Source organism: Ahaetulla prasina, chromosome 7 (assembly GCF_028640845.1).
Source record: "Ahaetulla prasina isolate Xishuangbanna chromosome 7, ASM2864084v1, whole genome shotgun sequence".
Classification (NCBI taxonomy): Eukaryota; Metazoa; Chordata; class Lepidosauria; order Squamata; family Colubridae; genus Ahaetulla; species Ahaetulla prasina.
Genome location: NC_080545.1, coordinates 60,334,429 through 60,455,436, shown reverse-complemented (window position 1 = coordinate 60,455,436; position 121,008 = coordinate 60,334,429). Strand labels below are relative to the sequence as shown.

Here is a 121,008-nt window from a genome sequence, read left to right as displayed (position 1 = left end):
TTGGCCAAGTGTGATTGGACACACAAGGAATTTATCTTGGTGCATACGCTCTCAGTATACATAAAAGAAAAGATACCTTCATCAAGAATTCTAAGGTACAACACTTAATGATAGTCATAAGGTACAAATAAGCAAAATTTGATAAATAGACGCAAACCAAGTCACGATCGGCTTAGTGCCACTATGAACTGTGATTTAGGGGCGATAATGAACTGAATTTGCACAGTGGGATTTGGAATTGTTTGGTGGGGGCGAAGGAAGGAAGCCATGAGAAATGGTTGAAACAAGAAATAAATGCCCCAACCATATAAACCAGCCACAGAGAAGCCAACCCACTCAGGCACAGAGGTAAAATAACTTTTCTAGATACATAAAGTGCCTTCTCAACCAAGGAGGAAACCTGTGAATCCCCATCTATTAAGAGGTTTTGAAATGGCAAATGGTGTCTCTTTGGTACCATCTGGGACAACTTTTGAAAAAGAAGTTTAATAAAGAAATTATTACACATACACACTTTTCCCACGTCAGAATGAATAGTAAAGGTAAAGATTCCCTTCGCACATATGTGCTAGTCGTTCCTGACTCTAGGGGGTAGTGCTCATCTCCATTTCAAAGCTGAAATGCCAGTGCTGTCCGAAGATGTCTTGGTAGTCATGTGGCCAGGCGCATGGAACGCTGTTACCTTCCTACCAAAGGTGGTCCCTATTTTTTCTACTTGCAGTTTTTACATGCTTTCGAACTGCTAGGTTGATAGAAGCTGGGACAAGTAACGGGAGCACACCCCATTACCGACACTAGGGATTCAAACCGCTGAACTGCCGATCTTTCGATCCACAAGCTTAGCATTTTAGCCACTGAGCCATCACATCCCCTTTTCAGAATGAACAGAAAGAGAATATAGGGGGCTGTAGTAAATCTGAGGGGTTAGCCTGGATGGCAAGCCACAGCTGGTTAGGACCTCTGTCTGTGGCATCTGCTGGAGCACCAAAATCACAATTTCTCTCGTGATGAATTTTACTTGTGGGATTTTATTTTGCTTATAATTCCAAAATACCAGAGGATAAACTCTTAGCACAGAGCTTTAACACAGAGCTTGTTTTAGCATTAACTACAGTAATTTAGAAAAGTGTGTCATAAACTTCAGACCAAAAGGCTTGTGCTATAATCAGTATGGTAGAATTGCCAGTCTTTATTGTTTTCTCAAAGCAATAACCATTATTCCCAAATGGATATTGGGAATACCCATTATTCCCAAATTGATTTTCCTTCAATTGTCAATCTCTCCCTTGTTCTCTAGAAGGCACATTCAAAACTATGCACTTGAGCATTATTAGCTCAATCTTATGCATCAATAGAAGCAACTGCCATAGAGTTCAATAGAACTAAGGTACTTCCTGTTCCCTCTTTAGGTTCCGATGAACTGAGTTTCCTTCTGGGGTGGCGTGCATTCCATGAGAACAAATACTTGATGAAGGGTAGCAGTTTTAAACCCGAAGCCTGAATTTTGTGGAATCTTAACAACAGTCATATTTACTCTTCCTGTTCTGAGCACAAAACCGTCAGAGCAGCAGAAAGAAAAGGATCTAGTTGCATCTATAATGCACTATAGCCCTTGGCTAAGTTTACCTATCATATAGAATACAATTGAATAGAATAGACTTTTTTATTGGCCAAGTGTGATTGGACGCACAAGGAATTTGTCTTGGTGCATATGCTCTCAGTGTACATAAAAGAAAATATACCTTCATCAAGGTACAACATTTACAACACTTGATGATAGTCATAGGGTACAAATTTAACACTTAATGATACAACACTTAATGATAGTCATAGGCTACAATTAAGCAATAAGGAAACAATCAATATCAGTATAAATCGTAAGGATACAAGCAACTAAGTTACAGTCATAAGTGGGAGGAAATGGGTGATGGGAACGATGAAAAGATTAATAGTGCAGATTTAGTAAATAGTTTGACAGTGTTGAGGGAATTATTTGTTTAGCAGAGTGATGGTATTTGGGGGGGAAAAACTGTTCTTGTGTCTAGTTGTTCTGGTGTGCAGTGCTCTATAGCGTTGTTTTGAGGGTAGGAATTGAAACAGTTTATGTCCAGGATGTGAGTGATCTGTAAATATTTTCACAGCCTTCTTTTATATTTTAAGTGCCCCACAAGAAGGAAACTCTACGAGTAATCATAAAGGCATATACAAATATCAGTTACAGGGGAGGAGGGGAAATCTCTTCTTAGCAACGTCCTTGCACTTAAGAAATAAAAAAACTTTTTATTTATTTTATTTTATTTATTTTTGTCATACAATATATATAAGCATGAAATAACTATACAATATGTAAGCATATATATGAGCATAAGTATGTAATAACTATATTAATTGGATATAATGAAAGGAAACAATAGGACAGGAATGGTAGGCACGCTCGTGCTCTTATGCACGCCCCTTACAGACCTCTTCGGAATGGAGTGAGGTCAACAGTAGAAATCTTTGGTTAAAGCTTTGGGGATTTTGGGAAGAGACCACAGAGTCAGGTAGTGTATTCCAAGCATTAACAACTCTGTTACTGAAGTCATATTTTCTGCAATCAAGATTGGAGTGGTTAACATTAAGCTTAAATCTATTGTGTGCTTGTGTATTGTTGCAATTGAAGCTGAAGTAGTCTTTGACAGGAAGGACATTGCAATAGATGATTCTATGAGTTAAACTCAGGTCATGTCGAAGGCCACGTAGTTGAACTTGTTGAACACGAGCCACGAGCTCCTTCCCAGTTCAGACGCGGTAAGAATTGGGGACGAAGCCGCAAGGAGAGGGCCGTTGAACTGACTCATGGCTAAAGTCAAGATCGGGCGGAAACTGCCGAGATTTATGGATCAGCTCCAGACCGCTAGGGCAGGGGTCACCAACCTTGGCAACTTTAAGGCTGGCGGACTTCAACTCCCCAGCTGGCTGGGGAATTCTGGGAGTTGAAGTCCGCCAGCCTTAAAGTTGCCAAGGTTGGTGACCCCTGCGCTAGAGAACCGATTAAAACGCACACAGTCCACAAGAGACAAGCAGAATGCGGGGATGGGAGCGGGGAGAGAAAGTCGAAGAGAGGGGGAGATCCTACTCCCTCCCATTCTATGGGCGAAGCAAGGCGAAAGTCCCCCGGGCAAAGAATCCCGACCTCCCAGTGCGCCGAAGGGCCCCTCTGCAGGGGAAGGACCGCCAGCTGCCTCTGCCCTGCAGGTCCGCGGCTGGCGGCTGCCTGAGAACGGCCGCCACCCAAGCCAGAGTTCCGTGGGAATGCTCGCCTCGTGGCCAGCAGCCGGGCTCAACCGTCTCCTCGCGGGAAGCCCAGTCTGATCGGGACGAGCGCAAGTGCCTCGGCTACGCCCGAGCCCGTAGCTCGCCTGGGGCTGCTGGTTGCCATCTCCGCTGGTGAAGGTGAGCGGGGTGGGTGGGTGTCTCTTCGGACTCTTTTGAGCTCTGCAAAGTTCCGGAAGATGGAGCGGCTGCAGCCGTCGCACCTCTCCGCTGTGCCCACCTGCCTTTTCGGGGTTAGGACGGCAAGCAGGTGGGCAGACGTTAACTTGTCTGCCCGACGTAGCGGCTTCCTCCTATGGCAATATCAAAACTTCATTCAGAAGTGCTGGAATCGGCCAGGTCAACTCAGCCTTAGAGAAAGACATTCTGTGTAAGGAGGATTTGCGGATGAAGCAATTTTTAGTCATTTTATTAAATCCTAGAAATTCTGCGACTCGTACACGTTCCACTTTGCTTAGTCGTTAAACGGGATTGAATAAATTTAAACTAACAGATAATCGTTAATAAACGGAGGTAAGTAATTAAGACTGGGAACTCTGTTGCTTAGCGAAACTGTCATAAAGCACAATTTGTCATGACCGCACTGATTTATGACAGTTGTTCCAGTTCTGATGGATTAGGCAAATCCCTTGTGGTCAGTAGGTGTGATGCCATGTAATCACAATTTGAAACTTCCTACTGTTTCCCCTTCTTACTGTTTCCCCTTGGCAATCACGTGGCACAGGATACCGCAACCATTGTAAATACAAACTAGTTGTCCAGTGTCCAAATCACAGTTGTGTGACCATGAAGATGTTGCAATGGCTGCAGCTTTGAGCAAGTTTCTTTCTTTAATACCATCCTAATTTTGGTTGGTCATTGAATGAATGACAAGAATACCTCTAAAACTAGACTCAGAGTAAAGATGGTTTTCCCCCCTTCCATTAAATTGTATTCAACTCTCAGAGACTGTCTAAATTAGTCTCTGCAGTTTTCTGGCAAGATTTTTCAAAAGTAGTATGTCATTGCCTACCTCCTAGGGATAAGAGAAAGTGGCCTGAGATGACCCACTTGGCTTCAGGCCTAAAATGAGACTAGAATTACTACGATTAGGGAGAAAAAATGTCTAAATATTGGTTACCGACACAAAACTGTTGAAAAGAAAAAAGTGTTAAAATTTCTTTTTGTTTTAAAAAATGTTTAATAAAAATATTTTTAAAAAAGGAGACTAGAATTAGCACTCTCCTAGTTTCTAGCCTGATACCTTAATCCAGGGGTGTCAAACTCAGGGCCTGGTGGCCAGATACAATCTGGTTCATGGGGCCACCCTGGAAACAGCGAAGAATCGGCCCTCAGTGCTTCTGTGAGGAAAAATGGGCTCCCGAGCTCCGTTTTTGGCTGCCATAGCCTCCTGTACCCCTCTGCCAGTGAAAATGGAGCTCAGTGGGGCTGCCAAACTCCATTTGCAGAAGGTTGCAGGAGGCCGTAGCATCTGAAAATGGAACTTGGGAGCCTGTTTTCGCTGGCAGAGCACTTGGGCCACTCCAGGCACCCCTGACAGGAGTGACATTGAGCTGGCCAATCAGAAAAAGGGAAAACAAAAATTTTCGTGCAACGTTTCTTGTTGTAAATATACTTGTGTGACACACATACGCACACATGTAGGACCATTTAATTTTCAGGATGCCAAATGTATCATTACAGATTATTAGAATAGAATAGAATTTTTTTTATTTTTATTGGCCAAGTGTGATTGGACACACAAGGAATTTGTCTTGGTGCATATGCTCTCAGTGTACATAAAAGAAAAGATACGTTCATCAAGGTACAACATTTACAACACAATTGATGGTCAATATATCAATATAAATCATAAGGATTGCCAGCAACAAGTTATAGTCATACAGTCATAAGTGGAAAGAGATTGGTGATGGGAGCTATGAAACGATTCAATTATTGAATTATTCAATTCAATAATTATTCAATTATTTACCTGCAGATTGAATAAAATGTGATTTCAATCTTTCTCGCTATTGTGTTTCCCTGATTTACTAGATCTAAGAAGACTTTTCTGTGAAAATGGCATCAACAAGTGTTACACGTAGTCCTTTTGTGGAACTAGATGGTAATAATAACATTTTAAATTTATGTAATCTTAGTAATTATAAAATTCTAATTAGGGAAGCTATTTAATTCTAGAAATTGCATATCAAGAGATTTAGTAAGGAAGGAATCTGGGAAAAGTGACGCATTGTTGGTAGGTTCTTCATATATTATTTATAGAGGCTAAAATAAACCCTAGTGAAATAATTAACTATATGGGAGGAATGAATTGAATTGGTAGGTTAAGAAGCTGTATACTGTATGGATCTCTTATAGCATCTATGCATCTATGGCAAAGAAGACTCTGGTTCTTTAAACCTGGTGCTTCAGTGTGGTCTTGGAGACCTAGTATGCTTTATGACCTCAAGGATCCATGTCCACCTGAAAAATAAAGCACTAAATTTCTTCTCAAAATTAGGTTTATTGCTTTTAAGTAAAATAGTTTCTATTTATTTCTAACACAGTTTGTCTTTCACTTACAACTGGTCATTTAGCAACAGTCTGAAGTTACAACAGACCTCCTCAGGGTTAATTATGATCTGGATTCAAAATTCCAATGTCCAGGGACAACCCCCCATCATGTGATTGCATTTTGGGTGCTTGACAACTGGCTTGACAAATGACCACAATTCATTACATTTTTTTTTTGCCAGAAATTGACATTTACTTCCAGTTTCCGGCAAAAAGAATGCCTTTTTGCAAATAGTAGATTCACTTAATGACTGTGGCTTTATGTTCCCCACATTCACTTAACAACTGCCTCCAAAAAGTCAAAAATTTAATTGTAGTTACCTGGTGACCCCCTTAATGATCAGCATGATCGTAATTCAAGGATTATCTGTATATATAGTGGCCTCAGCTTTTTGAAGGATAGATAGATAGATAGATAGATAGATAGATAGATAGATAGATAGATAGATAGATAGATAGATAGGCAGGCAGGCAGGCAGGCAGGCAGGCAGGCAGACAGACATATACACATATACATATACATATACATATACAGTATACATATAGATATTTTTATTGCTTAATTGTCCCGCTTGTTCTCTGATTCCATAAATATTCCATTTCATCACTTTGATATACTCTTAGATGGAATCAATGCTAGAGAAGAAAAAGAGGGAAAATATAACTTTTTTTAACTTCTTGGATTTCCACCCCTTTTGTCAAACTGTCTTCACTGATACCTGATCTGGCCTTTCCAAATGGAGTTGTCTTTGCCACCCGCAATCCACTCTTCAGTTCTCCCTTCCAGGTCCTTCTGTCCCTCAACTGCAGATCCCTCCTCTATCAGTTCCTTCACTGGCCCAGAATATCCACCTCCAGCAATGTCTAGCATCCACCAACAACATACTCCACAGCCTAAGAAATCTATTTCTTTCTATATTTTCATTAAAAGACAGACATGACTGATCTCAGCTTTCCCAATTTCTATTTGTTTGTATGACCCTACGCACTCTGCTGGCAAACAAGAACGAAACACCCTTTAACACTGAGACCATTTTATAACTCCGCTCATCTCACTCTGCCACAGGAGCTCTGCTGGAGATGCTGCTATACTTTCTTAGCAGTATGGTCAATGATGAGAGATGCCTAGAATGATTGTTCAACAGTATCTGGGGGAGGGGGACAACGACTAATGATTCCGGATTCCCTTTCTTAAGGAACTTATAGTTCTTTAAGTAACATAACTATTTCACAGGATTCCAAAATATCTATGCTCTAGAATAAGAGGAACTGTCTTGGGGACGGTTGCTGAAGAATTCCCTGAAGTGGAGAATTATAGAGCATGGTGGGAAGAGACCAGGGGTGAAATCCGGTAGGTTCTGACAGGTTCTGGAGAATCGGTAGCGGAAATTTTGAGTAGTTTAGAGAACTGGGAAATGCCACCTCTGGCTGGCCTCAGATTGGGGTGGGAATGGAGATTTTGCAATATCCTTCCCCCAGGAGTGGTAAGGGAATGGGGATTTTACAGTAACCTTCCCCTGCCATGCCCACCAAGCCACACCCACCAAGCCACACCATGCCCACTAAGCAGAACTGGTAGTAAAAAAAATTGGATTTCACCACTGAAACAGACAGAGGTGATCCCCAGCTCTTACAGCTCTGAACTAAAACTCTACTTCATCCTTTATACCCTAAAAGCCAAGTAACATAACATAACCTTCAAATGACCTGTAACACAGTTAACAGTTATGTAATTTCTACTCTACAGTATGAAGTTCATACTTCTGCTAGCAAAGAGAACATGGGGGTATCTGAGAAAGTGCACTGTTATATTATGACATAACTTTTTATGTATTATAAAAATTATAATATAATTTATATTATAATTATGTTGATATCAACAGATAAGTATTATCTGTTAGTGTTTAAGAAGTTGAAAAACAGCCCCTCTGCTGTTTTTGCTGCAACAGACTAACATGAATGGCTATCTGGGAATAACTTGGTTGATGTGTCCTTGAAAAGCCCATGCTTACCTGTTACACATTCTAACGTAGTAATACAGAACTGCTGTTGCCTGTTGATAATGCTGACATTTTGAAGTGTACTAAAACATTTTTCTTGAATATTGTCCACCAGAAGAATACAGGCAAAAAACTCCTTTTGAAAGGTTGAACACTGAAATCTACCTTTACAGAGATATTGAATGCACAGAGAAAGAAATTGTAAGTATTCTACTGGTCAGCTACTGCTTACTACAATGCCTTCTTGGCCTCTTTGTTTGGATCAGTTTCAAATATCCCATTGAACCATAGCTTGCTTTACCCCTCCCTCCCCCAAAAAAGGTAAGGGCAGTCTCCTAGACAAACCAAAGTTATCGTGGCTTCTTACTAATAAGGAATAATACTAATGACTAATTGCAGTTTTAATTTATACAGTGGAAACTCAACAATTTAAAATTAGACAGTAATAACAATAATACAAATAATTATAAATAGAAACCAGAACTTTCTGTATATGTTAAATATTCATTTTGGACAACCAAAAGAGAAAGGACTGCTTCTTTCTTTGGAGCCAAATAAATAAAGTACCATATATTGTGTCTAACAGAGCTCCCTAAATCAAGTTTCTTGCATCCTCCTCCTCCATTTCTTATTATCTTGCTCCTTCTCGGCTCCTTCTTCTTCAGTGAATTATTGGAAATAATTATTATTGGAAACAACAATATGGAGATTCAACTGTAGTTTGAGAACATGAAGAAAAAACATTAAATGAATCTCAGAGCTACCATTTAGTTTCTCATTTAATTGGAATTCCAATAATTTACTTTCAAATTTCAGACAACTATAATATATATTCAAAATATAGAGGACAACCTGCAGAACCAATAAAACTTGCCTAAATGGATTTTCTTTAAAAGCTCCTTTTCCTGATATACCATTCTCCATCACCATGCATGTAGAGTTGGGGATAACAAAATATGTGGACTTTTTAAAAAAGACTGTTAGAGCTATAAGAATATTTGGATGTGCTTTTATTACAGTATGTTTATACATCGTGCTTAATTTTAAGCCACCTTGGAAATTAAATAAAATATTTACTATGATCATAGACCAGCCTTGAGAAGATTATGCATTTGGAAGGCAGTTAGGAAAGGCAGTATACATTGTCTAAAACTAGACAATAAACATGGATTTCAATTTTAGATTAGAAAAACTAAGCAGACTCTGAAGGCATATGAAAGGAGCACCATTTCATCAAGAGCCCGGTGTCGAAAAGCTTTGCGAAAACTAGAAGAAGTCACCGAACAAGAAACAACAGAAACAATGGGGAAAGATCTTCCTGCTCTGAATTGGGCTCTTGCTTTTGCAAAGTGTGAGTAAATATTTTAAAGAAAAAAATAGACTGCAGGAACACTGAGGAATGTTGTGATTTTACGGTCTTGGTTGAATTGATGTTTTGATAGATGTTGAGTACTTGAAGTAAGTATCCCATTATTGCCTCTTTTCTCTAAAATGTCTGATTGGTTCAGGATATTCTGATCAATTTAGTGGTTTCTAATACACAATAACACATTGTTGTTTTTCCTTTCTGGTATTTTTGCCCAAATGCTCTTAACTGTATTCCTGCGCTTCAGTCCCTGGATCTCAGAAATGTGTGAACATCTTTCACATTTAATGTCACTCCTGCTCACCTTTGTCTGGCCTACTCTTTGGAATAAATGGTACCCTTCAGTCCTTGCATTCCACACATGAGTTTTATGTTATCCCACCACATAATAGTACAGGTAGTCCTTACCTTGTTGTCTCACGACCACAACTTCCTTCCCTAAGCTAGGCAGTCATTAAGTGAGTCATGTCCTATTTTGCAACCTTTTTTTGCCAAGGTCATTCAGGGAATCCAACTTCCCACTTTGGCTTTGCTTGTCAGGATCCTTGGGAAAATCACACGACACCTGGGCACTGCAAACATCAAAAATACATGCTGGTTGCCAATTTTGATCATATGACTGCAGAATCACTGTGATGAACAACAGTCATTAAACTAATAGCAATTGCACTTAGCAATAGCACTTAGACTTATATACAGCCAGCTGCAACCGCGGCTGACTGTTGGGGGCGAATCATTGGCCCCAATGGAGAGGGTGCGCAATCTGGGTGTTCTCCTGGATGGACGGTTGTCTTTTGAAGATCATTTGGCGACTGTCTCCAGGAGAGGTTTTTACCAGGTTCGCCTGGTCCGCCAGTTGCGCCCCTTTTTAGACCGGGATGCCTTATGCACAGTCACTCATGCCCTCGTCACTTCTCGCCTGGACTACTGCAATGCTCTCTACATGGGGCTCCCCTTGAGGAGCACCCGGAGGCTTTAGTTGGTCCAGAATGCAGCTGCGCGGGTGATAGAGGGAGCCACTTGTGGCTCCCATATAACACCAATCCTGCACAGGCTGCACTGGCTACCTGTGGTCTTCCGGGTGCACTTCAAGGTGCTGGTTACCACCTTTAAAGCGCTCCATGGCAAAGGACCGGGATATCTTTGGGACCGCCTTCTGTTACCACATGCCTCCCACCGACTGGTACGCTCCCATAGAGAGTGTCTCCTCAGGATGCCTTCAGCCAAACAGTGTCGGCTGGCAACCCCCAGGGGGAGAGCCTTCTCGGTGAGGGCACCTACCCTCTGGAATGAGCTTCCCCCAGGACTCTGACAACTTCCTGACCTCCGGACCTTTCACCGCGAGCTGAAGACGTATCTATTCTTCCAAGCAGGACTGGCTTAACAGGGGTTTTTTAATTGGATTTTAAATGGGGTTTATTTTATATTATGTATTTTATATTTTAGGCCATATTGAATAAGTTTTTTAATTGTGATTTTTATTGTGATATATTGTATTGTTTTATCTGGCTGTTCACCGCCCTGAGTCCTTCGGGAGAAGGGCGGTATAAAAATTAAAATATTATTATTATTATTATACCGCTTTACAGTGCTCCGCAGCTCTCTCTAAGCGGTTTAGAGAGTCAGCATATTGTCCCCAATATAATGGTCATAAATTGAGGATTATCTCTAATGCCTACTATCATAAAGTTTTTCTTGTTTGTTCTTCATAGCTCTAATTATATAAAGACTTCGGAAACCTTGAATCATATAACGAGGAGTTCCTTTCTAGGTTGGTGCCTTCAGATCCTGCATGTTACTCTCAGTAGTGAAGTCACACTATTTTCTTGAGTTTTTTTCTCACACTTCACTCATTCCATATGGGTGAGAAGAAGTCATTTTAATATAATTCATATAAGGAATGTAAGTTATCTTCCAAAACACATTTTACCAGCCCCATCCAGCTGTGTTAAAACATCAATCTATTCTGAAGATAAAAAGAAAAAAACAGGTCTTGTATGGTAGATTTGTTTTCTTCTTGTCTTCAGAGAACCATGAAATATGATGGCACATCTCTGGCATGTTTCTCAAAAGAGAAAAAGAAATCTTGCTTTTGTGGAATATTCTACATAGTCATCTGCAAAATGTGTATTTTACAGTAGTTTGCTTGAACTACTATGTAAAACTCTTTTTGGATCACTAACTAAACTTACTGAATTCTTAATTTTGGCTTTACTTCTTGCATAGTTTCCTTATCATTTGGTTTGACATTATACAACTTTAGTTGAATATGTGGACAGACAGTTAATATTTCAATTTTTAAAATGTTGATTTAATTGTGTTAAGTCATAGATAACATGTAGCTTGTTTTAAAAATATAGGCTGCAGAATGTCAGGAAAAAAAATCACAAAATTTTATTTATTTTTTTAAAGGTTGTCAAAGTGACAAACAGTCTATAGCAGATTACATCAGTGAAGAGAAGGAGCTATTTCTATTGGAGGTAACAGTTTTTATAAACCTTATAAAATTACTAGTATATGTGTATATGTTTCTGCAGGCATTCTAGAAAACCTTCAAGATTTAGCTATTCTCCTAGGTCTCAGGTTAGGTTGGTTGGAACTCCTGTTAAATTATGTGTGGCTGTAGATAGTTGGATCTTTTATTTATTTTTTTATCATTCTTGCATTCTGTTTTAATGTTGTTGGCTTTATTGTACACTAGGTTCAAACTAGGTTGAAGTTGGGCAGTGTCTAAATTGAATAAATTAAATATCTACCTGTATAGCATTTCTCATACAGGTAGTCCTTTACTTAGGACCATAATTGAACCCGGAATTATGGTCATAAGTCATGGAGGCCCTTAAGTGATCAGGCCCGATTTTACCTTTTTTGGGAGTGGTCATTAAGCAGATGCCCTAGTTGTTAAGCAACAGAACAGTCGTTAAACAAATCTATTTTATCCAAAGAGAGGGGTTTTTTTTGCTAGAAGCCAAAAAACTGGTAAAAACCCCACCAAAAATCCCAGTCATGAAACCACAGGACACTGCAAACAGCCATAAATGCAATCCAGTTACCAAGCGCCCAAAATGCAATCACATGACCATGGCGGGATGTGGCTGTCAGAATTGCGGAACTGGGTCATAAGTTCCTTTTTGGAAATTCATTGTAACATTGACCGGTCATTAAATGATTATTTGTAAAGAAAGACTATCTGTATGAAAATTTTCAGATCTGTATTATTTTATTAGAATATTTTAAGCTCACTTGAACATATAGCAGCCCCCAACAGGGCATACGCTCATTGGCCTCAGGCCTTTGCAGAGCTTTCCCTTCCCATCTTCCCCTGCCACCTTTCAGTCACTGGCAATGTCCTTGGCTGTTTCCTATTGCCTCCCTGCCCACTAGAACTATCTTCCAATATCCAGAACAGAGCAGCCCAATTTATTTTCATACGCAGACCAAACAAACATAGCATGTTTCAGTTATAGCACAAATTACCTGAAAGCAGCTTTTAACATGTACAGACTTATATGTGCAATTTTACACATTCTTGTGCTATGGCATAATCATTAGTCTGAGGGAAAAGTGGGTCACAGCTGATGAGAAAAAGTGGACTTTGCTATAATACAAAAACAAAAAACAAAAAAACCCATGGTGTAAAGATCCATTTGGAGAGCTGAAACAGGAAAATATTAGACTGTTAAAGAAAAGCTATAGTAGTTTGAAGACAAGCTGAGCAGTTGCAGCTGATACAAAGAGAATAGAAGAAATAATCTCAACACGTGTAGGGATATTTCGTTAAATGGGATGTGAATGAACTAATGATTCCCCTTTATTAGTAACAGAATCAAGAAAAGGATATGATGGACTGCTAGTAAATAATGTATGCTAGCTCACATTTCTGAATCTATCATGTACCGGTAAATGGAATTCATAATTTTCAAAATGAAGAAAGGTGACACACGTGTGAGAAATGATTGCAGGGAAGTAATTTGGGGAAAAGTGATCAACGGCTTGACAGGAATATATAGGCTTGTCTCTCCCACACAGATACACAGGAAATCCAAGTCACTATTTTAAAAGCATGTAGGATTTAGGTAATCAATATCTGAGTCTTAAAAAAAACACAGCAATATTTAATCAAGTTCTTTTCAAAGGGCTCATTGCCAGAGAAGTGCATGGGAATGATTTGGGTATGACAAGTTACTGTACGTTAAGATGTTTTGTATATAACATTTTGCTGTTGTTTTCTTTCTCCAGTACTCTGTTAAAATAAAACAGCGCACCATGGAAAAGCTGGAGAAGATGGCAGCAAAGGAGGAGAGGAGGGCCAGAATTGCTGAAATAAAATTAGATGACGATACCCTTGCATTTGAGGATTTTCTCAGACAAAATGATAGGAGCTCTGTAGAAGCCCTTAAATTGTTAGTTACAATTCTGTTTTTAACTCTACAGCTGACTGTAGTGGCCACATTTGGAGTGTGACATCCAAGATTCATTGTCTGGTTCCCTCTTCTGTTCTCCCAAGTAAAAAAGCCATCAAAGAGTCATTGCAGGAAATGGACACTCTGTCTTCTACCTAAATGCTTTCCTTATCTCTCTGCTAGATGTGTTTCTTAGGTTTTAGAAGTTTTTTAGGTAATTGGTCATCCTTGGCTTTTGAATAGTGTCGTGGAGATCACTTCTAAAATATTAATGCCCAAGAAAAAGCAGTGTGTTAGACCAGCCACAAGTTTATAGCTTATATTATATTAAATAAAAATAAATATTATTAAATAATGTCTCTATGATTACCTTCCAGGACATTAATAATGTCACCATGTCACATTATAAACATCGTAATTCAGCAGTATTTGCAGGAGTTTAAGGTGCGAAACATAAGGCATTCAGGAATTGTACATTCCTGTTACAGAATATGAATAAAATTGCATTGGTATAACTATTTTAATATTTGGAAAAGGGGTACTTTCAAGTGTTGACTCCTGGCAACTGCCTGAGTCCCTGCAATTTTCTTGCAAGATTTTGGAAGTGGTTTGCTACTGCCTGCATCCCAAGGCAGAGAGAGAAAACTGGCCCAAGGTCACCCAGCTGGCTTCATACCTATGATGATACTAGAACTCACAGTCTCCTAATTTCTAGTCTGTTGCCTTAGCCACTACATCAGATTGATTCTCTATTTCAATATGAACATCTCCGTATTAAAATAACATCCAGCCTTTTTCTAGGGCAACTCAAGAGGCAAAATACAAAATGGAAGTAACAACAGAACTGAGGATAGCAATGAATGAACTGTTCTCCCTTAAAAGGTGAACTCTTTCTTGTTGCTTTATAGAGAGAATTATGGGAAGGATTCTTGATGATGAGATTCTTACTATATTTTTCCACAATGCAGCATATTCGTGCTCATGAAGTTGCATTTCAAGTACCAGATACCTACACAAGGGTCTTTATACATATACAGAAAGGCACCAAATACAGAAAGGCACCAAATGATCAAGCTCAAAATCTTTGTAATAATGTAATAATCATGATGTACACTATTTTTACCATGGGCAACTGAGAAGTGACAGCTGAGATTCAGAAAGCTGAATCTTTTGAACTATAAGATAAATGAAAAATTGAGATGTTTTTATTAAGCCCAATTTAATACTTTATATTCTTTTTATAAAGCATATTCAATTTTTCTTTTTAAAATTTCTGAACAAGTTCACAGATATTTGTGATAAACGACAGAAGGTTACTTGATAAAATAATCTTCCCCAAATTAAAGTAATTTTGGAAAACCTTATTGCCCAGACATAGCACAGTAGCTCCAATATTAATAAGATTGATTATCTTCATTCTGAGGACTCAGCTTGTTGGGGGCAATATACTGAATCTGTAAATTGCTTAGACAGGGCTGTAAAAGCACTGTGAAGCGGTATATAAGTCTTCAGTGCTATTGCTATTACTATTCTAAAACCATATACTGTAATTCAGGGAAAAATGCTTTACTCAGCTTTTTCAGGTATTTTTTTAAATGTCTGCTAAGCATTGTACATCTGTAACATCTTCTATCCCTTGTATCCCTTGTTCTCTTTTGACATGTGCAGTGAAATTGCAAACACTGAAGATCTTTTGAAGCTGTATTTATCCTATGAAGCCTTTTTGTTTAGTATTTCTCCCAAAGCATGGCAAGAGCAGCAGATGGCAAAGAGGAAGAAAGACCGGAAAAGAAGCCCATCAAAATCCCTTATTTCTTTTCCAGCAGCTGCTGATAAAGCCAAACTAATCTCACTCTCCATTGTATTACAAAATAAAGCGAGTAAGTACACAGTTTTCAGTGGTCCATTGACCATTTAAATTACAGTGTGGGGGAATACTGCTGTAATCATTCTAGCAAGCCCACCAACTAGGAATCTTGAGTAATGCAAGGCTAACACATCTGGAACAAACTAAATTGAAAATATATAAGGACAATATATATAGTGGAGGTAGGAAGTTTTAAAGTATGCAAAAAAAAAAAGGGGAAGCATTGAATTTCCATTAATATGAGATTGCATGGTGAGTAAAGTTTCTGACTAACTGGAGAAATTTAGCATACTTCCTCTATGCTCTTTTAATATATTCCCATCTCCTGCTTTATGTTTGCAGGGAAGTAGCAAATAGGAACAAACAATTATTAACAGGCATGTGTCATATTGACTGGTTCATTTGTAATAATTATGGTCCTTGAAACATAGTTTACTGGAGTGGGATAATTGCCCTATACTGGTTGTACCTAAAAGCACTGGGCTATCCAATTCCAAAGGCATCCTTTATGCTGATTCTTTCTGGCCAATTTGTTTAATGTATCAGGAGTGTTCATGTTAACAAAAGGAGATCAAGATGAATGGGGGCTCATCAGGATACTAAAATCCCAATTGGAAACAAACCATCAATTTACCAAACAGAAAAGCTAAAAAGATGTAAATAAGTGATGGAACCCAGACAGGTCACCAAAGAAAAATGCATATGGTTTTGCCCTCCCTGTATTTGTCAGTTGGTGAAGGTGTGGTCTTCTCCTTGATAATTACTTGGCTAGCCTGTGTTTATTGATTAATGGTTTGTCTAGTGTTAATCCTAGTGGTGGATCCCTGCTTATCTGGCTGTAAAAAAACAAAGGTTTAAAAAGCTAAAAAAAAGCAAACCTTTTTCCAGAACAGCTCCTCAGAAGCAATCAATTACCAATTAAGCAAGGATCAACAACAGAATTAACACCAGACAATCAAGCAATAAATAATACCCTAATCAAGAAACAAGCAACTCAGACAAACAAACGAGCATCAAACAAGGAATTACCAAGGAAAAAACTGAAAACCCCATCAACTGACAGGATAAGCTACTGTATATAAACAGGGCAACCCTTCCCCCTCTTGGCACTGTAGAGTAGTAAAACAACTGTGTGAAAACAACGATGCTCAGAGAGCACCCTGGGTCCACAATAAGTGAAGTATTAAAAAAACTGAAGAAAGAAAAGTATTGTCTTTTTCACAAAAGGAAAAAATCAAAGATTCAGGAAATCTTTGGCATCGCTATCTGAGCAGGTTCCAGAGGAGGAAATCATAAAATGGAAACATATGAATCAAAATTTGTCAAGACTTAGCAGACTAAATTTATTATAAAGGTTAGGTTAGATCGTATAACAATTAAATGTGTACAGTGTGACTCAAAAATTGTACTCAAAGAGCACTCTTGAAAAATCTTAATTCAACAAGAAATGCCATTGCCATATCTGGTAAAGTTGAACTCTTTTTTTTTTTATTCAAAAAGTTTTTATTAGTCAAAAAAAAGGTTTATACAAATACATATCAGGTATGGTAAATTTTCATTTTTCTTATCTAAAATAAGAATTTTACTCAAATTTTTTAACACATACAACAGCCATATGGCAAGCAGGTAACACGAAGTAGCTAAGTTTACAAATTTTAAATACGTAATAAAGAAGGGTCAAGAATAAACAGAATATCGTACTAAAGAGAATAAGGAAAAGTAAAGTTGAACTCTTATTGAATAGTGAAAAAGCACTCTTGGATTACTCCTGTACTATATTGGTTTCCTTGTGATTGCTTTTGGGGAATTTTTTTTAATAGTAATTTTACTAGGTATGCCAAGATGTTATACTATAAACTTGGAGGGAGAAAACAATGTCCTAAAAGAAAAAACTTAATTGGTATAAATACATTTTGTCATATTCCAAATTATTGAAGATGCAAAAAAAAAAGCACCCCACAACCCAGTTCATGCAGGAAGGAACATTATGAAGTATATACTCTTTTTTTTAGGTCCTAATGATGTTTATAAAGTGAAATGACTATAGTGAAATATTTATATAGTGAAATTGTCAGTCCTGTTTCTGGAATAATTGTTCTCTCTTTGGCTCTGACCCTTCTGTCCTTCCGGAAAGCATTTAAAACAGGCTGTGTTTTTTGAAACAGGCTGTGAGCCAGGATCATGTGTGATCCTGTTTAAATATTTAGAATATTTGTGTATTTCTCCAGGTTGCTGATTTTAGTCTATCTGCTTAAGTGTTTTAAAATGAAGTTTTAACCAACTGTATGCCCTTGGAGTAACGTTTGAATAGATAACTTTACAAATTTTAAATACGTAATAAAGAAGGGTCAAGAATAAACAGAATATCGTACTAAAGAGAATAAGGAAAAGTAAAGTTGAACTCTTATTGAATAGTGAAAAAGCACTCTTGGATTACTCCTGTACTATATTGGTTTCCTTGTGATTGCTTTTGGGGAATTTTTTTTAATAGTAATTTTACTAGGTATGCCAAGATATTATACTATAAACTTGGAGGGAGAAAACAATGTCCTAAAAGAAAAAACTTAATTGGTATAAATACATTTTGTCATATTCCAAATTATTGAAGATGCAAAAAAAAAAGCACCCCACAACCCAGTTCATGCAGGAAGGAACATTATGAAGTATATACTCTTTTTTTTAGGTCCTAATGATGTTTATAAAGTGAAATGACTATAGTGAAATATTTATATAGTGAAATTGTCAGTCCTGTTTCTGGAATAATTGTTCTCTCTTTGGCTCTGACCCTTCTGTCCTTCCGGAAAGCATTTAAAACAGGCTGTGTTTTTTGAAACAGGCTGTGAGCCAGGATCATGTGTGATCCTGTTTAAATATTTAGAATATTTGTGTATTTCTCCAGGTTGCTGATTTTAGTCTATCTGCTTAAGTGTTTTAAAATGAAGTTTTAACCAACTGTATGCCCTTGGAGTAACGTTTGAATAGATAACTTTACAATTTAAATAAATAATTTGTAGTGACATTTCATCAAGATTAAAGAAAAATCTAAGAGCACAATTGTTCTGTCGATGTATGACCAAAATAATGTATCAGCATTCTCTTTTGCTGCAACCTTAGTCGTAGTGTGACTGATTTCCCTAGGCTTCCTGAATGATAGTTCAGTCTCCAGTCCCATGGTTTGGCTATTTACTTTGACAACACTTTAATATCGGTTGCAGAGTGTTTTTACTTCCTGTCAATGTCAGCCTTGTTTGGATTTAGCGAGGATTAATAGAGCTGATGATTTGTTCTTTTTACAAATATGTGACTCTTGTGTTATTTGGCTACTATTTTTAGACAAAATGGCACATCCTAAAGGGCAGCCAGCCAAGAAAGGGATAGTAGAGAAATCAGTCTCAATCGCCTTAGGCAAGCCTGAGGAAAAGACACAAGTTTCAAGTAATGAAGGTAAGAAATAAGGAAGACCTTTGAAAGAAAGGAGTCTGGGCTTGGGGTGAGATTTACAATAGTGGCCAAAATTGTGGAAACCTTTTGGGAAAAGTGCACTTTTGAGGTTTGATGGCTAATAACACTTTTTTTTTTGAGTTTCAACGTAATCATATTCCATTGCTGGAATGGCCTGGGAATAGCCCAGACCTTAACCCAATTGAAAATCTATGGAGCTGACTAAAGAAACTTTTTAGTCAGAAACGACCCAGCAATAAAACCCAGTTAATAGAAGCAATCATTCAATCTTGGTTTCACAACAGCTGCAGAACTAAAAGATTTGGTTCACTCCATGGGAAGACATTTTAAGGCTGTAATTCATGCTAAAGTTTATCCAACTATTAACTGTAAAAAGGTAAAGGTAAAGATTCCCCTCGCACATACATGCTAGTCGTTGCTGACTCTAGCGGGTGGTGCTGGTGACAGAAAATTTCTCTGGAGGCAGCAGAAATCAGGGGATTGCCCACTAGTATTCTGGAAGAACTTCTTGCAAAAAAACCCAAAACAAAACAAAACAAATCATTCAGCAATTTAGTTTCTTGGGGTCAATTGTGAGTCCACTTGGGAAGTAAGGGATTTACAATTTGCCCTGAATTGCTATACAGCATTTTTATGGACATTTGAATGGCAAAAAGTTCACCTTCTTAATCACTTCACAATTCAAGTACCGTACTTTACAATCTAAGAAAAATAATCCAAACAGCAGGGAAGATTATAGACTTTCAGTGTCTTCTTTCTGAAATTAAAAAGAGGGGGAAAAAACTATCTTAAAGGATTTTAATTTAAAGGTAAAAAGCTGATCAAGATTGATGTTTTTTTTTGTTTTGTTTTTTTTGAAAAAAGTTTTTTTTATTTTTTTAAAAGAAAAAACCACATACAGATCTTTTGAACAAGATATCAGTCAGGTGCATAATTAAACACATTTCAAATTTCACCCCCTCATTGTATTGTTTGTCCAATATTTTCCCTTCCCCTCTATCAAAGCATCTGTTCCACCCCTTTATCCTGAATAGTATTGAATCAAGTCTAGTTCCAGATTTTTGCCCCCTTTCTTGCCCCTCTCTTCTTCATTAAACAAAATACAACCATGTTTATCCCTAATGTTATCAAAGTCAGATCAGTAACAAAAAAGATAAAAAGAAAGTAATCTCAATAAAAATCTCTCCCACGTTCAATCTCACCTTAATTTCAAAAAGGTCTCCCATCACTTATTATTTCATAATCCCATTCCAAATTAAAAAAAATTAAAGTAATAAACAAAATAAAAAGAACAAAATGAAAAGGAGTAAACATATCCCATTTCTCACACAATTCCATACATATATTCAAATATTCTATTGGAAGTTTTATCTCAAATTATTTCAATTTCACTGCCTATGCTTAAAAACTATATATTTTCTTAACTTACTAAATTCCTTATTACCCCATTCCTCCTCTTCTCATCATTTTTATAATCTTCTAATCTTTAACATAAACTTTAGTTTTACATTATTATATCATGCTTTTTATATTCTTTTCTAACATTGCTGCATGCAGCTCTTATCTTTAATATTCCAGTTCTGTAATCATTTCTTATATTTCTTGCTTAAAAGACAGTTGTATACTTCTCTTGTGGTCCATTATTTTCTACTTTATTTTTTGATATTATGAGTCTTAAAGGTCAGCCATCTGATTGCAAAACTCCTCCCTTTGAAATTGTCCTGAAATCACAAAGACATTTCCCTCCTGTGTTTCTTCCTTTGCCTTTAGGTATCAGTCTTTAGTCTACAGTTACAATCCACAATTAACAAAGTATCCATTTTCCAGCCGCACCTTTTTTCTCTTTGTTTCAATTTGTTGCCTTTTTTCAGTCCTGTTTAAATAGTTTCAATATAATCCTTTGAATCCAGATTTATAAGGAATAGAGGAACTGGGAAATGCTCAATTAAAATCCATTTTTAAAGTCTTAATTAATTCCTCTCCTTTTCCTTCTTACTTATAATCTTTAAATAATCGATAAACACCTCCAAAATTCTCCAAAGTCAATTTTAATTAGAAGTCATATTTTCCTCTATTTTCTCTATTCAGTTAGGGCTCCAGACTTAGGTTCCGAGCCAAATTTTATCAGGTTTTAGGTATCATTAATTATTTCCTTCTGTTTTCATTTCCTGTTTAAATTAGCCGCTATTTCTCAATTTTTCTTTAAATACTTGTTGGCAAAATTGCTCTTAGAGCCTCTTTGTGAGCTGGTATTAACTCACCTGGCTTCAATATCTTGTTCTGTACTTATGCTTTATCCTCCTGCCCATTCTTGTGGCCGTCCTGACTTCAGGCAGCTGGTGATGGCTGCGGTCCTCCTCACTGGGTCGAGGGGAAAAAGCCAGACCTACAGGGAATTTGCAAATTCCCTGTCCGCTCCAATGGCTCTCTCATTCTTCGCTGCCCCTGCAGGGCAGCTATGGTCCCCATATCGAGGGGATTTTCAGCACTCACACCGGAGCTCTTGGGGTTCATGTCCGTTCTGTCGAGATGCTGACCACGCCTCAAGATTGATGTTTCAAACACAAAAGGAGGATAGTGATTTTTTAAAAAATAGAATAAATAATATATTTTTTTCTTTGACGAGAGTATCTTTGAAAATAATAAAGTTAGTTAAACTAACAGACTGGACCACTGTGGGAAGATTGATTGTTTATATATATGGGCAGTAATAATTGGTGGAATTTACAAAACAAGAAGAGAAGGGTAATATGAGCTAGACTATTTGACTAACTAGGCAGAACCAACTGAGACATAAGAAAAAAGAAAAGAAAAGAACCGTTCTTACCTGTGCCTTTTATTCCCCTCATAGTAACTGACATACTTTCCTTTTTCACCATGGCAACCACAAGAAAAGCTGCCAAACTGGAAGAAAGGGGGGAATTAAAAGAGTTGAAATTTACATTGTGTTATGATCTCAAAGAGAATTTTTATAAAATGATGTATTATTGATACATAATGCCAGAGAAATTATTTAGAATGTAGAAAGGCACTTCAAATGTATGTTGGAAACATGATGAAGGAATGTTTTATCATGCCTGATGAACATGTAAAAAGCTAAAAATAAATAAATAATTGGACCTAATACTTACTTTGAAATTGTTGTTGTTTTTAGTTGCGAAGTCATGTCCGACCCATCGCGACCCCATGGACAACATTCCTCCAGGCCTTCCTGTCCTCTACCATTCTCTGGAGTCCATTTAAACTCATGCCTACTGCTTCAGTGACTCCATCCAGCCACCTCGTTCTCTGTCGTCCCATTCTTCTTTTGCCCTCAATCTTTCCCAGCATTAGGCTCTTCTCCAGTGAGTCCTTCTTTCTCATTAGGTGGCCAAAGTATTTCAGTTTCATCTTCAGGATCTGGCCTTCTAAAGAGCAGTCAGGGTTGATCTCCTCTAGAACTGACTTGTTTGTTCACCTTGCAGTCCAAGGGACTCGCAGGAGTCTTCTCCAGCACCAGAGTTCAAAGGTCTAAATTCTTTGATCAATACTTTGAAATGGATTATTTTAAAGATCAACATTCAACTGAAGTCAGAACTTTTTCTTTTAAGGTTAATGGATAAATCATTAGAAAGAAGCCATGAAAAATTATTTCAGTATATGATCATAGTAGTGAGATTACTGTATGCACAAAGATGAAAAGAGTTGATGCTGCTCATTATGGAGGGATGGTTGAAGTCAACATATTTTCCTGAAATAGATAAATTAACTTCTTTGATTAGAGTAAAAACATGTTCATATTTATTGCTGACAGCACACCTCTTATGGACTTTTTGCATAAAAATGAAAAAAATGAACTTGTGACTCATGGTTTGGATGATTAAAGAGGATAGATTATAGAAAGAAGCATAATATGATATAACTTTAGAAAGAAAATATATTTGAGCTTAAAACTGCCATGAAGAATATGAGAAGCTGAAAAAATATAAAAAATATTTTTTTTTTCACTTGCATGTTTACTTTTTCTTTGTTCATTATATGAAAATTCATAAGATTGTAGTTAGACAATAGTACTTATTACATTGGATGCTTCCATTTTTGTTTAAGGACCAAGAAATATCACCCAGTTTGCATTGAGACACCTGGAGATTTTAAGGGGTAAAAATAGATGTTTTAATCCTTGCAGGAGTTTAATGTACATGTTTTGCCCCTTGCAGAACATTCTGCGAGTATTCTAGAGCAGGGGTCTCCAACTTTAGTAACTTTAAGGTTTGTGGACTTCAACTCCCAGAATTCCTCAGCCAGCTTTTCAACTCTGGGAGCTGAAGTCTACAAGCCTTACTAAGGTTTACTAAGTTGCTTAGGTTGGAGACCCCTGTTCTAGAGGCCACCAAAAATTTAAAAAGTAGAACTGGGAATTATGTGCTCCCACAGGCCATAGGGCAATCCTTTCATGGTGGATTCATTTCTCTACTGAGTATGATATAATTCTAGTATATAACAAGATATAATTTATCCTGTTGCTAAATAAGAATATTATATGTTTCTTCTTCTTCTTCTTTTTTGCAGGAGACTACAGGTTCTTTAGAAAGACATCACAAGGAGCAATGGACCCAAAATTATTCATAGATGATACATATGTATCATCAGAAAGGTGATAGCAATCTGAATTCAAAAAAAACCCACAAATCAAGCTCATCTATGGATACCAACTTTCCTCCCCTCCCCCTTCCCTTCTCTTCTCTTCCCTCAGGTGGGATCTTTACTTTATCAAGCATAATCTTCCTGCTTGACATTAAACACTTACTTGGCAAGCTTCAAGATATACACACAAATTATAGCAAGTTAATTTTTCTTTTCATAACAGTGGCCTAAGTGAAAACAGCTTCTCTCTATCATCAGAAGACACTTTTAACTTGGATGATATCCAGAATTGTGACAAAGTAAGACATTTATCTTTAAAATATACATATCTCAGAGTTAAACTGTGGGGTTCTTGGTGCTGAATTTGGTTGTTCGTTTGCAGTCCTTTCAGTACCTAAGGATTGCCCTATTCCACCAACTGGGTGACCTTGGGCGAGTCACTGTCTCTCAGCTCAATTCATCTCACAGGCTTATTGTTGTGGGGAAAATAGGAGGAGGAAGGTGTGCTGGATATGTTTACCACCTTGAGTTATTTGTAAAAATAATATAAAACTGTTTTTGAAAAAGAAGTATGCCTCTAGATACTATTTAATACCCACAACCTTTCAGATATCACCTACATAATCTGAATTACTGTACATATTTTCAGTGCTATAGGAATCAAAGCAGCAGAAAACATTACCTAATAAATAAATAAAAGAATTGATTGATTTGATTGATTGATTCATTCATTCATTCATTCATTCTATAATTAACAAGGTATTTAGATTAGAAGGAAATAAATATTTTGTTTTATATATTTTATCTAGTAGTGGGTTCTTTTATCCTTTAGTGGATTCAATCCAGTAATGTAAGGAAGGAGTGGCAGAACCTGAGGGCAGAGTTAAAAGAGGGATCAGCCTAGAATCTCTAAACAGTCACAAGCAGCTTAAGTCCAACATCTCTTGAATTCCATTGACCCCAATCTAACAGTTAGCAGAAGAATTCTCAAATATTTGAGAGTCTTCCTGTGCATATGCATGAATAATAATAAATCAGCTTAATTGGACCTTCACTTGTAGACCTGATCTTTTGCGCCTGACAAGTAATCCTTGAATTTATTTGTGTTCTCTATAGCAAATGGTGGTGTCTATAAATATACCATAAACTTGTGTCAGTTTGGGACATTATGCAGCACTTCAATGCATATCAGCCACCTGTTAAGTCAGTCACATTTAAGCAAGTTTACAGAAAATTGGTGGTATAGCAAACCATACAGTCTGCATAATATATAAATTGACAAATGAAATTAATGGTTTTTTGCTGATTTATACATTTAATAATGAGGGAAACATAGTCCTTTGTTGCTAGTTGAGTATAATCCTCAAATGCCTTCCTTTTACTGTATTCCCATTTTTTCAAAAAATGTTTGCAAACAGATATGCCATTCCAGAAATTATGCATTACTGTCTCTCCTTCATTAGGAGACAGAGATATATTTTAAAGACACAGAAGAGTTACTTCAAATGTTCAGATATCTTGAAGAGCAAAATCTTTCATTATTCCAAAACATTCAAGATATTAGTGGCACATTGGAGGAAAGCCAGCAGAGAGAAAAAATAGTTAAGCAGCATATGTAAGTTATTACTTTAATAGGGTTGTTTTATATATTTTCAAAGGGTGAACATACATACACGCTGATAGCAATTTGTGCTTCAAACTATTGAGATTTCGTGATTTTAGCCAGTAAAAGAAGCTGAATTCAATATTGTGCTCTCTTTCAGGCACAGCTGATTAGCTTAATTTTAAGCAGGGTGTGGTGTGGAATGATTTCAGCTCTTAAACAGTTAACACAGGGACAGAGATTTAATATTAGAATCGAGAAGCTAATAGATATGACATACCTAAAAAATGTAATGAGTTTTGGCTTTAAAATGAACCATTAGATTGCTGATTAATCTTAATCATTCAAGACTTTAGTTAGAGAATTTCAGGGAGAGAATACACTGCCTCCCCCCCCCACCCAATCACCTTTTTAAAAATTTGTATTACATGGAAGTTATCCTCCACAAAAACTCTTTCCAATTCAAAAAAAATAACACAAGGAATAACACATTGCCCAATGAAGTTAAGATTATTGCATCTGGAAATAATGTAATTAGGAAATGTAGAGGATATAATTAAGAATTTATATTCTTACATGAATAAACCATATTTTCAAATGAGCCAGTTCTTGTGAAACTGGAAGTAAGTGGCATATGTTGCTTTAAATCTTGTGATTGTGGCACATCTATACAGAATTAGCTCAAAAGATATTGCTGCATAAGGCAAATCACAATTCCATGCACTGAAGTTGGTTGTACTCAGAGGTGAAATCCAGCAGGTTCTGACAGGTTCTGGAGAACTGGTAGCAGAAATTTTGAGTAGTTTGGAGAACTGATAGCAGAAATTTTGAGTAGTTCAGAGAACCCGCAAATGCCACCTCTGGCTGGCCCCAGAGTAGGTTGGGAATGAAGATTTTGTAATATCCTTCCCCTGGAGTGGGGTGGGAATGGAGATTTTGCAGTATCCTTCCCCTGCCATGTCCATCAAGCCACACCATGCCCACCAAGCCTTGCCCACAGAATCGGAAGTAAAAAAATTAGGATTTCACCACTAGTTGGACTAGCAATTGAATATTAATCCAGTGTTGGTAATCAGATAATACCTTCTACCCTTCCTAAGAATAGCAGACTATGCAGGGCAGGCTTCATGGCTGAAAAAAAAATAGGATGGGGTTCAGGGGGCGGAGCTACAGAGCTGCTACAGCTGCCCGTATAACAGCTGCCTCCTATAGAGACTGCCTTCCTCTTTCCAATGCAGGATAGCTCCCTACTCCCCTTCAATACAGTTGATGATCATTCCATTATATGCTATTCTACCCAATGTATTCTTTTATATTTTTCCACCATTTTTCCTAAATGAAGTTTTTAATTAAAGATGTCCTTTCTAATTAAGGGGTTTTAGCTCTTAGTAGCAAATCATTTGGATAATTATTTTATAGCATTAGGCAGTGACACTGCTACAAACTCAAGACCATGTCTGCTAGAAAACACTCTATGACAATTTGCAGGAATCCCTGAGTTAGAAAATTCCTATTAAAACAATTTGGCCTTAGCAAAAAAATGTGTTATTTCCTCTGTTGAAAAATGTTAGAATAGAAAAACTCAATGAGCACTTCAACTGTTTAAAACAGACAAACTAATTTAAAATTCTAGCTATAAAGTTTTATGCTCTCTTTTAATAGGGAACAAAAGGTAAAGTACCTTAGAGACAAAAAAGAAGCTCTAATAGCTGCTTGCCTCAAAGAAGATGGGAAAAGTGCTGAACTGGCATTAAAAGCTAAAATGTTTTCTTCAGGAGAATATAATCCAGCATCCATGGTAAGTTTGAATACATCAACCATATTCATCATAATACAGATTGTTCAATCCTAAAAAGATAATTCAGTTTGAACTGAGTTTGTATCTCTTACTTGTATGTAATACCCTGGGAGCCTCAGGTACAGCACCAGGTCACCTTTGCCTAAGCCCAGAAGCTAAGCAGGGTCAGGCCTGATTTCTTCTGAAATATTAAGGTTTTAAGTTGGACTAGAAAATTAAAAAAACATCCCAGAAGGCAGCAGTGGTAAAGAGCTTCCGTTCTGATGCCAGGAATGCTGCAGGGATGCATATGGAAAGTCACCACCAGAAGGTGAGCTTGAACCATAACTTTACAACCAACTTTTGAATACAATCTCCACTGTCACAAATGAGGGATGGGCTGACTCAGGCTCATCACTGATAGACAAAGGAAAGCAATCCTGTCAATATGCCAGTGGGCAACATTTATCTTAAGAAGTGCTAGAGTGGCAGATAAATACTGAATAACATTACAGAGCATCCAACATGATCATCAGCAATTTATTATTGATATAGAATACAAAGTAATGGTTTTGAATAGCACTATAAGATCTAATGGTGGTAATTAAATGCTTGGTTTATTGATTTATTATATCCCATCGAATCAGGATCAATTCTTAGTAACCACCCAGATTTTCTCCATGACAATCTATTCCTAATCTGGCCCTTCAATAGTTTCTTCATTGCCACTGTAAGTGAATCCATCTGCCTTGCTGTTCGTCATCCACTTCTTCCTTGCACCTTTTCTACCATTAGTGCCTTTTTCAACAACAAGGTAATTAGGTAAGGAAATTATAGAGCCAGAAGTTGTTTAGGCTACAATTGACTTAGATTATCTCCAAGGTCCCTTCCAACTCTTACATTCTATGATTCTGTACTGAATACATGCAGATCTGCCCAGCGTTCAAATCCAGCTTGAACATGTTCTATCTTGAACATAAGCAGCAAAGGGAAGACTATATTTTTTTGCCTAATTTGTTACTCTGCAAATTCCTCTTACAGTTATTTCCCCCCCTATATTCAACTGGCATTATCTTCCTGTTCCATACATCTATTCCATGTCCTACATTCTGGAGAGACAGAATAGGTCTTTAATCTTTTTCCAAGTGGCATCTTTCAGATTCATGAAAAGTAATATATCCCCCTACATTTGTGGACTGCTCAAAATGCAGTCTAACTGCTGCTGAATAAACTTATTTTTATTTTCATTTAAGACCTTGAAGTAATTTTTGGCCCTGATGACTGAATAAATAAATTTTTAAAAAATTCTTAAAAAAGCTTTCCACTAATATAGCAGAACCCCTAAGCATAATCTTTGAAAAAGCTTTCACGATCAGCTCCCTTCCCAAACTTTGGTCACAAGCCACGGTCATCCCTGTCTTCAAAAAAGGAGACCCCAGCCTCGTTGAAAATTACAGACCAATCTCTCTATGCTGCGTCACCTGCAAAGTAATGGAATCTATCATCAACCAATCCATTACCCTCCACTTAGAAACAAACAACCTACTCTCTAATAAACAATTTGGTTTCAGAAAAAAATTATCATGTAATTTACAACTTCTTCACTGCAAAAATATATGGACTACAAATCTTGATCTAGGCAAAGCAATAGATGCAACTTACATAGACTTCTATAAAGCTGTTTACTCAGTGGTACATGATAAACTTCTCCTAAAACTAAAATTCTTATGGCATCTCCGGACCCCTCCACAATTGGATAACAGCTTTCCTGTCAAACAGACAACAAGTGGTCAAAATTGGCAGTGCTCTATCAAATCCTGTTCCTGTCAATAGCAGCGTTCCCCAAGGCAGCGCTCTTGGACCAACACTCTTCATATTATACATTAGAATAGAATAGAATAGAATAGAATAGAATAGAATAGAATAGAATAGAATAGAATAGAATAGAATAGAATTTTTTATTGGCCAAGTGTGATTGGACACACAAGGAATTTGTCTTGGTGCATATGCTCTCAGTGTACATAAAAGAAAAGATACGTTCATCAAGGTACAACATTTACAACACAATTGATGGTCAATATATCAATATAAATCATAAGGATTGCCAGCAACAAAGTTACAGTCATACAGTCATAAGTGGAAAGAGATTGGTGATGGGAACTATGAGAAGATTAATAGTAGTGCAGATTTAGTAAATAGTTTGACAGTGTTGAGGGAATTATTTGTTTAGCAGAGTGATGGCCTTCGGGAAAAAACTGTTCTTGTGTCTAGTTGTTCTGTTGTGCAGTGCTCTATAGCGTCGTTTTGAGGGTAGGGGTTGAAACAGTTTATGTCCTGGATGTGAGGGATCTGTAAATATTTTCACGGCCCTCTTCTTGATTCGTGCAGTATTCAGGTCCTCAATGGAAGGCAGGTTGGTAGCAATTATTTTTTCTGCAGTTCTAATTATCCTCTGAAGTCTGTGTCTTTCTTGTTGGGTTGCAGAACCGAACCAGACAGTTATAGAGGTACAAATTACAGCCTCAATAATTCCTCTGAAGAACTGAATCAACAGCTCCTTGGGCAGTTTGAGTTTACTGAGTTGGCGCAGAAAGAACATTCTTTGTTGTGCTTTTTTGATGATGTTTTTGATGTTAGCTGTCCATTTTAGATTTTGCGATATGATAGAACCTAGAAATTTAAAGGTTTCTACTGTTGATACTGTGTTGTCTAGTATTGTGAGAGGTGGAAGTATGGAAGGGTTTCTCCTAAAGTCACCACCATTTCTACGGTTTTGAGTGTGTTCAGTTCCAGATTGTTTTGGTTGCACCACAAGGCTAGTCGTTCGACCACTCGTCTATATGCGGATTCGTCATTGTCTCGAAAGAGACCAATCACTGTTGTGTCATCTGCGAACTTCAGTAACTTAACAGATGGATCATTGGAGATGCAGTCATTGGTATACAGAGAGAAGAGAAGTGGGGAGAGCACACAGCCTTGGGGGGCCCTGTGCTAAAGCTAATTGTAATGATCTCTGTGACCATATTATAAGTAATTGTGTTCTCTTTGCTGACAATGTCAAACTATTTAACACCACCAAAATACAGCTACCCCTCAAAAAGACCTTGACTTTGTGTCAGAATGGTCAAAAACTTGGCAACTTCAAATCTCAACCAGCAAATGCTCTGTCTTACACATTGGAAAAAAGAATCTGAACACTAAATACAAGCTCAATGGACATTACCTTACAGATGACTCCCACCCTGTTAAAGACCTTGGAGTTTTCATATCAAATGATCTAAGTGCCAAAGCCCACGACAACTACATTGCAAAAAAGGCAGGGGTGAAATGCTCCCGGATCGGATCGCACGATCCGGTAGCGATGGCAGCTGCTGGTTCGGAGAGCCGGTAGCAAAAATCCCTGGCCCCGCCCCCCCGCCTCTGCTGAGCCCCACCATCAGCAGAGGTTTTTTTTTTACTTTTAAAAGAAGGTTTTGCTTCAGCTGAAACATGCCTTTAAAAGTTTTTAAAAAAGCCTTTGAGGATCCCGCTCCTCATCTGAGATCGGCAGAGCCTTTAAACTTAAAATTTTTTTTTAAAAGGCTACTCTGGGGATCTCACCTGTATTTCTCATCAGCAGAACCTTAAAAACTCCTTTTAAAAGAGTCTAAGACACTTACCTGATTAATGATTGACCTCATGGCTTTTTTCGCAGCCGGAAAGCCCCAGTTTCGCTTTCAGCACCAGACTGAACTAATCTAAACTTAACTAATCTATTTCACCACTGAGTGATTAATGCTGTCTGGCTGAGGAACTCTGGGAATTGAAGTCCACAATAAAATAAAATAAAATAAAATAATAAAATAAAATATTTGTGCAGCTTTCTGAGATTTGGTATGTTTCTGTAGTGTTTCACTCTAACTACAGAAACACACAAAATCTCAGAAAGCTGTATGTGGTATTGTGTGTGTGTGTGTGTGTGTGTGTGTGCATGTGTGAGTTGTGTTGTGTTGTGTGTGTGTAAAGTGTGAAAGTTGGTTTTTGAGCTTTTTGTGGCTGTGTGAAGTGTGAAGTGCAGCTGCTTTTACATTGTATGTGAGTCAATTGTGTTGTGTTGTGTTGTGTTGTGTTGTGTTGTGTTGTGTTGTGTGTGTGTAAAGTGTGAACGTTGGTTTTTGGTACCTCTTATTGTTTTTTTATACTTTGTTTATTATTATTATTTATTGTTATTGGCCACGCCCACCAAGCCATCTGACCACCAAGCCACGCCCACCAATTAAGCCATGCCCACAGAACCGGTAGGGAAAATTTTAGATTTCACCCCTGAAAAAGGGCTTTAAACCTAATCTTGCGTAGCTTCTTCTCCAGAAACACTACACTACTGCCAGAGCATATAAAACATTTGCTAGACTAATTCTTGAATACAGCTCGCCTGTCTGGAACCCATACCTCATTTCAGACATTAATACAATTGAGTGTGTCCAGAAATATTTTACAAGAAGAGTTCTTCACTCCTCTGATTACAACAAAATACCTTATCCCACCAGACTTGAAATCCTGGGTTTAGAAAACTTAGAACTCCACTGCTTCAACATGACCTGAGTTTAAGTCATAGAATCATCTATTACAATGTCCTTCCTGTTGAAGATTACTTCAGCTTCAATCGCAACAATACACGAGCACACAATAGATTTAAGCTTAATGTTAACCACTCCAATCTTGATTGCAGAAAATATGACTTCAGTAACAGAGTTGTTAATGCCTGGAATATACTACCTGACTCTGTGGTCTCTTCCCAAAATCCCCAAAGCTTTAACCAAAAACTGTCTACTATTGACCTCTCCCCATTCCTAAGAGGTCTGTAAGGGGCGTGCATAAGAGCACAAACGTCCTACCGTTCCTGTACTAATGTTCCCTTTCATTATATCCAATTAATATAGTTATTAAGTATATAAGTACTTATGCTTATATATATGCTTATATATAGTTATTAAGTATATAAGTACTTATGCTTATATATATGCTTATATATTATATAGTTATTTCATGCTTATGCTTATATATACTGTTGTGACAAAATAAATAAATAAAAATAAAAAATAAGTCCTTGCAGTTTTCTTTGCAATACTTTCAGAAGTGCAAGTTGCCCTTCATTCTTCCTAGGGCTGAGAGAGAATGACTGACCCAAAGTCTTCCAGAATGGCTTTCTGGAGGAGGTGTCTTACAGCCTCCTGATTTCTAGCCTTTAAACAGCTACAACCCAGCTAGCTCTCAACATGTGATTAAGAATCTGTATTTGTATTAATATAAAAGTGCATTAGACTATTTAGCAGCCACATTGTAATTTTGACCAATACTGTGGTTGTAATCAATTACTATTTCAAAAGCAATTGTTTTTAATTATTTCCAATATCCTTTTAATATAACCCCTTCAGTGTAGCTTGTATACCAATTTTCTTTTTTATTTTGACCATATATAATCAAGTCCTTTTTTATTCTTGCCAGAATCCTTTGCTCAATTCAGTGTGTTGAGCAGCAGCTATAAAATGAGCTGATAAATAAATAATAAATAAATATTCTTTATTGATTTTTTGACAGTTATCTCTTTGGTTCTTTGCTCTCTGTAGATACTCTTCCTTGGTGGTGTGTACGCCTTTCCATTTCTTATATGTGGAATTATTCTCTTCAAATCCTTACCAGACATCCTGTGTAGGAACAGAGGCTTCTTCTGCTGTCTTGCATGGGCTTTTTCCTTTTTGCTGGACCCTTCTTGAGCTGTTTTAGCAATCAGCACAGAATTCTATCTACTGCTTCCCTTAATAACTTTTTCCAGCTTTACCAGAAGAGCCAGACCTTAAAATGGATGATCTCAATCCCCACTTCACAGTTCCAAGTGGTCAGAACAGCCAATCCCAACATTGAAACTGTTTCCGTGAATTCATGATGGGCCACCAAAGACCAGGATGTTTTAACCTTGAACAGAATACCTCTTCTTCCTATGTGCATTGGGTTCTTACATTTGTGTTTGCATCCACATTGGTTTTATGCCTTTTTGACCACCAAACTGCATTTACCTTTTTAACATTTATCCATTTGAATTTGAACAGTGTATGTTGCCAACTTTGTATTGTTAGGTCTTGTTCACTGAACAAATATCATTTTGCTTATACATTATTTTCTTCCCTTTTAGCAATGTTCAAAATTATATAATTCTTACTCTAAATTTGGGAAATGTTTACCTCTAGTATTTAGCTTTAATATTTCACTGTAAGCTTTGATTCATGTTTTCTAATATAACCTCAGAATTTGTCTCATTTTGTTTATGTATTTATTTACTAAAATATAATCTGTATTCCATTCCTAAGGTTAAGGGTACTTAATGATATTAATTTTCTTCTTTAAATCATAAGAATAAAATACTGGATGCACTTAATAAAAAAGTAGCAGAAGTATACACCGTTTGCTGTGGGACACATGAAGTATCCAGCATGACCTCATTTCAAATGTTAAAAAAAATAGAAATGCGGGTTGCAGAACTCTGTGAGATGTTTGAAATACTTCCAAAAGAGTATCTTGAGATCATTGAAGTCACTGAAAAGCTTAGAGCAAAAGAAAGGCGACAAAGGTAAGAATTTGCCAAAATATAATCTAATCAATTAACATAATTTTAACTCTGAATTCCAACACCATTTTTAACCAATATCAAGACTGGTAATGTGTCCAGCTTTTGACTTAAAAAGTAGACAGCTTCAGAAAGAATCAATAATTTTTGTTTGCTGGATGCTTTCAGAATCCCTAAGGCCCCCTTTACAGTAAAACAAAAAGTGTATGAGCAAAGTTGGGGTGAACAGCTACAGAATAATGGATATGTCTGAAGAGATCAGTCAAACTACAGAGAATAGCAGTCAGCAATGCTGAAATTATACAAGTGATAGAGAATATGGACAGAAAGAAAGATTATTTCCAAGAACCACAACACGATTGGTGATATAATGAAAGATTATATTTGTTGCATTACAAATAAGTGATAATCTAAATATGGAGCCTCCATTAAAGGTCAGAGAATGTTTAGAGGATTTAGAAATAAAAAAACCAATGCAAACCAAAAATATCTCCTAAAGTAGCAAAAATAGTCTGTGATTAAAAAATCCAGAATGTTCATCCTATAGCATTGAAATTGGGGGGGTGGGGTTGTGGATTATGTGAACTAATAAGAGTTCTTTCCCACCAATATAATGCATAAGATTTCCCATCTAGTGGGACAATATTTGTGGGAGTTCCTGTTATAAAATATTATTCTTGTCCATTTGGACACTCAGCTTTGTCTTCTAAAATGAACAGAGGTAGCATTTTCTTAGGGGCAAAACAGATTTATAATTGATGTAATTATACAGTATAAGGATGAAGTCCTAAGTAGTTTTCATTAGAAGGAAACCTTGTGGCACCAATTGAAGCTGTATCCAGAAGGCATGAAGAAAAGGCATTGAGATTTCCTTTGACTGGAGCAAAGAAGAGCTCAAAGTGCAATCCCTCACATAGGCAGGGGACTGTCCGCTCAGGTTTCCAATAAGTTGCTATGACCCTCTCTCATTCTCTGATCTGACATGTTTTTCCCCCTCACTGAAATAATGCTGAGTTCTTCAGATTTAAACAAAATAAAATAAAATCGGGGAATATTTTTTAAAAAAGGAAGCTTTCTTTAGAGAATAAACTTTTCATTTTCAAAGTCTTCCCTTTTTCCGTTCTTGAAGGATACGTGAAGACAAATTGAAAGAACTCAGAAGAATTCAGGAAGAACGGCTGAAGCTTGCTCTTGAGAGAGCAATTGCAGAACCAAAGAAAAGGGTTGGTAGTCATGCTTTAGAGATCTGTTCTTGGATTGTGCCGAATGATAGATGCTTGCCTAGCTACTTCGTCAAAGCCTAAACTAGCTATTTGTAGTAAAAAAAATTACTAGCATCTTATGCTATATCTAAGTAATTATGCCTATTCTTAGAAATTATGCCTATTCTTATGAATTACGTATGCCACCCATTTAAGGACAGATACATGTTCCTATGTACAGAGTCATCTCACAATATAATTTAGCAGTGGTCACCATTTTTTAATAAGATTTATAAGTATTTGGTGAAAGATTGCCTTAAACAGATGCACTGTAAAAACAGGGTTAGCCAATGTAGCAACATTGTCTACCCACATCAGTGGTGGGTTGCCCCTGGTTTGGATCAGTTCTATAGCACCGGTAGTAAAAGCTGTGGGAGGCTCCATCCACTGACCTGGACGTCATAAGTGATCTGCGCATGTGCATAAGCTTCTGTTGTGCGTGTTATGATGTACCCCTCCCAGTAAAGATGCACTATGCTTTGCCAAAGTCAGTACAGGCTGTCCTTATCATAGATGCTGCATAGCTAAGTAGCACCAATCCACACTTCAACCTGCAAATATATTCATTAAAGGGAAGTGAGCCCTATCTTTAAAAGGCACTCTAATCCTGACATTCAGCTTCCAGAACTGTGTCCTTAGAGCAAAACTTTAGAAATTTTGTAGGTTTTTTGTATGAAAAATGATTCAAAGAATTGGGCTATACATAATGTATGCAGCCCTATTGGTCTTATATTTTATATTCTCACTTTCAGTTCAGGTCTCTGTGTGATCCAGGACCTGATAAAGGAAGATCCTGGACTGTGTTGACAGTTGTAGTAGCCACTCGTGTTCAAGCACTACAATTCAATTTCAGAGCTTCCATCTGAACACGGACATTAGCCAGAGATTAGGGCAGGCCGTGTACTTACCATTTCTTGATTCACTTTAAACTCTCCATATATTCAGGCAAATACTTGAACACAAGCACCTAACTGAATTCAGCTTGTTCTTCCACTTTAAATTCATTAGCAATTTTGTCCAAACTCAGGAAATTGGGTTTTGTTAACTATGGTACATGTGTTGTGTTCACATAACAAAATTTTCCATGTATCTAAAATTTCTTGTGCCAAAGAAATTAAGCAGCAAAACCGCTTAATCCAAAAGTTAGTTTATTAATTCAGTGTGTGAGAACATTTTTCCAAAAGGAATACTCCCCTTCATACACATATACATGAGAGAAAAGTTTTACCTATTTTTCTCAATGTGACTCCCTTTAGCCATTTGGACTTCAAAACCCTGAATTGCCATCAAGAACTATGCTAGTTGGGGAAATTGGGGAATTGAAGCTCACACATCCAGATTAGGTTGAAATTGGACGAATCCAACAGTATAGTTTTGTCATTACATAGTATAGTACAATCTAGTAACATACCAACTGATGCAACAATGTGTTTATCTACACTAAAAAATGAGTATATAGAATAGAATAAAATAGAATTTTCATTGGCCAAGTGTGATTGGACACAAGGAATTTGTCTTAGTGCATATGCTCTCAGTGTACATAAAAGAAAAGATACGTTCATCAAGGTAAGATAAGTTCATCAAAAGTGAACTTGCAACTGTATTTGCACAAGTTAATTTTCATGCCTTTATAACTACTTCAGAAACTTAAAACTGGCACATAATTTAGCTGCCAGATTAATGTTTTGAAGAATTAAAAAATTCCATTATGTCTCTCTGGAAAACAGTGCACTGAGGATCCATCTGTTCCAGGAAAACTACAAGGGCTAATCATTATTTTAAACCTCTATAAACCTCTATAGAGGTTACTGGGGTCATGCCACTTGGGAAAATAACTTTTTTGCATTTCTTTCTCTGCTCACACAGGAGAAATTATCACAGCTGCTAATCTTTGGATGGCATTCTGAATTCAACAATTAAAATCATATTTAAATCAGAGCTTAAATTATTTTTATATTATTGGTTTTAATTCCGATTTCAATTCTGAAGGATTGGGGATATTATAAAATAAATAATAATATAGACCATGACTGTCTAAAAGAACTTTTTAATAGTTTCTTCATCATAAATTCCATAACAAAATGTGCAGACACCTAGTTTCTGGAGCAATCCTAGCCACAACATAATTTCAATCAAAATAGGATATTTAACAATATCTAGCCTTAAGATACATATCCATATTAATGGGGCCAAATTAATCATTAATGGGGCCAAATTAATCATTAATCAATTGTTTTCAGTAATGTCACAAAAATGAAAAAAATTATACAAACATTGCCAAAACTCTTTCCTGCAAAGCATTTAAATATACGTTCAGGTGTGCCAAATTCAAGGAGTGATGGAAGATGTCCAGTGATATGACTTTACTGGGTTCCCAGACAAAAAAGGCTTCACCTCCCCCCCCCTCACAAGAACCAAGCAACTTTGGAATGTGTGTGTGTTGTCTGCTAGTTTTGTTCTAAGTAGATCTGCCTATAGGCATCCATTTCAAGTGTTTCTACATTTGTATAAAATATAAGTGAAAGACTATGTAATGGGAACTTTAACAGGAAAACTAAGGCTGATTTTAAAAGTCCATGCTTATGAAGGTTTTATATTTTTTGGCTTTGTTTTAGATGGGAAGAAAACTAGTGTACCGCTCACAGCCTCCAACGACTAAGCACGAAGCAGAACAAGCTACAGATGCAACTACAAGAAGTGAAGATGATTACTATTTTACTTGAGGTTTTTTTTGGTAAAGTGTATTTTTGTACTAGTTATAGATCTTGCTCCTAGCTTAGTAAGTCATATAAAGTAAATGGTGATGGACTACATCTAATCCCATTTACTTTAAAATATTTGTAGTAAGGCTAAACAAACCCAGTTTTTATATTTGTGGTTCATCTTTCATATTGACTGTTTCTTTCAGACATATGTATTTTTCTGCCCCCCAAAATGAAATGTTACAAAACATGAATTTTTTTCAAAAGCTACAACTAAATATATATATTTTACACATTAAAAAAACACAAGATTTTCCAACATTATTCTCTCATTTCTCCATCTTCTTCTTCTTCTTCTACACCCCTTATATATAGGACATTGTTGCACCTGGCAATAAAAAGATAAAAGTTATTTTTGCTGTAGTTCACATGAATTTTTTAAAAAAAGACTGTTTTCTATAGCTGGTTTGCATTCAAGCAATTTTGATTCTGTATTTGGTGTTGTGTTTAATATTAAAACTGCTTTTTATTGAATTTGTATCATTATTTTAATATATTTTTCTATAACTGTCAAATACACTAAAGAAACAGTGCTATATAACGAATGAAATTGTGAAACAAGTAAACTTTGGCTTGTGCAAAAGAGCTTTCTACTATTCTGCTTTCCCAGACCTATGCCTTCCATTTTCATCTGTCATTAAAATCTTGGGGGATGGAGCACGTGGAGGTGCAAAGGAAATTCAGGAGAGAGGAAGGAAGTTTATTTTGATTGTTCAAGGAGAATCATGTAACTAAATTGCATTTGGCAACTTAACAGAAGATTTAAAATGAAAACTTTATTATAGCACTAAGATATTTGATTAATGCACTTTTTCCAATATAGGTACTTGTCAACTGATGTCCACAATGGAGCCCATTGTTAACCAAGACACTTTTTAAGTGAGTTTTGCCCCATTTTACAACCTTTACTACTACGGATAAATGAATCACTGCAGTTGTTAAGTTAGTAACACAATTCTTAAGTGAATTTGGTTTCCCCGTTGACTTTGCTCATCAGAAGGTTGCAAAATGCTGGGACACTGCAACCATCTGAATTTTGTGTAAGTGACAATGGGGATGCTGCAACAGTTCTAAGTGTGAAAAATTGTTATTTCACTTTTTTCAGTGCCATTGCAACTTCGAATGGTCCCTAAACAAATGGTTGTAAGTCAAGGGCTACTTGTTCCAAGTACTACACAGGTAGTCCTCAGATTATGATGGCAACAGGAACTGGAATTTCTGTCACTAAGCAATGTGGTTGTAAAGCATACCATCACATGATTGTTTACAAACAGCATTTCCAACACTCCTGGTTGCCACTGTCAATTTCAGGACCATGTGGATTATTAAGTGAGGACCTCACGATTGCAATGTGAGAAGAGATACAAGTCCCAGGCAAACAGGCCAATGGGTGAAAGTTGAAGGTGAAAGCTTTGGGCAGGCAGATGCCAAGGGTGCAGGCAGGTAGGTACGGGCAAGCATGTGGGCGGGTGGGGAAAGTGCTATGGAGCACAGATGAAAAAGCAGTAAGAGTAGGAGTGACTGACAACCTCCTGCCAGCTTTCTCATGGACTTTGCTTGTTGGAAGCCAGCAGGGAAGGTTGCAAATAATGATCACATGACCATTAGATGCTTCAACCATCATAACGGCAAGATGGTTGTCAAGTTTCCAAACTGTAATTACATGTTGTCAAGTTTCCAAACTGTGTGGATGCTATGATGCCTGTTTCACAGAGCAACCTTAAGTCCCTCTCATTCAGCTATGTCTGAACAATTGCTGAATCAGTGGTCATAACCTGACCTGTAGTTGATAAAGGTTATTTGTTAGATTTATAACTCAAAAAAGAATTCAAGGCATATCATATGGAGAGCTCCTCTCATTTTCACAATGATTTGGCAAGGTAGATGCAATGTACATCTGGCAAGGTAGCAATTGGCACAATATTTTCTAATAAATTTCCTCCTATGAATTTTAACTTGTCTCTCTCTGCCTTCATCCAGCACTTCAATCATTCTTACCACAGTATTTCATTTTAACCCACTCAGTTACATGCAGAATTTACCTTATCAGAACTTCACCAAGATGTCCCGACAATGCACCATCAATATATTCTTCGGTATTGGCAAGCTTTACGAACAGAAATGAGTATTACTGGATAGGAGAGTTACATGTATTCCTTTTAGAGAACATTTTCTACAATCCATACTTAAAATTTAATCGAAGTTCAAACATTTAACATTTTAAATTGGTGGTTCTCAAAGTATTACCGTATATACTCGAGTATAAGCCGAGTTTTTCAGCACGTTTTTTGTGCTGAAAAACGTCCCCTCGGCTTATACTCGAGTATATACGGCTTATACTCGAGTTTTTTTTTTCTCTTTTTTTCACATTATACCGGATGGAGCAAACTTGGCGGGCTTTTGCATTAGCGGGGGGAAGCCCTGCCGGTGCAGTGAGAGGGCGGGGCGGGGGAGCCGCCAGCCTTCTCGGCTGAGGGAGGGAGGCTTTCCCTGACCGGTAGCTGCCTCATTTCCCTCCCTCGGCTTATACTCGAGTCCCCAGTTTACCCCAGTTTTTTGGGGTAAAATTGGGGACCTCGGCTTATACTCGGATCGGCTTATATTTGAGTATATACGGTAACTGATTTCTGAAATCTTACAAGGAGTCTATCATATGCATTATATATATATATAATGCATATGATATATATATGTGTGTAGGTCTTTGGTTGTTCGGGTTTTCTCCCGTGTAAAATTGGAAGTGTCTTGGTGACGTTTTGACGAAGTCTCATTCGTCATCTTCAGGCTTCAGCTTCGTGCTTCTGGGAGCAATTTGTGCTTCAGCACGAAGCTGAAGCCTGAAGATGACGAATGAGACTTCGTCGAAACGTCGCCAAGACACTTCCAATTTTACACGGGAGAAAACCCGAACAACCAAAGACCTACATACAAACACCCGTGAAAACCTCAGAAAACATATATACATATATATATATATATATACATACATACACACACACATACATACACATACATACGTATGTATGTATATATGTATGTATGTATGTACCATTACACAGTTCCTTAACTGACACATATCGTGATCAAGAGATACTTCAGTGGTATCAGGTGGCAGGGAGAGAAAAAAAAAGGATGGTAAATGAATTCATTAGTAAATGAAGCGGAAGGAAGCACATCAGCTGATTGCAGAGAGCTCCTCCTGATCAGTGTTGACATTTCTCTCCTTCCCTATATACCAGGGCTGTCAAACTCCCAGGCCATGGGCGGGATATGTCACGCGCTGGCCATGCCCACGCCCGGTTTAGCGAAGGGGGGGAAATTCTTTATTGAACCCTGTTCAATAAAATATAGAAATTAACCTTATTGCTGAACTTAATAATTGGACTTTGCATTTTGTTTTTTATGGATTCATATAATTCAACGCTATATTTGCATTGCATTAAGCCTCAATTTATTTGCTCAAAACTAATCTCTTATTGTGCTTAGATACAGCACAGAAGTAGTATCTTCTCTCTATATTTTCACCAGTTGGATAACGTGGATATTTTTTTGACTTACCTGCATATTCATGTATCCATCAACCGATACAAGATAGCCCTTGTATTCCATTCCCCACTTCAATTTCACCATTACTGGCTTCCCAGTTAGCCCATTTAGAAATGGCTTTGGATTGAGAGGCAAACTCTGCACAGACAATAAAATAAAAATACCCCCAAACACACACACTGTTAGATCAAACTCTTATCCTGATTAGTTTGATTGCTAAAATTTATCAATTACAAGTTTAAGAAAAAGATTATAGCATTTTAAAAACTGTTGACAAAATATACCTTTAATTCTATAAATGCCATATAAGCAATTTTTATTCTTATGACACCATAAGATAATCTATTGTCTCATTATTTGGGACATTTTCCAGAGTTGTGCTAAAGATTATGGAAATTACAGTGCAATCATTCTGAAAGCAGCCAAATCTGTGATGGGTATTTTAAAAATATCTAATTCTCTTTTAAAGTTGTACAAAGTCATGAGCATAATTATATGCTGCTTTACCTTACTTAGTAAATCCTAGAGCCAACTTTACAAAGATGTGTTGTTTTCTCTACCTTACGTCTTTCACTAATCACTTCATACTGCGGTTCCAGCACCATAATACTATCCAGACCATGAATGAGTTGATTACATCATTAACTGACCTTATTTTATTGGCTTTTAAGCTTTAACGAGACAAGAACATACACAGTATTCAAGCCATATAGTTGTCAGAAGGCATCCTAACACTAGGAATCTTATTTTTAATCATCCAGGTGGGATATGCTATGGGTCCCATCTCCAAAGGAGTTCCATCTGATGGGAAACAGGCAACATGCCTTTTCTGTTGTGGCCTTGGGAACATCATTCCATTCCACAACTCCACCCCCATGAGGTTAGTCCAGGCACAGCTTCTTCATCAACCTCAAAGATTTCACGCAAGGTATAATTCCAGTGACTCTTGTTCTCCCGAAATCTTGGTTTTGCTTTTTTATTCTAATTATGCTCGGTTGTTTTGAGATTGTTATTGTTTGTGCACTGCCCAGAATCATGGCTATATAAATATGCTAAATAAATAAATAAAATGTATGTATGCATGTTCCCGCATAGTGTAAATAAAAGTTGCAATGTCCATAGAGCCCATTCTTCCCCCCCGCACCAGATGCACAGACACCCCACACCCCACATACAGAAAACTAGCAATCTGCAAAGACCCGGATAGTCCATATCTAGCTCGGTACTGTGCCGAATAGATTTTCCCAGCGTGGTGGGTCCATTCAGCTAGGAGTGATAAGAACTCTACCCCAACGCATCTGTTGGGATAAACGCCTATTAATCTGAGAAGTCGGTGGGCGGGGGAAGAGACATTAACCCACAGCACCCTGCCAATACTGCAGCCAAGAAGAGGCTCTTTCGAAACCGCGCTCCCAGATGCATCACCCGGAGCCCGGGACCTTCCGATCGCGCCGTCTCCCCTTCTTTACTCACCATAGCAACCCGGCCAGGCGAGGGGCGGCTGCGTCGGCAAAAATTATTCGGGGGCAACACGTGCGCCCGCCAAACTTGCAAAAGAAAAGGCCAGGAAGTACGTCACGCGCAGTCTCTTTCCTCGAGCAAAGCTTTCCTGTTGACCTTTCACCTGAACGGAATAATACTCCCCGTCCTGTTGATAGACTTACACATTTTCCTATCTCTATGATTCGGGCGAAGGCGGGAAGAAAAGGCGCTTTCCGATAGGCGGCTTTTCAGAGACAAGGCGGATGGGCGGGGCTAGAGAAGCTGAGTTTGATTGGGGTTGGAGTGATAGTAAAGAGCGCCGGGCTGGTTGTGCGCGCGCAGTGCCTCATAGAGCAGGGGTCTCCAACCTTGGTCCTTTAAGACTTGTGGACTTCAACTCCCAGAGTCCCTCAGCCAGCGAAGCTGGCCGAGGAACTCTGGGAGTTGAAGTTCACAAGTCTTAAAGGGACCAAGGTTGGAGATCCCTGTCATAGAGCACGCTTCATAATGGAAATCAATTATTTGGGTTCACAGCGGGCTGAATTCTCCTTGTGCCATATCCGTCACCGGACGATGGCGATCCTATTTTTATCACACTGAACTATTGGGCTTAGCCGCAGTGGGAATTGCCTTTAATGAGTGCCGTTGGCTATGATTTCTTACGGGATACAGCGGGTCGTCCAGTCTTTTGTCATCCGTTGCAAAAACGGGCAGTGCCCATTAGTGAAAGCAAAAAGTCTGTTCTGTTTTAGGCTGAAGCCAGGTGAAGTTGGCAACTACAATGGTGCATAATTTTCTCACTGAACGTTTTGGATTTTTTTTTTAAAACTACTCCGAGCTTTCCTGCAACCGAGCCTGTGGAACGGGATTAGGAACTCTAAAGCTAACAGTTGTGCGCCCGTTTATAAGGCCCGTCCCTTTCAGCAGTGAATGACTAATTATTAACCGTGTAGTGGTGGGCATGTTTGCTTGAGAATTTTTCATGCATCCTTGTCACCATGGCAGAAAGAGCTTTTTCACTGGGTTGTAGAAGACACGTCCTCCCAACGCCACCTCTTACTTCAGTGCCAGCCTTTTGAGGGAGCTGGAAGAAGTTTATTTATTTATTTATTTATTTATTAGATTTCTAGACCGCCCTTCTCCCGAAGGACTCAGGGCGGTGTACAGCCTTATTAAAACACATAGGAACACAATAAATTTAAAATACATTTAAAATTAAATATTTAACCGGCCAATTTAAAACTAAAATGGTCAAACGACCGATATAAAACCCTAAACTATAAAATTATAAATAAATTAATAGTTTAAAATTCAATTAAAACTAAGTTAAACTAAAATATCAAATTAAAATAATATTTAGGCTAGTCCCGCCTGATTGAATAGCAGAGTCTTCAGTTCCCGCTTGAAGGTATAGAGGTCGGGAAGTTGGCGTAACCCAGGAGGTAACTCATTCCATAGGGTCGGTGCTGCCACAGAGAAGGCTCTCCCCCTGGGGGTCACCAGCCCGCACTGTTTGGCTGATGGCACCCGGAGCAGGCCCGCTCTGTGGGAGCACACAGGTCGTTGGGAGGCTATCGGTGGCAGAAGGCGGTCTCGTAAATAGCCTGGTCCTAAGCCATGGAAGTTTAGATATTCCAGTGTAAAGGTGTTGTTTTTTTCCCTTCCCATCACAACCTAGCAGGTTGGTGGGACATTTTATCATCATAACCAAACACATTTTATCATGTTTGTTGGACATGAAATAAAGTCAAACATTTTTTGATACAAATATATTTACTAATTCAGAAGATTTTAAAGGCATGTACACTTGAAACCAGAGTTTTTTTTGGGGGGGACTAATGGATAAACAGTTTGAAAAATATCATAAATGTTGTTTTTATACAGTATGTAGGTTCAAAAGTGAAAAGGTTCAACATCATCCACAATAGAGGAGTAGTTGGTGAAGATGATGGAACTTGTAGAGATTGTTAGACTTCCTTCCTTGATTAGAGCAAAGACAATATCTTTATTGCTGACTGGAAACCCCTTGTAGACTTTTTCCATGAAACAGAAAAAAATGAATTGTGATTTGGATAATTAAGGAAAAATGAGATAATAAAAAAAAGTTTTACTTTTTGTTTTCATATAATAAGATATAATTTCCTAGTCGTATTTGTGTTTGCTGCAAAGAAATGTAAAAGATAGCACAGTTTATGAGAGAATTTCCTCTAGCTCCAAGAAAGAAAAGAAGCACAGCAAAATGGCTGTTGGAACAGCAATAAGATCCATGTTAGCAATAAGATCCATGTAACCAGTCGATCATTACTTTAAAGGACAATCTAGTGTGCACTGAGGACAATTTTTGGGGTGAAATGGGCAAGGTTGACATTCTGCTCAGCTCCAGTTCCCTCAGCAAGTGTTCTGTGGGACTGTCCTGAACCTCAGTGCTATCTCTGGGCATTATGCCCCAAATCCATTTGGCTATTCTTGCAAGAAAGAATAGACACTTGCACAGCTGATTCCTTCTTTGGGAGCGGTTGGATATGGTGATACTTTATCAATGTCATGGAAGATTCTACAGATCTTCTAGATAGGACAACGGTCCTCAAACTATGGCCCATAGGCCGCATACAGCCCACCAAAGCCATTAATCCGGCCCATGAGGCTGCCCTGCCCACATCTCCCTGCCCACATCTCCCTGCCCACATCTCCCTGCCCACTCACTGGCCCCCACCCTTTGGCCGAGCGCAGGACTTACCTTCACGAGCCCCACAGGCTAGAACTGGAAGGTAAGGCCAACAATTTTGGCCTGCAGAGATGTTCTGGAGGTGAGGGAGGTGAAAAACGGGGTGCGTAGACACCCTGGGAGGCCAAAAACCATGAAGTTAACTAGTGTTACAGCAAACGTGTTTTTGTTTCAATTCTATTTCATCCCTCAACAAAAATATAAAATTAAAAAACTCATAGCCTATCATTAAATCTTTGAAACTATGCATTGTGCTGTTTTTTATGGATAACAAAACTCTAAAGATTTTTTTATGAACCTTTTCAGAACAAATATCCAATATGAAAAAGTTTGGAGCCATCTGTGATATCATGATCTTTCTATTTCATTTCAACTCAGGGAAGTTTCAGAAGATGAAGCTTGATTATCAAAATTAGAGAAAAATATTCATCATCTTATTGTCTCAACATAAAACCAACTTCAGCAATGTGTATAATATATATATGGTATTATGGGCTTTCCAATTGTTAACTGTTTAACACACTATCAGACATGAATGAAAAAAAATTGATTTATTCATTGAAGACTGTGAAACTCTACAATTTTGCAAATAAAATCTAGTTCTGATTTGACCTCACTAGTGAAAATGTATAGCAGTCCCACATTAAAAAAAAGAAAAGTACAAAGTTGATGTATTGGAGTCTAACTATAGATAATATATTAGTATGTATGAAGTATAGTAGACTAAGTTAGTGGGATAATTTGAAAAGAGATGCTCACAGAAATCTCTGGGATATAAAATACACAAGGAATGAGGTATTTTGCTGTGTGGTAAATGTGAAGAGAGAATGCAGTTGGCATACTACATGTTCCAATGCAGTCTTGTTGCATGGCTGACAACTGTGTCATCCCAGGCAAGTTTGCACAATTTGTAATCCCACTAAGTCAAATGTGGAATACCAACAAAATTTTATTCGTATTCTTTTTGACCCAGGAGCTGGATCCTGGGTCAAAATTCAAAAAAGCAGCTCCTGGGTCAAAATTCATCCAGAAATGTAGTCAAAATTCATCCAGAAATGTAGTCAAAATGCATCCAGAAATGTAGACTGCAATCCAAAATGTAACTAAATATGTATCTGCAGTTATGTATGCAGCCTTGCAGGAAGAGGGGTGATCACATATTTTACAGGGTTGACTGCAAAGCAGTAGAATAATAACAGATCTACAGCTCCTTCTCTGCTTCATAAGACTGAAAAGAGGGAACATTGAACTTATCCAAACAAAAGTATAATATGACAGAAAGGATGAAGGCAGCTTACAAGAATCTGTAAAGTACAGTGTGGTTCCTCTAAAACCTTCTGTCTTTGTTTCTATGGAGGCAAGGGTAATAGAGGTGGAAAGGGCTCCTTTGATGGGCAGATTCCCAGGACCTCCCTTCTTAAATATCAGGTGGATTGCTCTCTTCTTTGAATCTATAATGCACATTCCAAGTGACCCATTTATAAATGTGTCAATCAGGATAACTTCGTAGGCTTAGCCAAATATAGCCACTTTCACATGGAAATAATGCTAACACCATAATGTGCAATTTGTGCTCAGATGGATTACACAAGCAAGGCCTTTGCCTGGCTTGATATAATTATATCAATGGGACATTCCTGTTCCTTCAAAGCTTAAAAGTCCATCAAAGAAACTTAATTCTAATGATACTGCAAGCAGTTTGTGTGAAGCTGTCAGTTTCCTTGTATAGGAACTGTGAACTTTAATTTGCTTGTTACACTAAAGCGCCCTCTGCCACTATGTCAAAAGATGAAAACAAAGCAAAGCAAAACAAAAAAAACAGGGTCTCATAAGCTTCAAACTTTTATTGTTTCAAATGCTAGGTTTCTTTTTCTTTTTTAAGGAAAAAATCTTTTTTTTTAAAAAAATGCTATATATTTACATTATGGCCCCGCTGAAATCAATACTGTATAAAGACCATTGTGGGCTTCTGAGTATTTGAATAATCTTTCCAATGAGCTTCTGGAAAGAAAAAAGCGTTCTGAGGGTCATTTAAAACTGAGTTGATAGTTTCAAACAGAAAATGCATGTATTTTCTACATTTCTCTCGTATATGTGATTTAGGTTCATACTGGCATGCAAATACACACACATACACAGATATATATAGTAAAATTACACATACGCACAGAAAAAAGAATTGAACAGGTGCTGACAAAAGGATACATTACACATCTGTCTCAAAAGAAACAATTGAAGTTCTAGTACTATATGCCACTTCTCACTTTAACCTTTTCAGGTATTCGGAGTATAAGCAAACAATTCCTTTGCCAATCTTCAACTTTCAGTAGTGATTCTAATGGAAGATTTTTTTTCATATAATTGTCACCAGCTCATTTTCTGGTTCAGTATGTTATTTTTGCTGCTAACTTCTTTAAAGGCTTAGTAAAAAGTGGAACTCAAAGTGGAATGTTACAGTGTTCAATCCTTGTTAAAAGCAATAAATAAATAAATCACAAATTGATGATAATCCAAAGATCTGGATATCTTTCATTAATTTTCTCATTATTAAAAAAAATAATATTTATTGAATTTTCCAACATTTAAAGCACAAGACACAAATTTACACTTATAACAGCTTTTCCATGTCGGTATCTATAGCTTTTGTAACAGTCATATTTACATAAATCCTATTTCTATATACCACTATCCTAAATTATATCCTTATTTAAGTTATAGTTACAGTACATCTCACAAATCGATATCAAAACTTTCTCATTTTTAAAGCTCTATATGAGCAATGCTTTAACAAGAACATTTATAGAATTTTTATACATATTTTAAACATTTTCATATAATTCCAATAAGCAAGAAAAAGTAGATCACTAGCCTTCTTTGGCTCTTCTTTTATTATAATATTTTCTTCAGACACCATGTACTTATATTGTCTGTCTAGATAGATGCGATCATACATATAATAGATACAGATACAATGGTTATCACCATATCTATATAGAGATAATAATGCTTATTATAGCTATAGAATTGATGGTTGGATTATTGCAGTGCACTCTATATTGACCTGCCCTCAATAAATATTTGGAAACTATGGGTAGCTCAGAATAAATGATTCTAAGTAGTAATGGTTATATAATACCTTGCTTTGAGAATTGCATTGGTTACTAGTTGTCTTTAAGGTGCTGCTGTTAGCTTTACAACTGTTCATGATTTAGGGCCTGAGTGTCTGGGGGGGTACTTTCTCTTAGTTCAATAAGAACGCTTAGGGAAGAGATGTTCTGTGTGTTTCCTCTTAGGGACTGATATATGTCTTTTCAGTCACAAGTGCCATTATGGAATACTTTGCCCCAGGACATCTGCAAGGCCCTTTCCCACCTGGTTTTAGAAATTGCCTAAAATATGGTTGTTTTACATTGGTGCTGGAATGTTGTAATTGCTACCTCTAGAAAAGAATAGTGTTTTTAACATTGGACTGCTAATTGTATGTTCCTATTTTTTAACATATTGTTTGTTCAGTGAAGTTGCTGAATTACTGTTGTATGTTCCTTTGTTTATTATTTTGTTTTAATCTGTGTTTATAAAGATGAATTCTATACTATTGAATCAGTTTTAACTGAAGCAATGCGGAAGCCTTTTAAAATAAATACATATTTGTTTTTCAAAAAGACAACAAGGAATAGACTCAGTTGGGCAAAATAAATTAATAAAGGATTAACAAAATTAACAAAGGATTATAAATTTTCTGGAATAATAAATTAGGGTAGCATCAGATTATAGACAGAAATTTTAAACAATGTAAGTAATTTTAAATACTAAGAACATCAGAGACAAAATCTGTTTAATAATGGATGTCAAATTTCATAACTGAAAATATAGAACGGTATCTAACCACATTAACATAAATGTCCTGGTGGGCTGCTTGTTTTACAATTGACTACTATTAAATTCCTTGCCTTTTTAAAATTATCTGTTTCAACATTGGTTTCTGATACTATATTGGGATAAAATAATAAGTTAGATATGATGTATATTTTAGATTTTCAAAAAAATATATATTTTAAATTTTATCCTATTATTACAACAAGTGGCAAAGATAAAGAGTAAATATATGATTAATAACATGTATTGTAAATAAAGATATATGATGCTCAGAACTTCAGAGTACAGTAACAATTTAATTATAATTCAATACCAAGGAAAAGGTCAATACTATAAAGAATGTAAGCCAAAAATTAAATTTACAGGCTAGGATCCTTGACACCCAGGTTACCCTATACTGGTAGGATATGATTGTAATAATAGAGAAGATGTACAATATATGAAGATATGTTAGAAACACAGATAAGTGCTTTATGTATCTGAATTTAATCATTTTTTCAACAAAGCCTTCTTCAATTTGTACTCAACTCTGAAGACTTCATGATATATACATGCAGTTTTGTAAGATAGACTGGTCTGGTTTCAACTTCATTCACATATGCATTCATTGCAGAAGTAGAGGCTCTTCAAATCCATATAAATCAGAGTAGTTTACAGCATTAAAATGAAACAAAAGAACAAAGTGCACATGTGTTTGGAAGAAAGAAGATACTTTATTGGACAGGTGGATATCCTGTTTGAAGGAATGTAGCATGGCAGGTAAACCAGACATCACACTTGAACTAGAAACTAGAAAACATTATTTTTAATTTATGGCAAGACAAGACAGGCAGGAATTGCCTTGCTGGTGGATTATCATAAAGGATGGCATTGTACAATCCTGTCCTTAAAAAATGGCCAGCTGATCATACTTGCACTAGCACAAGCTGGTCAGCCTAGAGCCCTAGACTAACTGACCCTAGTGAATGAGGCCCTCATATCCATCGAGATAACTAATAAAGATAATTGTTTCATTCTAGCTGTAAACCGCCCTGAGTCCTTTGGGAGAAGGGCGGTATAGAAATTTAAATAATAAATAAATAAAACAAACAAACAAACAAACAAACAAACAAACTGCAATGCTTTTGTAAAAGAAAATATTCTTGAAGAGATCCCACAATCAGCTTTCTAGGAGTTGAAAGGCTGGATCTAGGTGACATGATCATATCCTACCAGTATTATGTCTTTATTGGTTTCCATATTCCAGATTATTTTGTTTCTCTGGACATACAAAAGAAATTAGTTGATGTATTAAAATTAAAATTACTCAGGAAGTTAACGAATGGTCTTTGCATCTAGAGAAAAAATCCTTTTTTATTTATTTACTAGCAGGTATATTATCATAATATAAATTCTCTAATTATTAGACAATTTTAACAATTAACACCCAGACATAGATGAAATGGAGTATTGTTTTCTAAAATGGACTACTGCATAGTATTACAGCTAGCTTATCAGGTATTTTTATCTGTACTCCATATTTCCTTCAGATGTTTGCAAATATTGCCTTCCTTTATCTGTTGCAGAAAATTCAGAAAGTTGATTAGAATTTTTTGTCACCTAATTAATTGTCATGCAATAAATTCATTTGAAATATGTACTATAGAACAGCTACGGTACATATTGCCTTTTCTTCTATGAAGTATCAAAAAGGTACTGAATCACATTGCTTCCCATGAATACAGTATGTTTGATAATAATTTTATTAAACATATCTGGATCTGTCTTTTCAGTCAAGATAATTAAGTAGACTCATCCCCCAATTTCTTTCTTAGGCCAACATTAATCTGATTAACTCAGACTTGATAATTACAATTTTATTTTTAAAATGTATTATAGAACTTGCTTTAACAGTGAAGAGCCAATATAGAGTGATCTATAATTATTATCCTGACTGATGTATGAGTATGGACTAACCAAGCGAGCTAAATTTAGTCTCAAATATATGAACTGAATATAATTGCTACACATTCCTGAGCAGCTAAAATTATTTGACTCTTGAATTCATACCTTAAAGCACAAAGAAACACATAATAAAATTGCTTTGAAATGCTTTGGCAGGCACTGGTGTCTACGTTGTGTTTAATTGTTTTATATTCATTTGAGATAATTTCTCCCAGACAGCCTTACAATTGACTGTGGTGAAAAAGGGCAAAAACATGACTAGAAACCTGAAGTGAAGAGGCAGAGATAGTGAGTCAGAAAAAAATCAGTTTTTCAGTTCAGTGGAATAGAAAAGGATATCTAAGCAAAGCAAGGATGATGTAATACTAAATGTATGCAAAACAAAACAAGCTTGAGAGGAAGACCCAATATGTATTGTATGGAAATTAGAATGGGTAAAAAAAAATAGTTGAAATGAAGAAAACAAAATACATTACAATCTAAGTAATTATAAAAGTAAAGTAAAATAATTATTCTGATTCTATTCTTGGGGACCGTTTTCTTGTTTCAGAATACCACAGAGAAGGGGAGACAAAATATAGAGGATCATAAGAGCACCAGCGTGCCTACCGTTCCTGTCCTAATGTTCCCTTTAGTTGTATTCATTTTATGTTTTCAATTTATGCTTATATATATTATGTAATATGTATTTGACAAAATAAATGAATGAATAAATAAATAAATACATAAATAATCCATGGAAGGCTATCTGAATTAGCTTTATAGTCTGCACTAGTTTTTTCCGACCTGATGCCATTCAGATCTGCAGGGATTAAAACTTCCTGAAGATCAAGTGAACCAATAAAATGGAATTGGAAGAAAAATGCATTCATTATGAATCATGGGGTGGAGCCAAATGCTTAATTTTAAAAAATAATACAAGAATTTGGAAAGTGATCTCTCTCATCACATACGAATTCAATTCACTTTTACAAATGATAAATATTTACTAGTGTTATATTGCTTTGCATATCTTCAAAAATAAAGTCAGTTAGGAGTGAGTGTGATATAAAAAATACATTCCACTGTGTACTGGAAGAAACAATACTTTTTTCCTATTCAGCCATTGTTTAAAATCAATCACTCCTCCAGGGAACATAACAAAGAACTATTTCTGAACCCTATAAGAATAAAACTGCACATTATTTTCTTTTCCCTACTTCTTAAGCTCATCTACTTCAAAAGCTTGAACTATGGAAAAAAATAAAATCTCTAGTTCCTACTATGCAAATGTTAGGGTTAGCACAGTGTGAAAAAATAGTACTACAGTTCTCCATGGTCTTATGATACGGCCAGCCCAAGATATTTCATTGGCTTAAGTAAAGGTGTGCTCCAGCCCAGATTCCATTGAAGAGGAAATGGCTGGATTGAATCTTAACTGAATGCTGAGAAGAGCATAGAAACTTCTACAACAGAAATGGGCAAAACTTTTGTGGCCTGGAATAATCCAATTGTCCATCATAAAAGATTTAATAAATGGCATTAGATAGTTTTTTTGTTTTCTCTGTTTTATTTTATGTTAAATCAAATGACCGGAAACCACAGTGCAATTTTGGGCAGTTGTTTTTGGACAGGGCTCTTAAAGCTGTAAGTGGTTTACCCACTCTTTAAGATTTGGGGTAAATGAAGCCGTTTAGGAAACTCTGGACTGGCTGTGCAGCATTTACAGTTTTTTCTCCTAACAAAGTGGAATGTACCAATAAGAGACTTTTCTTTTTCCTTCTGAGTATTAAAACTTCAAGCCCTGAGAAATATAGAAAGACAGAAAGTCAAGTAACTGTCTCTAAAAGCTCCATAAATCACAGCTCTTGTATACACACCCATACTTAAAGGAATCTACTGCAAGATGCAAGAACAGATCCCCCTCCAGGGTAACTGTTCTAGTTTGCCTGTATTTTGTGCTGTATCCTACCTTTTACCTTGCTAAGGAAACTGGCAAGGGACCAAGTGGCTTGCAGCCATAAGTCAAAGCAAAGGAATTCTTAGCATTTTTCATTTAAAGGTTATATGCCAATAGAAATTCTTTCCTCTGAAGTACTATTTAAAATTACCAAACAGCTATTTTGGTCAGCAAACTCACATGCATTGGGCAGGTAATGAGTAACAAAACCTGGCTACTAGCTGCAATAACAGTAATATATTGCTTCTACTTTTTCAATTGAAAATAACAGCACTGCAAATTAACATATTCTTAGATTTTCCCAAATGCTCCTTTTTGAGTATAAAAATGCAAAAAGGCAACAGGTTGAGAAAAGCTTATTTAGCTCATAAATAAGTAGTAATTCTCAATTGGACAACAATATAATGTAACAGGCATGACATCCATTATGTGTTTCGTTGATCAGTATGTATTATTTCTCTACTGCCTTTCCCTAGAGGGCTGGAACCCTGATTTAGGCACATTTCAGAAAAGTCAAGTTCAATTATTTCAGCAGTTCCAATGCAAACTAACTGCAATTGGCTGAACTTTCCAATTAAATTAAAATGCAAGCCCAAATTTGAAACAAACCACATTTGTCTTCCTAGTGGGCTCTAGAACTGGAATATATTGCCAGTCAGAACAAAACTGAGTGCTTGAAACAAATAACAAAATAGCAATAGATGCAGTTGTTTATACATTTTGTAACAAAATCCACCATGACGGAAAGCAATATGTGTAGGTAATGGTCTTGAATATTACATGTGGCTCTACTTAATTCTTTAGACATGAAATTTATATTTTATAGTAATTATAATAGTATAATGATCAATTACTGCAATAATTGTGGAGAAATTTCACTTGAGATCTAGGCACAGAAAGAATTACAATAAAAGAAAGTTAGCTGATCTGTATATTTAGATAATATAAGAAAGAAACTGAAGGCCAGATATGTCACGTGACAACACAAGTTTGACATTCCTGATCTAGCCTAATGAATGAACGAAAGCCAGTCTTGTGCAGTAGTTAAGGCAGCAGGTTAGAAAATATGAGACTGTGAGTTCTAGTCCTATCTTATGTGCAAACCCAGCTGAGTGATCTTAGGCCAGTCACTCTTTCTCAGCCCTGGGAGGAGACAATGGTAAACACTTCCCAAAACATTGCTCGGAAAACTGCAAGAACTTTTCCAGGGTGTTGCCAGGAGTCAATACTGAATCAAAAGACACATGCACACACGGAGAGAGACAGAGACAGGGAGAGAGAAATGCTGATAAATAGTTCGCGTTCTCGAAAATACGGAAGTTTTTACATTCTCCTATGGTGGAGTTTCACACTATTTTATTTCTAAATTATTTTTGTTTAGAAAGTTTCCAAGTTATCATGAACTATTCTAATAAAGATATTACCTTAATATTAATTTTAAATTATATAATTTATAATCCATTATACAACTTTTCCACCCTTTCAAAAATGAGGATTTGGGAAGAATTCCATATGGCTCTAAAATATATAAACTGTCCATTGTTGAGGCTTTCTTTACATTTACCTGTCCAATTTAGTGGAGAGCTTTAGCAGAAATTATTATTCATAATTCATTATATCATTTTCAGTGGCTAAGATATCCAGAGATCAGTGGAAAGATACTATAAAGTATAATTTGTAAGTTACTAATAATATACAGAAGGTGACAGGTATGAACAGTAGTTAACTATTCTATACAAAGTGATTAAATGACTCAAATAAACTGGATTCAGAAATTAACTTCTAATATGTCATTTAATTTTTTTAAAGTATCTGAATTTCAACCAGTTTATTCTTGTAGCTGACACTAGATGTCACCATCATTATTCAATTATGAATAATTCTTTTCCTTTTAATTAGGACTTTTCCATATAATTTAGAATAGAATAGATAGAATAGAATAGAATTTTTTTTTATTGGCCAAGTGTGATTGGACACACAAGAAATTTGTCTTGGTGCATATGCTCTCAGTGTACATAAAAGAAAAGATACGTTCATCAAGGTACAACATTTACAACACAATTGATGGTCAATATATCAATATAAATCATAAGGATTGCCAGCAACAAAGTTACAGACATACAGTCATAAGTGGAAAGAGATTGGTGATGGGAACTATGAGAAGATTAATAGTAGTGCAGATTTAGTAAATAGTTTGACAGTGTTGAGGGAATTATTTGTTTAGCAGAGTGATGGCCTTTGGGAAAAAACTGTTCTTGTGTCTAGTTCTGTTGTGCAGTGCTCTATAGCATCGTTTTGAGGGTAGGAATTGAAACAGTTTATGTCCTGGATGTGAGGGATCTGTAAATATTTTCACAGCCCTCTTCTTGATTCGTGCAGTATACAGGTCCTCAATGGAAGGCAGGTTGGTAGCAATTATTTTTTCTGCAGTTCTAATTATCCTCTGAAGTCTGTGTCTTTCTTATTGGGTTGCAGAACCGAACCAGACAGTTATAGAGGTGCAAATGACAGACTCAATAACAAATGACAGACTCAATATGTTGGATCCCACTGTTTCTTGTTATTTAGTCTATTTTTTTTCATGTGCACACCTCACCTGTGATTGAGATTCAGTACCAGTTCTACATTGCTTTTGATAAATTTTAACTAAACAAGTTCAGCTAAGTAAATGTTCTGATTTCACTGGTGGAATTCATAAAGTTTTAGTGGAAGAATTATAAAATTGATAAACACAATGATTTCTGCCCTTTTCAGTACATTAGTCATGAACCACATATATATAGTCCTGTCATTTAACTGAATTCAGAAAATGTTCCAACCCATATAATTGTATAATATTGTATACATTGTGTATATTGAGGGATACATTGGGGTATTGCCAGTAAAGGGAAAACTTTGAAGATTCAATATTGGTATGATGCTTAATTTTTCTCTTCATAATGCAAAAAATGAAAGAGACATGGACACAGAAGTTAACTTTTCCATAAAAAGTCATAGAGAAATTTTGATTGAGTGTTAGTTGCCCAAGTAGGAACCTATTTTTCAGTCTCTGCCTTTCATCTCTGTGAATTATTTAAAAAATATGCTTAGGTCAAGTGGAATCTTGAGATTCTTTAACTTTTCAAGCTAGGTTCACAAGGGTTATAAGTTTTTCTAAATTTTACTGAGGAAAAGGAAATGGCTGATTATGAGAAAAAGTACATGTGTGTTGGGTGAGAATAGTTACTATTTTCACTCCTTTTCTATAGTGATTAGCATAGTTTTAAGACTAATGGTTGATTTCAGGTAATATTAATTCTAATAGTAGAAATTATACTCAAGCATGGAATCCTGTTGGCTTGAAAAGATTCCAAAGGTTTCTAAAAATAAAGTTTGTTACTTCGCAGTCTCTGGTGAATTCATATAATAGAGAAAAATCAAGAAAGAGAATACTCCAACAACAAAATTGGTTGTGCTTTTTATTTATGGTTTTTTTATTCTTTTTAGTCATTTACAGAAAGATGAAAAGCAAATATGCACAGGTGGATGGGCATTAACACAGGATTGATTTCTCCAGACTGTTAGCTTGCTTACTGCATGTTAGGACCATATGCTATCCGTCAACTTCCTGACCTTCGAACCTTTCGCCGCGAGCTTAAAACACATCTATTTATTTGTGCAGGACTGGACTAGAATTTTAATTTTAAATTTAATTTTAATGGGGTTTTATTATTTTAATTGTAATTTTAAATTTTGGCCTATTTAAATAAGTTTTTTAATTAGTGTTTTATCTTGTCTTATATTTGTATTTTTATCAGGCTGTAAACCGCCCTGAGTCCTTCGGGAGATAGGGCGGTATAAAAATTTGATTAAATAAATAAATAAATAAATAAATAAATAAATAAATAAATAAATAAATAAATAAATAAATATGCCTCCTGATTGGCTAAGGCTGCCTGGGCGGTGTCATGTGTCTGGGTTCTGACAGTGGTGAATTCTTCCTTAAAGTACAGGATATTCTTACTATCTCTTAAAGAGATGGTAGTTCATCTCCTTCTCAAGAAGTCATTGCTAGATGAAAAATTGTCCAGAGTGACAATCTTCATCCAGTCTTCAAGTGTGCATGATGAGTCCAGAGAATGCTGGAGGGAGCAGATTATCTGGATTCCTTTCAGATGGGATTCAGACCTGGGTACAGATATTAAAGCATTGACTGCACTTGTAAATGATTATTGATGAGGGAGAATAAGTGTGGGCATCCAGCCTTAGTCTTCTTGGCCTCTCAGCATCATTCAAGATATCCTTCTGGAGCAGTTTTATTTGGGAGTAGCAGTATTGTGTTATGCTGATACTCTTCCTTCTCTGTGATTACAATCAGTATTGGTGGGGGGGATAGGTCCACCATACAGCCCCACTCATAAAGTAGTTTGTGTTGTTTTATAGGGTTTGGTACTATTTCCACTCCTATTCTATATGAAGGTACTAGAGTGAAGTCATTCACTCCACTATAGTGAATGCTTCACAGGATGAAGTATAATTAATTTGCTGATGTTACCAGGTAAATATTATCTGTTCCTCAGAGCCCAAGTGATATTGTGAAGGTTCTTGTTTCAGTGTCTGGAAGCTGTGTGGGTTTGGATGGAGAACAACAGATTTCAATTCAACCCTAGTAATACTGATTGACTTTTGAGTAGTGCCTCCGTGGTTTCAGACACTTTCCATCTTTAGTTCTGGGTGGAATTGCACTATCCCAAACAGAATAAATGTGAAATTTGGAAGTCCTCCAGAACTCAAGGCTCATGTTTTGAGGTGGTAGCCGTGGTCAGGAGGATCTTTATACACTTTTATGTGCACCAATTGTGCCTATTCTTGGACCAGAAGACTATTCTGATAGTCATGCTTGTCCTATTTACCTCCCAAATGGACTATTGCAATTTGCTTTACACAGGGCTGCCCTTGATGAATAGCAAGACGCTGGTACAGGCAGAGTGTGTCATCTTTCAGGACCCAGGAAGATAGCCTTTTTTGTAATGGTACCTATTCTTTGGAACATTTTTTTTTTGTTTACATTTATATCCCGCCCTTCTCCGAAGACTCAGGGCGGCTTACAGTGTGTAAGGCAATAGTCTCATTCTATTTGTATATTTACAAAGTCAACTTATTGCCCCCCCAACAATCTGGGTCCTCATTTTACCTACCTTATAAAGGATGGAAGGCTGAGTCAACCTTGGACCTGGTGGGGCTTGAACCTGCAGTAATTGCAGGCAGCTGGTTTTAATAACAGGCTTCTTATAGCCTTGAGCCACCACCACCATTAATCCCTCCCCCCAAAAAAAGTTAGATTGGCCCAAATCTGGTAGTATTGTGGAAGATCTTAAAGATGTGATTTGTTACCCAGTTTGGTGATCTGAATCTATAGTAGGAACTGGACAATGGTTATGTTAATTAGTTGTTGGCTATTCCTGTTTTTCTTGATATATGTTGTTAGCCATACAGAGTCATGGATTTGAGATAGGTGGCCATTCGTATTGAATACATACAAACAGTTAGTCCTTGCTTAATGACTGCCTGTTTAGCAGCAGTTCGAAAAAATAACTTTACAATGAGTCTTCACACTTACAACAGTTGAAGCATCCTTTAAGTCATGTGATCAAGATTTGTGCACTTTGCAACTGGTAAGTGTATACAAACACCACAATGTCCCATTGTGATACAATTGCCATTTACATGCTTTACAGCAGGCTTCAACAAGCAGAGTCAATGGAGAAATTGATAGCAAACCAGTGGTCACATGAAGTCTTAATGACCCTGTCACTCAGTGATGGGGTCATTGCCAGTTCCAACTGTGGTCATTAAATGAGGATTGTACATATATGCATACATTGCAGTGGAACTTCACTGGAAAAAATGGGAAGAAAATTGACACCCCCCCCCAAAAAAATGACCAGACCAAACACATGACTCAAATTCAGATGGCTAAAGAATCTGAATAACTGCACCCCATGCAAAGACATCCTGTTAAATTATAACAAGAATGCTACATACTTATACAGACACTAATATATTAAATAGTGAACTTTGGTCAGGCTTGTAGTTAAAAAATAAACCCCACTGTCCACTCTTAATTGTTATAATAAAATGTTTTAATAATTTAAATCACCCTACTAGAAATCAAAGTAAGTGTACATTTGTTTCCAAAAAACAACCCTTCCCTAAACACTTCAGAATACCAACTGTTGTTCCCTTTGTCCACCAGTAAAACATTCTATCTATTGCCAAATCAGAAACTTTTTGATATCTAGACCAGGCCACACTTTCTGCTTGCCCAGATGGTTAGCCAGAATGGGCTAACCATCATTTCTTGAAAGCAGGAATAGACATCATTGTCTTCCACCCATTTCCAGGCCACAGTACATGCACTCTTGCCTGTATTTTGAAACTTGGCTTGCTTCAGCTGTACTATTTCCCAATCAGAGCTGTCTTAAGGTCTTCTGTCTCAAGTTTCATTCCAGTCTAGGAACATCCTCAATTTCAACTGGCTACAGTATCTGGCATGCCCATAAAATTCCAGCAACTGATCATCATATGGCTATTTCATCCCCGGTTGCCGAACTGCTATATTCTCAACTGGTCAGCAGCTTCCTTTATTTTTATATATTCCAGTTAACCCAATTATGACCCATAAAGACCATGGAGGGCAGTAAATCTTCAGGGTACCATGTTTTCTCCACCTCTTCACCCAGCACACCTTCATTCCATCCTGGCATCTCCTAATAGTCATTCTTTCGTTTCTGTTCAAGCTGGGCAAAGTGTACTCTTTTCTTTGTGTCCCATCTAATCCTCCCCTCCCCTTTCCCTTCTTATCTTTAAATTGCAACATGTGCATGTTGAAATCAAGTTACAAAGTACCCCTAAACACTCCTTGTTCTTATCTGAACTATAGGTTCTTGCTTACTACAATGTTTCCATTGTCCCACGGTGTAATAAAAAGACCAAGAAACCAAACATTTTTCCTTTGTTTTAATCATTGCAAGACCAAAGAAATAATAATACAATGAGGGTGGAGTGTGCATTAGTATCAAAGTAGAGATTATGGGAAAGGAGTGTGAAGGCATCTTAGTGGTCAAATATTTGGGAAAGTGAATGAAAAAAATGGGACACCAGCAAGAAGGGAAGATGTTTTGAAGAACAAGGCACGTACTGATAAGCTAGCACAAACAGACACACACACACAAACATACAGAGTGAGGCTTTCCTTTCCTCATGGACATGAAGAGCAAGAAGCAGCGGCACAACCAATCAGAGCCTGCAATAGTGGTTGTCTGGATTCAGACCCATCCTGCCCTTTGACAAATTAGTAGAATCCAGACAAGAAATTTTTAAAGTTGCTTCAGAAACAGCCAAGAGTTGTGTGAGGGAAGACAACTTTTAAAAATCCTGTCTGGATTATACCAGTTTGTCAAGGGACAGGGAAGGTGCTGAGTCCAGACAATGACCACTATAGGCTGTGGTCTATATTGGCTGTTTCTCCTCTGCAATGTGGAATAACTTTGGATATGAAGTGTAGTCCTTTTTTCCCTTGGCTTTTGAATATGATGCCAAGTCCTTTTCTTGAAAAGGGATGCTGGCTAACGTTATTATGATTGGGCTTTTTTTCCATGTGGGGGGATTTCTCATTATGCCCCCTGCCTCCAACATCTCTGCTAGGTTGTAGCATTTCATTTCCATGGGAATTTAATCATTACAGGATCAGGCAATTCTTCTGCAATCAGGCTTTTCTCTGCCCATAATAACATCATCCAAAACAGCAACAACAAAAGAGCATAATACACTCCTCACTACCACCAAAAGGGACCATTTGAAAAAGGAGTCTGCATCTACAGTTTTACTTCCTTCTGCCAATTTTAAATCTCAGGATGCGAAAGAGTAGTAAGAGATAAAAACAACCCCTTCACTCAGTAGAATCCCTGACCTGCAACCATGAAATGATGCCATGATTTCCCAAAGTGATTCAGGTAGCTTGGGCTGCTGTTCTCTATGTTGAGTTATCAGGTAATTCAAGCTGAGCACTGATCTCATAAAGATTCTGTCTGCAAACCGTAGATATATGAATAAAAGCAGACTAAAAATATCTGTAATCTGCAATGGGTACTAAAAGGGCCCAAAATAAGGCAAAAGTAATTTGTATGTTTACTACAGGAGCACTATGGCACAACAGCAAGTACTGATCGAGCAAGTACTGTATCAACATACTTAGCTAGCAGTTTAATCCAACTGCTCCTGTGTTTCTTATTTCAAAAGGCTGGACATTTAAAATAAGTGGAGAAAATTCTGAACTTTATTAACAAACACTGTATACTACAGATAATCCAAAGAGAATGAGACTACTATTACATGTCATGCTAGAAGTTGCCAATGGGTGGAGAACGTTCAGCAGTTACAGCATGTTTTTGGCAGATTATTTTTGCAGTTGGCTATTGTTATTGGCTATCAACCCTTGCTCCTAAGCAAACACAGGCCTGCTTCAGACTCAAACAAGTTTCTAAAATACTCCAGCTGTGATTGGACAAACCTGATCAGGTTATTTTTAAATAGATTCCTTCTGAGACTACTGCAGTTCACAGCTTGTGAACTTCTATTGCAGAAAGAGTAAATCAGTGAATAAAATATTTTCATAATCAAAGCAAAAGTTTTTTTAAAACCTTCTTTTAGTGGAATTGAATTGTTGTGTAGGGGCATAATCGCTTAGTGATTAAGATGCTGGGCTTGTCAGCCAGAAGGTTGGCAGTTCAAGACTCAAGCATGATAGGGTGGGCTCCCATCCTGCCCCAGCTCCTGCCAACCTAGCACTTTGAAAGCATGTAAATGCAAGTAGATAAATAGCTACCACTTCACTGAGAAAGTAACCATGTTCTGTGTCTCTCGGCGTATAGTCATGCTCTCTACATGACCACGGAAGCATCTTCGGACAACACTGGCTCCCTTGGCTAGGAAATTGAGATCTAGGCATGGCCCCCTAGAAAGGGACACCACAGGACAGGGCATCTTTTTGTCTTTTAATTATTGTGTGCCACCAGAGTTGCTTTTGGTGAGATGTGCCACTATACAAATTTAATTAATTAATAATTAAAATAAAATATTGTTTTCTGAAGACTTAATAAGTGTAAAATGAGCACTGGATGGCATTCATTTATTTATTTTATTTATTTATTTATTTATTTTGTCGCACAGTATATATAAGCATAAGCATGAAATAATTATACAATATATAAGCATATATATATGTATGAGTATGTAATAACTATATTAATTGGATATAAGGAAAGGAAACAATAGGACAGGAATTCATGGCCAATTCAATTCATGGCCAATGCAGTCAAGTCTGCCCACTCCATCTTTAATATCTAAACTGGAGACACCGGCTTAAATTCTTGAATTTTTTTTAAAGAATGGAAGTGGGTTAGGGAGATGGTACGGGAGCAATCAGAGAAAGAAAAAGAAAACGGCCCAGGTGGGCCTTTCCCCCACCACCACCCCGATGGTGTCAAGGCGAGAGTACCTCCAGGGAAGATGGCCGCGGTGACTGAGGGGTAAGGTGATCAATCGCCCTCGGAGGCAAGCTGGGAGGGAAGAAGGCAGCGAGGCGAAAGGCTAAAGAAGAAGAAGACGAAGAAAGCGAGGAAAGCAGTGGCGAGATCCTCTCCCTTCCCCTTGCCGCCCGCCCGGCTGAAGCACCTTGGAGTGCCGCGAAGTGACAGCGGACAAAAGTCAGCGGGTTTGAGGAATGCCGCGAGGAGAGAGCCGGGAGGGCGGCGCTGGGACAGGGGCAGCCCGTTCTTCGCGCACCACTGGAACCAGGCCCCCTGGAGGGCCGAGGCGGGCTGTGGGGGGGGGGAGGAAAGGCAGGCGGCTGGGGCGACTAGGGGCGCGACGAAAGGCGAGCGGGGGACGAGAAAGGCGGTCTCTGCTCCCCACTATGACAGACGGGAGGGGTGGGAGCAGCTGGAGCCGGCCCTTCGCCGCCGCCTCCTCCTCCTGGGGCGCCGCCAACGCCGCCGCCGCCACTCCCCTCTCAGCCTGTCACTCGGGACGAGGAGAGGAGCCGGAGGGGCGGGAGAGGAGAATCGGCGCCTCTTCTTAATGCACCTGGCTGGGGATCTCCCAGCGGGGAGAAACAGGCGGCGGCGAGGGCGCAGGGCTGACGGTGATCGGCTACGGCTAGGAGCGGAAAAGATGCCCGCGGTAGCGCCTGCAGTTCGGGTTGGCTCGATCGGTCCTCCGGCCGTCGCCCTGCGGGGGCCTGTGGCGAGGGAGCCTGGCTGCCGTCCTTAGCGGCGCCCAGATCGAGGGTTCGCGCCCGTAGGGCTGTATGCCGGCTCGGTGCCCCGCGCTCCGCCATGGGGAGTCCCTTCTGGCATCTCGTGTTGCTGGGCTGCTCTGCAGGTGGGTGTCTCGGAGCCCGCGGGAGTGCCGGGTGTCGCTCTTCCCCTCGCAGGTCTGCTGCTGGCAGAGAAAACAACAACAAATACGGTTTTAGAAACGGTTCCTCGCGGCGGACGTTGACTCTGGGGTGCTTCTCCCGCCCGGTTCCCTACTCTGCTTGGGACAGAAGCCGAAAAACGTCCCCTGTCCCTCTTTCAACTGAACTCAGAGCAGGGGTGTTACTTGTATTGTAAGTAAACGAGACGAAATGCGCTTTCTAAATGGTGGTAGCGGCTCCGTGAGCTTAGAAGAAAATCATTAAAGGGCTGGAGCTGCGCAAGAGAGAAAGACGAATTTCTTAAATCTATTCCGCGGAGAATATCCCGCGTTTTTGCACATGGCTTAGCATAGACTTCGGAAATGGAATTTTAAAATCGGCGAATATAAGAGCATTTTGTTATAATATTTCCTTCCTCACTTGAAAAATAGCGGAAGAATGGGTATTCTGTTGTAACGGGTGTTCAGAGAGCCAGGTTGGTACAGCGATTAAGGCACCAGGCTAGAAACTGAGAGACCACGCATTCTAGTCCTGTCTCAGGCACAAAGCCATTTGGGTGACCTTGGGCCAGTCGCGCTCTCTCAACCCTAGGAAGAAAGCAATGGCAAATCACTTCTGAAAACCCTTGCGGAGAAAACGGCAAGAACCTAATCAGGTCCACACTTACTCAAAGGCACAAGCCCTGTCCAAAAAAGCTATGCAGAACCGTTGATTTTATTAGTTCATCCACTGGCAGAGTGCAACGATATATGCACTCAGTAATAAACAGTATTTCTATGGAAGGTACACTGTACACCAAACTAAACATATATGTCCTGGATCCTAAACTGCCATAATTATGTGTCATTTAAGTGGAATTAAAGAAATTAAAGAAATTAAAGAAAGACTGAACTAGCATAACTATGTGGCAATGTAGGATGACAGAATTTGCTTACTTGAAACACTTCATTCTTTACACATTAAGTAAACAATACAATTGTTTAAACAGAAGCAGAAAAAAGATACTTAAGGTAATTCCAGTGGCATGATTTCAAAAGATTACAGAGAATTACTCATTGGAATATGTGTGACAATTGTTTTCTCTGATTATCATTAGTTGCAATGAACAATTTAGAGATTATTTGTGATCTGCTGGCATTCTTTTCATATAGATTTTCCTTCTGAATATTTACTCCTGAGGACTATACTTTTGCATTCATGTCCATTCTATGAATGCCACATGCTGGCCTTTTTATTTTAAATAATGGGAAACAGCTCATATAGATTTGAGGAATAAAACAAAAATAAGAAAGCTGTTAATGAAGCTACATTATTTATATTCAGATCAGGCAATGTAATTTAGAAAAAGTGCAGCAAGGATTAATTAAGGGACTTGGATTACACTGTCCTGAAACTGAAGGAAACATGAAAAGGAAACTCAAAGTAATTCCACCTTGGATTTTCCTGTGAGATAAAAATTTGGATAGGTTTTCAAGATTCCGTTAATATACCTTACACCAATAAAGTGTTCCTTCCCCTGGCCTACTTCAAAGGGTTGGCGTCAATCTGGAAAGCCTGCCCAAAATTCTCTCTATTTTCTTTTTGTTTATACTAAACAACATGAAGGTGGGGTTATTCTAAGTTTCTTTTTCATGCTACTTTCTATCTCTGGACTTCATAATCTTTTGTCAAAGATTCTCCTTAATGGCTTACTCCTTTCTTCCAGGCTTAATGGCTCCCTCATATCTTCCCCAAGATCAGCTCTAAATCACTTTACAGTACCTACCTCATGCAGAGTCTTGTCTGATACTACAGATTTCAGTTCATTGTCCTGTATAGTGTACAAATAATCAGCCCAGCCTCACAGGACTGTTGTGAGAAAAATAAGACAAAGGAATATATGTTCACTTCCTCAAGCTCTTGCACTGAACACAGGATAGAAATCTAACATATAAAATGTAGCTTAACAATAAACTTTGAACTGAGAGAGGAAGAAAACAAAGAAATAGAAAAGCAGTAAGTATAAAAAGGGAACTATGTCAAAAATGTTTTTCATAATTTTGTGATTAGCTGATTAGATTAGATTTTTCTTTTTAATTGAAGTTTATTACATAAAATACAGATAGAAACAAAAATATTAACTGAATGGGGGAAGGAAATGGGAAAAATTACAAAGTAAAAGGGAAAGAAAGAAAGCAGTGACTTGCAACTTTTTCAGTACAGTGGAATATAAAATACAGTTACAACCTCAACTTGTTGTGTTACATATTTAGTAAGTACTAGCCATTTCTATAGCAACAAAATAATCTAATCATGAAAGCATAAGATCAAAGTTTCATTTTTTTTGTTTCGAGCATAAAACCCAGAAACAGTTTCCAAGTAGAAACAAAACTGGATAAATTATTTTATTTAATTAAAGCAAGTTTTGCCATCTCTGCCAATTCCATTCTTTCTCCATCATATCTTCCATTGTGGAAATTGATGTGTATTTCCATTTGGATTCTCACCACAGTCAACATATGTAGCAACAAAATTCCACTTTTTTTCAAGTTATTTATCCAAAGTCCTGAAAGAAAAGGTTTCAATTTTATATTTGTTTTAAGAATCTTCCGAATTAAGGGATAAAACAACTGGCTTTTTTAACACTATGGCCCTGTGAGCCAAAAGGAGACACAAGAACCTTACTGCATAAAATTCACAAGGTTCTTGGCAAAATAATTGCCTCCTGTTTTGATGAGATGCACTTCAGCCCTTCTAAGAATGTCTTTTACTGTTGAAGAAGACCATGGTTTAGGAATCCAATTTTTCTTGACAACATCATTTTCATGGCCACTCGTTCACCTCCAGGATTTTCTTTCCTTTATTGTTCCTTGACTGGAAGGGTGATGAAAGCACTTCCTACAATCCATACAGCTTCATCTTTTTACCTTATTTACAATTTCTTAAAACCCTCTTTTAGCAACATTGGTTAACTGCACATGGATAAACAGGAATGTAGCCAGTCTAAGTTAAAATTTTGGGGGTTTGGAGATGAAACCACAGAGTCAGGTAGTGCATTCCAGGCATTGACCACTCTGTTGCTGAAGACATATTCTCTGCAATCGAGTTTGGTGCAGTTTACCTTAAGTTGGTATCTATTGTGTGCTCGTGTGCTTTGTGGTTGAAGCTGAACTAGTCATTGACAGGTAGAACATTGTAGCAGATGATTTTATGAGCTATGCTTAGGTCATACTGGAGGCGGCATAGTTCTAAATTTTCTAAACCCAAAATTTCAAGTCTGGTGGCATAAGGAATTTTGTTGCGAGTGAAGGAGTGGAAGACTCTTCTTGTGAAATATTTCTGGACACGCTCAGTTGTATTAATGTTCTGATATATCTAGCATACTAATGATTTTTTCACCACCACCACCCCTGCTCTTTTTTCCTCCTCAATGGAGGTTTCAGTTGGGTTTCTTGGTTTTGTTGTCCAGAGCTGGAGAGGCTAAATAATAGAACTTTCTCAGGTTGATGGTGCTAGGCTTCCATGTTTGCATTCTTTGATCAACTCCTTGATGGGGAGGACCACCACATTCAACCCATCATTCTTGTCACAATCCTCCAAATACTCATCCCTCTACTGAAGTCCTTTCTTTCTTCTTGTGCCTTTCCGTGTCTCTGGATGACTTCCTGTGCCCTGCCCCTTAAAGGCCTCGTTCTGTCAGCCTTTATTATGGAAAGCTGTTTGTGCAAATACTGCTGTGATTGTCCCAATCTCTGATAAGTATAAAAAAGAATGGCTCGCCTCCAGTTTCTTTCACCGTTTTCTTCTGCAAGGAGAAATGCTAGTGTTTGCCACAGAGGTAATTAGCATATTTTTCTGGTAAACACAGCACACAGCTTCCAAGTTCCCATTGCTCCACTGATACCACTGATACCATCCTTTTGACAGTATCTCAAGCCAGCTTCTTTCTTTCCTGCTAAATTCTTTGACAAAGCTCTCCTATTCCTGTTTGGTCTCCTACTTCTTTCCTTTGGTTGTTTAGAACTTATTTTTCTAAAGTGTGTTGGCCAAGACTCATGAAGTATAAACCCAATTTTGCACGTTTTCAGCACCAAGACAAATTCCTTGTGTTTCCAATCACACTTGGCCAATAAAAAAATTCTATTCTAATTCTATTCTATTCTATTTTATCTAATCCTATATGGATTAGACATTTGAGTTTAAAAGGCAAGGCAAGCTTTTTCAAAGATTGCATGTGTATTGGATTGCATGCAGATATATTTTAACTCACAAGATATACATAACATTTCTTATTTTCTCTAAGGTAAAGTTTTTATGCTTCAGATTTTTCCTTTGCTAGATTGCAAAAAATGGAATAGATCAAGCTGCTACCCAAAGGTGCTATTTCAGAAAGCAACAGGACTTAGTTTTTTCTTTGAAGACATTTCACTTCTCTTCTTGGATGACAAGCAAAATATCTTCATAGAAAAAACAAAGGAAGTCCAATTGCCTTTAGGGCAACCATGGATAATTGAAAATCTACATAGACATCAAATCACTATACTAAACCTGATTATATAGCAAGTAAAGGACCTATATAGCATAATGAAAGTGAAGAATTTAACAGCCAGCATGTTAACTGAGGCAATTTATGGCAATTGTAACTGATAACACGCCTGAAAATATTTCCTTACCTCTCAGACCTTTACAGATTAGTTAATGTTTGTACAGCACTTTCAAAAGAGTTGGATATTATAATGTGACCTTTATCAGTGTACTTATTTACTTTTGTGGGCATAAGCATGCTGTCTGCATCTAAGATAGGACAACATTTCTTTTCAAAGTAAAAATCAACCTTGATTCTAAACATGTTTTTTTCTGAGAAATAAGTACAATTTATTGCAAATGAACATTCCATTGTCTAAGCAAAGAGTGATAGGATGCATAGAGCAGAAGAAGAAATGGTTGAAGTAGACAACCTCTGAAAATAGTATGCATACATTTGCTGTTAACTATTGGTCTTATCTTCTATTTTAAATTTGTTTTAACTGAATGCTTATGTAAACAGAAAGGTTTGAAATACATTTCATGAGTCAAAAAGAAAAGAAAAAGGGATGCCTTAGGCATCAAACAGACAATGCTATTATTATCTGTGTATTCTTGACATTTGTTTAATAATGATCTTCCACTTAATAATTTTTAGTAATTTCATGGTAATGCACAGTAAATCATTTTGTAATGTTTAGACCAGTAGTGGGTTCCACTTACCTTCGCTACTGGTTCGGAACTGTGAGTGCATGTGCATGGTGCTTCTGCGCATGCGCTGAACCTTCTGCGCATGTGCAGAGCATCCATGATGATGTCCGGGGGGTGTGTGTGGCCAGTGCCTCCCACTGCCACTGCTGATATTGGTTCACCTGAAATGGGGCGAACCAGTAGAAACCCACCACTGGTTTAGACTTGCACGAGAACCCAACTAGTTGCTTTATACTGAGCCAGTCATCCATTCTTTCCCAAATAATTGTCACTGACTGGCAGGGGTCCTTTAAGGTTTCTGGCAGAAGAGATTTGTACTTAGTGATGTTAATATTTGAACATGAAAAATATGTGCTATACAACTGCATGAAAAGTACGGTATGTATTGTACAACTGAGCAATAATATTCCTGTAAATAAAGAACTGCCTGGAATTAATTTAGTTACAATTAAATTGAGTATTTCAAGGGTTTTGGACAAATTTATTTCTTAGTAAAAGCATTTGATAAAAATGGTCAATGTTTATCACAATATTCCTTAAATATTATCACAATATTCCTTAAAATAGCCTTATAAAATAGTTGAGTATTATTATCTATCTAGATATGCAATGGAGCTGGTCTGAGATTGAGAGTATAATGGATCCATTGTTTATTTAACTATGCTTTCTTATTTTGTAAGAAAACAAACTCAATATCTCACTGGGGATTGGATACATATGAGGAGTTTCATTTAGGCCTTTTTTTTTTTCTTATTTAGGATTGAGTAGTATTCCTGGAACTGCGTCTCGTTGTGAGAAAGCATGCAATCCTCAAATGGGAAACCTAGGTCATGGACGCAAATTGTGGACAGATACAACATGTGGATTCAACTCCACAGAATTATACTGTTCTTACAGTGAAAATACAGACCTCTTATGCAAGCGGCCTAAGTGTAGTAAATGCAACTCTATGAATACACATCTGGCTCATCCACCTTCTGCTATGGTTGATTCATCTTTTAGATTACCACACACATGGTGGCAATCAGCACAAGGAGTAGAGAGGGAGAAGATCCAGCTCAATTTGGAAACTGAATTTTATTTCACTCATTTGATCATGATATTCAAGTCACCAAGACCAGCAGCCATGGTCCTAGAGCGATCTCAGGATTTTGGAAAAACTTGGAAGCCTTATAAGTATTTTTCCATCAACTGCTCAGCAGCCTTTGGGTTGGATGATGATGTAACTAAGAAAGAGGCACTTTGCACTTCAAGATACTCCAGCCATTTCCCCTGCACTAGAGGAGAGGTGAGTTCATTAAGATATCCATGACAATAAATAATTCAATCTTGTTTGAAAACTGTAAAGTCCTCCACTTTCTATTTCTCAGTAAAAGCTAAAGAAGTTCCAGTCTAACCTACAATACTAATATTACCAGGAAGTGTCTCATCCAGTTATTTAGCAGGTCCAATTCTGATGAATTTCCAAATGCCAGACAAAGTTGGCCAGATGCTGTCACCTGCATCTGAAACCTTATTTTTAATGTTTAAAAGGAATATCAGTTTTTGTTATAATAAATGGAAATATAAAAGATAAAGATTGTTCATTTATATTTCTAGGCATAATATTATTTGCTTGAACCCTTGTGAGCTTTGCTTTCTTTGTCTATAGCTGAGTATTTTATTATCATTCTTTGCAAGTGACACTCATTCTCTATAAATGTTGATAAAATTGCTATAATAGAAAACCAACCTATTATTGGTATGTAGAGTGTACTTATCAAATTCTTCATCTCACACCCTGAATGCCTGACATCAGCCAGCTTCTAGGATTTCCTGCCATTTTATTCCTCTTTTTTATCAGGAAGTCATACTAAAGAAGTTAACTGTCTAATGCAGCAGTAGGCTCACTCTTAATAGCAAAACTGACCAAAACTGGTTGGTAGATATAAATTTATTTTATTCATTAAGTTTGTTTGGCACTCATCCCAGTTAATGAAGATCTCCTTACTGTGCTAATTATGTGCTGCTCTATTTGATCTGAAGTTCTTTCGATTGTTCTACTATTGTCACACAAAAATCAAGTGATCTTTTGTAACAGACTTCTAGAAGAAGGAATTACAAGACTTTCCTCTGTACTCACACTTTTTATAAACTGAGATCAGGTTATCTAGTACAGCCTGGATAATCACACTGCATAAGCTCAAGAATTAGTAACTGGAAGAAGTAAAATATCTTTAGTCTCAATAAAAGCAGACATATGCACCTTGGAACGCAAAGATTAGTTGGGAAAAGTAGTGATTAATTTCAGAAGCCTAAACAGGAGAATTAAAGACCAAAAGCTCTTTCTCCTTTCCATGAAAACCAAAAATGAAATGTAAAATTGTCAAATAATTATGCTAATAAAGTGATTTATATACATTGCACCAGTCCATATTTTGTGTGGAAGCATGTCTGTATATCTTGATGCTCCGTCTTTGTATATATATATAAAGTTAATATTGTGTGAGTGCATAACCTTATGTGTGTGTTTCATTGTCAAATACACACAAACATATGTACATACATGAACACACAAAGTATGTGTTCGCTCACAAGAGAAAAGGTGATTGTCCATTGCTTTCCTGGAAGAGAAAGGTAGGCAGACACAGCAACAAGAGAACTGTCCAAAGGAAGATGTAGTAGCTTGCTGTCGAAGATGAATATAATGATATATTTGGGTATATATGGTTGGGTTGCAAGGGCAATTGGAGCAGAATTTCCATCACTAAGTGATGTGATTGTAAAATACAATGTCACACAGAGAGGGCCTTCTCAGGGTGTCATCTGCCAAGCAATGTCGGCTGGCGGCCCCCAGGGGTAGGGCCTTCTCTGTTGGAGCTCCTACACTTTGGAACGAACTTCCCCCTGGTTTGCGTCAAGTGCCTGATCTTCGGACTTTTTGCCGTGAGCTGAAAACGCACCTATTTATTCAAGCGGGACTGGCTTAAAAGTTTTATTAAATTTTTAATTGGGGTTATTTATATTTTAGGGTTTTAAATTGTTTTAAATTCTGGCCGTTTTTGTAATATGCTCGGTTTTAATCTTGTTTTAATGTGTATATTGTGGGTTTTATTTGGCTGTACACCGCCCTGAGTCCTTCGGGAGAAGGGCGGTATAAAAATCTAATAAAATAAATAATAAAAATAAATAATATGACCACATTATTTAGTAATAGCAATCCTGGCAGTCCCAATTGCCATTGTAACCTCCAGGACCACACAGGTTATTAAGAACGAACTCATGCAACTTTGAGTGCAAGACCAGAACAGTTTAAACAGCAAGTGTGGATATGAATAACTAAAGCCATAACTGTCTTTGTTCCATTGCACTTTATAATCAGGAGGTTGGGAAATGCAAAAAAGTCAGTGCCACTGAAGATTAACTTCTAATAGTTTAGTTTCCCTACTCTTAATGTCCTGCATGCATTGTTTTCATTCACTGCACTTGGGAAAGGCAAGATATGCCTTTGAAGAACATCTGTTGGCTTCTGGGCCATTGCAGGTGTGGGACCAGGAGAAGTAGGAAGCAGGGACTAAACATCTAATTTAGAGGTTTTCAACTGTAAAATATTCAAGATGACTTACTTTTTATATTTTCCCATGTGCTATTCATAAACTGCCAGAGACATTGAGGAAACTTGAATCCTCCTCCTCCTCCTCCTCCTCCTCCATTTGTTTTCTATGGCTATGGGCCTCAAAAGCAGAAAATGACTTGAGTCTCCTTAGATTTCTCAAGGAGCCATGGCAACCAGCAAAAATGACATAAAAAGATGAAATTACATTAAACACTCCAGATGAAATTAGTAGAAAGTCTTAGACACCCCCAATGAAAGAAAACTCCGAGGCTTGGATTTCCTCAAAGTTGCTTTTTATTAGAGATATCATATTGGCACATCTGGGGAAATCCGAATCTGAAAGCTTCCAAGGTTTCCCCCACCCAAAGAAAAATTCAAGTTTCTGCCCAACACCCACAAGTCCATCACATGCTCCAATCAAAGCACTATCCCAACTGGAGAGGCCTCCCAGGTCCAGCCTCCCAGGTGCAGGGCAAGACGACCTTGACTTTCTAAGAAAGGAATGTTATTATGATTACATATCACCCATACTCTATACAATTCCACCTCCCAGTTTCCCACAGTAGAACATGTGGCAGGCCTGAAGGCCTAATTGTAAAGGATGACTTCCAGGTTTGACACAGCTACCTTCAGCTTCTCTATATGTGGTCATAAAGCCCCAAGGAAGTCTTAATTTAATTTCTGTATTCTCAAATTATTTTATTGTCTGATTAGTTGCTGATATCTTTCGATTGAGCAGTTATGAAATAATAGATAGAGGAATGCATATTTCCCTCCCTGAACTGAGAGGTTTCAGTGGCTGCTTTTGTATGTTATTGTGAGGTGTATATGATGCATGCATGCACAATTCATGTATGAACTTCTACTTGCATATTCTGTAGTGCCTCAGTTATCAACCATTTCTTCATACATTTTATTGTTAGCAAGAAAGATACTTATCCAGTAATTAAAACAACAGCAACTCTGTAGGTTTGTTATAGCCTCAATAGGTTAACAAATACTGTATTTTCTATAATAAAATCTGCCAATTTAGAATTGTTTCATTTTTCTTTAGGTTTAGATGCACATTATTAATTATGAAACATCTGAGTGAGTGTATGCAAAGAATATGTACTTCCATATTACTTCCATATGTACTTCCAAGTCACTCAAGGCTTGTAGCTCATCCCAGATATTTACCAGGCAGCAGCAATATAGCAGTATGCTTTGGGCAGATGAGTATCAGAAGGGAATAGAAAAGGTTCTATTTAGAAGAACTAGAAAATGAAGTCAGATCAGCATTCCAGTCATTACTAAGTTACAAGGGTACAATAATTGGTGGACTATCCATAGAATTATGGCAAGCAACCAAAATGTAGCTAGCTAACATATCGGAGAAGAACAGTACATCTGTTCACATACCAATGTCAAAGAAAGGAGACAATTTCAACTAAGTGTTCAAACTATAACACTATTTCACATGCTAGCAAAATAATGATTAGGGGCATGCTGATATGGAAAGGGAGATGCCAGATGTTTAAATTCTTTGTTTAAAAAAAAAGAAATATTATTGATGATGCTTCTTGGATAATTAAGAAGTCAGTATCTGCTTTATTAACTATAGAAAAGCATTAAATTGTATCAACCAGGTCAAGCTGTGGAATATCTTTATCAAATCCTGCACCTGTCAACAGCGGTGTTCCCCAAGGCAGCGTTCTAGGTCCAACACTCTTTCTGCTTTTTATCAACAACCTTTGTGATCAAATTATAAGCAGCTGTGTCCTCTTTGCCGATATTCAACACCACAGACAACTTTGCTACCCTTCAAAATGACCTTGACTATGTATCTGAATGGTCTAACAATTGACAACTCCAAATCTCTGCTAACAAATGTTCAGTCCTGCACATTGGCAGTAGAAATAAGAACTTCAAATATTTGCTGGCTGGTAATGATCTAAAAGTTGACCCACACTCAGTCAAGGACCTAGGAGTATTCATCTCTAAAGATCTAAGTCCCAGAGCTCACTGTAACATCATTGCAAAAAAGGCTTTAAGAGTTATAAATCTTATTTTGTGAAGTTTTCTCTCTGCTAACGCTATACTCCAAACTAGGGCATATAAAACCTTTGCCCGACCTATACTTGATTACTGTTAAGCCGCCTGGAACCCTCACTGTATTTCAGACATCGTTACATTAGAGAGGGTCCAGAGATATTTTATTAGGAGAGTTCTCAGATCTTCTGCTCGAAATAAAATTCCCTATACCACCCGGCTTGAAATCTTAGGTCTAGAAAGCCTCAAACTACATTGTGTACGTTTCACCTATGCTTAGTTCATAAGATTATTTACCAAAATGTTCTACCTGTAAATGAATACTTTAATTTCAACCATAATAATACAAGAGCCATCAATAGATTTAAACTCAATGTAATTCACTCTAATCTTAATTGTGTGCTTTTATGTATCAAAGATGGGTGGATTTTAATTTTGTATATATAAATTTAACCTTTCTATCTCTCTCCTTCTTTCCTTCTCTCACTCTCTATGAACTTTGTGTATTCAGACGTACACACAAGTATATGCCCACTAAGACTCAACCATAAGAAGGAGCGTGATTTCAAGTTCCTTTCCTGGAAGAGAAGGGTAGTAGACCACATCAATACAAGAATTGTCCAATAGAAGGCTGGGGTAGCCTGCAGTCTAGACTAAATAACTTGCAAACTGCAAACAAAATATATTTTGTTTAAACAAAAACCATTTTAGACTTAAGCAGTCATAAGCACAAGAAAAGAGCCGTTTGAAACAAGAAGTACAGATATGATGTATGTGTCAAATAACCATTGATTATGGCAAGCTTTTTTGGAAGTGTGGGATTTATAATTCAAAACATCTGGAAGGTATCAGGGATCTTTAGGACTTTCTGTTTTATGAGTTTCCTGATTATATGATGAAGAAGGAGGGCTAAGAGTAGTTTATGCATAGTGGGATTATAAACAGCAGTAAAGAAGTGTATAAACCTGTAAAATAAGCACGAGCATGTAAGAAATGGGATGTATTTCTATAATACTGACAGACCATTGCAATTCTGTTTATGACTTAAAAGAAGAACAAGAAAAAAATATTAGCATCTCCAATTATCTATCTGGAAATACCCAAGGTCAATTAATGAGATTAAATGGATTCTAAATAAACCTTTAACAATACTGTATAGCCTTCTGAAGCATCTTTTGGAAATTGAATCAGAAGTGTTGCACAGCACTACATATAAATATTTAAAACAAATTTCATAAAATCTAGATGTTGCTAATTAAGCCATTAAGTTTGATCCTCTGCCCAGCGCAGGGATCCAAATTAAAGCAGATCAATCAAACTGGTCTTGCCATTTGAAGCAGATTCAGATGGAATCTTCTTTTCTATAATCCATTGGTTCTTGCTCTGGACTGCAGAATGATGGAGAATCAGATTTAACCTTCTGTATGTTATTGTTCTACTATTTAGAATAGTATAATAACCTTCAACCCACGTCATCTCCTTTTCTCATGGCTAAACATTCCCAGTTCCTTCAGTTATAATTTCATGGGTCTTAAATTTCTACATCTTAATTATCCTTTTTTATAAACTTTTTTCTAAGACAGTATGAGTGTATCTGAATTTTCCTGAAAGTGCATTTAGTATTGTAAATGATATGATAAATATCATTTATAGGGTAAAGGCAATATCTAAAAATTGTTAAAAGTTCAAAAATTCTGACACAAAAGAAAATTTTACTTTAAAGGTTCTTGTTTTGTAAGCTTGTGTATGTATGCATTTTGATGCTTCATTTAATTTTGTATATATAAATTTAACCTTTTTATCTCTCTCCTTCTTTCCTTCTCTCACTCTCTATGAACTTTGTGTATACAGACGTACACACAAGTATATGCCCACTAAGACTCAACCATAAGAAGGAGCGTGATTTCAAGTTCCTTTCCTGGAAGAGAAGGGTAGTAGACCACATCAATACAAGAATTGTCCAATAGAAGGCTGGGGTAGCCTGCAGTCTAGACTAAATAACTTGCAAACTGCAAACAAAATATATTTTGTTTAAACAAAAACCATTTTAGACTTAAGCAGTCATAAGCACAAGAAAAGAGCCGTTTGAAACAAGAAGTACAGATATGATGTATGTGTCAAATAACCATTGATTATGGCAAGCTTTTTTGGAAGTGTGGGATTTATAATTCAAAACATCTGGAAGGTATCAGGGATCTTTAGGACTTTCTGTTTTATGAGTTTCCTGATTATATGATGAAGAAGGAGGGCTAAGAGTAGTTTATGCCACTATAGACTTGAAATGGAAAGATCCATTTGTTTTAACCATGGCGTACTCAGCTTAGAACTACCACAAAAAAATTGGGAAACGTCCAATTAATGGGATAAAAACACATGAACAGAAGTACATGATACTTGATCTACCGCATATGGCAGAATCGCCTTTGAAGTAGGGCTGTGCCACATCTTACATTTAACTTTAAATACTTAGCCTGACTTGCTTCCAATATGTATATTATTGTCATCAATTTTTTTAAAATGAAAAATTAAAAGCAACAGCCTCTTCTAGACGTTTACTTTGGAAAGTCTTTCTTTTTGTGCACAAGTTTATCTCCTTCCCATATAACAGTTCTTATAACTATATCCAGGAGCAAGCTGCAGATTTCTTACAACCATCTCTCTTTCACCAAGGAGAGATTACTTTGAAGTTTTATATCATTCTATAAATAGAGCTCAGTTGGCCCGATACAATTTCTCATTTTTGTTTCTTTCTCCTTTGGTATCTGAAGAAATACAGTAGCATTATTATTCTTTATAACATACAGCATATCTCATTTCAATGCACCCAAAAAAAAATATTTGATTTACAAATTGGCACACTTACATGTACCCAACAGACTATTTTATTATTTATTTGCTTGCTTGTTTATTGAATTTATTTGCCACCGTCTTGCAGTTTGAGGCAACACTATTTTCTTTCATATGTTAAGACACCTTGGGTGTCCCATAGTTGCTAAAAATTCATTGTAGTTGGGAATGTATGTCACTGAAATAGAAGAACTCAGGCTTGTACACAAGTTTGGGAGCTGGGATTTTTCACGCCTGTTTAATTCAATCTTTATTTGGTTAAGTATAGAAACATATATATTAGGGAGCAGATTTTGAAATTTGTTACCACTTATTCAGTCACCAGTCAATGACTCAGAATGTTTACTCAGGTCCAACACAACCCAGGAGCATCCTTTTCCCAGCGCATTTCTCATTTTTGTTTCTTTCTCCTTTGGTATCTGAAGAAATACAGTAGCATTATTATTCTTTATAACATACAGCATATCTCATTTCAATGCACCCAAAAAAAAATATTTGATTTACAAATTGGCACACTTACATGTACCCAACAGACTATTTTATTATTTATTTGCTTGCTTGTTTATTGAATTTATTTGCCACCGTCTTGCAGTTTGAGGCAACACTATTTTCTTTCATATGTTAAGACACCTTGGGTGTCCCATAGTTGCTAAAAATTCATTGTAGTTGGGAATGTATGTCACTGAAATAGAAGAACTCAGGCTTGTACACAAGTTTGGGAGCTGGGATTTTTCACGCCTGTTTAATTCAATCTTTATTTGGTTAAGTATAGAAACATATATATTAGGGAGCAGATTTTGAAATTTGTTACCACTTATTCAGTCACCAGTCAATGACTCAGAATGTTTACTCAGGTCCAACACAACCCAGGAGCATCCTTTTCCCAGCGCATTTCTCATTTTTGTTTCTTTCTCCTTTGGTATCTGAAGAAATACAGTAGCATTATTATTCTTTATAACATACAGCATATCTCATTTCAATGCACCCCAAAAAAAAAATTTGATTTACAAATTGGCACACTTACATGTACCCAACAGACTATTTTATTATTTATTTGCTTGCTTGCTTGCTTGTTTATTGAATTTATTTGCCACCGTCTTGCAGTTTGAGGCAACACTATTTTCTTTCATATGTTAAGACACCTTGGGTGTCCCATAGTTGCTAAAAATTCATTGTAGTTGGGAATGTATGTCACTGAAATAGAAGAACTCAGGCTTGTACACAAGTTTGGGAGCTGGGATTTTTCACGCCTGTTTAATTCAATCTTTATTTGGTTAAGTATAGAAACATATATATTAGGGAGCAGATTTTGAAATTTGTTACCACTTATTCAGTCACCAGTCAATGACTCAGAATGTTTACTCAGGTCCAACACAACCCAGGAGCATCCTTTTCCCAGCGCATTTCTCATTTTTGTTTCTTTCTCCTTTGGTATCTGAAGAAATACAGTAGCATTATTATTCTTTATAACATACAGCATATCTCATTTCAATGCACCCAAAAAAAATTTGATTTACAAATTGGCACACTTACATGTACCCAACAGACTATTTTATTATTTATTTGCTTGCTTGTTTATTGAATTTATTTGCCACCGTCTTGTAGTTTGAGGCAACACTATTTTCTTTCATATGTTAAGACACCTTGGGTGTCCCATAGTTGCTAAAAATTCATTGTAGTTGGGAATGTATGTCACTGAAATAGAAGAACTCAGGCTTGTACACAAGTTTGGGAGCTGGGATTTTTCACGCCTGTTTAATTCAATCTTTATTTGGTTAAGTATAGAAACATATATATTAGGGAGCAGATTTTGAAATTTGTTACCACTTATTCAGTCACCAGTCAATGACTCAGAATGTTTACTCAGGTCCAACACAACCCAGGAGCATCCTTTTCCCAGCGCATTTCTCATTTGTGATTTTCATTTAATAAAATATAGAGGAACATTGCCTTCAGTGGTGGGTTTCAAAATTTTTATTACCAGTTCTGTGGGTGTGGCTTGGTGGGCGTGGCATGTGAAGGATACTGTAAAATCTCTATTATCTCCCCACTCCAGGGAAGGTTACTGCAAAATCCCATTTCCACCCAATCAGCGGAACTCAAGAGGCAGAGAATAGATCGTGTGGGGCCAGTCAGAGGTGGTATTTACCGTTCTCGAACTACTCAAAATTTCCGTTACCGGTTCTCCAGAACTGGTCAGAACCTGCTGAAAACCACCTCTGATTGCCTTTAAATGTACATTCTATAGGACAGCAATTATTGGGAAGAGCTGTTTGTATTTTAAAAAGCATGAGGTTGAAACAAAGAGGTGGTCCTTAAAATGACAGCACTGATGGTGGAAAGCTTTTTGGAAGTGTGGGATTTATAATTCAAAACATCTGGAAGGTATCAGGGATCTTTAGGACTTTCTGTTTTATGAGTTTCCTGATTATATGATGAAGAAGGAGGGCTAAGAGTAGTTTATGCCACTATAGACTTGAAATGGAAAGATCCATTTGTTTTAACCATGGCGTACTCAGCTTAGAACTACCACAAAAAAATTGGGAAACGTCCAATTAATGGGATAAAAACACATGAACAGAAGTACATGATACTTGATCTACCGCATATGGCAGAATCGCCTTTGAAGTAGGGCTGTGCCACATCTTACATTTAACTTTAAATACTTAGCCTGACTTGCTTCCAATATGTATATTATTGTCATCAATTTTTTTAAAATGAAAAATTAAAAGCAACAGCCTCTTCTAGACGTTTACTTTGGAAAGTCTTTCTTTTTGTGCACAAGTTTATCTCCTTCCCATATAACAGTTCTTATAACTATATCCAGGAGCAAGCTGCAGATTTCTTACAACCATCTCTCTTTCACCAAGGAGAGATTACTTTGAAGTTTTATATCATTCTATAAATAGAGCTCAGTTGGCCCGATACAATTTCTCATTTGTGATTTTCATTTAATAAAATATAGAGGAACATTGCCTTCAGTGGTGGGTTTCAAAAATTTTTATTACCAGTTCTGTGGGTGTGGCTTGGTGGGCACGGCATGGCTTGGTGGGCGTGGCTTGGTGGGCGTGGCATGTGAAGGATACTGTAAAATCTCTATTATCTCCCCACTCCAGGGGAAGGTTACTGCAAAATCCCCATTTCCACCCAATCAGCGGGAACTCAAGAGGCAGAGAATAGATCGTGTGGGGCCAGTCAGAGGTGGTATTTACCGGTTCTCCGAACTACTCAAAATTTCCGTTACCGGTTCTCCAGAACTGGTCAGAACCTGCTGAAAACCACCTCTGATTGCCTTTAAATGTACATTCTATAGGACAGCAATTATTGGGAAGAGCTGTTTGTATTTTAAAAAGCATGAGGTTGAAACAAAGAGGTGGTCCTTAAAATGACAGCACTGATGGTGGAAAGAAAACTTTACACATGTATACAGACCAGAACAGAAATAATACATAGAAAATAGTTAATTGTGTTTAAGAGTAATATATCTTTAAGTTTTTGTGAGGCTGTTAAAAAGAACTGCTCTCTCCTCTTTAAAATTACTTTAAATAAATTAACCAAGCTTTTATGTATCAAAGATGGGTGGATTTTAATTTTGTTTTATCATTTCCTGCTGGTGGTACAGATAATATTGGTCAGTTCAAGCATATTTTGGCTTGTCATGCACATCCACAAGCACAGCCAAAACCCAGTTTTACCACAATGATGTACTGGCAGTGTAATGACACACAGGAGGCTGTTATTTTCATTGCCTGAAATAACAGCAATCCCATTGCTAAAAGCAAAAAACTAATAGAGAATTGCTTAGCAAAACACCCAGATAGTGAGGATAAAAGGGGGCAATACAGGACTTTTCAGAAAAGGCAATAATAAATCGATAGCCTTTTAACACCCAGCCAGAAAATGTGGAAAATAGGCAGGCAGTGTTGGTGATAGAGACAGGCTACCTAATCTTGAATTAATTGTTATTTTGTGGGGCCCTCTGGGAAGGAGGAGCTATGCAGTAAGAAACTATATATTCTTTCCAAGCAGGAACACCAAGGTACTTCCATTCTCTTTCTGATGCTGGACTTGATGCCTTACTTCTAGTAATCTTAATTGTGTGCTTTTATGTATTTTCTAGGGTTTGGTTAGCATGGCAATCTTAGAAAAGTCTGTACAGAATTCTGCCAAATGCTACAAATTATTTTCATTACTAAAATGAAGTCAAAAAATAATGAATAAGTGCTCTTTTGCCTTTAACTATAAATGCTGATGGCCTACTACCCTTTCATTTATAAAGTGCAGATAATAGAGATTAATAAAACTAGGACCAATATGAATTATTGTATGTATCAATGTTACTTTTCCCCTTAAAATTTGCTTTTTAAAAATAAACTATGTAGAAAGAACAAAGAAACATTTGTTGGGTACATTTCTGTGCATAGGATAAGCAATAAATTAATTTAATTGGAACTTCATATGTGGTCCTGGTCTTTTGTGTCTGACATTCATAACTGTTTTCGGTGACTTCCAATACTGAACACAATTTATTGTATACTATAGAATTAAAGGAAAGAGCCAGTGGTTAGGCTCAATTCATATTTATAATCTGTGAAAAATCCTGGAAAACTAAGACAGAAGTTGCAATCAGATTCAGAAAAACATAATGGCCTGACTTAAATCTTTTGAGGGGTTTTTTTTAATTTGAATTTATATCCCGCCCTTCTCTGAAGACTCAGGGCGGCTTACACTGTGTCAAGCAATAGTCTTCATCCATTTGTATATTATATACAAAGTCAACTTTATTGCCCCCAACAATCTGGGTCCTCATTTTACCTACCTTATAAAGGATGGAAGGCTGAGTCAACCTTGGGCCTGGTGGGACTTGGACTTGCAGTAATTGCAAGCAGCTGTGTTAATAACAGACAGACTTAGTCTGCTGAGCCACCAGAGGCCCTTGGTTTGGTTGCGTAAGTTATTTATGTGGTTTGGCTTATTTAATTCACGAGGCCACCTGCCTGAAACAAGCAGGTCTGGGCAGCTGGCAAAAACAAAAACAACAAAAAACTCACACAAACAAAATTCGAAATATCAATCAGCTGCTGTGATTTAAAAAGTGATTAGATATGACATCTTGGAATCAACACCGTATCGCTACAGCAGTTAGAAGATGAAACAATCTGACAGTTCAGTGTGTTAGTAGAATCAGAAATGCAACTAAATCATTCCATTAGAAAGGCTTTGGACATCAGTTTTGTATGTCAATTTGTACATCAGTTTATTATTTATTTATATTTACCTATTATTTCGTCGAAGTTTCCTGGAACCACATTATCTAACCTAAAAGATCTTTTCCACAGAACTTTTGTGATTATGTCTTCCATTATAGGCGAAGTTGTGGCAGAATGTTGGGGTGGAATCAAAAGAGGAATCAACCTGAATCTCCATATAGCCACGAATCTATACTTAGATTTAACCCCTCCTTGAATTCTGTTAACCCTTACCCAGCTCCAAAATAGTGCGAAACATTTGTTGGGTACATTTCTGTGCATAGGGATAAGCAATAAATTAATTTAATTGGAACTTCATATGTGGTCCTGGTCTTTTGTGTCTGACATTCATAACTGTTTTCGGTGACTTCCAATACTGAACACAATTTATTGTATACTATAGAATTAAAGGAAAGAGCCAGTGGTTAGGCTCAATTCATATTTATAATCTGTGAAAAATCCTGGAAAACTAAGACAGAAGTTGCAATCAGATTCAGAAAAACATAATGGCCTGACTTAAATCTTTTGAGGGGTTTTTTTAATTTGAATTTATATCCCGCCCTTCTCTGAAGACTCAGGGCGGCTTACACTGTGTCAAGCAATAGTCTTCATCCATTTGTATATTATATACAAAGTCAACTTTATTGCCCCCAACAATCTGGGTCCTCATTTTACCTACCTTATAAAGGATGGAAGGCTGAGTCAACCTTGGGCCTGGTGGGACTTGAACTTGCAGTAATTGCAAGCAGCTGTGTTAATAACAGACAGACTTAGTCTGGTGAGCCACCAGAGGCCCTTGGTTTGGTTGCGTAAGTTATTTATGTGGTTTGGCTTATTTAATTCACGAGGCCACCTGCCTGAAACAAGCAGGTCTGGGCAGCTGGCAAAAACAAAAACAACAAAAAACTCACACAAACAAAATTCGAAATATCAATCAGCTGCTGTGATTTAAAAAAAACAGAGGGAGGGAGAGAGGGGAGAGAGTGGAGGGGGGGGAGAGAGAGCCTATTTCACAGGCTCCGACTGAATCCCATATCTTGAACCATAACCACATTTTCAGAGCCTTGCAAATGGCCTACAATGTCAGAGCCAATCTGATCTCTTGGGGAGTGTGGAATGATATTCTCTAGAGCAGAGGTCTCCAACCTTGGCAACTTTAAGCCTAGCGGACTTCAACTCCCAGAATACCCCAGCTGGGGGATTCTGGGAGTTGAAGTCTTTCTTCCTGAGTTCCACCAGATGACAGCCTTCAATGGACAGGACACATAACATGCTTCTCCTGCTGCAGTTTAATACAGAATACATATACTCAGATGATGTTGAGATATTATTGGAACATATTTGTTATAGCCTTACTTCAGGAACAGAGATTATGATGGCAGAAGAATTGTCATAGATTTGTATTTAAATTTCACATTTGTAGTGTACACTGAAACTAAACTACAGCAGCATTATTCAGCAGAAATTTAGGTGATCATTATTTCTCCCTCCCACTCCCACTCCCCCGTCCCAGATCTAGATCTTATTTGTTTCATGATTAACATAGATAATATGTGTGATTCCTTTATTATTAAGGAAAGAAACCCAAGCTAGCAATTCTGTTTCATAAACGAACAAAATCTTGTTCATTGGTGAAATATTCTACAGCCCCAAGGACAGTACAAAGCTAGGAGCTTTATTATTGGTTCATTCAAAGGCATTTTTTTCCAACACTAAAAATCCTCATGCAATGACAATCTTAAAATCTAAAATTTAAAATAATTGTAAATAAAGTCTAGAGGTCACAGGCTTTCAATAAATGAAATCTGCAAGAAACTATATCTTGCTCTAACTATGTATGAGGTGCTAACGGTTGTATTTACAAGCTGTCGGGCACAAGAAATCAGGAGCCAAGGCAGTTCAAATGAATATAAGACTTTCTTCAAGAATCTGAACTACTAATGGTCAAAGCAAATTGACTGTTGAAGAGTCAACGGAATTCAAGGTGGGATAGATTTAGATGTCTTGTGGGTGCAAAGCGACTTGAGACTGATCATGCGTGCAACCCCACCCTTGGACTCAGCCAGATCACCTTCTCACAAGCATTTTTACATTTCTAGTTGGCATACTTGTTTAATTTCACTGATTAGTTTCAATTTATTTATTATTTGCAGGTTATATATCGAGCTCTGTCACCTCCAAACTCTGCTGATGACCCTTACAGTCCTAAAATTCAGGCACAGTTGAAAATCACGAACCTTCGAGTGCAACTGCTAAAGCGACAATCCTGCCCATGTCATAGCAATGATCTGAATGCAAACCCACCACAGCTAACTTATTACGCAATCTATGATTTTATTGTGAAGGGGAGCTGTTTTTGCAATGGCCATGCAGATCGCTGCGCACCTCTTAAAGGTTTTAGGCCTGTCAAAGCAGCAGGAGTCTTCCATGTGGTAAGTTTGTATTGTTCAAATCTTGGAAGGGCAGATAATTATTTGAAAATCTTGTGCTCAACTAGATGCTATTTTGATGGAACATTAGAATTGCCAGATCACTCCTCTGAAATATTAGATGCCCTAGAATAATATTGAAGATAAGTGATTTGGAGTCTATACTAAATTGGGCCACTTTAAAATGTTACAGTGAAAGCCAATAATGTCAAAACAGACTACTCTATATTAACAACCAATATTCTGGCAGACATCTTAGCTATTAGGATCCATAATACAAACACTAGGACAAGCTAATGGCTTTATTGATTTTATTTTAATTGATAAGTATCCATGTCAAAAATACTTAGAAACTGTAGGATCTAGTTTGAGTGAAGCTTTTAGTTTTTCCATAATTCCTTTCTTCTCTTTGCAACTTCTGCTGTTTAAGAGTTATGAATTACATAAACACATTTAGGATTTTAAAATGTCTTTAGCATGGGACTAATTAGGGAATACTAGCACTTGCATTCAACCTTACATTCTGATTCTACTTAATGCATGCAAGTCTATTAAATATGAAGGGGATGCGGTTTTTGCAAGGGGTGATATGTTGGAGCAGAAAAATATCAGACAAGAAAACAAAAGATATTTGTTGAATTTACAGCAAATAGGAATTCTAGTTTTTATATCATACCCAACTGCTATTTTAACAATATGAGCAAATTGTTATACAAGAGAGAGGCGAGGTCTAGGACTTTTTATAATTCTAGTCCGCTCCAGTGAAATAACAATACATTTCCCAACATGAATCACACAAATTATTCCTCACCTCTTAAAGGTTTTAGGCCTGTCAAAGCAGCAGGAGTCTTCCATGTGGTAAGTTTGTATTGTTCAAATCTTGGAAGGGCAGATAATTATTTGAAAATCTTGTGCTCAACTAGATGCTATTTTGATGGAACATTAGAATTGCCAGATCACTCCTCTGAAATATTAGATGCCCTAGAATAATATTGAAGATAAGTGATTTGGAGTCTATACTAAATTGGGCCACTTTAAAATGTTACAGTGAAAGCCAATAATGTCAAAACAGACTACTCTATATTAACAACCAATATTCTGGCAGACATCTTAGCTATTAGGATCCATAATACAAACACTAGGACAAGCTAATGGCTTTATTGATTTTATTTTAATTGGTAAGTATCCATGTCAAAAATACTTAGAAACTGTAGGATCTAGTTTGAGTGAAGCTTTTAGTTTTTCCATAATTCCTTTCTTCTCTTTGCAACTTCTGCTGTTTAAGAGTTATGAATTACATAAACACATTTAGGATTTTAAAATGTCTTTAGCATGGGACTAATTAGGGAATACTAGCACTTGCATTCAACCTTACATTCTGATTCTACTTAATGCATGCAAGTCTATTAAATATGAAGGGGATGCGGTTTTTGCAAGGGGTGATATGTTGGAGCAGAAAAATATCAGACAAGAAAACAAAAGATATTTGTTGAATTTACAGCAAATAGGAATTCTAGTTTTATATCATACCCCAACAGAGAAGTCTTTCTTCCTGAGTTCCACCAGATGACAGCCTTCAATGGACAGGACACATAACATGCTTCTCCTGCTGCAGTTTAATACAGAATACATATACTCAGATGATGTTGAGATATTATTGGAACATATTTGTTATAGCCTTACTTCAGGAACAGAGATTATGATGGCAGAAGAATTGTCATAGATTTGTATTTAAATTTCACATTTGTAGTGTACACTGAAACTAAACTACAGCAGCATTATTCAGCAGAAATTTAGGTGATCATTATTTCTCCCTCCCACTCCCCCGTCCCAGATCTAGATCTTATTTGTTTCATGATTAACATAGATACATATGTGTGATTCCTTTATTATTAAGGAAAGAAACCCAAGCTAGCAATTCTGTTTCATAAACGAACAAAATCTTGTTCATTGGTGAAATATTCTACAGCTCCAAGGACAGTACAAAGCTAGGAGCTTTATTATTGGTTCATTCAAAGGCATTTTTTTCCAACACTAAAAATCCTCATGCAATGACAATCTTAAAATCTAAAATTTAAAATAATTGTAAATAAAGTCTAGAGGTCACAGGCTTTCAATAAATGAAATCTGCAAGAAACTATATCTTGCTCTAACTATGTATGAGGTGCTAACGGTTGTATTTACAAGCTGTCGGGCACAAGAAATCAGGAGCCAAGGCAGTTCAAATGAATATAAGACTTTCTTCAAGAATCTGAACTACTAATGGTCAAAGCAAATTGACTGTTGAAGAGTCAACGGAATTCAAGGTGGGATAGATTTAGATGTCTTGTGGGTGCAAAGCGACTTGAGACTGATCATGCGTGCAACCCCACCCTTGGACTCAGCCAGATCACCTTCTCACAAGCATTTTTACATTTCTAGTTGGCATACTTGTTTAATTTCACTGATTAGTTTCAATTTATTTATTATTTGCAGGTTATATATCGAGCTCTGTCACCTCCAAACTCTGCTGATGACCCTTACAGTCCTAAAATTCAGGCACAGTTGAAAATCACGAACCTTCGAGTGCAACTGCTAAAGCGACAATCCTGCCCATGTCATAGCAATGATCTGAATGCAAACCCACCACAGCTAACTTATTACGCAATCTATGATTTTATTGTGAAGGGGAGCTGTTTTTGCAATGGCCATGCAGATCGCTGTGCACCTCTTAAAGGTTTTAGGCCTGTCAAAGCAGCAGGAGTCTTCCATGTGGTAAGTTTGTATTGTTCAAATCTTGGAAGGGCAGATAATTATTTGAAAAGCCCTCTTTTGACTCATGCAGTATACAGGTCCTCAATGGAAGGCAGGTTGGTAGCCATTGTTTTTCTGCAGTTCTAATTATCCTCTGAAGTCTGTGTCTGTCTTGTAGATGTAGAAGTCTTGCTAGCACTTTGAATAGGTATACATATAAATGGGTATACATATTTATTAAATAAATAAATATACAATGGTTATTACTGAATCAATTCAGCGGGACATCAAATCCAAATCTTTTGAGGGTAGGAGTTGAAACAGTTTATGTCCAAGATGTGAGGGGTCTGTAAATATTTTCACAGCCCTCTTTTTGACTCATGCAGTATACAGGTCCTCAATGGAAGGCAGGTTGGTAGCCATTGTTTTTTCTGCAGTTCTAATTATCCTCTGAAGTCTGTGTCTGTCTTGTAGATGTAGAAGTCTTGCTAGCACTTTGAATAGGTATACATCGGCTTTTGATACCATCGACCATGGTATCCTGCTGCGTGTGTTGGAGAGTTTGGGAGTGGGAGGCACCGTTTATCGGTGGTTCTCCTCCTATCTCTCTGACCGGTCGCAGACGGTGTTGACAGGGGGGCAGAGATCGACCGCGAGGCGCCTTACTTGTGGGGTGCCTCAGGGGTCGATTCTCTCGCCTCCTGTTCAACATCTACATGGGACTAATTAGAATACTAGCACTTGCATTCAACCTTACATTCTGATTCTACTTAATGCATGCAAGTCTATTAAATATGAAGGGGATGCGGTTTTTGCAAGGGGTGATATGTTGGAGCAGAAAAATATCAGACAAGAAAACAAAAGATATTTGTTGAATTTACAGCAAATAGGAATTCTAGTTTTTATATCATACCCAACTGCTATTTTAACAATATGAGCAAATTGTTATACAAGAGAGAGGCGAGGTCTAGGACTTTTTATAATTCTAGTCCGCTCCAGTGAAATAACAATACATTTCCCAACATGAATCACACAAATTATTCCTCACCTCTTAAAGGTTTTAGGCCTGTCAAAGCAGCAGGAGTCTTCCATGTGGTAAGTTTGTATTGTTCAAATCTTGGAAGGGCAGATAATTATTTGAAAATCTTGTGCTCAACTAGATGCTATTTTGATGGAACATTAGAATTGCCAGATCACTCCTCTGAAATATTAGATGCCCTAGAATAATATTGAAGATAAGTGATTTGGAGTCTATACTAAATTGGGCCACTTTAAAATGTTACAGTGAAAGCCAATAATGTCAAAACAGACTACTCTATATTAACAACCAATATTCTGGCAGACATCTTAGCTATTAGGATCCATAATACAAACACTAGGACAAGCTAATGGCTTTATTGATTTTATTTTAATTGATAAGTATCCATGTCAAAAATACTTAGAAACTGTAGGATCTAGTTTGAGTGAAGCTTTTAGTTTTTCCATAATTCCTTTCTTCTCTTTGCAACTTCTGCTGTTTAAGAGTTATGAATTACATAAACACGTTTAGGATTTTAAAATGTCTTTAGCATGGGACTAATTAGGGAATACTAGCACTTGCATTCAACCTTACATTCTGATTCTACTTAATGTATGTATGTCTATTAAATATGAAGGGGATGCGGTTTTTGCAAGGGGTGATATGTTGGAGCAGAAAAATATCAGACAAGAAAACAAAAGATATTTGTTGAATTTACAACAAATAGGAATTCTAGTTTTTATATCATACCCAACTGCTATTTTAACAATATGAGCATATTGTTATACAAGAGAGAGGCGAGGTCTAGGACTTTTTATAATTCTAGTCCGCTCCAGTGAAATAACAATACATTTCCCAACATGAATCACACAAATTATTCCTCACCTCTCTTAAAAAACTCAAGGGATTTGTCTGCAAAATTTAATCATCCACACAACTTTAGTGAAAAATACTATGGCCTTTATGAAACTTGAGATCACTTTGAATTAAGATTAATTCATTTCTGCAGTAGGCACTAATTTCAGAGATTTGGCTCTATATAGATGAGTTAGTTATAATGACAGCTTTTGCTATTTCTAGTTCATCAGGTCCTCAGTCTAAGAGAATAGAATAGAATAGAATTCTTTATTAGCTACCTGTGATTGGACACACAAGGAATTTGTCTTGGTGCATACGCTCTTTGAGTACATAAAAGAAAAGATACATTCGTCAAGAATCATAAGGTACAACACTTAATGATAGTCATAGGGAAACAGTCAATATAAATCTTAAGGATACCAGCAACAAGGTTACAGTCATAAGTGGGAGGAGAGGGTTGATAGGAACGATGAGAAGATTAATAGTAATGCAGACTTAGTGACTAGTTTGACAGTGTTGAGGGAATTATTTGTTTAGCAGAGTGATGCCGTTCGGGAAGTTCTTGTGTCTAGTTGTTCTGATGTGCAGTGCTTTATAGTTGTTTTGAGGGTAGGAGTTGAAACAGTTTATGTCCAAGATGTGAGGGGTCTGTAAATATTTTCACAGCCCTCTTTTTGACTCATGCAGTATACAGGTCCTCAATGGAAGGCAGGTTGGTAGCCATTGTTTTTTCTGCAGTTCTAATTATCCTCTGAAGTCTGTGTCTGTCTTGTAGATGTAGAAGTCTTGCTAGCACTTTGAATAGGTATACATATTTATTAAATAAATAAATATACAATGGTTATTACTGAATCAATTCAGCAGGACATCAAATCCAAATCTTTTGAAATGGCATCAAAAGTTCTTGAAAAACTATACGGGCTGCATGCATTTATGTGTGCCATGGACCTCATTCCTTGTTTCAGATGAAACTTTTCTCCTGATTGACTGCTTTGTTGAAACTAGTTATGCCACTCCTTACTTATGGGGGTTTTAGCATACTTGTGATCTTTTTTCCACAATCTTTTTCCAGTTCCTTGAATTATAAATGTTCTTTCCCCTTTATCTGTGCATGTGTACAATTTATGACTATCATAAAAGGTTGCCTGCTGGGAAGCAACTTCCCTGCCTGAGCTGCTGGAGGCAGACTAGCTCATCCCATTTGTTCCAGTAGAAAGGCCTATTTCAGATGCCAAAGATTTTCTTTTTTTGCTATACTGGATTGAAACCTTTTAGACCACTTTCTAGTATACTATGTTTTTCAATTGCTGACCCTTCTTTCCTTCTCCCCATTATGGCCATTTGCAATGCTCTCTACATGGGGCTACCCTGAAGTGCACTCGGTGCAATGCTCTCTACATGGGGCTACCCTGAAGTGCACTGGATTATTGCAATGCTCTCTACATGGGGCTACCCCTGAAGTGCACTCGGTGCAATGCTCTCTACATGGGGCTACCCCTGAAGTGCACTGGATTATTGCAATGCTCTCTACATGGGGCTACCCCTGAAGTGCACTGGATTATTGCAATGCTCTCTACATGGGGCTACCCTGAAGTGCACTGGATTATTGCAATGCTCTCTACATGGGGCTACCCCTGAAGTGCACTCGGTGCAATGCTCTCTACATGGGGCTACCCCTGAAGTGCACTGGATTATTGCAATGCTCTCTACATGGGGCTACCCCTGAAGTGCACTGGATTATTGCAATGCTCTCTACATGGGGCTACCCTGAAGTGCACTGGATTATTGCAATGCTCTCTACATGGGGCTACCCTGAAGTGCACTGGATTATTGCAATGCTCTCTCCATGGGGCTCCCCCTGAAGTGCACTGGATTATTGCAATGCTCTCTACATGGGGCTACCCCTGAAGTGCACTGGATTATTGCAATGCTCTCTACATGGGGCTACCCCTGAAGTGCACTCGGTGCAATGCTCTCTACATGGGGCTACCCCTGAAGTGCACTGGATTATTGCAATGCTCTCTACATGGGGCTACCCCTGAAGTGCACTGGATTATTGCAATGCTCTCTACATGGGGCTACCCTGAAGTGCACTGGATTATTGCAATGCTCTCTACATGGGGCTACCCTGAAGTGCACTGGATTATTGCAATGCTCTCTACATGGGGCTACCCTGAAGTGCACTGGATTATTGCAATGCTCTCTACATGGGGCTACCCTGAAGTGCACTGGATTATTGCAATGCTCTCTACATGGGGCTACCCTGAAGTGCACTGGATTATTGCAATGCTCTCTACATGGGGCTACCCTGAAGTGCACTGGATTATTGCAATGCTCTCTACATGGGGCTACCCTGAAGTGCACTGGATTATTGCAATGCTCTCTACATGGGGCTACCCTGAAGTGCACTGGATTATTGCAATGCTCTCTGGCTGTATATAGATGAGTCAGTTATAATGACAGCTTTTGCTATTTCTAGTTCATCAGGTCCTCAGGCTAAGAGAATAGAATAGAATAGAATTCTTTATTAGCTACCTGTGATTGGACACACAAGGAATTTGTCTTGGTGCATACGCTCTTTGAGTACATAAAAGAAAAGATACATTCGTCAAGAATCATAAGGTACAACACTTAATGATAGTCATAGGGAAACAGTCAATATAAATCTTAAGGATACCAGCAACAAGGTTACAGTCATAAGTGGGAGGAGAGGGTTGATAGGAACGATGAGAAGATTAATAGTAATGCAGACTTAGTAACTAGTTTGACAGTGTTGAGGGAATTATTTGTTTAGCAGAGTGATGGCGTTCGGGAAGAAACTGTTCTTGTGTCTAGTTGTTCTGATGTGCAGTGCTCTATAGTTGTTTTGAGGGTAGGAGTTGAAACAGTTTATGTCCAAGATGTGAGGGGTCTGTAAATATTTTCACAGCCCTCTTTTTGACTCATGCAGTATACAGGTCCTCAATGGAAGGCAGGTTGGTAGCCATTGTTTTTTCTGCAGTTCTAATTATCCTCTGAAGTCTGTGTCTGTCTTGTAGATGTAGAAGTCTTGCTAGCACTTTGAATAGGTATACATATAAATGGGTATACATATTTATTAAATAAATAAATATACAATGGTTATTACTGAATCAATTCAGCGGGACATCAAATCCAAATCTTTTGAAGTGGCATCAAAAGTTCTTGAAAAACTATACGGGCTGCATGCATTTATGTGCGCCATGGACCTCATTCCTTGTTTCAGATGAAACTTTTCTCCTGATCGACTGCTTTGTTGAAACTAGTTATGCCACTCCTTACTTATGGGGGTTTTAGCATACTTGTGATCTTTTTTCCACAATCTTTTTCCAGTTGCTTGAATTATAAATGTTATTTCCCCTTTATCTATGCATGCATACAATATATGACTATCATAAAAGGTTGCCTGCTGGGAAGCAACTTCCCTGCCTGAGCTGCTGGAGGCAGACTAGCTCATCCCATTTATTCCAGTAGAAAGGCCTATTTCAGATGCCAAAGATTTTCTTTTTTTGCTATACTGGATTGAAACCTTTTAGACCACTTTCTAGTATACTATGTTTTTCAATTGCTGACCCTTCTTTCCTTCTCCCCATTATGGCCATTTGCAATGTTCCGTGGTCACATAACATTTGCAACATTTTTACCGATTTCCAGCATTTATCTCTAGTTTCCCACAAAAATATGCTTTAGAAAAAATTGATTTGTTTAATGACCACCACAAAAAATGTATGGTCATGTGATGCCAAGAATTACTACTGCAATGAGTTACAACTATAAATCCAGACTCAATTATAGTCATAAATCAATAACTATTTATATAATATCTTCTAAAGATATAGTAAATAATATCAATGTCAAAGAACACTGGGCCTAGGAGATAACCCTGAGATATCTCCCTCTGTGTAAACATGGATTTAGGTCTAGGCACAACCAGATCCAGTTACAACTCCAGCTGGTAGTGGTACTATCCATCCCACATCATTCTGTTTATTAAGGAGGGAGGTTATGGTCAACTTTATCAAATGCTTTACTGAAGTCTTGGTACACCATATCCAAAGCATTTTTTGATCTACTAGTCAATTTGTCAAAAAAAACCCAAAAAACACAGTTTATTCTTCCACAAACCCATGTGGACTTCTAGTAATTGTCTCTTCCACGCATTTGCAAACTTACTGAATATCTTTTTTAGAATTTTTCCAGATATTAAGGTCAAGCTGATTGGTAATTTCATGGGTTTTCTTTGTTCCTTTTTTAAAAAATAGGAACAATGTTAGTTTTTCTAGTCTTCTGGTGTTTCCCCTGTACTCCAGAAGTTCTCAAAAATTACTGTTAGTGGTTCTGAAATCACATCTGCCATTCCTTTAGTATTTTGGGATGTAATCCTTCTAGCCCCAGCAACTTCATTAACAGCACCATGTTATCTCATAACATCTTTGCTAATTTGATTGGTGTTTGTCTATCCCCCATGGTGCACTTTCTGATAGATTGGACTACTTTTTTTTCTTTTGGTTAAAGGGAGATGCAAAGAAGCCTTCTCCCTATTATATTTAATTCTTGGCATTTTTTCCCACTAGCAGTCTGATAATTTCCTTGTCTTCAAATTCCACGCATATCTAATAAATATTTTTGTTCTTTTTTATAATTCATTACAACCCTCAGTCTCAGAATTCTTAGCCCTTTAGAAGGGCTTTCTAAGGATCCAGTCATAGGGCTATTGAAATTACCTTCTTAATAATCTTCCAGATAATTAATTTTAAATATTTTAAAAGTTTTTTTTAAAAAAAATACTACACTTATGTCAGTCGGTGGATGTAGACAAATAACCTGCTCACAGTTTGTGTAACATCTCATTGATAAGTGGATATATATCATGTTGGTATTTAAATGTTATTGTTAATGAATTCTTTATTTAATGAAATCTTTCATTTGTAATTTTAATAGGATGTAGGATTATTTGTTCAACAGTAGAAATAGTAGAAAAGCTAATATCAAACCTTGAAAAGGCTTTTTTAAAGAAAATATATTTCCATTTAAGCATTCTCACAATCACCGTAATTATATACTCAAAATAAAAATAAAAATCTAGTTATCAAATCAGTTTCAAAGTGGCTGTACAAAGTACCCCCAAAAAACCCCCTTTATTTTGTGTAGTTTCCTAACAGAAGATATTTATTGTTGTGGCATTTTGCCTTTCATTTTCTTGAAGAAAGCGTAGTTCAAGACTGATAGTTTAAAACCATTTCCTAAGGATGGTTTTCTGTTATTCTTTTGATATTGTTTCAAAGGCTTTTACTTTTTCAACATACATTCCTATGACATCTTTTAAAAACAAACCTCCCTGCACTTGTAAATTAAAACCCAAGGCATCTTTCAATACAATTAAGAATAATCAAAGGGGGTGTAGAAAAGGCAACTTAGTCTACAGCTGATTAGTCACTCCTTTCTTGATACAGTACATGGAGGAACATAAGTCATGAGGGATTTTCTTAAAAAACAAGCAATTTGAAAAGAACTAATTGAATATATTAATTCAAGAACAAAAAGGCAATGGAAGGAAACATGCCCTAGCAACTGTCTTCATGTGTGAAAATCAGTCACTCGTTTATCTTACATAGGTCAACTTTTGTAACACTGTTTGCCTTGTATAGCATAATAAATGACATTACGAGAGAGCTGTCAAACTAAGAAGAAAAGCAGTCTGTGAGTGAAGTAAAAGGGAAAGGCCTAGTGACAGAATGAAAAATAGCATGTATGTAAAAGGATTCTGGTTAAATGAACTTGCTTGTGTTGATTCACAAAATAATGAAACAGCCTGGGAAATGTGTCTATTTAGCAATTCCTTAAAACATTTTCAAATGGTAATATTTAGATCAGTGTTAATCTGAAATGTTGGGATGCAACTCGTAAGTGGTATCACTTATGATGCACTGTATGGGATATTGCCCTTTCCATATCACTAAGCAGGAATACTCTTCTTTTTCATATTTACCAAAGGAAATGTCTATGGAGGTTCTCAGTCATCCAGGTCATGGCTGTCCCAAATATGCTTTTTCAAGAAGCAACTGGACTGCCTGGTTTTTCTTTGAAGATTTATTTATTTATTTTGTCGAGTACATATTAGATAATATATATAAATATAAGCATGAATTGAATACATAAAGCAAATACAATTAAAGGGAACATTAGGACAGGGACGGTAAGCAAGCTGGTACTCTTATGCATGCCCCTTACCAACCTCTTAGGAATGGGGTGAGGATAACAGTAGACAGTTTTAGGTTAAAGTTTTGAGGGTTCTGGGATGAGACCACAGAGTCTGGTTGTGCATTCCAGGCATTAACAACTCTGTTACTGAAGTCGTATTTTCTGCAATTGAGTTTGGAGCAGTTCACTTTAAGTTTGTATCTATTGTGTGCTCGTGTATTGTTATGGTTGAAGCTGAAGTAGTATGTTATAAGTAGTAGTAGTTAAGATGTTTCGCCTTTCATCCAAGAAGCTTCTTCAGCTTCTTAGATGAAAAACAAAATGTCTTCCAAGAAAAATCAGAAAGTCCAGTTGCCTCTTGAAAAAGTACCTTTGGGATTACCAAAGGAAATGTTTACATTCAAAACTAACTATCGATCTTAGTTGGCAATCATGCAAAATACATGTGTATATAAGAATTAGGGGTTTGAAGTCTCTGCAAAAAGACATTGTTGAAGCTGGAAGAAAACCTACTGTTATGAATCCCTCCCTTGGATTCTACTTCCATTCCTCTATATAGGACACTGCCTTCAATATGTACATCCCATCATCAATGTAAATATGTGCATTGATAAATCAAATACAACTGAATGTCTTGTTTGACTCTCCTAAATCATATAGTTGACATGTGGGTATAATAACACTGAAATATTAAGTCCATTAAGTCTGCTCTGCTATTATGTACCTCTGTCATAATATTCTAAGCAAGATTGAATAATGTTGTACTGTAGCATCATAAGAATATTTTATAATATGGTTTCCATAAATGTCCTTCCAATACTGTAAATCCTTGCCCACCACAATCTGGCCTTTTTAAGGATCTCTTGAAAGATGCAAAGATACGTATTCTTGAAAAAGATACGTATTCTTGAGAAAAAAGTATTTTCTAAAGAAAATATCTTTGTCTGCAATACTTTTCCTAGTCCTCCACAGATTGCATTTTCATCTTCTAGCTTGACTCTACCAAATATGCTTTTTCAAGAAGCAACTGGACTGCCTGGTTTTTCTTTGAAGATTTATTTATTTATTTTGTCGAGTACATATTAGATAATATATATAAATATAAGCATGAATTGAATACATAAAGCAAATACAATTAAAGGGAACATTAGGACAGGGACGGTAAGCAAGCTGGTACTCTTATGCATGCCCCTTACCAACCTCTTAGGAATGGGGTGAGGATAACAGTAGACAGTTTTAGGTTAAAGTTTTGAGGGTTCTGGGATGAGACCACAGAGTCTGGTTGTGCATTCCAGGCATTAACAACTCTGTTACTGAAGTCGTATTTTCTGCAATTGAGTTTGGAGCAGTTCACTTTAAGTTTGTATCTATTGTGTGCTCGTGTATTGTTATGGTTGAAGCTGAAGTAGTATGTTATAAGTAGTAGTAGTTAAGATGTTTCGCCTTTCATCCAAGAAGCTTCTTCAGCTTCTTAGATGAAAAACAAAATGTCTTCCAAGAAAAATCAGAAAGTCCAGTTGCCTCTTGAAAAAGTACCTTTGGGATTACCAAAGGAAATGTTTACATTCCAAAACTAACTATCGATCTTAGTTGGCAATCATGCAAAATACATGTGTATATAAGAATTAGGGGTTTGAAGTCTCTGCAAAAAGACATTGTTGAAGCTGGAAGAAAACCTACTGTTATGAATCCCTCCCTTGGATTCTACTTCCATTCCTCTATATAGGACACTGCCTTCAATATGTACATCCCATCATCAATGTAAATATGTGCATTGATAAATCAAATACAACTGAATGTCTTGTTTGACTCTCCTAAATCATATAGTTGACATGTGGGTATAATAACACTGAAATATTAAGTCCATTAAGTCTGCTCTGCTATTATGTACCTCTGTCATAATATTCTAAGCAAGATTGAATAATGTTGTACTGTAGCATCATAAGAATATTTTATAATATGGTTTCCATAAATGTCCTTCCAATACTGTAAATCCTTGCCCACCACAATCTGGCCTTTTTAAGGATCTCTTGAAAGATGCAAAGATACGTATTCTTGAAAAAGATACGTATTCTTGAGAAAAAAGTATTTTCTAAAGAAAATATCTTTGTCTGCAATACTTTTCCTAGTCCTCCACAGATTGCATTTTCATCTTCTAGCTTGACTCTACAACACATATGATACATGAACTGTGTAAAGCAGATGGCCACTCTTTTTTACTACTTTAGAGCCAAAATAAATCTGAAGTTATAAAGTACTAAGAAAAATAATATAAAAAGGAACAGGCAAGTATTTTAATGAAGGCCAATTACAATGGGTATCATTTTATATAAATTAGTTTGTTAGTTTAATGTAGGTATATCTTATTTTTAAATAGAATTAAATAGGAATTGGTCATTGCAAGATTATTCAACAAATGCAACAGTATCTTTTATTTTCTACAGGTTGTGTTTGTGATGCTTAAACGGTATTTTATTTCAGAAAAATGCATTTCATTTTTGGCAGAAATTTTTAAGTATTATTGTTTCTATATTGAGAAAGTTGTGCAGTATAAGTATGTAATGGAAGATTGGAATATAAATAATAGTATCACTGCAACCTTATCTTCCTTTTCCAATTATATGTTTTCCCATTCCTTACAACTTACTTACTGTGTGAGCTGTAGCAGCCTCTCCCTATTCTCAGTTTCCCAGCATCTATGCATTTGCTTAATTTTATATTTAAAAAAACACATTATATAATCCATTGGTTGTGTAGGAAAAAGCATTAAGAATATTAAATCCTCTTAAAACTAGAAGGTGTTACATGCAATGAAATCATGGTAAGGAAGTGTGCTGATTATCTATTGGATGAGCTCTCAGTTATCAGTTTTCAAAAAGGAATTATTTTCGCTACATAGGGCTATTCTATTGCCTTAGAGTAGCACATACTCTGTAAAATTGTGTAATGGGGATATCTGAATGTTGAAATCTGTACACTTGCCATTGCAGACATGGTTGTTTTCTATTGTTAGGTCCATGGGAGATGCATTTGTAAACATAATACTGCAGGAACTCATTGTCAGCATTGTGCCCGTCTTTACAATGACCAACCCTGGCTTGCTGCAAATGGCCGAACCAGTGCTCCAAATGGATGCAAATGTAAGTATGAGACCAAAGTAATGAAATCATTTATAGGCTACAGCGTAAAAACAAAATTCTCTTCTGCAAATGATGGGGTAAAATTTTCAAAACAAAACTAAAACTACCATCTGCATCCTTTTACAGAATTTCTCAGTTTACAAAAATAAGAACAGATACTTACTGAGAAGGTATTTCCCTGAACTGGTGGCCTTGATATCATGGGCTGCAACTCTCCAAATCTCAAATGGACCATGTTAGCTGAGAATTAGAATCATCATGCTATAGAATATATTATTTGGAAATGACTTTACAGGTCATCTAATTTCACTTTTTGCTCAGTGATGGGATCCTGTTTCAAAATCCTCAGAGAAAGCCCATTGGTTTAAAAAATATTCTAGTCCTTACTAGATTATTTAGTACATATTGTATGGAGAGCATCATATTGAAGGAAGTAGTATAGTTTGGTCTACTGAAAAGTCAAGGAACTGTTATTTATATTTTCCCATAGGATTTAAATAAAGCATTCTGAATTATAATCAAAAGATTTGTAGCCTTCATTTAAAATAAAAAAGTACCTAGACATAAACAGTTTACAGTGATCCTAAATGTATGCCAAGAAAAACTGATTTAAAATTTGATTAAATTTAACATTTTGAAATGACCATTAATTTTTATTGTATTTTCTTATTTTTACAGTATTTTATTGGAAACATTCTTTAAATAAAAATTATACCCGTCTATTCATCCATTCATCTATCCATTCAAATAAAATGATAATTTTAGTAATTTCACATTTGACAAGCTAAATATAGACAGGCTAGAAAAACTAGACAGTAATACAATCTTCTCATTTATATCATTTGCTTTCAATATTTACAATTTCCATGTTGTGTACCTTTTTTTACAACACAGCAAAATCCTGATTTTCTTTCTCCTCCACCCTCTTTAATCTTGGGTATGTTTCAGCTTGTAAATGCAATGGGCACTCTGACACTTGTCACTTTGATATGGACACATGGCTGGCATCAGGGAACCAAAGTGGGGGCATTTGTGACAACTGTCAACATAATACTGAAGGACAGCACTGTGAACGTTGCAAGCCAGGCTTTTATCGTGATCTTAGAAAGCCTTTTTCTGCTCCTGACACCTGCAAATGTAAGCCAATCCTAATTTTGCAAGCTTCCAACATTGGGTGATTTTTTAAAATTAATATATTAGGCTTCTTTTATGTATGCATACCTGATAGATGTATTCTAGTATACTTTGGATAATTTTTTTAAAAAAATTTACAAGTAGGAAGTACTGCAGAGGAAACAGTTCATTTCTTGCTACAGTTTAGGAGGGGACTTAAAATATACTTATTTTACAAGTTATTTAATACCAATATTTTAGGTTTTATAAATAAATACTGCACACAATAATCATGCAACATAAAGTTGAAACAACAGAACCTGAGTTTTAATTCAATCTCAACTACATTCCTGCTCAACCATGAATTTTATCAGCCTCAGCCCAGGCAAATAGAATAGTCAGAATTATTTATATAATTTAGAGCTTCCATTTAGAAGGGTTATGTGGTATGCATGAAGATGAACACTGGAAGTTTTTAAGAAGATGTTGGATAACCATTTGTCTGAAGTGGTATAGGGTTTCCTGCCTAAGCAGAGTGTTGGGACTAGAAGACATTCAAGGTCCTTTCCAACTCTGTTATTCTATTCTATTCTAACTGTGCAGTGCTTTGGATTCAGTTTAGAAGGAATAGAGAGTACAATGAATACAGCTTCTATCTGCAATGCATTGAACAGGCTTTGTTTGATTCCTTAGTTACATAATCCTGACCAATTACACATCTCCTCTAATGAATTGCAAATAGATGCTTTATTTACATATGTTCCAAAGACTCTGTGGTCTCTTCCCATAATCCTAAAATCTTTAACCAAAAACTTTCTACTATTGACCTCACCCCTTTCCTAAGAGGACCATAAGGGGCGTGCATAAGAGCACAAACGTGCCTACCGTTCCTGTCATATTGTTTTTCTTTTCTTCTTCCTATATATATATATGCTTATACCTTCTAATATTTACTCATATATATGTTTATATACTATATAATTTTTTTGTATGACACTTATATATATTGTTGTGACAAAATAAATAAAATAAAATAAAATAAAATAAAAAAAGTATTTTTTCCAATTTAAACCTATATCATTACCAGACCTCATATTTATAATTTTATTGTTTCATTATAATTAGTTAGTTAACTAACCAAAGTTTTCATGCAAAATGCTAAAAGTGACTAAAAATGCTAGTCCATATTTAAACTTTAATTTTTAGAATTATGTAGTAGCAAGTAAAAATAATCAAACTCACCAGCAAGAGTAAGCAACTACCGTACAATGAAACAGTTTCAAAATATTAACAACATTTAAAGATATACAGGTAAAATTATTAGTGGATATTTTAATAACATAATGAAAATTAGTAATATTGGGCAACATATATTTTTCCACACTTCATTCTTAACAACACAACAAAACAGCAATGAACACTTTTTTAAAAAGTGGGGATTACATTTGTAAATATAAATGTTTTTCCCAAAAGTCAATAAACACAAGCAAGAATATAAAATAATTATATACATGTCAGTCAGAAATTGGTTTGTTTGAATTCATAATCCAGTTAAGCAGAGATATGATTACAGATTCTGGTCGTATTTAGCTCTTTATATCTTTTTTATAAAGTAACGTTTTTATAAAGTTACATTTTTTATAAATGTAATTCATACAACTAAAACAAACAGGTACCTTTTGGCATTTGTTATACAGTTGCTTTCTATGTTAATAAAGTGGTAAACATCAAATAATATAAAAACCGTCCACTATAGATATGATATTAAAATAAATTTGGTCTTTTCAAAATATTAGGAGCACTTCAGCTTGTAGAGTGATGCCAAAAAATAGGTCTAAATAATAATATGTAATGTTATAGCCAAATCAGAAATGATGGAATCAAAGACACCTTTAAGCATGAAGTTCTAGTTAACTGAAACAGAGAAACCAATGTTTAGCAGAGATATTAGAGGAATGGGAAGGAAAACGACTGATGTTTATCTACACACTGGCCTTTTCCTCAAATGTTTATTTCTGAACTGAATTCTATTACATGAGCTCACATGAGAATAAAACCGCTGCTGTATAACGTGTGCATTATCTCATACACCTAATTTATACATGTCTTCTTGAACCCAGTGCCCCCTCTCTCTATAATGTTGGGATTGAAATGTACTCATTTGGTTAATTTAACTTTTTTGCTTTGTATTTAGCTGTAAACTCTTGTAGATTTGAGAAGAGATAGGCATAGGCATAATTTTCAGGAGAAGCTTTAGAGCAGTGGTAGTCAACCTGGTCGCTAACGCCCACTAGTGGGCATTCCAGCTTTCATGGTGGACGGTAGGGGTTTTGTCTGATACTGAAGCACTTTCCTTTTTTTTTAATTTAACTGACTTTTTTAAAAAAAACCATAGCATTATTTAAAAACATTTTCATTAGGTTTTCATAAAATTCCCCGTGACAATTTAAATTTCTGAAAATATACTATTTGTGTCGCCTGCGCATAAGTTTAGTTCATGTTACGTAAGTGAAACTAAATGGCGCTATAGTGCGACCGCAAACAAAAGAACCTTGTCCCAGAATAGCTCGCGCATCTCCCCCCACACCACCCAGCTGTAACAGACAAGCAGAGCTGGTAGCCGGCGCGCCCCCCCCACCAATCCCAATCCGCGATGCGCAAGAGGCATGCACAGACGACAATACACGGTGCATTACTGTGGAACCGGTGGGCGGTTAGAAAATTTTACTACTAACAGAGATACAAAAGTGGGCGGTAATATAAAAAGGTTGACTACCCCTGCTTTAGAGGAAAATTTGGAAGACTCTAGAGGAATATTTCCCCTAGATATTATAAATAAATTAAATATTCCAGAAAAAATAACAAAGAGGAACAATTCGCAAAGAAAGAAAGCTGTCATTTCTATTGAATATGAAGAACAGTCTCTCATATGCATGTTCTGATATTGCAGTGTGCTCTTGCAATCCCATTGGATCAGCCATGCTTCCGTTTAGCAACAGCACTTTCTGTGACCCTAGCAATGGTGATTGTCCCTGCAAACCTGGAGTGTCTGGTCCTCAGTGTGATCGGTGTATGGTAGGATACTGGGGATTTGGACATTATGGCTGTCGACCATGTGATTGTGCAGGAAGTTGTGATTCAATCAATGGAGACTGCATCAACAGGTGAGTAAAAAAACTGAACAAGTTGGCTTATCATAATATTAGGAGCACTTCAGCTTGTAGAGTGATGCCAAAAAATAGGTCTAAATAATAATATGTAATGTTATAGCCAAATCAGAAATGATGGAATCAAAGACACCTTTAAGCATGAAGTTCTAGTTAACTGAAACAGAGAAACCAATGTTTAGCAGAGATATTAGAGGAATGGGAAGGAAAACGACTGATGTTTATCTACACACTGGCCTTTTCCTCAAATGTTTATTTCTGAACTGAATTCTATTACATGAGCTCACATGAGAATAAAACCGCTGCTGTATAACGTGTGCATTATCTCATACACCTAATTTATACATGTCTTCCTGAACCCAGTGCCCCCTCTCTCTATAATGTTGGGATTGAAATGTACTCATTTGGTTAATTTAACTTTTTTGCTTTGTATTTAGCTGTAAACTCTTGTAGATTTGAGAAGAGATAGGCATAGGCATAATTTTCAGGAGAAGCTTTAGAGCAGTGGTAGTCAACCTGGTCGCTAACGCCCACTAGTGGGCATTCCAGCTTTCATGGTGGACGGTAGGGGTTTTGTCTGATACTGAAGCACTTTCCTTTTTTTTTAATTTAACTGACTTTTTAAAAAAAACATAGCATTATTTAAAAACATTTTCATTAGGTTTTCATAAAATTCCCCGTGACAATTTAAATTTCTGAAAATATACTATTTGTGTCGCCTGCACATAAGTTTAGTTCATGTTACGTAAGTGAAACTAAATGGCGCTATAGTGCGACCGCAAACAAAAGAACCTTGTCCCAGAATAGCTCGCGCATCCCCCCCCACACCCAGCTGTAACAGACAAGCAGAGCTGGTAGCGGCGCGTCCCCCACCAATCCCAATCCGCGATGCAAGAGGCATGCACAGGCGACAATACGGTGCATTACTGTGGAACCGGTGGGCGGTTAGAAAATTTTACTACTAACAGAGATACAAAAGTGGGCGGTAATATAAAAAGGTTGACTACCCCTGCTTTAGAGGAAAATTTGGAAGACTCTAGAGGAATATTTCCCCTAGATATTATAAATAAATTAAATATTCCAGAAAAAATAACAAAGAGGAACAATTCGCAAAGAAAGAAAGCTGTCATTTCTATTGAATATGAAGAACAGTCTCTCATATGCATGTTCTGATATTGCAGTGTGCTCTTGCAACCCCATTGGATCAGCCATGCTTCCTTTTAGCAACAGCACTTTCTGTGACCCTAGCAATGGTGATTGTCCCTGCAAACCTGGAGTGTCTGGTCCTCAGTGTGATCGGTGTATGGTAGGATACTGGGGATTTGGACATTATGGCTGTCGACCATGTGATTGTGCAGGAAGTTGTGATTCAATCAATGGAGACTGCATCAACAGGTGAGTAAAAAAACTGAACAAGTTGGCTTATCATAATAGGGAGAGGAATTTACCTTTAATAATCCTGTGTCTGAAGTAGAAGTCACCAAAAAAAGCACAAATTTACAAACAGATTGATACTATTTTATGAACAAAAATTAAAAAAGCTTAGTAGTACTAGACTGCAAGATATACAAAATTAACATCATGACTTCTTTTTTTCTGCTACTCGGCTTGAACCATTAAGATTTGAATGTATTAAATTATACATAGAATCATTGGCCCAAAAGGTAGCATCAGTGGATGCATGGCACATTCTCCAAGCACATACTGTACCACTCTCTCGATATATATATATAAAGGATGTTGGATTAGAGAAAGTTGAGACCAGATAAATCTCTTGAGGTTATGCTTGGAACAATTGTCATCTGAACAATTTTGTTCTATATGGGGATTTTTTTAATGATTATATTTAAAAGGTTTAACATATTTAAAGGCCTTTGACAACTTAAATTGGGTTTTGTTTTTTTGTTTTTTTATTCAAAAAGTTTTACAGAAAAAAAATTTTTTTCCCTTTCCCCCCAACCCCCCTCCCTTCACTAATACCCTCCCCTCCCCTGGCTCCCCGGAACAAGCACAAGGTATAGTTAAAAATAAAACAAACATATGCTAAGAAAATTTTCTCGCAAAACTATTATACCAATTTTCCCTCTCTAGCTCTGACTTCCTCCTAACATAACCAAAATCCTTCAAAAAAATAAAATAAAATAAAATTAAGAATAACAATAGTAAAATATATAAATCAATAGAACAAAATTAATCCTAAAGTATTTAAAACCAACTAAAGCATAAAAATCCAATCCAATTCAAAAAATATGTCCCTTATAACTTCTATAACCATATAATTTCCCCCCCCATGTCTTTCTTACATAAGATCTTTTGAAAATATTCTATTTAAAATTTAGTGCAACACCTTATAAAATTTCAATACAGAAAATTACAATATCTATTCAACTTTAGTCCTTCCTCATCAAAATCCAGTATAGATCCAAACCAGATTCCTCACAAATTGTCTTTCCGGGACACTAATATTTTGTCTATTAATATTTTAAAAACCTTGTTTCAAGAATAATACTTTTGTCTCTTGCCATTTTTTGGTGCATTAATCTCTGTCTTTCCTTCATTACTCCTTTTAAAAGTCAATCACAATATTTCCTAGTAATTCCTTATGTCCAAAAATCCAAAAATTACTGCCGTATATTCCATCAGTCCAAAAAGAGAAATCTTGGGAAACATTAAGCTTGTGAGTCTTTTCCATTTGAGGGACAATCTCCTGTAGCACAAATTCAGGCAGTTCATCCAAACTATTTAAAGAAAACTTCTTTACAACACCTTGTTTCTTCACGATCAAATCTTCATATTTATCCATTTTTATTTGTATATCCTCCATTCCATTTTCCGAATAATTGCACTGATTAATTTGCTCCAAGCTCTCATCCAAAACGTCCCCATTTTTTATCAATTCGTATTTTTGAATGATTAAATACATACTTTCTGTGTAGTCCTGTATAAAGTCACAAATCCATTCTTCTGAAAGAACCTCCATGACAAAGTTCCTGCTGAGAATCCCCTTGTAAAATACTTAAACAACGTAATATAATCCAACAGTCCACAGTCAAACACAATAAGATAAAATCTCCATTCAGTTTCGATTCAACAGCAAAGCTCCCTTTGATGTATCGCTCTGCTTTCAGTTTCTCTAAAATGAAACTGAAGGGGGGGGCAGAAATTTCTCTTCTTTTTTTTTAAAAAAAGGGTAGAAGTCAGAAAATCAAAAATACTTGCAAACCAATAATTGTTCACTCACACTTGTTCCGCCTGCTTTAGTAACCACAAAAAGAAATCAATTGCTAGCAGAAGTGGACACCTTCCTCTTTTCCTGCTTTTTCAGGAGCGCAGTGAATACTGGAGGTTAGGGGAGGGGTAAGGGGATTCGACCTTTGCAGGACTTTGCATTACAAAAACAAAGCCCCTAGGGGAATCTACCAATTCCCCCCCCCCCTTGCTCTTTCTCTCTCTTTCAACCAGAGAGGGAAATCAAGCCGGGATCAGTTGTTATGTCCGGCTTTTACCATATTCAATGCGGAGTGCCATAAATTAGCACCCAGCGAGAAAGGTGGCGCCACCCAGAAGCCCCTTAAATTGGGTTTTTATGTTTAAAATCCTGGAAGAAATGGACTTTGATGGGAATTTTATTCAAGGGGGTCAAAGCTGTTTATACATCACAGCAAGCAAAAATTGTTATAGACTTAATTCACATGTGAAATCCGAAAGGGTATGAGACAAGGATGTCCTTTGTCTCCTGAATAGAGATATCAGACAAGATGGGAAAATAAGAGGTATAAATATTAAGAAGGAAGTTCATAAATTGAAGGCCTTTGTTAATGATTTTGTTATATTTCTGCAAGACTCAAAAAACAACATAGAATATTTGATGAGGAAATTAAATGAGTTCGGGTCTCTAGTGGGTTTTAAAATAAACAAACAGAAATCAACAATGCTGATTAAGAATATGACATATAAATTTTTAACATGATTATTTTTTAACTTACTTCTGATTCCCTAAATCTTACAAAGACAGTTCTCTATAATAACATTTGAACTGAACTGAACTGATTTCATAAGAGAGATTTCACATTATTTCTTTGATTTTTTAGCAATGCAGACATAGAATGGTACCATGATATCCCTGGTCTCTATTCTGCCCGTAACAAGAGTGAAGTAGCTTGGGAGTGGGAGGAAGAACAAGGATACTCTGCTCTTCGACATTCAGGTAAGAATGTGTTCGCAGGCCTGCTAGTTATCTCATTAGGAGTATAATCTTACTGATTAATAATCAGTGAAATGATAATTTTGAGAAATGGTGGGAAAACCATCAGAAGGTCACAATTAAAAGACAAAATCATCAGTAAATGAAACAAGATCTCATCTTGAATCATATAAAAACAATTGTCCTGTTTTTATTCTGAAGTGATTTTCATTACCAAGATTTCTAGGCCTATGTTTCAAAAAGCCAGAACATTAAGAATAAACTGAGCAAGAATTGGAGCATGGATAGGCAAGATGCTGCTTTTATGAGGGATACATTCCCTCAGATGCACCAATGGCACCAATTATATGAACTCTCTCCAATTATTGTTTCTGGAATGAATGTTAACTGTGCAAATAAGTAACTAATGTTGTTAGGTTTACATTATTGATTTTAGACTTTTATGTGTATCAGTGTTGGCTTCTTGTCTTTTCCCTTTTCCCCCAAATCATTTCCTTCTAAATTTTTAACTTGGTATTTAAAAGAAAGAGTATCTCATTAAAACCATCGCCTGCGGGATTGTGTAAGCCTACCCCTTGTGATTTCACATTGACAAAATATTTATTAATATTTATATTGCTGGATTGGGCAAAAATATAAAGTTCTTTCCTTTTTATATTCTTTCTAGTGCATCTAACTGAAGGGAGAAATAATTGTTAGACTGATTAAGAATGCCACACAGAGAAACTATGAAATGTCAAAAGATTTAGCCTATCATAAGTTTCTTTTCCTGAAGAAATTTTAGTAGAATTGTTGGTAGTACTAGAATATATTCTGAAGTTTTCCATTTCTTTTATGAAACAACAAGGAACACTTGGGAAACTGGGGAGAAAGCCACAAGAACTCAAGAAAAGTCCTGTTGTATTAGGCCAACAGTTATTTCTTATTTCAGCATTTTGTTTCTCATAGTAGTCATCCAGATGCCTCTGACGCAACAGGAGATGGAGATCTACCCCCTCCCATAGTCTTTCCACTGCAATTAGTATTTGTGGGCAATTTGATCCAATGCATAGCTAAAATTTCAGAAATATTAATCCCAAAATGAGCCTCCTTCAAAATGTTCCCCATTTGTAGCCTATTAAGTTTTCAAGGAGCTTCTTCAAATATTCTGAGCAATTCAGGACTTGCAATCTCACCATGATACATAAAAAGTACTTCATGCAAAAATAATTTCTTGAAAGAAATGTATCCTTCCAAATTACACTACATTAAGTATTATGTATTCTTATATATAGTATGTTCCTTCCAAGTTCCCTTCAGGGAATATGGGCAACCATATTATTCATTTGGGGACTGTAATACGATGTAATAGCAGTTAGAAATGTTGGTGATTCATGGTAACAGATGTTTTGGTGTTTCCACAGGGAAGTGTGAATGTAAAGACCAAGTTCTGCAAAATTTTAAGATCTTTTGTGCCATGAAATATACATATGGTGAGTCAAAATACATACACCTACACCCATATATTTCACACATGCACAGAAATATATATATTTATATATATATATATAATTATTTCCTAATTAATATAAAATTATTCAAAACTACCGTAATTGGAAAAATAAGGAATAGCTAATGCTACATACCAAATGCAGAATTTTCTATGCCTTAGAGTACTAGTTCACTAAACTTATACATATTTACTCTGTCAGAAAATAAGGACAGTGATGATGTAGTCCAAGACCCTTGAGTTTCAACACTGGAAATTCTGCCCCAGATTGGTAGGAAATTCAAGGTCTGCCCGACCTACATCATCATCAAATAATCCACTTTCAAAATAACTCAATCTCAATAGTGCAGCCATCTAAACAAGTCTTGGGGATTGATGGTATAAACAGGTCTTGAGGGATTTCAGGAAGATTAAAAGGAAAGGAGCTAGCCTAATGGAAGAATTTGTCTAATGATCTTTCTCCCTTGAGCTAACTCTTCTTTCTTGCCTTGTACTCATTTTTCTGCTTCAGCATCTAGTTCTGCCATAAGGAAGTTTCCTGTCTTTTACTTTCTGGCCAAAATAAAAAAAAATATTTTGGTTGGCACTTCTTTACTGCATCTTCTTCAACATCTTCTCTCTAGTCATCCATTTCCACTAAAAACCATAGTCTTTTAGGGCAGCAGCTGCTTGTAACTCTAATTATTGAGATTCTACACTTATTCTTCTTCTAGTAAGATGTCTGAATTCATGACATCCAAACCATTAGTATTTGGTTTTAATCTTTCCATATTATATAATTTAACTTTAATAGAGTAATGGTTCCTTATTCTTTGCAGCCCAGCTCATTGACTGGCTAGTTAATAAGTTGTCATTTTAATTATCCAAAATAGTTGGTGTTCTATTACTTTAGGAAGCTAATGTGAAATTTTTTAGATTTTACAATTTAATTTAGATTTAATTTAGAATTTAGAACCACAGCATAATTCACATGGTGCTGCTTCTCTATCTTTAGTAAGCAATGAATCTGACAAGTCGATCAGTTATGCTGGTTTCCCCTCAGTGTTTGCTTGGTAGTCTAGCACCAAGAAGCATGTTTCCAAAAGTGGTTCATTTTTTCTTTTAACACCAATGCATCAGTGGTGGGTTTCAAATTTTTTTACTACTGGTTCTGTGGAAGTGGCTTGGTGGGCATGGCAGGGGAAGGATACTGTAAAATGTCCATTCCCACCCCAATCCAGGGGAAGGTTACTGCAAATCCCCATTTCCTCCCAATCAGTTGGGACTTGGGAGGCAGAGAATGGATGGGGGTGGGGCCAGTCAGAATTTTTACTACCGGTTCTCCGAACTACTCAAAATTTTCGCTACCGGTTTTCCAGAACTGGTCAAAACCTGCTGAAACTCACCTCTGCAATGCATCCTCACTTTGCAATTGACTCTGTGCTTATAATTTTATTTTCTAAGCAGAGGTCACAGGCAGCTTCTGAATTGTATACTGCAGATTTCTTTTCTCAGCGCTAACTAACAGTTCCTTTGCATTTAGGCTGAATGCTGCACTTCTGATGAGGGAAAATGAAACTTTTGAATTCATGTCTACTGTATGGCTGAACAGTTACAGAAATTAATTTAAAAATATGCAAAAAAATATGGTGCACATTTAATGACATGAAACTGAAGCAATATAACATAACTTTACCATCTCATGTTGTTTCTAAGCACTAGGCTGTTTGTACTCGTTTCTAATAAATAAATTAGAATGAATTATAAACACTTCTATGTCTAAATTCTACTTTTTTATTTATAGTTGTGCAGGTGGCATATCTTGATATTAAGAAGTTATTAATGTACCATTTTGATTGTTCTATAGACCGGAAAGTGCAAAAATTATCAGGTTTTTCTTGGCAGGTTTCCAGTGCTTTTAACTGTTGCATCAAGCCCAGCAGTTAATTGGACAAAAATTTTCCTGACATGGAAATGAAATCAGACAAGTGTTAAGGACAGAGATATTACAAGAAATCAGTTGGCAACTGTAGCAGGATTCAAGTACATTTTTTACTCTTGCAGAAGATTCCTTAGCAGACATTTTTATTCATTTCAAATTCTTTAATCCTACAAACATGATTCACAAAAATAAATAGAAACAATTTAATACTGGATAGATAAGAAGGCATCTTGACTTCTACCATGATTTTAAGCATCGTTGTTGTGAATCTTTGTAGGGTAGGGCTTGGAGAAACAGTCTGCTTCTTTCAGATAGGAAACTGCATTTGTTCCAACTACATATGTCTTACTTTAAGGAACTATATATGTCTTCCTTTAAGAAACACATGGATTTCTTCTCTTAATCTGGACTGGCCTGAGGAGAAATCAATAAGAATAAACTGTACAGTCCCAAACTTTTACTGTAAATTGCTTCAAGACAAATAACATGCATCTAATTATAGCTACCAAGGCAGCATTCTGAACAAGTGCAACAGCAATAAAAATAATCTATGATTGATTTCACAATATTTTCTTTTTTACTGGTTGTTAAGATGAAGAATAAGGGAGAAGGCAAATGTGTTGTGGTCATGTTAAAAAACTGCAAGCTGCCCTCTGCTGCATTGTTAAAATGGAATAGAGAAGAATCTTATGATGTGTTAGGTGCAGAAAATATACCATCAGCAGCAAATCCTATTGAGATAAAGAAGATATTCTTTTGACAATAAAAAAAAAATAGCAGATTTCAGATTTCCCTCTGCTCCTACCAGCAGATCCTATCTTCAGTATAAATCCTGTAGATGTCCCCATATTGGTGCGGATATCAGCAGTAAATATGTTAAAATACCAGGAAAAAATGCACATAATAGCATGTATGAAAAGGACTATTCCTAATATTAGCAGAACTGGTTATTAGTGTGAAATGATGTACTAATTATGCAGGCAACATAATTCAAAATGGAAAATTGTTTTTGAGGACACTACATTTTTCAGCTGCTAGGCTACATTATACTCTTTGATTTGAGAATTTCTTTTTAATAAACTGTGAAAACTACCAATATTTTGAGTGCTAGTTATAGTCTTTCCAACAGATTATATGTTTTATTATTAGTATGTATCCTATTAATAAGACATGTTCCATAAAAATGTATAATTTGATGTATGGTATCAATTCTATGCTTCCCTAATATACATCACTTTACTTCTGGCAGTTATTTGTGATGACAGAATTATTTCTCGGTTTCTAATTTTAACACTACTCATATTTAGTGGGCCAAGAAATAAGTAGAAACTCCAAGGTTTTTTTATTTATAAAGATAACTTTAAATGTCTGGATTATCTCGTTGGTAAGAAATCAACTTGTTTTTTAATAATATTGCAGAAAATCATCATTTATTTATTTTTTTGGTGCAAAAACCTAAAATTATGAATAATCTAGAGCTCATGGTATTCTAAACAGAGATAAACAATAATATATAATTCTTAGCAATCAAGTCATAGAACAAATCAGATATACAAGGTAATCCTCAAATTACGATAGATCACTTAGTGATGGTTCACAATTACAATAGATTCCCTCCCCCCGAGTATTTATAACCTGGTTCCACCCCTGCAGTCATTCACCCTTATGATAGACTGCAGAGATGCAGCAAAATGCCACCCCCCCCACCTATTCCTCCCCCATCTTGTTCCGCAAGGTTCCCTGCTTTCCATATGCTCCTCCCCAGCCCTGTCAATGATCTCTCATTAACCTTTCAAAGATCTCCAGAGCTCAGAGTGTTGGGGTAAGAAAGGAGGACAGGCCGCTCCATTCTTGGGCCACATGGCAGAAAAGCAGCCATCTTTTTCTCAAACCCTGATAAAGCTGTTTTCTTTTCATTGCTAGATGCTAGCCTTTCCTCCTCCCCACCATTAGCTCTGCTAGTCTTACAGTAGCCTTTTGTTGCTAAATGCTGGCCTTCTCTCACCCCTGGAAATCATGGTGGAGAGGGGAAGCGTGCAGCCAATGGCAAATCTCACCTTCCTATATGCTTATCTCCTCCCAGTGAACACATGCAGTCAATGGCAAATCCCACCTACCTACATGTTTGCATTCTCAATGGCTGCATACGTTCGTTGAAAGGAGGCAAGCATGTAGGAAGGTGAGATTTGCCATTGACTGCATGTCTTCCCTCCCGCACCATTATTTCCAAGGGGGAGAGAAGGCTACCATTTAATGACAAAAGGAAAACAGCTTTGCCGGTGTCTGAGAAAATTTGGCCACTTTTCTGCCACATGGTCCAGCAATGGAGCGGCCTATCCTCTTTCCTACTCTGACATCTGAGCAATGTAGAACCTTAAAAAGTGACCAAATCGGTGACACGGGATTGGATTGAAGTCCCAAACAGCTGTGAGGGCCACAAAGGGTGGGAAGCAGAGTATGGGGTATCTTGGTGGGAGGAGGCCTTGGGATGCCAGAGGCAGGTGGTCTTGTTCCTTCATTAGGCCACCCATGGTCTTCCCCACCCTAAGGTACACCATGCCCACTTAACGACTCTGATTCATTTAATGAACGCATTGGGGAGAGCAGGGGCCTGCTCTCTAGGGTCCTCCCAACTTCCTCTCAACCCATGACCATGATGGGCAGGCTTCATTATGGTTGTAACCTTTGTATTAAAGATAGGATCTGACACTAATTTGATTGATTTCTCTCTTCTTCTTGTATCACATATATTTGTGTATGTGTATGCATGTGTGTATATGCATTATGCAGTGTTCAATGGAACATAGAAATGCATAAAACATCACTGTATAGCTTTTAAAAGTAAGTAAAAATAATTCTGAAAGGATCTATTTACACTGCACATGTTGCTTTTAGTCAATATTTATGTTTCATTCCATTCCAGTGGAATAAAAAGAGAAGATATATTCTTCCTTCTGAAATTGTCTTCCCACAGTGGTAAAGGCAAAGATTTTATCTGCTCATGATAAAGGGTCTCATGCTGAGGTCAATGTGATGATCCAGAAAGTACTGAAATCTACAAAACTGAAGATTTTGCAAGGAAAACAGATTCTTTACCCAGAATCATGGACTAACCGAGGTTGTACCTGCCCAATACTTAATCCTGGTAGGTTTATATATATATTTATTTCATAAAATCTTAATTATATATAAATGATTGTATAAATCATACAGATAGTTAAATAGATATTGCACTGTTTGTATATTATACAAATTTCATTTTGTTCCATGTGCTAGAAAAAGCTTGATGCTTCTGAAAATGAAAGTGCCCTACTGTCTATACTGTTACAGCAGTTTAATATAATATTAAGCAATTCCTTCACTGCTTACCCATTATAATATATACCAACTACTTTTATCAGTGTGGATCTTCTACACAATTATTTTCCCAGCAAATTTAACTTAAATCTGTAAAATAGTGCAGGTAACTTTAATTAACAAAGTGTTATGCCTTTTCCCATGTAATTTTGCTGAAGCCGTACAATTAATGAAGTAAACATATTTTATTTAAAGGAGATACAAATACAAACTCATGTAAATAACTTGCTATAATAATACTGATATCATCTTGAAAATACCATGCACACAGCAGTAACAAAAATATTTACTGGCAGTCGAGGATTGCATTTGTTACTGTACAATAATCATGATGAAAATTCTACCTAAAACTACTTTATTTTAATTTTATTTATTAAATTTCCACACAACCTATTTCATTGAAGTGACTCTGGACAGTTTACAGCAGTACTCTCCTTTTCTTGTAATTAAATATTTTTTTAATCTTTCATAATAAGTAATATTTATCCAATATATGTTAAGCACAAATAATTAAGATATACGATATGTCTATTTTATTGGCAGGACTGAAATATCTTGTGGCTGGATATGAAGATGTTCATACAGGCAGACTGATAGTCAATATGAAAAGCTTTGTTCACCAGTGGAAATCAGCTCTGGGGAAAAAGATCTTACAGGTTTTTAAAAAATGTGTCTGAAAAGGGCATTTGTTTATGCATAAAGACATACATGTAAACTTCATGAACCATCTCTGAGATTAAAACTGGAATGTGAGGGAACAGTGCCAAATGTAGTATAAAAAGAACTTTACTTCGTAACCCATTCACCGTGACTCAAAACGCCTCATTTCAGTTTGCAGACATAGCTGGATCTCTCTTACACAACCTTCTTTTTCTTGCAATAGGATGAGAAGTATGAACTAAATGTAATGAGGTAATAACGGATACATCCACATCTGCATTCCTCAGCTCTAGTATTTCCATTTTATCAACAATCATCAGTTTGGTGTGATCAAAGCATTTTGTGAACAGAATTTCCTCACATTTTTGGGGGGACTGGAACAAGATACTTAAAAGTAAAACCCATTAATTTGGCAGAATATGCCTTGTAATTACTTCCTTAAAGTTCTCCTAATCAATATAGATTTAATGTCCAATTTAAATGTTTTATTTAAGCCGCACAGGAATGTATGGATAATTTAAAAGTTGAAGCTTTCATTTTTTTCTTTGGAAATATGTATATACACTTGCGATGGATAAAGTATTTGCTGTTATTTGTACTGTTGTAATGAACAAGATTAACTGAATGCTACATTAGTGTATTGCAGCAGTGAAATCCCCCGATTCTATCCAGCTCGCTGAACCGGCAGCACCAGTGGCAGGAGGTGCTGCCCACTCACCGGGACGTCATTATGTCCCTGTTTTTAGCATCTGTGCATGCGTAAAATTCTGCGCATGCGCAGAAGAGGCGCACGCACGTTCCTGTGCATTCCCGTTCTTGAACTGGTAGTGAAGGTAAGTAGATTTCACCGCTGGTGTATTGCAATCATAAAGGGGAATTTGGTTAGGTTTATATTCAGGTTTCTGTAGATATAAATGGAAATGACCAATATATTAATGGTCATTTATAAAAGTAGTACATAGGATCTCCACTGAAGTACAAAAGAATGCTGATTCAAGTTGGTTAAATCAATGGCTTTTGTGGGTTGTGTGGGATGTTGCAGTCATGAGCACTTAAAACATGTAATGAAATGGAATTGATCCCTTTACTAGAATTTTTTATGTATAAAGCACTTTATTACCTGCCCCCTTCCAGGGTGAGCAATCTAATATTGGGGAACAGGGACAGCACAGGAGAAAGGATGAGGGAACAGAATCTTGCTAAACTTACTATCACAATTGCTTTCCTTATAACATAGCAAAAGCCATTCATAAAACTAAAGATAGCTTGTGAAAAAGAATATATTTACACTGGAGCCCCAACTTCAAAATAATAATTTGATTTGCTTGATATCAGTAAACATAAAAAAAGGAAGTTTATGAAAAATGTGGTGAACTTGCCTAGCATTATGCTGGCTTTAGTTTCTACTTTTGTAATATTTAAATTTAAACTGTTTTTTTAAATTGTCATCTTATGCTTATGGTGTACATAATCTTCCAAAATTGCATTTATTTTATATATCAAGAACTTCATCACTAGTATTTCTGTTAACGCAAACACAAGCACTAACATATCCTATTTATATGAACATACAAAAAATAAAGGCAAAGGCACCATACAACGTAAATAAAACAGTCATCCATGGTTCATCTGTTATTTTTTATTGTGATCCTATGGATTCTTTAAAATGATACTGTTTTAGATGTTGTTTTTCTATTTTATGTATATAATAAATATGTTACAATTTTAAAAATTGTCATGATATGTTTTTACAATATTATAACCTGTCAAAATCTTAAATGTAAAATAATTGAAAACCAGTAAATTTTCTGTGTATTCAAGCTGTAATACTGGTCACTAGGATTAAGACAAATGAGATTTTTTCCACACATGATAGTTACATTCAAATATGTACCCATTAACAGATAAATTAGTCCGGACACTCACAGAGCTTACTCCAAGATATATAGATACAGGATTGCAGTCTTATTTCTATTGTGGAACTAAATGCCAAGCATCATAGGATCCTGCTTTGAAATTAGCTGTAATATATGAGGGATAGTGTCACAGTTCTATACAAATAATTGTTCTTCTGTAGTCATTTAGATGATCTTTCAAATTTTAATAAAGAAAAAAATGTACGAAATTATTTGCAGCAACTTGCTACTTCTGTGAAGGGTTGGTTTGCTCCTCTCTAAGTTGCAATAAAGGGACATGGTGGCTCAGTGGCTAAGACACTGAGCTTGTCGATTGAAAAGTTGGCAGTTCAGCGGTTTGAATCCTAGTGCCACGTAATGGGGTGAGCTCCGTTACTTGTCCCAGCTTCTGCCAACCTAGCAGTTCGAAAGTACATAAAAAATGCAAGTAGAAAAATAGGGACTACCTTTGGTGGGAAGGTAACAGTGTTCCGTGGACCTTTGGTGTTTAGTCATGCCAGCCACATGACCATGGAGACGTCTTTGGACAGCGCTGGCTCTTCGGCTTTGAAGCGGAGATGAGCACCACCCTTAGAGTTGGGAATGACTAGCACATATGTGTGAGGGGAACATTTACCTTTACCTTACAGGTTGCAATGAAGTGAAAGATGTTTACCAATTACACTTGATTGGCAATTATCACCTCTCACTCAAATGACTATATTTGGTTGCATATATCGGTCTTGCAAGTATGCAAGTGCCTAGATGGTTTTCAGTGGAAAATTACATGAAGAAGGTTGAATTTTAATATAATTACTACATCTTCCTGTTACTAAAAACGACGGAAAATCTAGTTCTACTACAGTATCTAAATGGAGAGCTAGGATTGCCATAAATAACCAATAGTTTTGGAACAAATATATTTTTAAATATTCAATCAAATACAGCCAAGTGATTTTTTTAGAACTTCTCCCTACTTTAAAGATCACACTGACGAGATGAGCAACCATATTTGCTGCTACTCAATGTTTCTATATTTTCTTATTGGTTTTCTTCAGTTCTGAAATCTAACCTTGCAGAAAGGTCAAGTCCTTTCCCACAATTCAATAAGAAAATATTTATGACTGTTCCACATAATGAGAGAGGGGTGGGGAGCCATAGAAAGAAAAACAACTAGGCAAATATTTCTGGAAATATTCTATATATGGAAAAACTTCAGGACATACTAAAATATTAATGCACTGTAATTTACTGCACAAAGCAAAAGATTAGGAAATTAAAACATTTAGCATGCCATGATTTTGAAGCTAAGTATGCTGCTACTGTGACAGAAATGCTATGCTCTTGTTGCAATGTCAAACAAGAAAAAGTACGTCTCCTGCCTACTTTGCTTCCCATTTATCTTATGCTTTGTCCTGAGTCAAAGGCTAAGGGAGTATATACACCTATCCTTTACCAATATTTTATTGCAATAATTTCCACCTTTATTCTTTTTGGAGAACTGTAAACAGAACTACTTCTTCAATAAATATGAGAAAGTCAGCCAACGTTTCTAGTAGCCACTGATTATATAGAACGTTTCTGATTCACTTAAGGCAATTCTTAATTTAAAATAATGATTTGCAAAGAAAATGCAAAACAGAAAATAAATAGCTTCCCAATTCACACAATCGTCCAAAGAATTAAGATGCATATGTGTCTATATTTATTTATTTTTATTTATTTATTTATTGCATTCGTATACCGCCCTTCTCCCGAAGGGCTCAGGGCGGTTAACAGCCAATTTAAAAGATACAATAAATATACAATAAAAACAAAACTAAAATTTACATAAATAGTGACCAAAATTAAAAACTAAGTAATATAAAAACTAAAACCCCATTTAAAATTACTTAATCAGGCTAGCCCAGCTCGACGGAATAAAAGAGTCTTCAGTTCACGGCGGAAAGTCTGAAGGTCGGAGAGTTGACGAAGCCCCGGAGGCAGCTCGTTCCAGAGGGCAGGAGCCCCCACAGAGAAGGCCCTACCCTGGGGGTCGCCAGATGACATTGTTTTACCGACGGTACCCCAAGGAGGCCCTCCCTGTGGGAGCGCACAGGTCGGTGGGAGGCTGTTTGTGGCAGTAGGCGGTCCTGTAAATAGCCCGGTCCTAAGCCATGGAGCGCTTTGAAGATGGTAATCAACACCTTGAATTGCACCCGAAAGACCACCGGGAGCCAGTGCAGCCCGCGCAGGATAGGTGTTATATGGGAGCCACGAGGTGCTCCTTCTATCACCCACGCAGCCGCATTCTGGACCAGTTGGAGCTTCCGGGTGCTCTTTAAGGGGAGCCCCATGTAGAGAGCATTGCAGTAGTCCAGGCAAGATGTGACGAGGGCATGGGTGACTGTGCACAGCGTAACCCGGTCCAGAAAGGGATGCAACTGGCGGATCAGGCGGACCTGATAAAAAGCCCCCCTGGCGACGGCCGTCAGATGATCTTCAAAAGACAGCCGCGCATCCAGGAGGATGCCTAAGTTGCGTACCATCTCCATGGGAGCCAACGACTCACCCCCAACAGTCAGCAATGGAGTAAGCTGGCTGTACCGGGAAGCCGGCATCCACAGCCACTCGGTCTTCGAGGGATTGTGCCGAAGTCTGTTCCTCCCCATCCAGACCCGTACGGCTTCCAGACACCGGGACATGACGTCAACGGCCTCGTTGGGGTGGTCTGGGGTGGATATGTACAGCTGGGTGTCATCAGCGTACAGATGACATTGCACCCCAAAACCACGGATGATCTCACCCAGTAGCTTCATATAGATGTTGAACAGAAGAGGCAAGAGGACCGACCCCTGTGGCACTCCACATAGGAGGCGCCTCGGAGTCGACCTCTGCCCTCCTGCAACACCATCTGCGACCGGTCGGAGAGATAGGAGGAGAACCACCAATAAATGGTGCCTCCCACTCCCAGCCCCCTGAGCCGTCGCAGCAGGATACCGTGGTCGATGGTATCGAAAGCCGCTGAGAGATCTAATAGGACTAGGACAGAGGAACAACCCCTGTCCCGAGCCCCCCAGAGATCATCAACCAACGCAACCAAGGCCGTCTCTGTACCCTAACCGGGCTGGAAGCCGGACTGGTTTAATAGATATAAACTATCTATTGCATATTGTAATCAAGGAGATTATTAATTTGGCATATATAAAGTATATATTTTATATATATCTATTATGATTTTAAATGTAGCTTTTTTGATACTGGCAGAAAATATACTTCATTACCAATGCTTATTTTGATATGTATTAGCTGTGATTTGATTTAATGCTAGAATTTATCTGACACTCTTGACAGTGCCTCTTATGTGAATTTAATTATTACCATACAGAGCATATAACCCACTTCTGTTCTAGCCATGTATATTACCTGGAAAATTGAGGTTTAACTCTTAGGACAGTATGATTCATGCCATGGAATTTGCTTTAAAAGATTATTATGCACATAACTTGAAAAAAATGGGCAGAAACAAGTATCTTGAAAAAGAATTTTGTATACCCTAATAGCTTTGTTAGGATTATGGTTAAATGTTAAAATGTATACATATATTGCATTCCCTTATCATCTTGGCTCTAACATTTGGGGAAAAGCCAAGTTTAAACATCCTTCTGGGAGGCCATGATTTTCTGTTTTTTAAGCAAAAGGATTAGAGATAGGTTTAGAGATAGCCAATTAGGTACAGAAATGTTCCCTTATATAAGCCCAGCAGCCAGAAAACATTTGTGAGAAGAACCACTTGGAAAAGGATTTTTTTCCCTTTCAGACAAATAGCACATTTCATTCCTATTCCACACATGTTTTGAATAGATGAAAGCTTGTCGAAAACCACCTTCATTAGATCTTTAACTAGAAAACTAGTTATTTCTCAATAAGTATTCCAGGAATGCATATAACATTAAATTGTCAAAGCAGGCAAATATTCTCTTGTGATATATGAAAAGTGAAGAAATGTATTTAGCATCCCTGAAACAAGACCAAATCCTTTTGGCCCCAAAAATCTCTTACTTTCACTGTAAAAACAAGATGATTCTAATATTGATAATCTGAGAGTTCTCAATTTAAGAGATACATTTGTATTTAGATTTTTAAAAAAAGAATTTGGCTTCTTGTGCTTGGTATGTAACATTCCCTTCTGAAAAGCTAATTGTAATTTTCCACCTTTTGCTCTGCAGGAGGTATGGAACTTGTCCACAGTGCCATGGTATTTGCATTTAAAGAATTAATAAAAATTCCTAACTGGTCAAAAGGCTTTCATGAACATTATGACC

General features: G+C 36.8%; 3 protein-coding genes across 4 annotated transcripts; 2 read left to right on the top strand and 1 right to left on the bottom strand.

Annotated features, from left to right (window-relative positions):
- Positions 1 to 7,570: 7,570 nt before the first annotated feature.
- On the top strand, positions 7,571 to 37,555 carry CCDC38 (coiled-coil domain containing 38). Its single transcript, XM_058191658.1, has 16 exons — positions 7,571 to 7,654; positions 7,752 to 7,755; positions 7,984 to 8,069; positions 9,051 to 9,219; positions 11,647 to 11,714; positions 13,474 to 13,637; positions 14,439 to 14,519; positions 15,306 to 15,517; positions 18,838 to 18,948; positions 23,515 to 23,599; positions 23,813 to 23,888; positions 25,053 to 25,204; positions 26,855 to 26,990; positions 33,359 to 33,573; positions 34,700 to 34,793; positions 37,448 to 37,555. Exons 1-16 carry the CDS (start codon positions 7,571 to 7,573, stop codon positions 37,553 to 37,555), a joined length of 1,845 nt encoding a protein of 614 aa, XP_058047641.1.
- Positions 36,862 to 42,771, bottom strand: SNRPF (small nuclear ribonucleoprotein polypeptide F). Its single transcript, XM_058191426.1, has 4 exons — positions 42,614 to 42,771; positions 41,153 to 41,278; positions 39,637 to 39,701; positions 36,862 to 37,922 (listed from the first exon to the last, which is right to left on the bottom strand). Exons 1-4 carry the CDS (start codon positions 42,614 to 42,616, stop codon positions 37,856 to 37,858), a joined length of 261 nt encoding a protein of 86 aa, XP_058047409.1. The 5' UTR covers positions 42,617 to 42,771; the 3' UTR covers positions 36,862 to 37,855.
- Positions 42,772 to 62,406: 19,635 nt separating this feature from the next.
- NTN4 (netrin 4) lies at positions 62,407 to 116,760 on the top strand. 2 transcript variants are annotated; one of them, XM_058191276.1, is made up of 10 exons: positions 62,407 to 63,528; positions 69,538 to 70,067; positions 84,655 to 84,933; positions 98,772 to 98,898; positions 99,847 to 100,035; positions 104,360 to 104,573; positions 107,270 to 107,385; positions 108,786 to 108,854; positions 113,767 to 113,937; positions 114,693 to 116,760. In XM_058191276.1, the coding sequence occupies exons 1-10, from the start codon at positions 63,483 to 63,485 to the stop codon at positions 114,824 to 114,826; spliced, it is 1,875 nt and encodes a 624-aa protein (XP_058047259.1). In that variant the 5' UTR covers positions 62,407 to 63,482; the 3' UTR covers positions 114,827 to 116,760. The 2 variants fall into 2 exon arrangements, with proteins under 2 accessions (XP_058047259.1, XP_058047260.1); XM_058191277.1 differs by lacking the exon at positions 84,655 to 84,933 and having other exon boundaries at positions 114,693 to 116,759.
- The last annotated feature ends 4,248 nt before the right edge of the window (positions 116,761 to 121,008 follow it).

Bases quoted from the DNA above. Each gene is read 5' to 3' on its own strand.
- NTN4 (XM_058191276.1), top strand. From the start codon at position 63,483: ATGGGGAGTCCCTTCTGGCATCTCGTGTTGCTGGGCTGCTCTGCAG. The intron at 98,899-99,846 runs GTAAGTATGAGA...GGTATGTTTCAG, and splicing joins TGCTCCAAATGGATGCAAAT to CTTGTAAATGCAATGGGCAC. The intron at 107,386-108,785 runs GTAAGAATGTGT...GTGTTTCCACAG, and splicing joins CTCTGCTCTTCGACATTCAG to GGAAGTGTGAATGTAAAGAC.
- SNRPF (XM_058191426.1), bottom strand. The intron at 39,702-41,152 runs GTAAGTCAAAAA...CTGTTCGTAAAG, and splicing joins ATGGATACATGAATATGCAG to CTTGCCAATACCGAAGAATA. The intron at 37,923-39,636 runs GTAAATTCTGCA...TTTTATTGCCAG, and splicing joins CTTGGTGAAGTTCTGATAAG to GTGCAACAATGTCCTATATA.
- CCDC38 (XM_058191658.1), top strand. From the start codon at position 7,571: ATGACCTGTAACACAGTTAACAGTTATGTAATTTCTACTCTACAGTAT. The intron at 33,574-34,699 runs GTAAGAATTTGC...CCGTTCTTGAAG, and splicing joins GCAAAAGAAAGGCGACAAAG to GATACGTGAAGACAAATTGA. The intron at 34,794-37,447 runs GTTGGTAGTCAT...GCTTTGTTTTAG, and splicing joins TTGCAGAACCAAAGAAAAGG to ATGGGAAGAAAACTAGTGTA.